This window comes from Myotis yumanensis, unplaced genomic scaffold, assembly GCF_028538775.1.
Source record: "Myotis yumanensis isolate MYYU_CA2020_CCGP unplaced genomic scaffold, mMyoYum1.0.hap1 SCAF_20, whole genome shotgun sequence".
NCBI classification, from domain to species: Eukaryota; Metazoa; Chordata; class Mammalia; order Chiroptera; family Vespertilionidae; genus Myotis; species Myotis yumanensis.
The window spans coordinates 11,700,355-11,829,380 of record NW_027223771.1 but is presented as its reverse complement, the minus strand read 5'-3'; the positions used below and the strand labels follow the sequence as shown (position 1 = coordinate 11,829,380).

The 129,026-nt window shown below is 46.3% G+C and overlaps 1 protein-coding gene, 1 long non-coding RNA gene, 1 other non-coding gene and 1 pseudogene across 3 annotated transcripts; 2 read left to right on the top strand and 2 right to left on the bottom strand.

Annotated features, from left to right (window-relative positions):
* Positions 1-11,508: 11,508 nt before the first annotated feature.
* Positions 11,509-26,271, top strand: LOC138998381 (uncharacterized). The gene is made up of 3 exons (XR_011469148.1): positions 11,509-11,756; positions 22,737-22,860; positions 23,820-26,271. It is a non-coding gene; the product is annotated as an uncharacterized lncRNA (long non-coding RNA).
* A 17,424-nt stretch (positions 26,272-43,695) lies between these two features.
* LOC138998296 (zinc finger protein 551-like) lies at positions 43,696-59,782 on the top strand. The gene is made up of 3 exons (XM_070400355.1): positions 43,696-43,737; positions 56,053-56,176; positions 57,136-59,782. The coding sequence occupies exons 1-3, from the start codon at positions 43,735-43,737 to the stop codon at positions 58,956-58,958; spliced, it is 1,950 nt and encodes a 649-aa protein (XP_070256456.1). The 5' UTR covers positions 43,696-43,734; the 3' UTR covers positions 58,959-59,782.
* An 11,672-nt stretch (positions 59,783-71,454) lies between these two features.
* Positions 71,455-108,382, bottom strand: LOC138998559 (transcription cofactor HES-6-like; annotated as a pseudogene).
* A 9,462-nt stretch (positions 108,383-117,844) lies between these two features.
* LOC138998720 (U6 spliceosomal RNA) lies at positions 117,845-117,956 on the bottom strand. Its single transcript, XR_011469224.1, has one exon. It is a non-coding gene; the product is annotated as a U6 spliceosomal RNA (small nuclear RNA).
* Between the last annotated feature and the right edge of the window lie 11,070 nt (positions 117,957-129,026).

The following is a 129,026-nucleotide window of genomic DNA, read 5'->3' as shown; positions in this document are numbered from 1 at the left end:
GAATTCATGTGGTTGAGGAGCTCAGATTCCTCTCAGGTATCAAAGCCGGGAGCAGCAGTGGCAGCTGGGCAGGTTTCTGTGGGCAGGAATAAGCCAGGACAGTTGCCAGGGAGAGTTGGTGCGGGACCATGTGCGTGGACCTGAGGCCGCTGTAGTCCCAGTTCAGGCTGGTGTCCACTCTGTTCTTTGGGGCCATGCTTAGTGGGAAATGGAACATAAGTTACCAGGGCAGTCATGACCTGGGAGTTGGCTTGTCCTTCAAGAAAACTTGAGACTCAGTCATACCCAAACTAGGCCGCTGGAATGAGGTGCTCCAGCCATTGACCTGCCCAGGGAGGGAGAGGAGCTGTCTCTGCAGAGGCTGATGCCCTGTCTGCTCAGCGTGATGTGCTGCAGGCTGCTGAGACTCAGGGCCCCCTTGTGGGATGCAAGTGTTTTGAAGTTTAGCCACTAAAACTGTAGATATTTATCAATCTAAGGAAACAAAATGCTCCTCTTTTTTCCTTATTGGGTCAACATCCACCATGGCCTGTCCAGTGTCGCTTAATGATAAGAGTGTCAGCCTACACACATGAAGAGTGTGAATTAAATCCTTGGTCAAGGGCAAGTACCTGGGTTCCAGGTTTAATACCTGGGAACTATTGGGGGCTGATGCAGGTGGAATCCAGTTGATGTGTGTCTCTTACTTCCAAGATATTCTCTCTCTCCCTTCATCCCCCCTTCTTCCCTCCCTCCCTCCCTCTCTCCCCACCCCATCCCCACTCTTCCACTCTGAATAACAATCAATGGAAACATACCCTCCTGTGAGGATTATGAAAAACAAAATAGAACCACCCACCACCACTACCCTGAGAAGGGGCCTCTGCCTGCACAGCCCACCTCTCCTTGTGCTCTCTTGCCTTTTCCTGGGATGTTCCCACTGCAGCTTGGACACGCTCTGTTTTCCCCAGGAGTTGGCAGAGAGGAGCCCCAGGCAAGGTCCGGGAGGAACTTGGGTTCTGTGTCTCCCTGAGAGGAGCTGGCCAGGCTCTTCTATCTCCACCCAGAGGTCTCTCCAGCCTGCTCCTCCCCACCCCCCAGGCACCTGGCTCACTGCATCTGCACCTACTTCTGTATTCGGGAGAAGCCCATGATGCTTTGGGCCCACAACCCAGTTCACCTTTGGAAAGCCCTGCCTCTGGCCAGTACACTCACACCCCTGAAGTTTTTGTATTGTTTGAATCTCTGTTTTTGCATCTTTGGGGTAATTTTCCACTTTGATTTTATTAAAAATAAAGCTGCCCCCTCCACACACACGCACACACAGCCAGTCCCAGAGGTAGCATGGATTCTCCAGGAAATGGTGCTGTGTTTTTAGTGACGAGAACATTTGGCTATACATTGGCAGAGAATGTAACCTAATGGTTTTGTGAACTGTGCTGGCCCCTCTAGGGTGTTCAGCTTAAGGTTGATGCTCAACAGGCAAGAACTCAAAACTAGAGGAAGGATAACCCTCTAACCCAGTGGTCGAAAAACTGGGGCTCACGAGCCACATGTGGCTCTGTGGTCCCTTAAGTGTGGCTCTTCCACAAAATACCACGTGTGGGCGCGCATGTACAGTGCGATTGAAACTTCGTGGCCCATGCGCAGAAGTGGGCATTTTGAGTCTACCAATCCCAGGCTGTGACTTTAGTAACCAGTCAGCACTCCTGTTGGTTCTGATGGCATAGACTACACTGCTTGCCAATATTTCCTGCCCCTGAGGCAAGGCTGTTGCCCCAGCATATGAGAAGCGACGTGCGACAAACGGCTCTTTTCTAATGTGTACTCTTTGGTGAGGTCTGATGTACATATAAATCTGTGAACCATCACACATGAGAGAAACTTATCTCTAATATACACAGTGGAGCAAAAATAGATTTAAAAATTCAAGCACCCAAAACAGAGTTTATTCTTTTTAAAGGTATTTTAAACATCACTTTCATCGTTTCTTTTAGGGAAATGGAAGGGAGGGTGAATGAGAGAGAAACATCTAAATGAAGAGATACATTAATCAGCTGCTTCCTGCTGTCCCCTACTGGGGTTTGAGGAGGGCATGTGCCCTGACCTGTTCCAGTCACCTGTTAGTGTGGGGGATGGTGTCCAACCAATTGAGCAACACTGGCCAGTGTTATGCCCAGATTTCAAGATCCCCAACAGACCACCGGGGAGCGGGCCAAGTCCGATGCAAAAGCAGAGAGTCCTTTATTTGAGCTAGCTCGGCTCCCCCACCTCGCCGACGGCAGGAAGCAGAGAGAGGCCGCCATGGGAAAAAACAGGGTTTTAATAGGTGGTGGAGTAAGGGGAGGAGAGCTGACTGTGGGCCCTGCCGATTGGCCAGGCGCAAGCCGGGTCTTATTACATAGGATGCGGTAATTTTTATGGCGTGCACATCCCTCGACTGTCATTGGTTAGTTTAAAGAAATCCCGGGCATGGCCAGCAGAGGCCTGGGCTTCCAAGAAGAAGGAGGTCTGAGTGCATGGCTACTGCCCCAACATGGAGGATATGGGGCAAGATGGAGGGCATAGCCCTCACCCTTTCAGCCAGGGCAGAGTAAATTTTTTATTATTATTTGTTAATTATCGTATTAATTTATATACTAACAACTCTATATCTTCTTTTGTCACACCCTGTATTTACCTCCTGCCCTTTTATAACACCTCTCTCTCTCTCTTCCTTTCTTTCTTTCTCTCTCTCTCTCTCTCTCTCTCTCTCTCTCTTCTCCCCCTCCCCCAGTCCTCCATCCAGGCATTGATTTTTCTTCCATTACAACACATTAGTTCTTATTTTTTATATTATTACAGGCACTATGATGTATGTGCTCTCTAACAAATATTGGTTTCCTCCATGCTGCACAGTTATTTTGAGAATCAACACAAACACTTATGTGAATAGTTATTTTGTTTATTGCTGAGTAGTATTGTGATCTGTGAGTTACCACTTTAACTAATGATCTGTCTATGATTTTGTTCATTCCCAGGGCTGGGAGAGTATAAATAAATCTTCTGGGAATATTTGCATTCACTTCTTTATACAGATATATGTTTTACTGATCTCGATGTTGTAGTGTAGGTGAATGTGTTACATTGTAAGATATGTGGGACTGTGATCTAAAATGGTCATGCCCTTTGCCTTCCCATCCACCCACATTAATAAAAACTCCACTGTTTCTGCAACCCTGCCAGCACATCCAATGGTTAATCTTTATAGATACTAACCCCATAAATGAGTATAGTATTTACTCCCTTTCTTTTTACTTCTATTTACTGAAGATTTTTTATGGTGAGCATTTCTTTCATACATTTATTTACACTATCTTTATCACATTCATTAAAATGTCTGCTCAGAATCTTTTACCAATTTTTTAAATGAATTTATTACCTTGAGAGCATAATTCCAGGAAAAATAATCCAGTCAGAGAAAGCTAAGTATCACATGATTTCACTCATGAATGGAATGTAATGAACAACATAAACTGATGAATAAAAACAGATCAGGAGACAGACAAGATGCAAACAGACCTTCAAACCTCAGAGTGAAGGTAGGAGAGGGTGGCTGGGGGTGGGAGGGGTTAGAGATCAACTGAATAACTTGTATGCATATGAGCAGAACCATTGAACACAGACAGTAGGGGAGTGAAGGCCTGGGCTGGAGGGTGTGGGCCGTTTGGAGAGGAAAAATGGGTAGATATGTGATGCTTTCAACAATAAAGAATTTAAAAAGTAAACTGAACTTATTAATTTAAGCAATAGGACAGTGTACAATGTAAGACATGTTTGAAGTTCACTCATTTCTCATGGACTGTAATTACTTCTTTGCTATATGGAACCAGAGATATTAATTATTGCAGTGGAACACATTTTCTCAATTTTTAACCCATGTAGAATTTAAACGCACTTGGACCATACACTTACAGATTTAATCTGCATTGTTAACATTCCCCACCAAATGTAGTATGTCTAAGCATTTAATAATGCATTAAGTGAAGTCTGCTTTGTAATCTTTGTTAATATCCCTGGTGTAAATATTTTCATTGTCATGAGGTTCAAACTGCCAAAATGATGGCTCTGAACATGGACATGGTAAGATATTTCAGTGGCCCATCATTACATTGTATTTCTAACATGCTGATACAGCAGTACCAAATACGTTTAAGAACTTTTGCCGGGAGCCGGTCCATCCTTGCTCCTTGACACAGTCGCTGCAGGGAAGAAACATCTGCACAACATATGTTTCAAAGGGATCTGGCGTATATGGCATACTGTTCTTAATATGTTTGCTCCCCTTCTTGGTGCTATGTGTTTTAACCAAGGTCACCTCTCCGAGAAAGGTTGATTCCCCAGGTAGGGATTTTTCCCTGAAGTTAGGGAGGGAATAAAACCCCTTAACTAAGTGCCAGGTGGGTAGTTAATCACTTTAACTAAGAACAATCACGCTTAAGCCACATAATCTTTACTCCCTGGAATGGAGATAAGAAACGCCCTAACCTTTGCAATAGAAATTGATACGATTAAAATCAACTGGTATAAATACAGATGTAACAAGACGGTAAGAGACAGAACCTAGAGACGGAACCTAGAAACAGAACCTAACGAAAGAACCTGGCTGAAGAACCTAGAGACAGAACCTAGACACAGAACCTAGAGATGGGACTTGGCTGGAGATCCTATACAGAACCTAGAGAGAGAACCTAGCGAGAGAACATGGCAAAAGATCCTGGACAGAACCTAGACAGAACATGGCAGGAGAACCTGCAGAACCTGGCTGGAGAACCTAGTGAGAGAACATGGCAACAGAACCAGGCTGGAGATCCTAACCAGAACTTGGCCAGAGATCGTGGCTAGAGATCCTGGCTAGGCTGCTGATCAACTGAATGCTGCCTCCGTGTCATTCCTTCTTCGCCGACTCCGTCCACACCTTGGGGAACCCCTGGACCTGCTGGGGATGGACCCCAGCAAACTTTCATAATAAAACTAAAATTATTGGCATGCATCAAATATAAACCTTTCTTAAATTTGGATTCAAGTAGAAATGATATAAAATGGACATTTGAAAAACACAACATACCTTTTTGATGTTTCCATACGTGTCTGAACCCAAATTCCACCAGCCCTTATCAGAGCCCACAGACAGTGACACCATAAGGTGAAGCCAGTGGTGGTCAGTGGGGGCCTCCCTGAGACAATCTGGGAAGGGGTGGCAGAGTCCAGATGGAAGGCCTGCTGGGAGCATTCCCACCCCCCATTTGGGAGGTGAAGCCGGGTCACTGTGGCTGATTTGGACACTGGAATTAGAAAGGGGGTTCCTGGCTGGCATGGGGGCACTGTGGCAGGACTTGACCTTCTCCTCAGGAGGCCTCACAGTTTGCCTCCATCCCCAGGCTGCCTTCAGAAGGGCTGATGGGCAGCCCCTTTAGAAAAATCATTGCCAGAGGGAAATTCACAGTAAAGGGGCAGGATCTGCAATAGAAGAAATGCTATTTGAGATCATGAGGAGCCTTGGACATTTACAATACATCTGTCTCAGGAAATCATCTTTCAGATCCCAACACCAGCCTCCACGTGGTCTCCAGAGGATTCTCTGCTTTAAGAAAGACTGCAAGTTGGCTGACTCGTGCCTCCTGTGTCACTGGCCATATTTATAGACATTAAAACATGGGTTTCACCGGGGAGAGCACAGTTTCTACTTCACTATGGGCTCTGCTCGCTCTTGTGTCTAAAGTTATGTTGTAATCCCTCAGAAACAGCTTCTCCCAGGGGAAAGTTAATTTTTATCACCCAAACACTAACCGAAGTTAAAAGCAAAAACAGATGACTTTAATCAGAAACCATCAGATTTTAGGGATTAAATAAAAACAGGGTGGGGATCATGGCTATGACACTAATAGTGTGGGGTTTTTCTGAAATCCCTGATATTGATTCTTTATACTCTTACATGAAAGGAGACAGACTTCCGGTGAGCTCAGATGGTTGTGATAACTGTTCTAGAGAGATAGCGTTAGATTTAACCATATGCACTTGAAATATCAACACCTTAATGTTTTGATTCTGTCCCAGGGAATTGTTTATTAATCTTAGAGAGAGTGGGAGGAAGTGAGAGAGAGCGCGCAAAAAGAAGAAACATCGATTTAAAAAAAAAGGAACATGGATCAATTGCCTCCTCTTTGCTTTCTGAACAAGGATCAAATTTGCAAGCTAGTTAAGTGCCCTTATCATGAACGAAACAGGCCACTAATTTGTGGGGCAATGCTTTATGGGAGGAGGCTCCAACCCACTGAGCCCCCTGAGCAGGGCAGCACCTTATTCTTAATGTTTCCTTTAAGAGAGTAAGTTAGTATGTCTCAGCATTTGTGGGGTCCCAAACTTTCTGTGCTTTGGGAGGCACTTAATAATAGCAGAAAATCACTCTCTTTCCAGTATTGGGTTATTTTGCATTGCTGCCCAAGGCCTTGAAAGAAATTCTACATGAATTTGTGGTTCTAATTTTCAGCCTGGTGCCTCTCTTATTATTGAGGTCAATGGTCACCCAGGATAGGAGTCCTTTGTTGTGCCCGTGGGAACAGTATAAATTATATTGTCTGTTCACAGTAAGTATTCCAGAATTCTCAGCAATGTTTAGGAGGATTCTTCCCCACATAGTGTAAAGGAGCTATGTGCCATGATGTATGAAATTTTATAGGCTGGTGTCACTTGTTGTAAGACTCGGAGGTTTAAATGGAACTAACGTTAGGACAGAAACACTATTCATAGTGAGTGGGAAAGACCGGTAAATTAGATGAAAAGTGCCTGTTCTTTACGTTTTCCACAAATGATCCAAGGTCTGTGGCTTGTGTGATGTCTGCTTACAGACATTCTCAGGGCCTCCATAGCTGTTTTCTGTGGCTAAAGTCATTGGCAGAGAAAATAAGCACAGATTTTTGGATTCCCCTGGCCCATCTAGGGTGTTCACTTCAAGGTTTCCTCACCTGGCAAGACCTCAAAGCTAGAGGAAGAATACTCCTATAATCAGTCCCCAGATGTATTTTTGTAACCAGTCAGCATTCCTGTGGATTCAGAGGGCCATAGTCTTCACCGCTTGCCGATATTTGCTGCTCCTGTGGCAAGGCTGGTCCTCCCAGGAAATTAGGGGAGAGATGGTAGAGCCCATATAGGGTTACCATTTTAATTTCCTAACAAGCCAGGGATATCCAGGTCTTTACTTGGAAGTGCTTGTTAAAGCTCCATTGAGTATATTTATAACTAAAATGCACTCTTCTAATGTGTACTATGTGGTGAGCTTGAACATGTGGATAAAGCTGTAAAAATGTCACATGTGAGATAAACGTATCTCTCACCCATATACAGGTTAGGACTCGGTGGTTCTCAACCTTCCTAGTGCCGCGACCTTTTAATACAGTTCCTCATGTTGTGGTGTTCCCCGATTTCATGTTACAAATTGAACATAATTAAAGCATAGTGATTAATCACCAAAACAATATGTAATGATATATGTGTTTTCCGATGGTCTTAGGCGACCCCTGGGAAAGGGTCGTTCAACCCCCAAAGGGGTCGCGACCCACAGGTTGAGAACCGCTGGGTTAGGTCAAAAGTAGGCTTACAGATGTTAGTATGCAAAACACAGAGTTTATTCTCCCTTTTAAAATATGTCTTTTATATAGTTAAAATATTTTTATTGACCTTTTAGAAAGAGTGGAAGAGAGAGAGACAAACAGCAATATGAGAAAGAAACATTGAACTGCTGCCTCCTGCACGTCAACTACAGGGCATCCAGGCAGGCATGAGGGCTGACCTGGAATGGAACCCATGGCAACTCAGGGAAAGGGATGGTGCCCAACCAACTGAAGTACAATGGCCAGGGAAGAGGTTATTCTGGTGTTATTGATTATAAATCCTTATATTATTTTCCATACTAACAACCCTAAACCTACTTTACCACACCCTGTATTTACCTCCTGCCCTTTTATAGTCTCTCTTTCTGCCTTCCCCAGCTCTAAATGCAGTCATTGATTTTCCTTCCTTTACAAGATTAGTTCATATTTTTCATAGTGTTATAAACACTATAATGAGCATATTCTTTAATAAATATGGGACTCTTTCATGCTACACAGTTGTTTTGAGTTTCAACACTAATGCTTATGTGAAAAGTTAATTATTTTTTATTGCTGAGTATTAGTGTGCTCTTTGAATAACCACTTTATCTGTTGATCAGTTTATGGTTTTGGTTATTTTTAGGTTTGAGGTATTATGAATAAATTTTCTGGGAATATTGGGTTCAGTTCTTTACATAAATGTGCGTTTTCCTTACCTAAGTGTTGCAGTATAAGTGAGTGTTTTGCTTTGAATATATGCAGAACTGTGATCTAAAATGGTCCTTCCTTTGCCTTTCAAGCCACTCACAGTAATGACAATTCTAGTTTTTCCTTATCTCTGTGAGCTCATGTGATGTTTAATATTTTTAAATTGTCAATCCCAAATTCAATAGTGTTAAGTTGTTTTTTTAATCCATTTTTCTTAAAACATTTTGTAGTGAGCATTTCTTTATGCATCTATACACCCTGTCTTTATCTCCTTTGTTGAAAAGTCTTGTCAGAACTTTTGCCCATTTTTAAAATGAATTTATGATTTAATCAATAGGAAGTCATTTCACCATCTAAGACATCTGTTTTCACTTCACTCAATCCTCAAGGACTCAACTGCCTTCTTTGCTATTTGGAACTATATGTTTTGAATACTGGAAGCAAAATTGTTTTTCTCAAATTTTATCCTATGTACAATTTGAAGCCCACTTGCATGATACGCTTATAAGATTAACAATGTAGCTAACATTCCTCACCATTCAGTTTAAGTTGAAGCATTCAATAGTATATTAAGTGAAGTCAAGGTTTGTAGTATTTGTCAATTTTCCTGGTGTAAATACTCTCATCATCATCATCACTTTCAAACTTCCAAAGTGATAGCGCTGAACATTGGCCTGCGAAGATATTTCAGTAGCAAATCATTATATTTATTTCCAACTTATTGATACAGTAGGTACAAACATGCTTAAGAACATTCGTAATAAAATAGTAAAATAATTGGGAAGTGTAAAGTTTTAATCATTTTTAAAAAATTTGATTTAAGTATAATTGATTTAGAATTTACATTAAAAATATTTTTATTGATTTCAGAGAGGAAGGGAGGAATGAGATAGAAACATCAATGATGAGAGTCACTGATAGGCTGCCTCCTGCATGCCTCACAATGGGGATCCAGCTCACCTGAGCATGTGTCCTGACTAGAAATGCAACCGTGACCTCCAGTTTCATAGATCAATGCTCAACCATTGAGCCACCACTGTCCAGGCTCTCCTAAGCTTTTAAGGGATCCTGTTTGACCTGCAAACAGGGCTGCAATGAGCAGCGACAGCTCATCCCAGGCTAACCCCCTAAACTTGCACTCAAGGCCGCCTTTTCTCTGATTCACCAGTGAGCTCACAGCAGCCCCCCTTTTCCCTCATTTACTGGTATTTCCCACAAGTTTCTCGGAGCCAAAGGAGCCAGGCCTCATCTCTCTGCTGTTCCCTGTTCTATTCTAAGCCCTAGTTTTTTTCATTATCCCCATCTTTAATAAATGTTCCCTCAAAATCTCTGAACTCCTGTTGTGAAATCTTTTCTGCGTGAATTCAAGAACCCAAACAGTACAGGTCAAGCTGAGGCAGATCTGCTCCAGGCTGGTTTCTGTTTCCTCAAAGTTATGCCTGGGTCATCTTCTATAAAGACAGAACAAGGCATGATTTTGCTTCAAGAACTTGGGAGAAAATATGATGGTCCTCATTCACATTGATGTTGTTGAGTGAAATCAATCTTAACACTATTCTTTTTTTATTGATTTTTTAGAGAGAGAGGGAGACAGAGAAACATCAATGATGAGAGAGAATCATTGACCAGATGCCTCCAGAATTCCCCCTACTTGGATGGAGACCCAACCTGGGCATGTGTGTTGACCTGGAATTGAACCAGCGATATCTTGGTTCATGGGTCTACACCCAACCACTGAGCCACATTGACTGTGCACACTATTCATTTTTATTGTTCACTCTATTACACGTGTGCCCAATTTCTGCCACACTCCTCCCTCTTTTTCTCCCTCTACCCTGCCCCCCCTGCTTTTAGGCCCTCACCTCATTATTGTATATGTTCATGGCCTCTGTGTATATGTATATACTCCTTAAAAATATTTTCTTATTGATTCTTGAGAGTGGAAGGGAAAGGGAGAGATAAAAACATCAATAATGAGAGAAAATTACTGATTAACTGGCTCCTGCACCTCCCCATTCCCACAGTGTGAATTAGGCCTGCAAAACATGTATGTGCCCTGACCAGGAAAAGAACCAGTATGACATAACCTCATCATTTGTGAAATAGACTGAACAGCATAGATTGATGAACAAAAATAGATTCAGAGACATAGAAGCATCGAACAGACCGACAAACTTCAGAGGCAAGGCAGGGGAGGGGGTTAGGGGTTGGGTACAAGATCAACCAAAGGACTTGTGTGCATGCATATAAGCAGCACCAATGTATACACACACTAGGGAGCTGAGGGCATGTGCTGGGGAGTGGGGGTGGCCAGGGAGAAGCCAATGGAGGAAAAAGGAGACATATGTAGTAATATATGTAATACTTTAAACCAGCGGTTCTCAACCTGTGGGTTGCGACCCTTTTGGGGGTCGAACGACCCTTTCCCAGGGGTCGCCTAAGACCATCGGAAAACACAAATATAATTACATATTGTTTTTGTGATTAATTACTATGCTTTCATTATGTTCAATTTGTAACAATGAAAGTACATCCTGCATATCAGATATTTACATTATGATTCATAACAGTAGCAAAATTTCAGTTATGAAGTAGCAACGAAAACAATTTTATGGTTGGGGGTCACCACAACATGAGGAACTGTATTAAAGGGTCATGGCATTAGGAAGGTTGAGAACCACTGCTTTAAACAATAAAGAATTAAAAAATAAATAAATAAAAACCAAAAAAACACAAAAAAACAAACAAACCATGGCCTCCTTGTTCATAGCTTGAGGCTCAACCATTGAGCAAACCAGCTGAGCTATATTATTTTAAAATTTCAAAAAAAGTACATGTATTTTTTATTGTTGATAGTATTACAAATGTCTCCCATTTCGCCCCTGTGTATATATTCTTTGGTGGATCTCTTGCATTCCTCCCCTCCCTCTTCACCTCGGAGATGCCTCAGCCTGTTCCATTTAGCCAGGCTTCTGGTCTCATCTTGTCCCTCCCCAGGCATCACTCCCTGCGTCACATCTTTATCCCCCAAGTCATTGGCTGGGATGCTACTATTCCCCTTGGCGGTGGAGAAAACTACATTACCCAGAAGGACATGCGCCGACGTGGGCGGAGCTAAAGCACATTTTGCGGTCTGTGCATCCGGTTAGGGCGGGACTTCCGCCTTCCTCCTCGCGGTGGTCATATTCTCCTCTCAGGTCTTTGTTCAAACTCACAGGCTTCAGGGCGCTGGTCGGGAGGAGGAGGAGGCCTGGGAGGCAGCGCGCCTGCCGTGCGGGGTGTGTCTGAGGCTCCTTGAGCCCAACAGCCCGAGATTGGGGTCCCCGTGCCTCCCGGACTCCTCTCTGCGCACAGCGTCCCCGCAGCCGGACGCCATTTCACCCTCCAGCCTTGGGGACCGGCCCCTCAGGTCCCGCCGCCCAGGTCCCCGCGCTCAGAATGGTGAGTCCCTCGTGGGTGACACATGGCTGAGGGGGGAAGAGGGGGAAAGGCCGCAGGGCCGCCTTGTGAGGACGTGATGGTGCGACTGCGCAGGGAGGACTCGGGACCCGGGCCTGTTGTGGGTGTAAACTTGCAGCCGTGGGCAAACTACGGCCCGCGGGCCAGATCCGGCCGGTTTGAAATGAATAAAACTAAAAAAAAAGACCGTACCCTTTTATGTAATGATGTTTACTTTGAATTTATATTAGTTCACACACACACTCCATCCATGCTTTTGTCCCGGCCTCCGGTCCAGTTTAAGAACCCACTGTGGCCCTCGAGTCAAAAAGTTTGCCCGCCCCTTAAAGGCATCAAAGAGACGAGGTGAGGTTTACAGGAGGAGTTTTCCTTTCACTCTCAGGACGCTGGGGCCATAGATGGTTGTGAAAAGAAGAGACACATTTTCTGAGGCCGGATTCTAACTTTTCCTAACATTGTTCAGAGGAAGGACAGCCTGGAGGATAGAGGACAGCAGTGTGGACAGGAGGGGGAAGTCCTGTCAATGATAAGGGAACTGGCAGAGTGAGCCCTGAGGACTGAGCCCTGAGATAACACAGGCATCTGGAGGGCACCTGGCCTCGGGGCAGGGCAAGGGCACTGAGCAGGTGAGCCCATAGAGCCTGGTGGGTGCCAGGCTGACAACAGACCGTTTTCTTTCCACAAATTTTTCCAAATGCAGAATGAATTAGGTGCACGGGTTTGTGGAGCGTATTTCAGGGCCTCACCCCCTTGTGGCCTCTGAGATAGTAGAGTCCTGGGACTGTCAGCCGCTCTTGGAGCCCTTGGACCTGGGGACTTGGAACGGACACTCAACCCAGACTCCTAAAGCCAGGACTAGGGCTTCATGACGTGGACCTGGTTTGTGGCAACCAGTGTAATGAGTGCGAGGTCCTCCAGACACAGGGTCCAGAATGTGCAAAGGCTTGGAGTGAGGAGTGAGCTGAATCAGGAACCTGCAGTCATACTTTTTAAAGTACAACTATATTTTTATTGATATTAGATGTAGAAAGGAAGGGAGAGGGAGAGAAACAGGGATGAGCAAGAAGCAAGGATTGGTTGCCACCTGCACAACCCCTACTGTGGATCCAGGCCACGACCGAGGCATGTGACCTCACCAGTGCGTGGGTCTATGCACAACCAACTGAGACACATCAGCCAGGACTGTAGATCACTTTAATACAGGGAATCATGGTCAATTGGTCATGGTAGTAATAGCTCAGAAGTGACAGCGTGAACCTGAGGACTGGCTTTCTTTTACTTTTTTAAAAAATTTCTTTATTGATGAAGTTATTACATATGTGTCCTTATCCCCCCATTTACCCCCCACCCTCCCACTCATGCCTTCACCCCGCTATTGTCTGAGTCCATTGCTTAAGCTTATATGCATGCATACAAGTCCTTTGGTTGATCTCTCCCCCTTAACCCCACCCTCCCCTACTTTCCCCCTGAGGTTTGATGGTCTGATCGATGCTTCTCTGTCTCTGGATCTAAACTTTTTATTTTGATGTCGTCCCATTTGTATATTTTCTTTTTAGTTTCCATTGCCCTAGGAGCTGTATCGGTGAAGTTATTGCGTCGGCATAGGTCTGTTTTTGTTCCTCAGTTTATGTTGGTCATTATATTACATGAATGAGTGAGATCATGTGCTATTTATCTTTCTCTGACTGGCTTATTTCACTTTAGCACAATGCTCTCCAGTTCCATCCATGCTGTTGCAAATGGTAAGAATTCCTTCTCTTTTACCACAGCGTAGTATTCCATAGTGTAGATGTACCGCAGTTTTCTAATCCACTCATCTGCTGAGGGGCACTTAGGCTGTTTCCAAATTTTAGCTATGGTGAATTGTGCTGCTCTGAACAGAGGGGTGCATATATCCTTTCTGATTGGTGTTTCTAGCTTCTTGGGATATATTCCTAGAAGTGGGATCACTGGGTCAAATGGGAGTTCCATTATAGTTTTTTGGGGAGACTCCATACCGTTCTCCACAGTGGCTGCACCAGTCTGCATTCCCACCAGCAGTGCATGAGGGTTCCTTTTTCTCCGAATCCTCCTCAGCACTTGTTGTTTGTTGATTTATTGATGATAGCCATTCTGACAGGTGTGAGATGGTACCGCATTGTCGTTATGATTTGCATCTCTTGTATGATTAGTGACTTTGAGCATGTTTTCATATGTCTCTTGGCCTTCCTTCTGTCTTCTTTTGAAAAGTATCTATTTAAGTCCATTGCCCATTTTTTGGTTGGGTTGTTTATCTTCCTTTTGTTAAGTTGTATGAGTTCCCTGTTGATGTTGGAGATTAAACCCTTATCAGAGATAACATTGGCAATATGTTCTCCCATGCAGTGGGCTTTCTTATTGTTTTGTTGATGGTTTCTTTTGCTGTGCAGACACGCTTTTTTAAAAAATATATTTGATTGATTTTTCACAGAGAGGAATGGAGAGAGAGAACTAGAAACGTTGATGAGAAAGAAACATCGATCAGCTGCCTCCTGCACATCTCCCACTGGGGATGTGCCCGCAACCCAGGTACATGCCCTTGACCGGAATCGAACCTGGGACCTTTCAGTCCACAGGCCGACACTCTATCCACTGAGCCAAACCGGCTTCGGCTGTGCAGAAGCTTTTTATTTTGATGTAGTCCCATTTGTTTATTTTCACTTTCGTTTCCAATGCCCTAAGCACTGTATCAGTGAAGACATTGCTTCAGCATATGTCTGAGATTTTGTTGCCCGTGGATTCCTCTAGTAAAGTGATGGCGAACCTTTTGAGCTCGGCGTGTCAGCATTTCGAAAAACCCTAACTTAACTCTGGTGCCGTGTCACATATAGAAATTTTTTGATATTTGCAACCATAGTAAAACAAAGACTTATATTTTTGATATTTATTTTATATATTTAAATGCCATTTAACAAAGAAAAATCAACTGAAAAAGTGAGTTCGCGTGTCCCCTCTGACACGCGTGTCATAGGTTCGCCATCACTGCTCTAGTATTTTTATGTTTTCCTGTTTTATGTTTAAGTTCTTTATCCATTTTGAGTTTATTTTTGTGCATGGTGTAAGTTGGTGGTCTAGTTTCATTTTTTTTTGCATGTATCTGTCCAATTTTCCCAACACCATTTATTGAAGAGACTGTCTTGACTCCATTGTATGTTCTTGCCTCTTTTGTCAAACATTAATTGAGCATAGTGGTTTGGGTCGATTTCTGGGTTCTCTATTCTATTCCATTGATCTATATGTCTGTTCTTGAGCCAGTACCAGGCTGTTTTGAATACAGTGGCTTTTTAATACAGCTTGATATCTGGTATTGAGATCCCACCTACTTTGATCTTCTTTCTCAGGATTTCTGCAGCTATTCGGGGTCTTTTTTTATTCCAGTTGAATTTTTTTGAATGTTTGTTCTAGATCTGTGAAGTATGCCGTTGGTATTTCAATGGGAAGTGCATTGAATCTATAGATTGCTTTGGGTAGTATGGACATTTTAATGATGTTGATTCTAACAATCCATGAGCAGAGTCTGTTCTTCCGTCTGGTTATGTCTTCTTCTATCTCTTTTTTCAGTTCCCTATAGATTTCCATGTATAGGTCTTTTACCTCCTTAGTTAAGTTTATTCCTAGGTATCTTAATTATTTTTGGTGCGATGGTCAACGGGATTGCTTTTTTAGTCTCTTTTTCTGTAAGTTCACTATTGGTGTATAGAAATTCCATACATTTCTTGGTGTTAATTTTGTATCCTGCTACCTTGCCAAATTCATTTATTAAGTCTAATAATTTTTTGATGGAGTCTTTAGGATTTTCTCTGTACAGTATCATGTCATTTACAAATATGGACAGTTTTACGTCTTCTTTTCCAATTTGTATGCCTTTTATTCCTTCTTCTTGTGTGATTGCAATGGCTAGTACTTCCAGTCGAGTAGGAGTGGTGAGAGTGGGCATCCTTGTCTGGTTCCTGTTCTTAGGGAAAATAGTTTTAGTTTTTGCCCATTGAGTATGATGTTGGCTGTGGGTTTGTTATATGTGGCTTTTATTATGTTGAGATATGATCTTTTATTCCCACCTTGCTGAGTGTTTTTATCAAGAAAGGGTGTTAGATTTTGTCAAATGCTTTTCCTGCATTAATTGATATGACTATGTGATTTTTATGTGTCGGTTTTTTAATGTGATGTATCACGTTTATTGATTTGCGGTTGTTGTACCATCTTTGCATCCCCAGGATAAATCCTACTTGGTCATGGTGTATGATCTTTCTGATGTACTGCTGGATCCAATTTGCTAGAATTTTATTGAGGATGTTGGCATCTGTTCATGAAGGATATTGGCCTGTAATTCTTTTTATTGTGTTGTCTTTATCTGGTTTTGGTATTAGGGTGATGCTGGCTTCATAGAATGAGCTTGAAAGTGTTCCTTCCTCTTGACTTTTTTGGAATAGTATGAGGAACATAGGTTTTAGTTCTTCATTGAATGTTTGGTAAATCTCCCCTGTGAAGCCGTCTGGCCCCGAGCTTTTGTTTGCTGGAAGCTTTTTGATGACTGCTTCAATTTCTTGTATAGTTATTGGCCTATTGTGATTTTTAGATTCTTCCTGATTGAGTATTGGAATGTTGTATTTTTCTAGGAATATGTCCATTTCCTCTAGGTTGTCTAGTTTGTTGGAATAGAGTTGTTCATAGTATTTTTTAGCAATCCTTTGTATTTCTGTGGGGTCTGATGTAATTTTGCCTCTTTTCATTTCTGATTTTCTTTATTTGGGTCCTCTCTCTTTGCTTCTTGTTGAGCCTCTCTAGAGGTTCCTCAATCTTGTTTATCCTTTTAAAGAACCAGCTCTCGGTTTCAATGATCTTTTGAATTGTTTTTTTGGTTTCCATGTCATTGATTTCTGCTCTGATCTTTATTATGTCCTTCCGTCTGCTCACTCTGGGCTTTTCTTGTTGCTCTTCTTCTAATTCTTTAAGTGGTAGAGTAGATGATTTACTACCAATTTTCTTGTTTTTTGAGGTAGCCTGTAGAGCTATAAACTTCCCTCTCAGGACTACTTTCATTGTTCCTCATAGATTTTGGATTGTTGTGTTTTTATTATCATTAGTTTCCGTGATGCTTTTAATTTCTTCTTTGATGTCTTTGGTAACCCAGTCATTGTTTAATAGCATGCTATTCAGCTTCCAAGTGTTTGAATTTTTTGGATTGTTTTTATTGTAGTTTATTTCTAACTAGAGGCCCGGTGCACAAAAATTTGTGCACTGGGGAGGGGGGTGTCCCTCAGCCCCACTTGTGCCCTCTCTCAGTCTAGGACCCCTCAGGAGATAACGACCTGCTGGCTTAGGCCCATTCCTGCGTGGCAGAGGGCAGGCACATTCCCTAGGTGCCTGCCCCGCAGCTCCTGGTCGGGCTCAGAGCAGGGCCGATTGGGGAGTTGGGGCACCGCCCCCTGTCATGCACAGAGCAGGGCAGATCAGGAGGTTGCGATGCCACCCTCAGTCATGCTCAGGGTAGGGCCGATTGGGGGGTTGGGGTGCCGCCCCCTGTCACACTCAAGGCAGGGTCGATAGGGAGGTTGCGGCACCACCCCCGTCACGCACAGAGCAGGGCGGATCAGGGGGTTGGGTCGCTGCCCCCGTCACGGACAGAGCAGGGCCTATTAGGGGGTTGGGAGCTCCCCCCTGTCACGCACAGAGCAGGGCCGATCAGGAGGTTGCGATGCCACCCTCAGTCACGCTCAGGGTAAGGCCGATTGGGGGGTTGGGGCGCCGCCCCCTCTCACCCACAGAGCAGGGCCAATCAGGGGGTTGGGGCACTCCCCCCTGTCACACTCAGGGCCGGGCTGATGGGGAGGTTGTGGCTCCACCGCGTCACACACAGATCAGGGCCCATGGGGGGGTTGGGGCGCCACACCCTGTCACACACAGTGCAGGGCCCATCAAGGGGTTGGGGAGCTTCCCCTTATCAGGCACAGAGCAGGGCTGATCAGGGGGTTGGGGCGCCTTCCCCTGTCACAAACAGAGCAGGGCGGATAGGGAGGTTGTGGCGCCGCCCCCTGTCACACACAGAGCCACAGAGCCACAGAGCGATCAGGTGGTTTGGGCGCTGCCCCCTGTCACGCTGCTCCATGGGCCGGGAGGCCTTGTGGCTCCAGTGATCCCAGTGCTAAGAGGCCTCGCTGCTCCGCTGATCCCGGTGCTAGGAGGACTCGCGGCTCCACTGATCCCAGTGCTGGGAGGCATATTACCCTTTTACTATATAGGATAGAGGCCTGGTGCTCGGGTGGGGGCCTGCTGGTTTGCCCTGAAGGGTGTCCTGGATCAGGGTGGGGGTTCCGCTTGGGTCGCTGGCCAGCCTGGATGAGGGGATGATGGCTGTTTGCAGCTGGTCACACCCCCTTCAGGGTGGGGGTCCCCACTGGGGTGCCTGGCCAGCCTGGGTGAGGGGATGATGGCTGTTTGCAGCTGGTCACACCCCCTTTAGTGTGGGGGTCCCCACTGGGGTGCCTGGCCAGTCTGGGTGAGGGGCTGAGGGCCGTTTTCAGGCTGGCGGGTGACTGAAGTTCCCAACCTCTCCTTTTTTCCTTTTTTTTTTATTATTTATTCTGGGATTTATTTACCTTCTATGGCTGTCACTGGAGCTGAGAGCCGGCTTTAGCTGTGAGACCTCGGCTGCTGAAAGCAGGTTTCTGGGCTTTGTTTACCTTCTGTATTTGAAACTTTGTTGCGACTCCAGCTCTGAGATCCCGACTGGCTGAAAGCAGGTATCTCGGGTTTTGTTTAGCTTCTATATTTGTAGCAATGTTTCTTAGAGAGCAGCTCAGAGTCCAGCAGCAGCAGGCGGGGAAGCTTGGCTTCCGCCATCACTGGAGCAAGCAAGCCTCCTGTTCGCGTCAGGTGCCTGGCTGCCGGCTGCCATCTTGGTTGGCAGTTAATTTGCATATCGCCCTGATTAGCCAATGGGAAAGGCAGCGAAGTTATGGCTAATTACCACGTTTCTCTTTTATTAGATAGGATGTTATGCCATTGTGGTCTGAGAAGATGCTTGATATGATTTCAATCTTCAATTTGAGGAAACTTTGCTTGTGACCCAATATGTGGTCTATTTTTTAAAATGTCCCATGTGTACTTAGAAGAACATAAATTCCATGGCATTGGGGTGAAATGTTCTGAAGATGTCAATTAAGTCCATCTGATCTAGTGAGTCATTTAGGATTGCTGTTTCTTTGCTGATTTTTTTGTCTAGAGCATTGATCCAGTGATGTCAGTGGTGTATTAAAGTCCCCTACTATGATTGTATTGTTGTCGATCTCTCCTTTGATATCTTCCAGGAGTTTTTTTTAATGTATTTGGTGCTCCTGCATTGGGTGCATATATTTTTATCAGGGTTGTCTCCTCTTGTTATATCGTTCCCATTAATATTATGAAGTGGCCATCTTTATCTGTTGTTATGTCCCTTATTTTGAGGTCTATTTTGTCAGATGTAAATATTGCTACCCTGGTTTTTTTTTTTCATTTCTATTTTCCTGAAAGATATTTTTCCATCCCTTCACTTTCAGTCTGTGTGAATCCCTAGTTCTGAGGTGTGTCTCATGTAGACAGCATATATATCGGTCATGTTCTTTTTATCCATTCAGCTGCTCGATGTCTTTTGATTGGAGCATTTAGTTCGTTTATGTTTAAAGTTACTGATAGTTATTTGTAGCCAGTTTTATTTTTTGTACCTGTGTTCTTTCTTCCCTTGTTATTTCTTCTTTTTACACCATTCCCTTTAGCATTTCTTGCATTGCTGGCTTGGTAGTGATAAATTCCCTTAGCTTTCTTTTGTATGTGAAGATCCTTATTTCCCCTTCAATTTTCAATGATAGCCTTGCTGGAGAGAGTATTCTTGGATTTAGTCCCTTTCTTTGTATCACTTTGTAAATTTCCTTCCATTCTTTTCTGGCCTGATGTGTTTCTGTTGGGAAGTCATTTGATAATCTAATGGTTTAGAGCCCTTGTACGTAACTTTCTGTTTCTCTCTTGCATCCTTTATGATTCTGTCTTTGTCCTGAACATTTGCCATGGTAATTATGATGTGTCTTGGTGTGGGTCTTTTCGGGTTCATCTTGTTTGGGACTCTGTGCTTGCATGACTATTTTCTTTTCCACATCAGGGAAGTTTTCTTTTTTTTTCTAAATATATTTCATTGATTTTTTACAGACAGGAAGGGAGAGGGATAGAGAGTTAGAAAAATCGATCAGATGCCTCCTGTGCACCCCCTACTGGAGATATACCTGCAAACAAGGTACATGCCCTTCACCGGAATAGAATCCGGGACTCTTCAGTCCACAGGCGGAAGCTCTAGCCACTGAGCCAAACTGGTCAGGGCCAGGGAAGTTTTCTGACATTATTTCTTCAAATGGGTTTTCTAACCATTGTTCCTCTTCCTGTTGTTCTGGCACCCCTGTTATTTGTATGTTGATCGTTTCATGTTGTCCCATAGCTCCCTTAGGTTCTCCTGCTGTCTTTTAATTTTTTTTTCCAATTTCAGTTCAGTTTGGTTGTATTCTGCTTCCCTGTCTTCCAATTCACTAATTTGGTCTTCCACTTCTCCTACTCTATTGCTGAAACATTACATGGTATTTTTTATTGCAGCTATGTCATTCTTTATTTCTTCTTGATTCTTACATAAGTTATTTCTTTTTTTCATCCATCCTCTTTATGAACTGTATGACGCTTATTCTGAATTCTTTTTCTGAACATATTGCATGCCTCTGTTCTACTTAGCTGCTTATCTGGTGATGCCTCCTTTTCTTTCCTTTGGGGGTTTCTTTGTGTACCCATTTTTTATCTCACCGACAGATCTAGATACGGATTCTTGCAGGCCCTGTTCCTTGGGTGGCAGTGGCTCCTCGGACTGCATTTGCCCACTGGGCCTTCACAGCAGCAACTGCTTCTCAGTTGGCAGTGGCTCCTATAATGGGTGCTGTTCGCAGCAGTGGTGGCTCCTCTGGCGGGTGGGGGAGGGCTGCTCGCACAGCTGCTGCTCCTCAGACTGGGGTGGGCTGCTCAAGAGGCTGCTGCTTCTCGGATGGGGGCAGGCTGCGCATGCTACTGCTCCTCAGACGGTGGCGGGCTACTTGCGTGGCTGTTGTTCCTTGGACGGGGGTGGACTGCTCACGTAGCTGCTACTCCTTTGATGGGGGCTGGCTGCGCGTGGCTGCCGCTCCTCGGACTGGGCAAAGATTTCTTTATATACCCGGTGAAATTTAGAGGTAATTGTGATGATCCAGATATTTAAGGGTTACAGTGACAATATCTTGTTAGGAGTCCTCTTATCAGATGTCTGGATAGCCACGACTCCTTTAGCACCCAGCTGGCGGGAGGCTCCCTGGTGCCCAGCAACCGCTGCACACTATGGGCGAGGCCAGAGGGTAGAATGCTTGCTGGCCTAGCAATAGCCTCACGTTCTGCACCAGGACTGGCTTTCATGCTGTGGCCACTGTGGGAGGTGGTTGTCATAAGGACAGAAGTTGTCATGTAGAGTCTGGTGGAGAAATAATCATTTTGCAGTGGCAAATACCTTCAAAAGATGAGTGGACCTGAGATTAATTGGAGGCCGAAGAGTAATTCAAATAACAAGAGTCTAGGGTTGGTACATACACGTTTTCTAAACTCTCACCAGGATGTTGTTGTGACCCTCAGTGTGGCCTGGCTGTGGGGAGTTGAAGTTCGTTTTGTGGATTAGCTTAGAGCAGTGATGGCGAACCTTTTGAGCTTGGCGTGTCAGCATTTGGAAAAACCCTAACTTAACTCTGGTTGCCGTGTCACATATAGGAATTTTTTGATGTTTGCAACCATAGTAAAACAAAGATTTATATTTTTGATATTTATTTTATAGATTTAAATGCCATTTAGCAAAGTAAAATCAACCAAAAAATGAGTTCATGTGTCACCTCAGACATGCGTGTCATAGGTTCGCCATCACTGGGTTAGAGGCTTGAGTGAGACTCACTGGGCATGGTGCAGAGGGCCATCGGGGCTGGGACTTGAGTGAAGGTTAAGTGAGGGATGTTGGCTGTGACTAGTGAAGGGACATCAAGTGCAGCATAACAGGAGATGGGCTATGGATATCTGAGATCTGATTGTTGTTCTTAATAGTTGGGGTTGAAGGAAAAAAAAAAGCAGTCATGGAGAGAGACTTACATAGCACCACTCAAGGCTGCCACTATGAGTGTGGACTATCAGAAACTGGGCAGTACTTGATCCTGATTCAGTTTGGCAACCGTCCTCTGGACCACACATGCTGAGTAATAAGTAAAGGCTGGGAGATGAGTATGGGGGCAGGAGCTGTGGAAGTGCAGGTGTGAGAGAGGTGTGGTAGATGGAGATATGTGCACTTGGAGAGGGAATGTGAATTCATGGCCACAGCACCATGACATTGACATAAGAGTGAATGAAGGAAGAGTCCATTTCTGGTGGTGCCTGGATGGAACAGTAAGGTGAATTTTAGGGTAATTGCCTGTAAAGAGGAGTGTGTGGGTGCTATATTCTAGGTTAAGAGCTTAGGTGCCATTTAACTAACCACCTGCTTTTTGTTGTTGGGAGTGACACACTGGTTGATGGGAATGAGATAGCATTCATCAGTGTTACCCAGGCTTATAAATCTCCACTGGCATGGGTAAGGGTGAAGGGTAAGAGAGAAATAGATTATGGAGGGAGGGACCTATATTTTTGGAAAAGAGGTGATTAGGAAATAATATATCCACGCCACGAGAATTTGCACTACCTTTGAAGTTGTGCGTCTGGGAAAGAAGCTGTGTGAGAGAAGTGTTGTTCAATAAGAAGACAGTGGCTTTCGTGGGATGAAGGCCTGGTATTTTCTCGGATGTGAAGCGTGCAAAGAGCACATGGGTGGGGAATATGACAGACTTATAATCTTAGGAGTGAATCTGATCATGGGCTGTACCGTCCCAATTATGACAGGATGTGAACTTTGAGGACGTGGCCATTGCCTTCTCTGAAGAGGAGTGGGTGATCCTGGATGATGCTCAGAGACTTCTGTACTACGATGTGATGCTGGAAGTGTTTGCCCTTGTATCATCTGTAGGTAAGACCTTCACATTCTCCCAGTGTCCTGAGGTGATGTCCTCTCTTTCTTTACACCTCAGGCGTAGCTTTCTCTCTCCCACAGCCAGAACATGGCCTCTGCTAATGTCCCCCTCTGTCCTGTCAAATGTGCTGTGGCTGCCAGGGATGAGCTGGATGGGGAGCCCTGAGGAAAGGACTCCAGGAACATCCCTAACACCCGTAACCTCAAAAAGTACATGAAGTGTCAGGGAGTCAAGAGCCTAGCAGTGAGTTTAATGGGTCCCAGCTTGCACTTTCTCTTCATGGGAAGCTGACAGTGTCCACATGCATGGCTTCTACTTCTGCCCTCTTTCTCTTGGTACACGTTCTTGTGCCACATTATGGTCTTTACCTACATAAACCATGGGCTGTTTTGGTAAGGCCCCCATTCAAATGTATGTAATATTCTCTTCCCTGAATACTATAGCAAGCTGTTTAGCTCTGGCCCAGTGCAGACTACTGACTTCTTCATCACCTGTTCATCTGCATTGGTGCCTCTGCAGTAATCTGCAACGTTGACTTGTACATGTGATATGTGCATAGATGTGCTAATTAATTAGTCCTTGAAACCAGCTACTCCTTTATTGAATTTTACTTGGAGTAAGACCTAAACAACTTCTTCCACAGCTCCCCCCCACCCCCCATCCCCGGTAAACAATACGTGCAGAATGCTGTTAGTTGAAGGATGAGCTGGAGATCCATATTCTCATCCATGTGGTGCTTGCCATGTTTGTGTCATATTTCTGGTGAGGCCTCCCTGTTTTGTGATCTTCATTAGCGCAGAAAGTCACAAGAGCCTCTTATTAATCCTTCCTGCACATCTCTTATTTTCAGACAATTGCATGGAACCAACGTGTGATGTGTAACACACTCTTGCAATGGGACTTCCCCCTGCCACCAGATTCAACATTCATTTCCTCACCATTTCTCACTTTTCAGGTTGTTGGCATAAAATGGAAGATGAGGAGGCCTGTTCTGATCAGCGAGTATGTATACAAGGCAAGTCACAGGTCAGGACTTCTAAGACAGCTCCAGTCACCCATAAGAACCATCTCTGTAAGCAGTGTTTCTCTCTGTTACAACATATTTTGCACCCGACTGGGTCACATGCAGCATACTTTGAGCAGAAAGCCTTCTGTAGCGACTCATGTGTTGGAGAATTCTGTTTCAGTGTAAACCCTCACCAGCAACAAAAGAATGAATGTGGAGAGGGGCACTGGAAAGAAGCTATGGACAGGGCCTCTTTTGTGAGCAGGTGCAGCTTCTCCTTCCCTTCGGTGCCTTCAACCAGCAGGGAGGTTGGGGAAGACTTGCAATCCAACTCAGAGCTTCCCCAGCACCAGGCCACTCTCAACACTGAGGAGCTACACTGTGGCAGTGAGATTTCACAGGAATTTCTCCGTGGAAAAAGTCATCACCGGTGGGATGAATGTGGAAACGCTGCCAGCCACAACCTGAAAGTTGTTCAGTGTCAGGGTGTGTGTTCTGGAGAACTGATTTATGAGTGTAACAGGTATAGGAAAGTGTTTAGACGAAACTTTAATATCATTCGACACAAGGGAGTTCACACTGGAGAAAAGCAGTATCAGTGTAATGAATGTGGGAAGTTCTTCAGAAAAAGACCTGCACTCGTTAGACACCAGAGAGTTCACACTGGAGAGAAGACATATGTGTGCAAACATTGTGGGAAGTCTTTCAGTTACAACTGTAACCTCAAAAGACACAACAGAGTTCACACAGGAGAAAAGCCATATAAGTGCAGTGAATGTGGGATATCCTTTCGTCAGGAGACCCACCTCAAGGAACACCTCAGAGTTCACACTGGACAAAAACCGTATGAGTGCAGACATTGTGGGAAATCCTTTCGTTCCAAGTCTAACCTCAATCAACACAACAGAGTTCACACAGGAGAAAAGCCATATAAGTGCAGTGAATGTGGGATGTCCTTTCCTACAAGGACTCAGATCACTAGTCACCTCAGAGTTCACACCAGAGAGAAACCATATGAGTGCAGACATTGTGGGAAATCCTTTCGTTCCAAGTCTAACCTCAAACAACACAACAGCGTTCACACAGGAGAAAAGCCATATAAGTGCAGAGAATGTGGGATGTCCTTTCGTAGAAGGGCTCACCTCACTCTACACCTCAGAGTTCACAGTTGGGAGAAGCCATATGAGTGCAGAGAATGTGGGATGTCCTTTCGTACAAGGGCTCAGCTCACTACACACCTCAGAGTTCACACTGGAGAGAAGCCACATGAGTGTAGAGAATGTGGGATGTCCTTCCGTTCCAAGTCTAACCTCAAACAACACAACAGCATTCACACAGGAGAAGAGCCATATAAGTGCAGAGAATGTGGGATATCCTTTCGTACAAGGACTCAGCTCACTAGACACCTCAGAGTTCACACCAAAGAGAAGCCACATGAGTGTAGAGAATGTGAGAAGTCCTTTCGTACAAGGGCTCACCTCACTGTACACTTCAGAGTTCACACTGGACAGAAACATTATGAGTGCAGACATTGTGGGAAATCCTTCCGTTACAGGTCTAACCTCAGACAACACAACAGCGTTCACACAGGAGAAAAGCCATATAAGTGCAGAGAATGTGGGATGTCCTTTTGTATATGGGATCAACTCACTAAACACCTCAGAGTTCACACTGGAGAGAAGCCATATGAGTGTAGAGAATGTGGGAGGTCCTTTCGTACAAGGGCTCACCTCACTAGACACCTCAGAGTTCACACTGGAGAGAAGCCACATGAGTGTACTGAATGTGGGAAGTCTTTTAGCCAAAAATCCAGCCTTAATAAACATCTGAGAGTTCACACTGGAGAGAAGTGTTAAATGTGCAGGGAATGTTTCCTTTTATTCACTTAGAATAACAACAATGAAGGAGACTCTTTGCGACCTATTTTCCTGAATTTAAACCCCTTTTAATGGGACATCCACTCTTCTAGATTCCTCATGTTTCCAGTACAGGTGAAGCTTAAACGAGGTGCATTGCACTTTGTAACATGCCCAGGTCTTCTACCCGATTGATCTGTGGCTGAAGAGATTTCCCCTCTACCACCTGGCTCGCCTGAAGAGTGTGTATCAGTCCCAACCACGGCGTGCTCAGGGGAAATGTATTCTGTGTTGTCACTTGTGCTTGAGAACATTAGGAACCCTCCGCTCCTGACAGGATCTTCATTTGTCTCCGAGGAGGTAATGCACCTGGCCCAGGGTTCATACAGGGCACCTTCCTCAGCTAAGAAGTGCGGCCTCTGTCCGGGACATGTGGTTCTCACATAATGCTGTGATGAATTGTTTCAAATTCTGATTCACCAACCTGCAAACCGCCTTGTCCTGTTTTCTGGTTTGTGATCTTTAGTAAAGGTATTTTTTCTTTAGTACCTTTAATTTTCTTGGTTATATTCACCCCCGGGGATGATTTTCAAGCACGATTGTGGTCTACGTTGTATAATTTACAGATATTGTGTGGATCCCAACGTTTCTGTGCTTTAGGAGGGACAGCATAGTGCCAGGAAGTCACTCTTTGACCAATATTGGCTTTTAGTGCATTGCTGCCCACGGCCTTGAAATAAAGACTGCGTGACTTTGTGGTTCTTGTTTGCAGGTTTGATCCTGGCCCCTATGGAGCTTTGTAGGAGGCATCTAATTTTTCCTCCTCTCTCACATTGATGTCTCTCCCAGTCTTTCCCTTCCTCTCCCCCTTCCCTTGAATTCTGTCTGAAAATCAATGAAAAAATATCCTCAGGTGAGGATTACCATAAAATCCAAACATTCACCCTGGTGCCCTGAGATGGGGCCTCTGCCGGCACAACCCACCTTTGCTCACTCCTGCATTTACCTGGGATGTTCCCACTGCAGGTGGGCTCACTGTGCCCTTCCCAGTGTTTGGCAGAGAGGCAAGGCCCTGGGAGGGATTGGGGTTCTGTGTGTGCCTGAGATGTACTGGCCAGGGCTCTTCTGTCTCCATCCAGAGGTCTCTCCAGCCTGCTCCTCCCCACCCGCCAGGCACCTGGCCTGCTGCAAATGAACCTACTTCTGTATCTGGGAGAAGCCCCCTGATGCTATGGGCCCTGAAATCAGTTCACCTTTAGAAAATCCTGCCTCCCGCCAACCCATTCACACCCCTGAGACCCACTGGTGTTTACGTCTCTTTTTTTTTTCATTTTAGGGATTATTTTGCACTTAATTAAAAATACGGCACACCTCTCCCTTACCCCTTCACCCAGCCGTCCTGGAGGTAGCGTGTATTCTCCAGGATATGCTTTTGTTTATTTTCAATGGTGGGAACATTCTGTAATACAAGCATTTCCAGAAGGAGAGGATTGGTCTCAATATAATTCCACATTTGGAGGATGATTTGTGGTTGGTGTGCCCCCGCCCCCTAAGTTTTGCCTGTGCATGGAAGACCTGAAATGAGGGCATAGTTCCTGGATTCTGGGGAATAGTGTGCTGCTGGGGGGTGCGGTTGAGGGGGCAGAGAGTTTGGGTGCCTGTGAACATGTTCCTGCCAGCTCATGGTCCAGGTTTGTTGAGCGGGTGGGCTGAGGGAAGGCTGTAGGGATGAGAACTTGAATCAGGCTGGATGGAGGCTCAGCAGCCATGGGTGGGCATAAGGAACACATATAAAGACTGGCTTTGCATACTGTTGAGCTCAACTGTTTCAGATTCCCCAAATACAGAGTCCCCTGTCCTTGGGAACTGGCATCTAGTGGAGGACAGTCCACAATGGACCAGGATACCTGTGAGAGGTGACAGCAGCGATGGGGGGAGGTGAAACCAGCGTTGGTCAGTGGGGGTCTTCACTGAGGAAGTCTGGGAAGGTTTGGCAGGCTCCAGGTGGGAGCCTGCCCTGTGCATTTGCGAGCTGTTCGGAGGTCACTCTGGCTGGTTTTAACAGCAAGGATCAGAAAGTGGGAAAAAAGAAAAAAGAAAATAAATGGTGGCCGAATAGGCTGATGTATTGTACATCTCGTCCTGAGCCAAACTGGAAATACAACTAAATCAAAGAGCACCCACTTGTTATTAACAAATTACATGCAGCTGAGCAGACAATTTACAATCAGGAAAGATGCCCAGGGAATGGCTAGAACTGGGAAGTGGACTTGACAGACACAGAATGAGGTGCTGTAAAAACTGACCCCACTAAAATACAAGGGACTGTGAGAAAATACTACGATGGACATTATTCCAACAAACAGGACAACCTGGACAAAATGCCCATATTCTTAGAAAAATACAACCTTCCAAAACTCATTCAGGAAGAATCAGAAAACCTGAAAAGACCAATAAGTACCAACGAAATTGAAGCAGTAATTAAAACAAAACAAAAAACTCCCAGCAAAGAAAAGGTCTGGTCCAGATGGCTTACCGAAACAGAGTTTTGCCAAACATTCAAAGAACTAACAACTATACCCCTCACACCATTCCAACAAATCCAAGAGTATACAACACTTCCAAGCTCGTTTTACAAAGCCAGCATTATCCTAATTCCGAAAACAGATAAAGATATGGCAAAGAAAAAGAACTACAGGCCCTAACCAGTTAGCTCAGTGGCTCGAGCGTTGGCCTGCGGACTGAAGGATCCCAGGATCGATTCCAGTCAAGGGCATGTACCTTGGTTGTGGGCACATCCTCAATAGAAGGTGTACAGGAGGCAGCTGATCAATGTTTCTCTCTCATTGATGTTTCTAACTCTTTATCCCTCTCTGTAAAATATCAATAAAATATATTGAAAAAAGAAAAAGAACTACAGGCCAATATCCCTGATGAACCTGGATACTAAAGTCCTTGACAACATTTTAGCAAACCAGGTCCAGCGATACAATAAAGACATCAAACATGACCAAGTGGGATTTATTCTGGGGATGCAAGGCTGGTACAATATTTGCAAATCAACAAACGTGATACAGCACATACATAGATTGCAAGACCAAAAACAAAAAAGAAACCAGATTGTAAAAGAAATCACATGATCATATCAATCGATGCAGAAAAAGCATTAGACAAAAATCCAACACCCTGTTTTTTTTTAAATAACTCAGCAAAGTGAGAATAGAAGGGACATACCTCAACATAACCAAGGCCATATATGACAGACTTACAGCCTACATCCTACTCAATGGGCAAAAATTAAAACCATATCCCCTAAGAACAGGAACAAGACAGAATATCCGCCTTCACACTCTTGTTCAAATTGTACTGGAATTACTGGCCATGGTGATCAGACAAGAAGAAGAAATAAAAGCCATCCAAATTAGAAAGAAGTAAAACTCTCATTCACAGATGTCATGTTATTGTACCTAAAGACGCAATAAAAAAGCTACTAGATATAATAAATTCAGAAACGTAGTAGGATTCAAAGTTAGCAACCAGAAATAGGTCATTTTTATACAACAATTGTGAACTCTGAGAAATAGAAACAAACACACACACACACACACACAATCCCATTAACCATTGCAACAAAAAATTAAGATATTTAGGAATAATCCTAACCAAGGAGGTAAAAGACCTATGCTCCAAAAAATAGAGGACATTGAAAATAGAGATAGATATCAACCAAGGGACCTGTGTGCATGCATATAAGCATAAGCAATGGATACAGACACCGGAGGGTGATTGGGGGCATGGGGGGCAATGGGGAGATAAGGACACATTTTTAATATCTTAATAAAGAGAAAAAACAGAAAACAGAGATAGAGGAAGATATAAACAAGTGGGAAAATATACTGTGTTCAAGGATTTGCAGAATAACATCATTAAAATGTCCCTATTACCCCAAGCAGTCTACAGATTCAATGCCATTCCTATTAAAACACCAAAGGCATATTTCACAGACCTAGAATAAACACTCCAAAAATTTACATGAAACCAAAAAAGACCCCAAATACCTGCAGCAATCTTGAGAAAGAAGAACAAAAATGGAGGGATCACAATAGCAGTTACCAAGTTATACTACAAAGCCACTGTAATGAAAAAAGTCTGGTACTGCCCCAAGAACAGGCATGTCGTTCAATGGAACAGAATAGAGAACCCAGAAATTGACCTAAGTCACTGTGCTCAATTTTTGACAATGGAGGCAAGAGCATACAATTTAGACAAGATAGTCTGTTTCATTGTGTTGGTAAAATTGGACAGGTACATGCCAAAAGATTAAAATAGACCACCAACTTACACCATACACAAGAAAAAACTCAAAATGAATAAAAGTCTTAAATGTTAGAGGTGAAACCAAAAAAAAAGTCCTAAAAGAAACCATAGTCCATAAATCTCAGATATTTCTCATAGCAATATGTTTACCGATACATCTCCTAGGACAGTGAACCTGTAACACGCATGTCAGAGGTGACACGGGAACTCATTTTTTTGGTTTATTTGTCTTTGTTAAATGGCATTTAAATATATAAAATAAATATCAAAAATATAAGTCTTTGTTTTACTATGGTTGCAAATATCAAAAAATTTCTATATGTGACATGGCACCAGAGTTAAGTTAGGGTTTTTCAAAATGCTGACACGCCGAACTCACAAGGCTTGCCATCACTGTCCTAGGACAATGGAAACTAAGGAAAAAATAAACGTGGGACTATATGAAAATAAAAAGCTTTTGCAATCAACAGAAATCATTAGCAAAACAAGAGAGTCTATTACATGGGAGAACATATTTCTCAACGATACATCTGATAAGGGGTTAAGCTGCAAAACATATAGGAAACTCACAAGTTAACAAAATTAACACAATCCAATTAAAAAATGGGCAAATGACCTAAATGGACACTTGTCCAAAGTGGACATACAGAAAGCGAAGAGATCAATGAAAAAATGCTCAGAGTCACTAATCATCTGAGAGATGCAAATAAAAATGAAAATGAGGTATCGTGTCACACCTGTCAGAATGGCTACCATCAACAAATCAAACAAAAAGTGCCGGTGAGGGAGTGAAGAAAAGGGAACCCTCGTACACTGCTAGTGGGAATCCAGACTGGTGTAGCTGCTGTGGAAAAAAGTATGGAGTTTCCTCAAAATACTAAAAATGGAACTTCCATTTGACCCAGTAATCCCACTTCTAGGAAAGTATCCCAAGAAATCAACACCACCAATCAGGAAGAATATATGCACCCCTATATTCATAGCAACACAATTTTCAATATCTAAGATTTGGAAACAGCCCAAATGTTGAGTGGATTAGAACACTGTGGTACATCTACACAACAAAATACTACGCTACTATGAAAAAGAATGCTTACCATTGGCAACAGCATGGATAGATCTGGAGAGCATTATGCTAAGTGAAATAAACCAGCTGGACAAAGATAAGTTATCACATGATCTCACTGAAGGTGGACTCTATCTAATGAACAGCATAAACTGATGAACAAAAATAGACCCAGAGATATAGAAGCATTGAACAGACTATCAAACCTCAGAGGGAAGGCCGGGGTGGGGGGTGGGGGCAAAGAGATCAATAAATGAACTCATAGGCGTACATTCATAACACATGGACAGAGATAAAAGGGTGGTGAGGGCCTGGTTGGCGGGGGTGGGGGCAGGAGCAGGCTGGAAGAGGTTGATGGGGGAAAAGGTAGACCTATGCAATACTTTCAACAATAAAGATTTAAAAATCATAAAATCTAAACTAATAAAAGGGTAATATGCTAATTAGACCGATGTTTTCTGGACATCCTTCTGGACAAAGCCACAGTGTCAGGGGCTGAGGCAGAAGCGGTTAGGAGCGATCATGCAGGCAGGGGAGCTAGGGAGCAATCAGGCTGGCAGGGGAGCAGTTAGAGGGCAATCAGGCCAGCAGGGGAGCAGTTAGGAGGTGATCAGGTCAGCAGGCAGAGTTGGTTAGGGGCAATCAGGCAGCCAGGGGAGGGCAGTTATGGGCGATCAGGGAGCAGGGTCTAAGGGGGATGCATTTGAACTTAAAGGGTTAGAGGGTGTTAATATGCTAGCTTTTCTCCAATGTCGTATAAGTGATCTTCGAATTTAATTTAAAAAAATTGTTTTGATATAACAGATAGTCCTCAGGTTACGTCGGACTCGGCATACATTGTTTCATGGTTACATCGCTATCTCCCATTTATTTATAAATATAAAAAAGTTCCATCATTTAGACGTATGTACATATGTGCTTTATGGTTGTTTTTTTTTTTTTATTTACCACAAGTAAAGGTCAGGAATTGTTATCTTTTTAAAAAATATATTTTATTGATTTTTTACAGAGAGGAAGGGAGAGGGATAGAGAGTTAGAAACATCGATGAGATGGAACCATTGACCAGCTGCCTCCTGCACACCCCCTACTGGGGATGTGCCTGCAACCAAGGTACATGCCCTTGACTGGAATCGAACCTGGGACTTTTCAGTCCACAGGCCGATGCTCCATCCACTGAGCCAAACTGGCTTGGCAGGAATTGTTATCTTCTAATTTTTTTCCTTACTGTTTCACTTCATTACTGCTGTGTATGCACTCCATGTGAGTGACATAGGTGCTTATGTCGGAGGGTTCCGAATTACTGCGAAAATCGCATTATGTCGCGCCATAGGAATGAATCTCAGACATAACCCGAGGAGCTAATGTAGTACCACTAGTCTAGAATTTAATATACAATGAATAGAAGAAATCAAACCACCAAGAAAATATTTTTAAAGAATGGTCCCTGTGGTTGAGCATTGACCTATGTGCCAGAAGGTCACGGTTCAATTCCCGGTCAGGGCACATCCCCGGGTTGTGGGCTCAATCCCCAGGGGGAATAATGCAAGAGGCTACCCATCCCTGATTCTCTCATCATTGATGTTTCTATCTTTCTCTCCATCTCCCTTCCTCTCTGAAATCAAAATCAATAAAAATATATTTAAACTAGAGGCCTGGTGCATGACATTCATGCACTGGGGCAGGGGGCAGGGGTCCCTCAGCCCGGCTTGTGCCCTCTCGCAGTCCGGGACCCCTTGGGGGATGTCCGCCTGCTGGCTTAGGCCCTCTCTCTGTGGGAAGTGGGCCTAAGCCGCGGAGTCTGGGCCTAAGCCAGCAGTCAGACATCCACCAAGGGGTCCTTAGCACTGATGTGGAGGCAGGAGAGGCTCCCTCCACTGCCGCTGCTCTTGCCAGCTGTGAGCACAGCCTATGGCAAAGAACTGACCACCAGGGGGCAGCTCCTACATTAAGCGTCTACCCCCTGGTGGTCAGAGCACGTCATAGCGATCGGTCATTCCGCTGAGTGGTCGATTTGCATATTAGGGTTTAATTATATAGGGTAATAATAAAAGTAAAATCCTATATAATCAAAGCCTAATATGTTAATTTTGCCTGGTCGTCCAGTCGGCCATTCAACCAATCAAATATGCTAATGATAGGCTAAGGCCACTCAACCGCTTGCTATGACGTGCACTGAACACCAGGGGGCAGACGCTCCGACTGGTAGGTTAGCTTGCTGCTGGGGTCCGGCTGATCAGGACTGATAGAGATGGGCCAGACACGCTCTGGAGCCCTCCTGCGGTCCCTCCCCAGCTTCCCAACCTCCCGCAGTCCTCCCCAGCCACGATCATACACCAGTGGGGTCCCTCGGCCTGACCTGTGCCCTCTCACAATTTGGGCTGAGGGATCCCCCTCCCCCGAGTACATAAATGTCATGCACTGGGTCTCTAGTCTTAAATAAATAAATATATAAGTAATCACCCCTGCCCAAAGGGTAGAGAGTCAGATTGGTTTAGGGCAGTGGTTTGCAAACCGTGGCTTGCGAGCCACATGCGGCTCTTTGGCCCCTTGAGTGTGGCTCTTCCACAAAATACCACGTGCGGGCGTGCATGTACAGTGCGAAGTTGACTTAAAACTTCAAATAAAGTTTATTAAGTTAGTTTTAGGGAACGTTGTGGAGTGAAAGAAGATGGAGTGTCAAAGATTGAGAAAGGTATGTTGAGATGGTTTGGACATGAGAGAGGATGAAAGAAAGGAGATAGAGAAATAAGGATACAAGACGAGTGTGGTTGGGAGAGTTGGAAGGGGTCGACACAGCGAATGTACCTCAATCAGATTGAGGACGTTTTTAGCAAAGGCCAGCTTAGGAATTACTCTAATTAAGTCAATAACAATGTACCTACCTATATAGTTTAAGTTTAAAAAATTTGGCTCTCAAAAGAAATTTCAGTCGTCCTCCTGTTGATATTTGGCTCTGTTGACTAATGAGTTTGCCGGCCACTGGTTTAGGGGGAATTTCTTCAAACCTGGGCTATTTAAACAGCTCTCGGACATGGAGAAAAAAGACAGATGGGCTGGATCCCAGCAGCCCTGCCCAGGACAAGGGGGGCTGTGCCCCAGTCCTGACCCAGCTGCCCTAGAGGGGAGAGGGTGGCTACTCACCCAGTCAGGCCCACAGCACTCAGCCAAGCCGTATTGACTCACCCTCGGGGTAGCTGACTTCATCCCCTCGGCTGGATTGATCCATTTTCTCCCATCTCAGAGGAAGAAAGCTCCTGTCCACTCCTCTAAGGGAACGTGGGGACACTGAGGAATGGAGAGGGGGGTTCCCAGCCCAATCCTCACTGGGATGAAGTTAGGGATAAAGGAGCTGGGAGCTAAGGCAAAGGAGAGGCTGGGTGACTTCTGTCCTGGAGGAAACAGGACGCCAGGGGTGGGCGCTCTATCCCCTGAGCAACACCAGCCAGGCCTGGGGATAGATGCTCTCAATGCAGGTGACAGTGGGCTCAGCGCTCCAGGGAGGCGAGCGCGACATGGATCAGACAATGACGCAGTAACGGGGGAGTGGGGAAAACAGGGGGGCCCTTGGCCATCCCAATGGATATGCCGAGGACCCAGAAAGAGGAGTTTTGTTTGAGGTGGAGGCTGGAGGGGGAGTGTTTCTTTGTGGAGTGGGTGGTAGGTCTTGGGAGCCCTCAGGGCCTTTGGAGGGCAGATGCCTCGAAGATGCTGACCTGCTGGGCTCGGCTTGGACACGGGCTCAGCCAGGTTGCTCTAGGCCCCTCCGCGGTTCCGGTCCCTGTGCGAAATGACACTGTCAGCGACACAGCGAGGGCGCTGGGCCTCCTGTCTGGTGCCTTATCCGGGGACTGAGTGGGCTGTGGATGGCTCCTTGGAACCAGGTGAGGGCCAGCCTTTGGAATACACATTCCTGAGGTCTCACCCTGCACCCCCCACACATTGGCTCCTGAAAAGCTGCTGGGATGAGCGTGTTCTCTTCTTGTTGCCTCAGTCCCAGGCCTGGGCTCTCTCTGCCCTCCATCTCTCCGCTTCCCTGGATGCTGCCTGGGCGATGTCGGGTTCGGGCTGGGAAGCACTGGGTGGACGGGGTGCCCTGGGAGAGAGTCCTCCAGGAGGGTCAGGTGGGGGGAGTGGATGGTGGACGCCCCGCTGACCCTGGGCGCTCTGAGAGGTCCCTGTGTGTGGATGGTGTGTGTGGATGGTGTGTGTGTGTGTGTGGATGGTGTGTTTGGATGGTGTGTGTTCTTTTTTGTTTCTTAATCCTCAACTAAGGATGTTTTTCCATTGGTTTTTAGAGAGAGTGGAAGGGAGGGGAAGAAACAGAGAGAAACATGGGTGTCAGAGAATCATATTGGTTGGTTGTCTCCGGCGCACACCCGGACTAGGGCCGGGGGAACCTGCAAGCAGGTACATGCCCTTCACCGGAATCGAACCCGGGACCCTTCAGTCCGCGGGCCATCGCTCCATCCACTGAGCCACACCAGCGAGGAGATGGTTGCTCTCAATGCAGGTGACAGTGGGCTCAGCCTCCAGGGAGGCAAGCGAGATATTGACCAGACAATGACGCAGTAACCGGGACTCCAGGCAGATGGCGCCCAGAGCACCGCCTGGGGACAGAAGGAACCACCCCGCAGCCCATGGGCCTCTTCCTCCCAGGGCGGGTCCCTGGGTCTGATTGCTCCCCCATAGGCGCCCCTCGGAGCGTCCCTTACCCAAATGCGCCAGAGGGGGGCGCTGCTGCCTGTGAGGGAAACCAGGTGAAGTCCCAGGAGCGCGGGTGAGTGGGGCCCGGCTCCCCACCCACGGGCATCACAAAGCGGGCGCATCGCAGCTGCGCGCAACCAAAAGCGCAGTGTGGCCCCGCGCCCCGCTCCTCCCGATGCAGCTTCCTAGGGGGGTCTTCCCCGCCGCAGAGCGTCCTTCGCGTCTCCAGGCAACGATGGAGCGGGGGCGGTGCCAGCGGCCTCATTTGCATACGGCGCGGCTCGGCCAATGGGCGGCGCGGGGGCTTTGGAACGCGGTCTTGCCAACCAACCGCGCGCGGGTGCGGGAGTGACCGCGGCCCTGGAGGCGGGCCCGGCGGAGCCCAGCGTCGGGGTAGGGGTGGGGGGTGGGGGTACCAACCTGGGGCCGGTTCCCACGGCGGCGCGTGTCCGCGGGGCCGGCCCAGCATAGAGACCACGCTGTTTTGGGGCGCTGGCCGCGATGTCGGTGGGGAGGCTGAAGAAGCCGTTACTCAGAGCCAGCCAGGTGGGGGCCCGGGAAAGTGGGGGGCCGGGTCCCCGACGCTCCGGGGCCTCTGGGGCTCCAGATCTGCCCGCCCACAAGTGCACGGGGGTGGAGTGAGGGTCTGGGGGCTGAGGACGTGGCGGATCGCAGGGTCTCCGAGCGGAGAGGGGGGCGACCGGGGACCCCGCTCGTGCCTCTCCCCTCTTCCCACACGCTGGAAGGAGGACGCAGGGAGTGCGGGGTCCCCGCGGGCATATGCGGGCCGGGACCCTGAGTCCTGTCCCCGTCGGGCCCGGGGCTCCCCGCGGGTGCACCCAGCGATGGACCCGCTGGACCGCGCCTCCCTCCGGCCCAGCGTTCCCCACCGCCGTCCTTCCTCCCCCTTCGTCTCTCCGGGTCGCCCCGTTCTGGCCCCCAGGTGGGGGGACACCTAGATGAGCTAGTCAATGGTGTTAGACACCCCCCTCCCCCACGCACGCCCAGAGGATAACAGACCACACCGCCGGGGCGTCCTGGAGAGCTTCCCGGAGGAGGAGGCGATATCTTGGGAGAATGAAGTAGGAGGAGCAATTGGGGGTTGGAGGCTGGGAGGAAAGGAGGAAGGGCGTTCTGTGCTGAGGAAGCAGGAAAACTGGCCTGGAGACATGAGTTCCCTGTGTGGGCCTTGGTGTGTGTGGATGGTGTGGGGGGGGGGGGGGCGTTGGTGTGTGTGTGGGCATTGGGGTGTGTGGATGGTGTGTGTGAACATTGGTGTGTGTGGGCGTTGGTGTCTGTGTGGATGGTGTGTGGGTGTTGGTGTGTGTGTGTGGATGGTGTGTGTGTGTGGATGGTGTGTGTGTGGATGGTGTGTGTGTGTGGATGGTGTGTGTGTGTGGATGGTGTGTGTGGATGGTGTGTGTGTGGATGGTGTGTGTGGGCGTTGGTGTGTGTGGATGGTGTGTGTGGATGATGTGTGTGTGTATGGTGTGTGTGTGGACATTGGTGTGTGTGTGTGTGTGTATGGTGTGTGTGGATGGTGTGTGTGTGTTTGCGTTGTGGTGTGTGTATGTGTGTGTGTGGGCGTTGGTGTGTGAGTGTGTGTGTGGACGTTGGTGTGTGTGGATGGTGTGTGTGTGGACGTGGGTGTGTGTGTGTGTGTATGTGGGCGTTGGTGTGTGTGTGTGTTTGTGTGGACGTTGTGTGTGTGTGTGTGTGTGTGTGTGTGTACGTTGGTGTGTGTGGATGGTGTGTGTGTGTGGACGTTGGTGTGTGTGGATGGTGTGTGTGTGTACGTGTACATACGTTGGTGTGTGTGGATGGTGTGTGTGTGTGTGTGGATGGTGTGTGTGGACGTTGGTGTGTGTGGACGTTGGTGTGTGTGTGTGTGTGTGGATGGTGTGTGTGGACGTTGTTGTGTGTGGACGTTGGTGTGTGTGTGTGTGTGTGTGTGGATGGTGTGTGTGTGTACGTGTACATACGTTGGTGTGTGTGGACGTTGGTGTGTGTGTGTGGACGTTGGTGTGTGTGGATGGTGTGTGTGTGTGTGTACGTGTACATTCGTTGGTGTGTGTGGACGTTGGTGTGTGTGGATGGTGTGTGTGTGTGTGTACGTGTACATTCGTTGGTGTGTGTGGACGTTGGTGTGTGTGTGTGTGTGTGTGGGCGTTGGTGTGTGTGGAGAAGCCAGTTCGTCTTCCAATCCTGCAGCCTCTTCTGGCCACGGCAGGGCTCTCCCTGTAAAACCTGTGGGATCCCTGCTCCCCTGGACCTGCACTCCGGCTCCCCCTCCCCACCGCCCCCCAATGTTGCTGGAACCAGGTGAGGGCCAGCCTTTGGAATACACATTCCTGAGGTCTCACCCTGCACCCCCCACACATTGGCTCCTGAAAAGCTGCTGGGATGAGCGTGTTCTCTTCTTGTTGCCTCAGTCCCAGGCCTGGGCTCTCTCTGCCCTCCATCTCTCCGCTTCCCTGGATGCTGCCTGGGCGATGTCGGGTTCGGGCTGGGAGCCCTGGGTGGACGGGGTGCCCTGGGAGAGAGTCCTCCAGGAGGGTCAGGTGCGGGGGATGGATGGTGGACGCCCCGCTGACCCTGGGCGCTCTGAGGGGTCCCTGGGGGCAGGCATATCTGTTTCTACTGGAGCCCCTCCCATGTGCTGTCACACACAGTAGGAGCACAGTAAACATCTGTTGAGCGAGTGGCATTGTGCACCCTCCTATGTCCTCAGGTACGGTTACTCCTGCCAGTAATTTTCTTAAAGGACGGAGTCCAAAAGCAATGCAACAGGCCTGGCTGGTGTGGCTCAGGGGTTGAGTGTCGACCGTTGAGCCAGGAGGTCAGGGCTTATTTGTGATATCCATAAACGTTGCTATTCTATATTTCTATTCAGGAAGGTAATTTTCTCCTATATCGTTGTTTTGTTTTTATAAACAACAACTTGAAATCTATTGCATGAAAGGGCTGCAAGTACACATTTGCTAACCAAGCAGAATACAGGTTTGTTGCTTTACAACTTGCACTTATGATTCCAGGACACGCAGCTGGTTGGTTAGTTGTCACAGCAATTCGGGGCCATTGCCCAAGCTGTGCAGAGAAGTTTACATGAGATTTGGACTCGTAGCTACATTCCTGTAAAGCCCACCTTAGTTGCAAGTAAATGTGTCACCAAGTCTGCACAGATTTTTGATGGCAAAACGTCTAAATCTGATGCAATTGTCCTAAACTCAAGTTTTTAAATAAATTGTTTTGCCCATGTAATGCCATCCTGCCAGTAGATGGCGCTACAAAACACTGGGGAAGGATTTCCATGAGGCCAGCAGCTATAGGAAAAAAAAGACACCGTTTAACCCTGCTCTGAAAATACAAATAATGCATTTAGAAGGTAAAATATAACCCTTGTTGTAACCATTCATTACAGACAAACCAATAAGAGGGGTGAAACTAGACCATCTGAAAATTTTTAAACAGTTTCAGTGGTTCTCAACCTTCCTAACTGAACATAATGAGAGCATAGTGATTAATCACAGAAACAATATGTGATTATAGATGTGTTTTCCGATGGTCTTAGGCGACCCCTGTGAAAGGGTCGTTTGACCCCCAAAGGGGTCGCGACCCACAGGTGAGAACCGCTGGTTTATATGGATGAAAACACATGCTTAACACAAAATATTTTAGAACTGCACAGTGCATACTTTGAAATAAATTCTCACAGAAAGAAACAACCAATCATGTCAAGATGATAAGCAAATCCTTCAAGTACAAGAGATGGACGCACAGGAATTTTAAAAGATTTTAAAAAGCCACATCCACCATTTCAAAAGTTTTGCCTGTAAAGCAGTGGTTCTCAACCTTCCTTATGCCGCGACCCTTTCATACAGTTCCTCATGTTGCGGTGACCCCCAACCATACAATTATTCCGGTTGCTACTTCATCACTGTAATTTTGCTGCTGTGATGAATCGTCATGTAAATATCTGATATGCAGGAGGTATTTTCATTGTTACAAATTGAACATCATTAAAGCATCGTGATGAATCACAAAAACAATATGTAATTATAGATGTGTTGTCTTAGGCGACCCCTGCGAAAGGGTCGTTCAACCCCCAGAGGGGTCGCGACCCACAGGTTGAGAACCACTGCTGTCAAGGGATAAAATTCAACAGGTCACCAGCAGGGCAACAGAAAAAAATAAAAACCACAGGACCTTCTAAAAGTTTGTCTAAGTGCACATCCAAAGTAAGAATTAACACGAAAAATTTTCAACGAATATCCCTTAAAACCGTACGGGATGGATCCTAGAAAAAAAATGTTAGACATGTGCACAATGATTTATTAAAACTAAAACGTAAAAAGGATTTTTGTACATATGCTTCCAGATTTCAGGCATGGCATCCAAATATACTTCATAGAAAACGCTGGAGCCAGGTACCAAGTCTTTACAACAAAGTAAACTAGCCCCGCACCCCAACCCCCACCCAGGTATTTTTAAAAAATTTTATTATTTTTATTTTTTAAAAAATATATTTTATTGATTTTTTTACAGAGTGGAAGGGAGAGAGATAGAGTTAGAGACATCGATGAGAGAGAAACATCCATCAGCTGCCTCCTGCACACTCCGTACTGGGGATGTGCCCGCAACCAAGGTACATGCCCCTGACGGGAATTGAACCTGGGACCCTTCAGTCCTCGGGCCAACGCTCTATCTACTGAGCCAAACCGGTTTCGGCTGTATGTCAGTTTTAAATATACTTAATAAAGTCTTTAAAAAAGTACTTCCACCCGAAACCAGTTTGGCTCAGTGGATAAAGCGTTAGCATGCGGACTGAAGGGTCCCGGGTTCGATTCCAGTGAAGGGCATGCACCTTGGTTGCGGGCACATCCCCAGTAGAAGATGTGCAGGAGGTGGCTGATCGATATTTCTCTCTCATCGATGTTTCTAACTCTCTATCTCTCTCCCTTCCTCTCTGTAAAAAACCAATAAAATATATTTTAAAAAAATAAAATAAAACTGCCATACAACAAAATGCACTGTTCTAGTATGTACTATTTGGTGAGCTTGGACATATGGATAAAGTTGTAAAAATGTCATATGTGAAATAAACATCTATCTCACCCATGTGCAGGTTAGAGCAAAAGTAGGCTTACAGATGTGAGTATGCAAATCACAGAGTTTATTCTCTTCTTTTATATAAGTCTTTTTCATTTTTAAAAGTAATTTTATTGACATTTGGAAAGAGAAGAACGGAGAGAATGAGAAATGGAGATATGAGAAAGGCATTGAACTGCTGCCTCCTGTCCACCACCTACAGGGCTTCCAGGTGGACATGTGCCCTGACCTTGACTGGGACCAGTGACCTTTCAGGGCAAGGGATGGTGTCCAACCAACTGAAGTACAATGGCCAGGGAAGAGTTTGTTCTTGTTTCATTATTTGCTAACTATTGTATTATTTTCCATACCAACAACTCTAAACCTCCTTTACCACACCCTATATTTACCTCCTGCCCTTTTATAGTCTCTCTTTCTGCCTTCCCCAGCTCTAAATGCAGTCATTCATTTTCCTTACTTTAAAAGATTAGTTCATATTTTTCATAATGTTCTAAACACTATAATTTGTGTATACTTGAACAAATATGGGACTCTTTCATGCTACAGAGTTGTTTTGAGATTGAACACTAATGCTTATGTGAAAAGCTTATTAATTTTTATTGCTGAGTAGTATTGTGTTCAGGGAATAACCACTTTATTGATCTATGGTTTATGTTATTTCCAGATTTGGGGCATTATAAATAAATTTGGGGGGAACTTGGGTTATGTTCTTCATACATATATGTTCTAACTTATCTAACTGTTGTAGTGTAGGTGAGGTTTTGCTTTTTAAGACATGCAGAACTGTGATCTAAAATGGACATTCTCTTTGGCTTTCCAGACACCCACAATAATGAAAATTCTAGTTTTCCTTTATCCGTGTGAGCTCATGCAATATATAATATTTTTAAATTGCCGGCATGAAAATCATTATAGTGTTAACTTGTTTTGTTTTAAAATCCATCCCCCTAAAAAAATTTCATGCTGAGCATTTCTTTATGCATTTATTTGCATTGTCTTTATCTCTTTTGTTGAAAAGTCTGGTGAGAAATTTTGCCAATATTTAAAATGAATTTATGACTTAAAAAAATAGGCAGAACGTTCAGCATCTGAGACACCTACATTCTTTCCTCATCCCCAGCTTAAATGAATGTTCTCTCAAAATCTTTTCTGCATGAAGTCAAGAACACAAGCACCACAGGCCAACCTCACGCAGACGTGCTCCAGGCTGGTTATGCCTGGGACATCTGCTATAAACACAGATCCAGGCATGACTTTGCTTACAAGACTTGGGAGACAGTGTGATGGCCCACACTCACTTTGCTGTTGATGAGTCAAATCAATCTTAACACGATTCATTTTTTAAATGTTTTTATTGAATCTTTAGAGAGAAAGGGAGAGGAAGAAACATCACCAATGAAAGAGAATCATTAATCAGCTGCCTCCTGCATTGCCCAACCTCCTAAGATGGAGCGGCAAACTTGGGCATGTGCTTTGACCTTAAATCAAACTCGTGATATATTGCTTCATGGGTACACACCCCACCACTGAGCAACACTGGCTGTGTACACTATTCTTTTGTGATTGTTGTTGACTGTGTTACAGATGTTCCCAAATTTCCCCCATACCCCTTACCTTTCCCCTCCCTCTCCCCTGCCCCCACCTCTTCTAGGCCCTCACCACATTATTGCATATGTCCATGGGCTATGCATATATGTATATACATTATTGAATTTATTTTCATTGATTTTAGGGGGTCAAAGGGAGAGGGAGAGATAAAAACATCAATGATGAGAGAGAATCACCGATTAACCGCCTCTTGCACAACTCCATCCCCACACTGGGAATTGAGCCTGCAACCCAGGAATGTGCCCTGACTAGGAAAAGAACCATGAGTTCCGGTTTCATAGGTCAATGCTCAACCATTGCGACACACCAGCTGGGCTTCATTATTTAAAATTTTTAAAAATACGTGTATTTTTTTTCCTGTTGATACTATTACGAATGTCTCCAATTTCCCCCCTGTGTATATATTCCTGGTGGTTCTCTTCCAGTCCTCCCCACCCTCTTTTCCTCGGAGATCTGTCAGTCTGTTGCAGTTAGCCAGGCCTCTGGTCCCATCTACTCTCTCCCCAGGCGTCTCTTACTGGGCCACATCACCTTTTTAAAAATATATATATTTTATTGATTTTATACAGAGAGGAAGGGAGAGAGACAGAGAGTTAGAAAAATCAATGAGAGAGAAACATCGATCAGTGGCCTCCTGCACATCAGCTGCCTCCTACACATCTCCCACTGGGGATGTGCCCGCAACTCAGGTACATGCCCTTGACCGGAATCAAACCCGGGACCCTTCAGTCCGCAGGCCGACGCTCTATCCACTGAGCCACACAGGTTTCGCCCATGTCGCCTTTATTCACCTGAGTCATTGGCTGGGATGCTAGCCCTGCCCTGAGAGGTTGAGAAAACTACATTACCCAGAAGGAAATGCACCCTTGTGGGCGGTGCTCAAGGGCATTTCCGTGTCTGCGCATCCGGTTAGGGCGGGACTTCCGCCTTCCTCCTCGCGGCGGCCATTTTAAACTTTTAGGTCTTTTTTCACAGACTCCCAGGCTTCAGGGCGCTGGTCGTGAGGAGGAGGAGGCCTGGGAGCAGCGTGTCTGCCGTGCGGGGTGTGTCTGAGGCTCCTTGAGCCCAACAGCCCGAGATTGGGGTCCCGGTGCCTCCCGGACTCCTCTCTGCTCACAGCGTCCCCGCAGCCGGACCCCATTTCCCCCTCCAGCCTTGGGGACCGGCCCCTCAGGTCCCGCCGCCCAGGTCCCCGCGCTCAGAATGGTGAGTCCCTCGTGGGTGACACATGGCTGAGGGGGGAAGAGGGGGAAAGGCCGCAGGGCCGCCTTGTGAGGACGTGATGGTGCGACTGCGCAGGGAGGACTCGGGACCCGGGCCTGTGGTGGGTGTAAACTTGCAGCCGTGGGCAAACTGCGGCCCGCGGGCCGGATCCGGCCGGTTTGAAATGAATAAAACTTAAAAAAAAAAAAAAAAAAAAGAGACCGTACCCTTTTATGTAATGATGTTTACTTTGAATTTATATTAGTTCACGCACACACTCCATCCATGCTTTTGTCCCGGCCTCCGGTCCAGTTTAAGAAGCCATTGTGGACCTCGAGTCCAGAAGTTTGCCCGCCCCGGCCGAAGCCCTGACTCCAAAGGCCAGGACTAGGGCTTCATGACGTGGACCTGGTTTGTGGCAACCAGTGTAATGAGTGCGAGGTCCTCCAGACACAGGGTCCAGAATGTGCAAAGGCTTGGAGTGAGGAGTGAGCTGAATCAGGAACCTGCAGTCATATTTTTTAAAGAACAGCTATATTTTTATTGATTTTAGATGTAGAAAGGAAGGGAGAGGGAGAGAGAGAAACAGGGATGAGCAAGAAGCAAGGATTGGTGGCCACCTGCACAACCCCTACTGTGGATCCAGGCCACGACCGAGGCATGTGACCTCACCAGTGCGTGGGTCTATGCACAACCCACTGAGACACATCAGCCAGGGCTGTGGATCACTTTAATACAGGGAATCATGGTCAATTGGTCATGGTAGGAATAGCTCAGAAGTGACAGCGTGAACCTGAGGACTGGCTTTCTTTTACTTTTTTAAAAAATTTCTTTATTGATGAAGTTATTACATATGTGTCCTTATCCCCCCATTTACCCCCCACCCTCCCACTCATGCCTTCACCCCGCTATTGTCTGAGTCCATTGGTTAAGCTTATATGCATGCATACAAGTCCTTTGGTTGATCTCTCCCCCTTAACTCCACCCTCCCCTACCTTCCCCCTGAGGTTTGATGGTCTGATCGATGCTTCCCTGTCTCTGGATCTAAACTTTTTATTTTGATGTCGTCCCATTTGTATATTTTCTTTTTAGTTTCCATTGCCCTAGGAGCTGTATCGGTGAAGATATTGCGTCGGCATAGGTCTGTTTTTGTTCCTCAGTTTATGTTGGTCATTATATTACGTGAATGAGTGAGATCATGTGCTATCTATCTTTCTCTGACTGGCTTATTTCACTTTAGCACAATGCTCTCCAGTTCCATCCATGCTGTTGCAAATGGTAAGAATTCCTTCTCTTTTACCACAGCGTAGTATTCCATAGTGTAGATGTACCGCAGTTTTCTAATCCACTCATCTGCTGAGGGGCACTTAGGCTGTTTCCAAATTTTAGCTATGGTGAATTGTGCTGCTCTGAACAGAGGGGTGCATATATCCTTTCTGATTGGTGTTTCTAGCTTCTTGGGATATATTCCTAGAAGTGGGATCACTGGGTCAAATGGGAGTTCCATTATAGTTTTTTGGGGAGACTCCATACCGTTCTCCACAGTGGCTGCACCAGTCTGCATTCCCACCAGCAGTGCATGAGGGTTCCTTTTTCTCCGAATCCTCGCCAACACTTGTTGTTTGTTGATTTATTGATGATAGCCATTCTGACAGGTGTGAGATGGTACCACATTGTTGTTTTGATTTGCATCTCTTGTATGATTAGTGACTTTGAGCATGTTTTCATATGTCTCTTGGCCTTCCTTCTGTCTTCTTTTGAAAAGTATCTATTTAGGTCCATTGCCCATTTTTTGGTTGGGTTGTTTATCTTCCTTTTGTTAAGTTGTATGAGTTCCCTGTAAGTGTTGGTGATTAAACCCTTATCAGAGATAACATTGGCAATATGTTCTCCCATGCAGTGGGCTTTCTTGTTGTTTTGTTGATGGTTTCTTTTGCTGTGCAGACACGCTTTTTTAAAAAATATATTTTATTGATTTTTCACAGAGAGGAATGGAGAGAGAGAACTAGAAACGTTGATGAGAAAGAAACATCGATCAGCTGCCTCCTGCACATCTCCCACTGGGGATGTGCCCGAAACCCAGGTACATGCCCTTGACCGGAATCGAACCTGGGACCTTTCAGTCCACAGGCCGACACTCTATCCACTGAGCCAAACCGGCTTCGGCTGTGCAGAAGCTTTTTATTTTGATGTAGTCCCATTTGTTTATCTTCTCTTTCGTTTCCAATGCCCTAAGCGCTGTATCATTGAAGACATTGCTTCAGCACATGTCTGAGATTTTGCTGCCCGTGAATTCCTCTAGTAAAGTGATGGCGAACCTTTTGAGCTCGGCGTGTCAGCATTTCGAAAAACCCTAACTTAACTCTGGTGCCGTGTCACATATAGAAATTTTTTGATATTTGCAACCATAGTAAAACAAAGACTTATATTTTTGATATTTATTTTATATATTTAAATGCCATTTAACAAAGAAAAATCAACTGAAAAAATGAGTTCACGGGACACCTCTGACACGCGTGTCATAGGTTCGCCATCACTGCTCTAGTATTTTTATGTTTTCCTGTTTTATGTTTAAGTTCTTTATCCATTTTGAGTTTATTTTTGTGCATGGTGTAAGTTGGTGGTCTAGTTTCATTTTTTTTGCATGTATCTGTCCAATTTTCCCACCACCATTTATTGAAGAGACTGTCTTGACTCCATTGTATGTTCTTGCCTCTTTTGTCAAACATTAATTGAGCATAGTGGTTTGGGTCGATTTCTGGGTTCTCTATTCTATTCCATTGATCTATATGTCTGTTCTTGAGCCAGTACCAAGCTGTTTTGAATACAGTGGCTTTGTAATACAGCTTGATATCTGGTATTGAGATCCCACCTACTTTGATCTTCTTTCTCAGGATTGCTGCAGCTATTCGGGGTCCTTATTATTCCAGTTGAATTTTTTTGAATGTTTGTTCTAGATCTGTGAAGTATGCCGTTGGTATTTTAATGGGAAGTGCATTGAATCTATAGATTGCTTTGGGTAGTATGGACATATTAATGATGTTGATTCTAACAATCCATGAGCAGAGTCTGTTCTTCCGTCTGGTTATGTCTTCTTCTATCTCTTTTTTCAGTTCCCTATAGATTTCCATGTATAGGTCTTTTACCTCCTTAGTTAAGTTTATTCCTAGGTATCTTAATTATTTTTGGTGCGATGGTCAACGGGATTGCTTTTTTAGTCTCTTTTTCTGTAAGTTCACTATTGGTGTATAGAAATTCCATACATTTCTTGGTGTTAATTTTGTATCCTGCTACCTTGCCAAATTCATTTATTAAGTCTAATAATTTTTTGATGGAGTCTTTAGGATTTTCTATGTACAGTATCATGTCATTTACAAATATGGACAGTTTTACGTCTTCTTTTCCAATTTGTATGCCTTTTATTCCTTCTTCTTGTGTGATTGCAATGGCTAGTACTTCCAGTTGAGTAGGAGTGGTGAGAGTGGGCATCCTTGTCTGGTTCCTGTTCTTAGGGAAAATAGTTTTAGTTTTTGCCCATTGAGTATGATGTTGGCTGTGGGTTTGTTATATGTGGCTTTTATTATGTTGAGATATGATCTTTTATTCCCACCTTGCTGCGTGTTTTTATCAAGAAAGGGTGTTAGATTTTGTCAAATGCTTTTCCTGCATTAATTGATATGACTATGTGATTTTTATGTCTCAGTTTTTTATTGTTTTTTATTTTTTTTTAAATTAAATCTTTATTGTTCAGATTATTACATTTGTTCCTCTTTTTTCCCCCCATAACTCCCCTCCTTCCAGCTCCCACCCCACCCTCCACCCTCACTCCCCACCCACTGTGTTCATCCATAGGTGCATGATTTTTGTCCAGTCACTTCCCGCATCTCCCACACCCCTTTTTCCCCCAAGAATAGTCAGTCTATTCCCTTTCTATGTCCCTGATTCTATCATAATCACCAGTTCATTCTGTACATCAGGTTATTTATTCACTTGATTCTTAGATTCATTTGTTGATAGATGCATGTTTGTTGTTCATAATTTGTATCTTTACCTATTTCTTCTTCTTCCTCTTCTAAAGGATACCTTTCAGCATTTCATATAATACTGGTTTGGCGGTGATGAACTCCTTTAGCTTTTCCTTATCTGTGAAGCTCTTTATCTGACCTTCAATTCTGAATGATAGCTTTGCTGGATAAAGTACTCTTGGTTGTAGGTTCTTGGTATTCAGCACTTTGAATATTTCTTGCCATTCCCTTCTGGCCTGCAAAGTTTCTGTTGAGAAATCAGCTGACAGTCGTATGGGTATTCCCTTGTAGGTAATTGAGCCTCTTTCTCTTGCTGCTTTTAAGATTTTCTCTTTGTCTTTTGCTCTTGGCATTTTAATGATGATGTGTCTTGGTGTGGTCCTCTTTGGATTCCTTTTGTTTGGGGTTCTCTGCGCTTCTTGGACCTGTAAGTCCATTTCTTTCACCAGGTGGGGGAAGTTTTCTGCCATTATTTCTTGAAATAGGTTTTCAATATCTTGCTGTCTCTCATCTTCTGGCACTCCAATGACTCTGATATTAGACCGCTTAAAGCTGTCCCAGAGGCTCCTTACACTATCTTCACACTTTCGGATTCTTTTTTCATTTTGCTTTTCCAATTGGGTGTTTTTTGTCGAATCTTTGGTTTGATTATTGTACTCCTCTGGTCTGCTATTGGGTATAATATTCTTTATTTCAGTCCGTGTATGCTTACTTTCTAATTTCTTTATTGTAGCATCGAGGGTCTCATTAGTTTTCGTGAGGCTCTGCACAAATTTATGGCAAGCCCTCAAAATTGCGATTCTTAGCTCCATATCCTCCATTTCTGTCATGTTTTTTTGTCTCCGCATCTTTTATGCTTTCTTGGTGCACCCCCTTGTGGTCTCTGTGCGCAGTCTTGTTCTAGCCAAGCCTTAATTGTTGTAGTTAACACTAGAGGGATTTGACCCCCAGGCCAACTGGCTATAGGAATCAGCTGTATGGAAAACGTCTGCCTTCTGGGGAGGCGCTAATCCAGCCTTTGCCTGAGGCGATCGGCAAATGGCTGTGCGCAGGCTTTGGGCAGGGCGGGATCAACAGGGCGGGCGGAGGGAGCAGTTATGGCCACGCTCAGTCCCGTTCCCAGAGGCTCTGCTTCTCAGAACCCCGGCAGCCGCTGCAAACCTCGGAGAGAAAGCTGCCCTCAGGTTCCAACTGATGCCGGATAATCCCGCTTCTCCCGTTTGAGTCTGGGTCCCTAGAGACACGCCCGGATCTGGAGCCCAGAGTCTGAGACTCACTCCCGACCGAAAACAACAACCGTGCCCTCAGCCACCAGCCCGCTTTGCGCGCGCACCTCGGTACCTTTGTATTTTCCACACTGCGCCGCCTCTGAGCCTCGATTTGCTGTTCTCTTTCCCTCTAGTTGTAGAGTCTCTCTTCCGCCAGCCTTCCTGTGGTTCTGGGTGATGTCCATTCAGTCTTTTAGTTGTATTTTTGAAATGGTTGTTTGCGGCAGCGGTCTCCGGTGTTTACCTACGCCGCCATCTTGGTCTCCCCTCATGTCTCAGTTTTTTAATGTGATGTATCACGTTTATTGATTTGCGGTTGTTGTACCATCTTTGCATCCCCAGGATAAATCCTACTTGGTCATGGTGTATGATCTTTCTGATGTACTGCTGGATCCAATTTGCTAGAATTTTATTGAGGATGTTGGCATCTGTTCATGAAGGATATTGGCCTGTAATTCTTTTCATTGTGTTGTCTTTATCTGCTTTTGGTATTAGGGTGATGCTGGCTTCATAGAATGAGCTTGAAAGTGTTCCTTCCTCTTGACTTTTTTGGAGCAGTATGAGGAACATAGGTTTTAGTTCTTCATTGAATGTTTGGTAAATCTCCCCTGTGAAGCCGTCTGGCCCCGAGCTTTTGTTTGCTGGAAGCTTTTTGATGACTGCTTCAATTTCTTGTATAGTTATTGGCCTATTGTGATTTTTAGATTCTTCCTGATTGAGTATTGGAATGTTGTATATTTCTAGGAATATGTCCATTTCCTCTAGGTTGTCTAGTTTGTTGGAATAGAGTTGTTCATGGTATTTTTTAGCAATCCTTTGTATTTCTGTGGGGTCTGATGTAATTTTGCCTCTTTTCATTTCTGATTTTGTTTATTTGGGTCCTCTCTCTTTGCTTCTTGTTGAGCCTCTCTAGAGGTTCCTCAATCTTGTTTATCCTTTTAAAGAACCAGCTCTCGGTTTCAATGATCTTTTGAATTGTTTTTTTGGTTTCCATGTCATTGATTTCTGCTCTGATCTTTATTATGTCCTTCCGTCTGCTCACTCTGGGCTTTTCTTGTTGCTCTTCTTCTAATTCTTTAAGTGGTAGAGTAGATGATTTACTACCAATTTTCTTGTTTTTTGAGGTAGCCTGTAGAGCTATAAACTTCCCTCTCAGGACTACTTTCATTGTTTCTCATAGATTTTGGATTGTTGTGTTTTTATTATCATTAGTTTCCGTGATGCTTTTAATTTCTTCTTTGATCTCTTTGGTAACCCAGTCATTGTTTAATAGCATGCTATTCAGCTTCCAAGTGTTTGAATTTTTTGGATTGTTTTTATTGTAGTTTATTTCTAACTAGAGGCCCGGTGCACAAAAATTTGTGCACTGGGGAGGGGGATGTCCCTCAGCCCCACTTGTGCCCTCTCTCAGTCTAGGACCCCTCAGGAGATAACGACCTGCTGGCTTAGGCCCACTCCCGGGTGTCAGAGGGCAGGCACATTCCCTAGGTGCCTGCCCCGCAGCTCCTGGTCGGGCTCAGAGCAGGGCCGATTGGGGAGTTGGGGCACCGCCCCCTGTCATGCACAGAGCAGGGCAGATCAGGAGGTTGCGATGCCACCCTCAGTCACGCTCAGGGTAGGGCCGATTGGGGGGTTGGGGTGCCGCCCCCTGTCACTCTCAAGGCAGGGTCGATAGGGAGGTTGCGGCACCACCCCCTGTCATGCACAGAGCAGGGCGGATCAGGGGGTTGGGTCGCTGCCCCCGTCACGGACAGAGCAGGGCCGATTAGGGGGTTGGGAGCTCCCCCCTGTCACGCACAGAGCAGGGCCGATTGGGGGGTTGGGGCGCCGCCCCCTCTCACCCACAGAGCAGGGCCAATCAGGGGGTTGGGGCACTCCCCCCTGTCACACTCAGGGCTGGGCCGATGGGGAGGTTGTGGCTCCACCGCGTCACACACAGATCAGGGCCCATGGGGGGGTTGGGGCGCCACACCCTGTCACACACAGTGCAGGGCCCATCAAGGGGTTGGGGAGCTTCCCCTTATCAGGCACAGAGCAGGGCCGATCAGGGGGTTGGGGCGCCTTTCCCCGTCACAAACAGAGCAGGGCGGATAGGGAGGTTGTGGCGCCGCCCCCTGTCACACACAGAGCCACAGAGCCACAGAGCGATCAGGTGGTTTGGGCGCTGCCCCCTGTCACGCTACTCCATGGGCCGGGAGGCCTTGTGGCTCCAGTGATCCCAGTGCTAAGAGGCCTCGCTGCTCCGCTGATCCCGGTGCTAGGAGGACTCGCGGCTCCACTGATCCCAGTGCTGGGAGGCATATTACCCTTTTACTATATAGGATAGAGGCCTGGTGCTCGGGTGGGGGCCTGCTGGTTTGCCCTGAAGGGTGTCCTGGATCAGGGTGGGGGTTCCGCTTGGATGCCTGGCCAGCCTGGATGAGGGGATGATGGCTGTTTGCAGCTGGTCACACCCCCTTCAGGGTGGGGGTCCCCACTGGGGTGCCTGGCCAGCCTGGGTGAGGGGATGATGGCTGTTTGCAGTTGGTCACACCCCCTTTAGTGTGGGGGTCCCCACTGGGGTCCCTGGCCAGTCTGGGTGAGGGGCTGAGGGCCGTTTTCAGGCTGGCGGGTGACTGAAGTTCCCAACCTCTCCTTTTTTCCTTTTTTTTTTTTTTTTTTTATTCTGGGATTTATTTACCTTCTATGGCTGTCACTGGAGCTGAGAGCCGGCTTTAGCTGTGAGACCTCGGCTGCTGAAAGCAGGTTTCTGGGCTTTGTTTACCTTCTGTATTTGAAACTTTGTTGCGACTCCAGCTCTGAGATCCCGGCTGGCTGAAAGCAGGTATCTTGGGTTTTGTTTAGCTTCTATATTTGTAGCAATGTTTCTTAGAGAGCAGCTCAGAGCCCAGCCGCAGCAGGCGGGGAAGCTTGGCTTCCGCCATCACTGGAGCAAGCAAGCCTCCTGTTCGCGTCAGGTGCCTGGCTGCCGGCTGCCATCTTGGTTGGCAGTTAATTTGTATATCGCCCTGATTAGCCAATGGGAAAGGCAGCGAAGTTATGGCTAATTACCCTGTTTCTCTTTTATTAGATAGGATGTTATGCCATTGTGGTCTGAGAAGATGCTTGATATGATTTCAATCTTCAATTTGAGGAAACTTTGCTTGTGACCCAATATGTGGTCTATTTTTTAAAATGTCCCATGTGTACTTAGAAGAACATAAATTCCATGGCATTGGGGTGAAATGTTCTGAAGATGTCAATTAAGTCCATCTGATCTAGTGAGTCATTTAGGATTGCTGTTTCTTTGCTGATTTTTTTGTCTAGAGCATTGATCCAGTGATGTCAGTGGTGTATTAAAGTCCCCTACTATGATTGTATTGTTGTCGATCTCTCCTTTGATATCTTCCAGGAGTTTTTTTTTAATGTATTTGGTGCTCCTGCATTGGGTGCATATATTTTTATCAGGGTTGTCTCCTCTTGTTATATCGTTCCCATTAATATTATGAAGTGGCCATCTTTATCTGTTGTTATGTCCCTTATTTTGAGGTCTATTTTGTCAGATGTAAATATTGCTACCCTGGCTTTTTTTTTCATTTCTATTTTCCTGAAAGATATTTTTCCATCCCTTCACTTTCAGTCTGTGTGAATCCCTTGTTCTGAGGTGTGTCTCATGTAGACAGCATATATATAGGTCATGCTTTTTTTTATGCATTCAGCTGCTCGATGTCTTTTGATTGGAGCATTTAGTTCGTTTATGTTTAAAGTTACTGATAGTTATTTGTAGCCATTTTTATTTTTTGTGTCTGTGTTCTTTCTTCCCTTGTTATTTCTTCTTTTTACACCATTCCCTTTAGCATTTCTTGCATTGCTGGCTTGGTAGTGATAAATTCCCTTAGCTTTTTTTTGTATGTGAAGATCCTTATTTCCCCTTCAATTTTCAATGATAGCCTTGCTGGAGAGAGTATTCTTGGATTTAGTCCCTTTCTTTGTATCACTTTGTAAATTTCCTTCCATTCTTTACTGGCCTGATGTGTTTCTGTTGGGAAGTCATTTGATAATCTAATGGTTTAGAGCCCTTGTACGTAACTTTCTGTTTCTCTCTTGCATCCTTTATGATTCTCTCTTTGTCCTGAACATTTGTCATGGTAATTATGATGTGTCTTGGTGTGGGTCTTTTCGGGTTCATCTTGTTTGGGACTCTGTGCTTGCATGACTATTTTCTTTTCCACATCAGGGAAGTTTTCTTTTTTTTCTAAATATATTTCATTGATTTTTTACAGACAGGAAGGGAGAGGGATAGAGAGTTAGAAAAATCGACCAGATGCCTCCTGTGCACCCCCTACTGGAGATATACCTGCAAACAAGGTACATGCCCTTCACCGGAATAGAATCCGGGACTCTTCAGTCCACAGGCGGAAGCTCTAGCCACTGAGCCAAACTGGTCAGGGCCAGGGAAGTTTTCTGACATTATTTCTTCAAATGGGTTTTCTAACCATTGTTCCTCTTCCTGTTGTTCTGGCACCCCTGTTATTTGTATGTTGATCGTTTCATGTTGTCCCATAGCTCCCTTAGGTTCTCCTGCTGTCTTTTAATTCTTTTTTCCAATTTCAGTTCAGTTTGGTTGTATTCTGCTTCCCTGTCTTCTAATTCACTAATTTGGTCTTCCACTTCTCCTACTCTACTGCTGAAACATTACATGGTATTTTTTATTGCAGCTATGTCATTCTTTATTTCTTCTTGATTCTTACATAAGTTATTTCTTTTTTTCATCCATCCTGTTTATGAACTGTATGACGCTTATTCTGAATTCTTTTTCTGACATATTGCATGCCTCTGTTCTACTTAGCTGCTTATCTGGTGATGCCTCCTTTTCTTTCCTTTGGGGGTTTCTTTGTGTACCCATTTTTGATCTCACCGACAGATCTAGATATGGATTCTTGCAGGCCCTGTTCCTTGGGTGGCAGTGGCTCCTCGGGCTGCATTTGCCCACTGGGCCTTCACAGCAGCAACTGCTTCTCAGTTGGCAGTGGCTCCTATAATGGGTGCTGTTCGCAGCAGTGGTGGCTCCTCTCGTGGGTGGGGGAGGGCTGCTCACACAGCTGCTGCTCCTCAGACTGGGGTGGGCTGCTCAAGAGGCTGCTGCTTCTCGGATGGGGGCAGGCTGCGCATGCTACTGCTCCTCAGACGGTGGCGGGCTACTTGCGTGGCTGTTGTTCCTTGGACGGGGGTGGACTGCTCACGTAGCTGCTACTCCTTTGATGGGGGCTGGCTGCGCGTGGCTGCTGCTCCTCGGACTGGGCAAAGATTTCTTTATATACCCGGTGAAATTTAGAGGTAATTGTGATGATCCAGATATTTAAGGGTTACAGTGACAATATCTTGTTAGGAGTCCTCTTATCAGATGTCTGGATAGCCACGACTCCTTTATCACCCAGGTGGCGGGAGGCTCCCTGGCGCCCAGCAACCGCTGCACACTATGGGCGAGGCCAGAGGGTAGAATGCTTGCTGGCCTAGCAATAGCCTCACATTCTGCACCAGGACTGGCTTTCATGCTGTGGCCACTGTGGGAGGTGGGTGTCATAAGGACAGAAGTTGTCATGTAGAGTCTGGTGGAGAAATAATCATTTTGCAGTGGCAAATACCTTCAAAAGATGAGTGACCTGAGATTAATTGGAGGCCGAAGAGTAATTCAAATGACAAGAGTCTAGGGTTGGTACATACACGTTTTCTAAACTCTCACCAGGATGTTGTTGTGACCCTCAGTGTGGCCTGGCTGTGGGGAGTTGAAGTTCGTTTTGTGGATTAGCTTAGAGCAGTGATGGGGAACCTTTTGAGCTCGGCGTGTCAGCATTTGGAAAAACCCTAACTTAACTCTGGTTGCCGTGTCACATATAGGAATTTTTTGATATTTGCAACCATAGTAAAACAAAGATTTATATTTTTGATATTTATTTTATATATTTAAATGCCATTTAGCAAAGTAAAATCAACCAAAAAATGAGTTCATGTGTCACCTCAGACATGCGTGTCATAGGTTCGCCATCACTGGCTTAGAGGCTTGAGTGAGACTCACTGGGCATGGTGCAGAGGGCCATCGGGGCTGGGACTTGAGTGAAGGTTAAGTGAGGGATGTTGGCTGTGACTAGTGAAGGGACATCAAGTCAGCATAACAGGAGATGGGCTATGGATATCTGAGATCTGATTGTTGTTCTTAATAGTTGGGGTTGAAGGAAAAAAAAAAGCAGTCATGGAGAGAGACTTACATAGCACCACTCAAGGCTGCCACTATGAGTGTGGACTATCAGATACTGGGCAGTACGTGATCCTGATTCAGTTTGGCAACCGTCCTCTGGACCACACATGCTGAGTAATAAGTAAAGGCCGGGAGATGAGTATGGGGGAAGGAGCTGTGGAAGTGCAGGTTTGAGAGAGGTGTGGTAGATGGAGTGATGTGCACTTGGAGAGGGAATGTGAATTCATGGCCACAGCACCATGACATTGACATAAGAGTGAATGAAGGAAGAGTCCATTTCTGGTGGTGCCTGGATGGAACAGTAAGGTGAATTTTAGGGTAATTGCCTGTAAAGAGGGGTGTGTGGGTGCCACATTCTAGGTTAAGAGCTTAGGTGCCATTTAACTAACCACCTGCTTTTTGTTGTTGGGAGTGACACACTGGTTGATGGGAATGAGGTAGCATTCATCAGTGTTACTCAGGCTTGTAAATCTCCACTGGCATGGGTAAGGGTGAAGGGTAAGAGAGAAATAGATTATGGAGATGGGGACCTATATTTTTGGAAAAGAGGTGATTAGGAAATAATATATCCACGCCACGACAATTTGCACTACCTTTGAAGGTGTGCGTCTGGGAAAGAAGCTGTGTGAGAGAAGTGTTGTTCAATAAGAAGACAGTGGCTTTCGTGGGATGAAGGCCTGGTATTTTCTCGGATGTGAAGCGTGCAAAGAGCACATGGGTGGGGAATATGACAGACTTATAATCTTAAGAGTGAATCTGATCATGGGCTGTACTGTCCCCATTATGACAGGATGTGAACTTTGAGGACGTGGCCATTGCCTTCTCTGAAGAGGAGTGGGTGATCCTGGATGATGCTCAGAGACTTCTGTACTACGATGTGATGCTGGAAGTGTTTGCCCTTGTATCATCTGTAGGTAAGACCTTCACATTCTCCCAGTGTCCTGAGGTGATGTCCTCTCTTTCTTTACACCTCAGGCGTAGCTTTCTCTCTCCCACAGCCAGAACATGGCCTCTGCTAATGTCCCCCTCTGTCCTGTCAAATGTGCTGTGGCTGCCAGGGATGAGCTGGATGGGGAGCCCTGAGTAAAGGACTACAGGAACATCCCTAACACCCGTAACCTCAAAAAGTACAGGAAGTGTCAGGGAGTCAAGAGCCTAGCAGTGAGTTTAATGGGTCCCAGCTTGCACTTTCTCTTCATGGGAAGCTGACAGTGTCCACATGCATGGCTTCTACTTCTGCCCTCTTTCTCTTGGTACGCGTTCTTGTGCCACATTATGGTCTTTACCTACATAAACCATGGGCTGTTTTGGTAAGGCCCCCATTCAAATGTATGTAATATTCTCTTCCCTGAATACTATAGCAAGCTGTTTAGCTCTGGCCCAGTGCAGACTACTCACTTCTTCATCACCTATTCATCTGCATTGGTGCCTCTGCAGTAATCTGCAACGTTGACTTGTACATGTGATATGTGCATAGATGTGCTAATTAATTAGTCCTTGAAACCAGGTACTCCTTTATTGAATTTTACTTGGAGTAAGACCTAATCAACTTCTTCCACAGCTCCCCCCCACCCCCCATCCCCGGTAAACAATACGTGCAGAATGCTGTTAGTTGAAGGATGAGCTGGAGATCCATATTCTCATCCATGTGGTGCTTGCCATGTTTGTGTCATATTTCTGGTGAGGCCTCCCTGTTTTGTGATCTTCATTAGCGCAGAAAGTCACAAGAGCCTCTTAGTAATCCTTCCTGCACATCTCTTATTTTCAGACACTTGCATGGAACCAACGTGTGATGTGTAACACACTCTTGCAATGGGACTTCCCCCTGCCACCAGATTCAACATTCATTTCCTTACCATTTCTCACTTTTCAGGTTGTTGGCATAAAATGGAAGATGAGGAGGCCTGTTCTGATCAGCGAGTATGTATACAAGGCAAGTCACAGGTCAGGACTTCTAAGACAGCTCCAGTCACCCATAAGAACCATCTCTGTAAGCGGTGTTTCTCTCTGTTACAACATATTTTGCACCCGACTGGGTCACATGCAGCATACTTTGAGCAGAAAGCCTTCTGTAGCGACTCATGTGTTGGAGAATTCTGTTTCAGTGTAAACCCTCACCAGCAACAAAAGAATGAATGTGGAGAGGGGCACTGGAAAGAAGCTATGGACAGGGCCTCTTTTGTGAGCAGGTGCAGCTTCTCCTTCCCTTCGGTGCCTTCAACCAGCAGGGAGGTTGGGGAAGACTTGCAATCCAACTCAGAGCTTCCCCAGCACCAGGCCACTCTCAACACTGAGGAGCTACACTGTGGCAGTGAGATTTCACAGGAATTTCTCCGTGGAAAAAGTCATCACCGGTGGGATGAATGTGGAAACGCTGCCAGCCACAACCTGAAAGTTGTTCAGTGTCAGGGTGTGTGTTCTGGAGAACTGATTTATGAGTGTAACAGGTATAGGAAAGTGTTTAGACGAAACTTTAATATCATTCGACACAAGGGAGTTCACACTGGAGAAAAGCAGTATCAGTGTAATGAATGTGGGAAGTTCTTCAGAAAAAGACCTGCACTCGTTAGACACCAGAGAGTTCACACAGGAGAAAAGCCATATAAGTGCAGTGAATGTGGGATATCCTTTCGTCAGGAGACCCACCTCAAGGAACACCTCAGAGTTCACACTGGACAAAAACCGTATGAGTGCAGACATTGTGGGAAATCCTTTCGTTCCAAGTCTAACCTCAATCAACACAACAGAGTTCACACAGGAGAAAAGCCATATAAGTGCAGTAAATGTGGGATGCCCTTCCCTACAAGGACTCAGATCACTAGTCACCTCAGAGTTCACACCGGAGAGAAACCATATGAGTGCAGACATTGTGGGAAATCCTTTCGTTCCAAGTCTAACCTCAAACAACACAACAGCGTTCACACAGGAGAAAAGCCACATAAGTGCAGAGAATGTGGGATGTCCTTTCGTAGAAGGGCTCACCTCACTCTACACCTCAGAGTTCACAGTTGGGAGAAGCCATATGAGTGCAGAGAATGTGGGATGTCCTTTCGTACAAGGGCTCAGCTCACTAGACACCTCAGAGTTCACACTGGAGAGAAGCCACATGAGTGTAGCGAATGTGGGATGTCCTTCCGTTCCAAGTCTAACCTCAAACAACACAACAGCATTCACACAGGAGAAGAGCCATATAAGTGCAGAGAATGTGGGATATCCTTTCGTACAAGGACTCAGCTCACTAGACACCTCAGAGTTCACACCAAAGAGAAGCCATATGAGTGTAGAGAATGTGGGAAGTCCTTTCGTACAAGGGCTCAGCTCACTGTACACTTCAGAGTTCACACTGGACAGAAACCATATGAGTGCAGACATTGTGGGAAATCCTTCCGTTACAGGTCTAACCTCAGACAACACAACAGCGTTCACACAGGAGAAAAGCCATATAAGTGCAGAGAATGTGGGATGTCCTTTTGTATATGGGATCAACTCACTAAACACCTCAGAGTTCACACTGGAGAGAAGCCATATGAGTGTAGAGAATGTGGGATGTCCTTTCGTACAAGGGCTCACCTCACTAGACACCTCAGAGTTCACACTGGAGAGAAGCCACATGAGTGTACTGAATGTGGGAAGTCTTTTAGCCAAAAATCCAGCCTTAATAAACATCTGAGAGTTCACACTGGAGAGAAGTGTTAAATGTGCAGGGAATGTTTCCTTTTATTCACTTAGAATAACAACAATGAAGGAGACTCTTTGCGACCTATTTTCCTGAATTTAAACCCCTTTTAATGGGACATACACTCTTCTTGATTCCTCATGTTTCCAGTACAGGTGAAGCTTAAACGAGGTGCATTGCACTTTGTAACATGCCCAGGTCTTCTACCCGATTGATCTGTGGCTGAAGAGATTTCCCCTCTACCACCTGGCTCGCCTGAAGAGTGTGTATCAGTCCCAACCACGGCGTGCTCAGGGGAAATGTATTCTGTGTTGTCACTTGTGCTTGAGAACATTAGGAACCCTCCGCTCCTGACAGGATCTTCATTTGTCTCCGAGGAGGTAATGCACCTGACCCAGGGTTCATACAGGGCACCTTCCTCAGCTAAGAAGTGCGGCCTCTGTCCGGGACATGTGGTTCTCACATTATGCTGTGTTGAATTGTTTCAAATTCTGATTCACCAACCTGCAAACCGCCTTGTCCTGTTTTCTGGTTTGTGAACTTTAGTAAAGGTATTTTTTCTTTAATACCTTTAATTTTCTTGGTTATATTCACCCCCAGGGATGATTTTCAAGCACTATTGTGGTCTACGTTATATAATTTACAGATATTGTGTGGATCCCAACGTTTCTGTGCTTTAGGAGGGACAGCATAGTGCCAGGAAGTCACTCTTTGACCAATATTGGCTTTTAGTGCATTGCTGCCCACGGCCTTGAAATAAAGACTGCGTGACTTTGTGGTTCTTGTTTGCAGGTTTGATCCTGGCCCCTATGGAGCTTTGTAGGAGGCATCTAATTTTTCCTTCTCTCTCACATTGATGTCTCTCCCAGTCTTTCCCTTCCTCTCCCCCTTCCCTTGCACTCTGTCTGAAAATCAATGGAAAAATATCCTCAGGTGAGGATTACCAAAAAATCCAAACATTAACCCTGGTGCCCTGAGATGGGGCCTCTGCTGGCACCACCCACCTTTGCTCACTCCTGCCTTTTCTTGGGATGTTCCCACTGCAGGTGGGCTCACTGTGCCCTTCCCAGTGTTTGGCAGAGAGGCAAGGCCCTGGGAGGGATTGGGTTTCTGTGTGTGCCTGAGATGTACTGGCCGGGGCTCTTCTATCTCCATCCAGAGGTCTCTCCAGCCTGCTCCTCCCCACCCGCCAGGCACCTGGCCTGCTGCACATGAACCTACTTCTGTATCTGGGAGAAGCCCCCTGATGCTATGGGCCCTGAAATCAGTTCACCTTTAGAAAATCCTGCCTCCCACCAACCCATTCACACCCCTGAGACCCACTGGTTTTACGTCTCTCTTTTTTTTATTTTAGGGATTATTTTGCACTTTATTAAAAATACAGCACACCTCTCCCCTACCCCTTCACCCACCCGTCCTGGAGGTAGCATGGATTCTCCAGGATATGGTTTTGTTTATTTTCAATGGTGGGAACATTCTGTAATACAAGCATTTCCAGAAGGAGAGGATTGGTGTCAATATAATTCCACATTTGGAGGATGATTTGTGGTTGGTGTGCCCCCGCCCCTAAGTTTTGCCTGTGTATGGAAGACCTGAAATGAGGGCATAGTTCCTGGATTCTGGGGAATAGTGTGCTGCTGGGGGGTGCGGTTGAGGGGGCAGATAGTTTGGGTGCCTGTGAACGTGTTCCTGCCAGCTCATGGTCCAGGTTCCTTGAGCGGGTGGGCTGAGGGAAGGCTGTAGGGATGAGAACTTGAATCAGGCCGGATGGAGACTCAGCAGCCATGGGTGGGCATAAGGAACACATATAAAGACTGTGGCTTTGCATACTGTTGAGCTCAACTGTTTCAGATTCCCCAAATACAGAGTCCCCTGTCCTTGGGAACTTGCATCTAGTGGAGGACAGTACACAATGGACCAGGATACCTGTGAGAGGTGATAGCAGCGATGGGGGGAGGTGAAACCAGCGTTGGTCAGTGGGGGTCTTCACTGCGGAAGTCTGGGAAGGGTTGGCGGGCTCCAGGTGGGAGCCTGCCCTGTGCATTTGCGAACTGTACGGAGGTCACTCTGGCTGGTTTTAACAGCAAGGATCAGAAAGTGGTAAAAAAAAAATAAAATAAATGGTGGCCGAATAGGCTGATCTATTGTGCATCTTGTCCTGAGCCAAACTGGAAATACAACTAAATCAAAGAGCACCCACTTGTTATTAACAAATTACATGCAGTTGAGCAGACAATTTACAATCAGGAAAGATGCCCAGGGAATGGCAAGAACAGGGAATTGGACTTGACAGACACAGAATGAGGTGCCGTAAAAAATGACCCCACAGAAATACAAGGGACTGTAAGAAAATACTATGACGGACATTATTCCAACAAACAGGACAACCTGGACAAAATGCCCATATTCTTAGAAAAATACAACCTTCCAAAACTCATTCAGGAAGAATCAGAAAACCTGAAAAGACCAATAAGTACCAACGAAATTGAAGCAGTAATTAAAACAAAACAAAAAACTCCCAGCAAAGAAAAGGTCTGGTCCAGATGGCTTACCGAAACAGAGTTTTGCCAAACATTCAAAGAACTAACAACTATACCCCTCACACCATTCCAACAAATCCAAGAGTATACAACACTTCCAAGCTCGTTTTACAAAGCAGGCATTATCCTAATTCCGAAAACAGATAAAGATATGGCAAAGAAAAAGAACTACAGGCCCTAACCAGTTTGCTCAGTGGCTCGAGCGTTGGCCTGCGGACTGAAGGGTCCCAGGATCGATTCCAGTCAAGGGCATATACCTTGGTTGTGGGCACATCCTCAATAGAAGGTGTACAGGAGGCAGCTGATCAATGTTTCTCTCTCATTGATGTTTCTAACTCTTTATCCCTCTCTGTAAAATATCAATAAAATATATTGAAAAAAGAAAAAGAACTACAGGCCAATATCCCTGATGAACCTGGATACTAAAGTCCTTGACAACATTTTAGCAAACCAGGTCCAGCGATACAATAAAGACATCAAACGTCATGACCAAGTGGGATTTATTTTGGGGATGCAAGGGTGGTACACTATTCGCAAATCAATTAAAGTGATACAGCACATACATAGATTGCAAGACCAAAAGAAATAAATAAACCAGATTGTAAAGGAAATCACATGATCATATCAGTCGATGCAGAAAAAGCATTAGACAAAAATCGAACACCCTGTTTTTTTAAAAAATAACTCGGCAAAGTGAGAATAGAAGGGACATACCTCAACATAACCAAAGCCACATATGACAGACCTACAGCCAACATCCTACTCAATGGGCAAAAATTAAAACCATATCCCCTACGAACAGGAACAAGACAATATCCGCCTTCACACTCTTGTTCAAATTGTACTGGAATTACTGGCTATGGTGATCAGACAAGAAAAAGAAATAAAAGGCATCCCAATTAGAAGTAAAACTCTCATTCACAGATGACATTATATTGTACCCAAAGACGCAATAAAAAAACTACTAGATATAATAAATTCAGAAACGTAGTAGGTTTCAAAGTTAGGAACCAGAAATATGTCATTTTTACACAATTGTGAATTCTCAGAAATAGAAACACACACACACAATCCCATTAACCATTGCAACAAAAAATGAAGATATTTAGGAATAATCCTAACCAAGGAGGTAAAAGACCTACGCTCCCAAAAATAGAGGACATTGAAAATAGAGATAGATATCAACCAAGGGACTTGTGTGCATGCATATAAGCATAAGCAATGGATATGGACACTGGGGGATGAGTGGGGGTATGGGGGGCAATGGGGAGATAAGGACACATTTTTAATATCTTAATCAATAAAGAGAAAAAAAAGAAAATAGAGATAGAGGAAGATATAAACAAGTGGGAAATATACTGTGTTCAAGGATTTGCAGAATAACATCATTAAAATGTCCCTATTACCCCAAGCAGACTACAGATTCAATGCCATTCCTATTAAAACACCAAAGGCATATTTCACAGACCTAGAATAAACACTCCAAAAATTTACATGGAACCAAAAAAGACCCCAAATAGCTGCAGCAATCTTGAGAAAGAAGAACAAAAATGGAGGGATCACAATAGCAGTTATCAAGTTATACTACAAAGCCACTGTAGTGAAAACAGCCTGGTACTGCCACAAGAACAGGCATGTCGTTCAATGGAACAGAATAGAGAACCCAGAAATTGACCCAAGTCACTGTGCTCAATTTTTGACAAGGGAGGCAAGAGCATACAATTTAGACAAGATAGTCTGTTTCATTGTGTTGGTAAAATTGGACAGGTACATGCCAAAAGATTAAACTAGACCACCAACTTACACCATACACAAGAAAAAACTCAGAATGAATAAAAGTCTTAAATGTAAGAGGTGAAACCAAAAAAAAAGTCCTAAAAGAAACCGTAGTCCATAAATCTCAGATATCTCTCATACCAATATGTTTACCGATACATCTCCTAGGACAGTGAACCTATAACACGCGTGTCAGAGGTGACACGGGAACGCATTTTTGTGGTTTATTTTTCTTTGTTAAATGGCATTTAAATATATAAAATAAATATCAAAAATATAAGTCTTTGTTTTACTATGGTTGCAAATATCAAAAAATTTCTATATGTGACATGGCACCAGAGTTAAGTTAGGGTTTTTCAAAATGCTGACACGCCGAACTCACAAGGTTCGGCATCACTGTCCTAGGACAATGGAAAGTAAGGAAAAAATAAACAAGTGGGACTATATGAAAAGAAAAAGCTTTTGCAAGCAACAGAAATCATTAGCAAAATAAGAGAGTCTATTACATGGGAGAACATATTTCTCAACGATACATCTGATAAGGGGTTAAGCTGCAAAACATATAGGAAACTCACAAGTTAACAAAATTAACACAAACAATCCAATTTAAAAATGGGCAAATGACCTAAATGGACACTTGTCCAAAGTGGACATACAGAAAGCGAAGAGATCAATGAAAAAATGCTCAGAGTCACTAATCATCTGAGAGATGCAAATAAAAATGAAAATGAGGTATCGTGTCACACCTGTCAGAATGGCTACCATCAACCAATCAAACAAAAAGTGCCGGTGAGGAAGTGAAGAAAAGGGAACCCTCGTACACTGCTGGTGGGAATCCAGACTGGTGTAGCTGCTGTGGAAAAAAGTATGGAGTTTCCTCAAAATACTAAAAATGGAACTTCCATTTGACCCAGTAATCCCACTTCTAGGAAAGTATCCCAAGAAATCAACACCACCAATCAGGAAGAATATATGCACCCCTATATTCATAGCAACACAATTTTCAATATCTAAGATTTGGAAACAGCCCAAATGCTGAGTGGATTAGAACACTGTGGTACATCTACACAACAAAATACTACGCTACTATGAAAAAGAATGCTTACCATTGGCAACAGCATGGATAGATCTGGAGAGCATTATGCTAAGTGAAATAAACCAGCTGGACAAAGATAAGTTATCACATGATCTCACTCAAGGTGGACTCTATCTAATGAACAGCATAAACTGATGAACAAAAATAGACCCAGAGATATAGAAGCATTGAATAGACTATCAAACCTCAGAGGGAAGCCTGGGGTGGGGCGTGGGGGCAAAGAGATCAATAAATGAACTCATAGGCGTATATTCATAACACATGGACAGAGATAAAAGGGTGGTGAGGGCCTGGTTGGCAGGGGTGGGGGCAGGAGCAGGCTGGAAGAGGTTGATGGGGGAAAAGGTAGACCTATGCAATACTTTTAACAATAAAGATTTAAAAATCATAAAATCTAACCTAATAACAGGGTAATATGCTAATTAGACCGGATGTCTTCTGGACAAAGCCACAGTGTCAGGGGCTGAGGCAGAAGCGGTTAGGAGTGATCAGGCAGGCAGGGGAGCTAGGGAGCAATCAGGCTGGCAGGGGAGCAGTTAGAGGGCAATCAGGCCAGCAGGGGAGCAGTTAGGAGGTGATCAGGTCAGCAGGCAAAGTTGGTTAGGGGCAATCAGGCAGCCAGGGGAGGGCAGTTATGGGCGATCAGGGAGCAGGGTCTAAGGGGGATGCATTTGAACTTAAAGGGTTAGAGGGTGTTAATATGCTAGCTTTTCTCCAATGTCGTATAAGTGATCTTCGAATTTAATTTAAAAAAATTGTTTTGATATAACAGATAGTCCTCAGGTTACGTCGGACTCGGCATACATTGTTTCATGGTTACATCGCTATCTACCATTTATTTATAAATATAAAAATGTTCCATCATTTAGACGTATGTACATATGTGCTTTATGTTTTTTTTTTATTTATTTACCACAAGTAAAGGTCAGGAATTGTTATCTTTTTTAAAAAATATATTTTATTGATTTTTTACAGAGAGGAAGGGAGAGGGATAGAGAGTTAGAAACATCGATGAGATGGAACCATTGACCAGCTGCCTCCTGCACACCCCCTACTGGGGATGTGCCTGCAACCAAGGTACATGCCCTTGATGGGAATTGAACCTGGGACCTTTCAGTCCACAGGCCAATGCTCCATCCACTGAGTCAAACCGGTTTGGCAGGAATTGTTATCTTCTAATTTTTTTCCTTACTGTTTCACTTCATTACTGCTGTTTATGCACTCCATGTGAGTGACATAGGTGCTTATGTAGGAGGGTTCCGACTTACTGCGAAAATCGCATTATGTCGGCCATAGGAACGTATCTCAGACATAACCCGAGGAGCTAATGTCGTACCACTAGTCTAGAATTTAATATACAATGAATAGAAGAAATCAAACCACCAAGAAAATATTTTTAAAGAATGGTCCCTGTGGTTGAGCATTGACCTATGTGCCAGAAGGTCACGGTTCAATTCCCGGTCAGGGCACATGCCCGGGTTGCGGGCTCAGTCCCCAGTGGGGAGCATGCAAGAGGCTACCCATCCATGATTCTCTCTCATCATTGATGTTTCTATCTTTCTCTCCATTTCCCTTCCTCTCTGAAATCAAAATCAATAAAAATATATTTAAACTAGAGGCCTGGTGCATGACATTCATGTACTGGGGCAAGGGGCAGGGGTCCCTCAGCCCGGCTTGTGCCCTCTCACAGTCCGGGACCCCTTGGGGGATGTCCGCCTGCTGGCTTAGGCCCTCTCTCTGTGGGGAGTGGGCCTAAGCCGCGGAGTCTGGGCCTAAGCCAGCCGTCAGACATCCACCAAGGGGTCCTTAGCACTGATGTGGAGGCAGGAAAGGCTCCCTCCACTGCCGCTGCTCTTGCCAGCTGTGAGCACAGCCTATGGCAAAGAACTGACCACCAGGGGGCAGCTCCTACATTAAGCGTCTACCCCCTGGTGGTCAGAGCATGTCATAGCGATCGGTCATTCCGCTGTGTGGTCGATTTGCATATTAGGGTTTTATTATATAGGATAATAATAAAAGTAAAATCCTATATAATCAAAGCCTAATATGTTAATTTTGCCTGGTCGTCCAGTCGGCCATTCAACCAATCAAATATGCTAATGATAGGCTAAGGCCACTCAACCGCTTGCTATGACGTGCACTGAACTCCAGGGGGCAGATGCTCCGACCGGTAGGTTAGCTTGCTGCTGGGGTCCGGCTGATCAGGACTGATAGAGATGGGCCAGACACGCTCTGGAGCCCTCCTGCGGTCCCTCCCCAGCTGGCCAACCTCCCGCAGTCCTCCCCAGCCACGATCATACACCAGTGGGGTCCCTCGGCCTGATCTGTGCCCTCTCACAGTTTGTGCTGAGGGATCCCACTCCCCCGAGTACATAAATGTCATGCACTGGGTCTCTAGTCTTAAATAAATAAATATATAAAAAATCACCCCTGCCCAAAGGGTAGAGAGTCAGATTGGTTTAGGGCAGTGGTTGGCAAACCGTGGCTTGCGAGCCACATGCGGCTCTTTGGCCCCTTGAGTGTGGCTCTTCCACAAAATGCCACGTGCGGGCGTGCATGTACACTGCGAAGTTGACTTAAAACTTCAAATAAAGTTTATTAAATTAGTTTTAGGGAACGTTGTGGAGTGAAAGAAGATGGAGTGTCAAGGATTGAGAAAGGTATGTTGAGATGGTTTGGACATAGAGAGAGGATGAAAGAAAGGAGATAGAGAAATAAGGATACAAGACGAGTGTGGATCGGAGAGTTGGAAGGGGTCGACACAGCGAACGTACCTCAATCAGATTGAGGACGTTTTTAGCAAAGGCCAGCTTAGGAGCACCCTCATTAAGTGAATAACAATGTACCTACCTATATAGTTTAAGTTTAAAAAATTTGGCTCTCAAAAGAAATTTCAGTCATCGTCCTGTTGATATTTGGCTCTGTTGACTAATGAGTTTGCTGGCCACTGGTTTAGGGGGAAGTTTCTTCAAACCTGGGCTATTTAAACAACTCTTGGACATGGAGAAAAAAGACAGACGGGCTGGATCCCAGCAGCCCTGCCCAGGACAAGGGGGGCTGTGCCCCAGTCCTGACCCTGCTGCCATTGAGGGGAGAGGGTGGCTACTCACCCAGTCAGGCCCACAGCACTCAGCCAAGCCATATTGACTCACCCTCGGGGTAGCTGCCTTCATCCCCTTGGCTCGATTGACCCATTTTCTCCCATCTCAGAGGAAGAATGCTCCTGTCCACCCCTCTAAGGGAACGTGGGGACACTGAGGAATGGGGAGGGGGCGTTCCCAGCCCAATCCTCACTGGGATGAAGTTAGGGATAAAGGAGCTGGGAGCTAATGGCAAAGTGTTATGCCCAGATGTCAAAGTCCCCAAAGACAGACCACCAGGGAGCCGAGTCCGATGCAAAAGCAAAGAGTCATTTATTCAAACTAGCTAGTTTGGTCCCTCTGCCTCCCCCACTGACACAGTGGAGTGACAGGAAGCAAGAGAGCCCGGAGTCTTGGAAGAACAAAGAATTTATAGGGCTTGGGTCAGGGGGTGGGAGCTCACTCGGACCACTGATTTGGCCGATTCCGGTTGGCTGAGTGAGGGCCGGGGGCTAATGACGCAAGGGCAGGGTGCAGCTAGGGTCTGGTTACACAAAGACAGGAGGTGGCTAGCATACTTTTGGCCTTGGACTAGTTTCCTTGCGTTCCTATTGGCTGAGATAAGGGCTGGCTGAGCAACTGATACATTCTATGGCTTCTGCTTGAAGAGGAGTTAGGAACACGGTTATCAGCCCCGTTCTGTCCTTTCATTCCCCCCTTGTCTTGGAACTTCCGGCTCAATCATGAGACGGACTGAACTATCAACTGAACTACTTTTATACACTTCTTGACAAATTGGGCTAGTCTGTTAATAATGCAAGGGCCGAAAGTCAACAGCATCAGGAGGATTATAAGGGGTCCGCCGAGGTCCGCTGTCTTCTTGAGGGTGATCTGCAGCAGGTGTGTCTGGTCAGAGGTCACCTTCCAGTCAGGCTCCCTGCTGTCCTGGGCACAGAAGGAGCTGGGCTTGTGACCTGGCAGAGACAAACTATAACAAATGGTCCGGTGGAAGGGAAAGAAACCATTTTAGTTTTAACAACCTTTATTGAAATAGGATTTTTCTTCTTAAAATTCCTCTATGGCTATCAAAAAGCCAAATCAATATTAATTTATTTACTGTATTCAATTTGGCCTGATGTTTGCATAAACACAACAAGAATGGTAACTGACTACCTTTGCTGGAATTTCATGGTTGAATCTTAACGTGCCCCGTAGGGCCAGGAAGCCAAGCCATCCAGCTGCCATCAGGCCTGCCTGCAGTATCTGCTGCGTTAGGTGAATCCCTCACCTGTAGCAACTCCACCTGAGCCCACGCTCTAGGCTTTAAGCCCATCTCAGTAGCCCTCCTACTCGTTGCGGCCCAGAGTGAGTGGGGGTTCCGCAGGGATGTAGAGGCATCCTTATTGCTCCCCTTCTACTCTTACCAACCGCCAGTGATGGTAGGGCATGGGCCTGACGCTCCAGCGCCAGCCATCTTCAGGGCTCCCAAGCAGGATACCAGGCTTTTCCTGTGGCACTCTTATTGGCTTTAAGTCTTAAGAGCTCAGACAGGTTTCTTTAAAACATGACATTCCAGTCAAAGTTTCCGGTTAATAAAATTACTATTGAAAACAGGTCTTATTGATTTCATGCAAAGAAATGTATTGCCATGACTTATTAAGCATTGCCAGATTTCAGAGGAATTATATAGGGAGAAAAACATACTGATCTGCTCTAAGATCTTCTGATTTTTCTTGTTAGTCCTTTTAACATTTCTCTTCTCCTTCTTATCATATATACAACCTTTCTAAATTTCATACTTTCAGATTAGCCCTTAAACCTTTTATGTCCTTTAAAAATGCACAACCATGCTTCAGACCTTTTATTCCAAATAGGCTTTTCCCAGCTCTCTACAGCTGAGATTTGTACCACCCCTGACAGTATAGGCTGGCAACTGATAGCTGTCTCTTAGTAGAGACCAAAACTTGATGGGTATTCTTCTTTGCCCAGTTGGGCACCTGCCCTCTTGGCAGCTAGACACCCTCTACTCTTGGGGTTCACCCCACATAGTCCCCTTCCAGGATAGCCAACATACAAACCTGCAAGAGAATCAAAGGTTAATATAACATATTAATACAATGAAACATAATATTGTCATCATGGCCACTTCAGGCAGCCAAATCCTCCGCTACTAAACATGAGATATGGCAACGCTATACAAACATTTTAGGAAGGTGACTAAAGTCCACTCTTTGACCTTTCTATATAAGGTAAAATTGTCCTTGTCTTTCTGAAGCCATGTCTATGAAGATGCAGGCATCATCTGAGTCTATTATACAACTTTCTGCAGGTATAGTCCTTTTCAAGTTGGGGTGATTCCTGGAGTTGTGAACTTCTTTACCCACATTGAGTCCCCAGGCTGGAAAGGATGTACAGAGTCCGAGGTGGCACTGGCAGGGCATCTCGAACAAGCTTATGGGTGGCTTGTAATTTCTGTAAGAGATCACGTCCAAGTAAGGGGTACAGGCATTCTGGCATGACTGGAAACGAATGAGTTACCGTGTTCTTTTTGAGGTCCACAGTCCTTTTTGATGTCCAAGGAAAAAGGCAGTTTGTTCGGTGGTTCTTAGAACCGGTGTCTTCTCGGTGTCTTCTTAGATGTTATTGGCCCCATTGGCTCTGTCAAGACTGAATAGGCTGCTCCAGAATACACCAGGAAACTAACCGGGGGTTCTATTTATTTATAAATATTTATATCTAAGTAGACATATAAACATTAAATAAACATCCACATTTATACCTTTTCAGTGAGCAAGTACTTTTACAGTCTTGGGAATTTTGGCAGATAACAGGAACACTGCCCGAGTCCCCTGATGGTGGCCTGACAAGAACAGATGTGGAGGCCTTTGGCTGGGGGGTGTAAAGTCTCCATTCTTCCTCTCTCGGCACTGCTAAGGACAGGATCATTAGAGAGGTCTCTTCACCTAGGCAAGGCTGTGCTGAGCCATCTGGGGCAAAAGTGGTTTCTGTTTCCATTAGAGGGACCAGGTCAACTGGTAAATATAGGAATTCATAAACCACCTGATGGCCGCCTAACTGACATCGGCAGGGGCGGCAGAATAGTCTGCAGCTGTGGTACTGGTAGCTCCAATAATGGTAACTTCCTGCCCTGAGAGGGGAGGTACCTTCCGAGTAACTACCGAGTGCTCTGCCGCTATATCAATCATAAAGTTCACAGTCTGGCCCCCGATCTTCATTTTGACCATCGGCTCATGGGGGCCCAGCTGGAAAAAGCCCAGTCTGTCCTAGTCAGAGTCAGCTGTTGCCAGTCCAAGGAGGTCTGCCTCAGGCGGCTCTGGCCAATAGCGGCTGGGTGGTTTGGATGGCCTTGCCAGCTTCTTCTGGCCTGCTTCTGGCCTGCCTGCCTCTTTACTTCTGCTACTAAACTTTACTCTGTTCCTTCTTACACATGCAGAACTGGACCCAAGGCAGCGAGGTTTGAGCAACTTTAAAATTCCTTAATATACATTTTATCATTCATGTTGCAGGGAGGGACCGGGTTGGCTCCTCCTGAATAAAAGAATTAATCAAAATAAGGCTTATTTTCTAACTTCATTTGTCCTTGGGTGTGGACAACAAATGACACTAATCAGATTGATATAAAGGATTTAACCTTTGTTTAGGGAGGCAAATGCAAAGCATTTGCTCCCAGCTTACTGGTCTATCATGCATTCAATTTTCTTAAAATGTATTCTGGCACAGGAGAAAGTTGTTTTGTTGTACACAGGTAGTTTAACCCCTATATGACTGGGCTTGGACCTCTGCCCAGCAAACTGCAGTCTATACGTTCAATATGCAGCCTCCGGTTCTTCTAACCCAACGAGGTTTCGACCAGTTTCTGAGTCAGACTCCTCCTCTCTTGGAGAATTTTAAAGTCCTGATGGCTCCCGGGTCCAGGGAGAGTGTCTTTTTGTTAACTCTTAGGGCCCTGCTTTCTTGCCTTTCTACCAGTTCCCTTTGTGGCAGAGCAGCAACCAGGCCTTTTTCAAGGGAATTCACTTGAAGGGGATATCAGCCCCTCCTGTGAGCCAGCTGCTCCACCTAGGGTCTCCCAGGGCCCAGCCAGAGCGTAATCCAGCAAATCTCGGAAGCCACTGCCCTTTCGCAGTGGTATGGACTCAAGCAGGGGGTTCACTGGATGTAGCCTGCAGCGAAGCGCTTGCTGGCTTCTGCCTGCAGCTGCTCGTGCCCACAAACCCTACCCCACAGCACGCTCAGCACCGTCAGCTCCAGCACCTCGGTGTCCGCCAGCAGCTGCTGCAGCTCCTGTAGGCTCTCGTTGATCCGCACACGCGCCGCTTCTTCTCCACCAGGGGCTTCAGGGCCTTGCGGGCAGCTCAGGCATTCAGCCCCCCCCCCCCCCTTCTTTGACCTGGCTCTCAGGGGCTGCGTCTGCCTGGCAAACAGTTCTAAATCACCAGGGCGGCTGCGGGTTTTAACACATTTTAAATGTATTTTTACTCTTAAGATATATCTAGACCTTTTGTGATCAAACTAAGAACAGGTATTGGTCTGATTCAGCATTGGAGGGGTTAAAAGAATAAACCAGGGCAGAGAATGACTGTGCTTACAGTTATTTTTTTGTGACCTTGAAGTTCATTGATAAGACCTGTTAGGTTTGCAGCCAGCAGCATAACTGCCAACCCCTCCGCCCCCCTTCTCTCAGCCCAGGCCCGATTGTTTTTCCTCACAGAGTCGGCCTGGAAATATAACGGGTGCATCTGTAACATTCAGTTACAGATGCTTTCAGAATCACGATGAGGGAGGAAGGGAAAGACCAATTGAAAACAGCAAGTTAAACAAAATACAGTCACAGGCAGTAAATCTCTCCAAGACCTGCGGAGCTGTCCACTAAAGAGATAAGAAAACCATGAATAACAAGTTCTTTGAAATTTGCTACTTTGTTAATTTGCTAAGCAAACAGTTAACTTGAAAAGACTTCTCTCTTGCTTTTCTTACAAGCAATCTTGGAATCTAGCCAGCTTTTAACTCTATCCTAGAACTTCAAAATTTCAATTTAATACAGCGAATTTACAACCCAGGAGAGAGCAACTGATAGAAATTTATATTAACTAAGTGGGCGGATTCCCCTTTAATAGTGAGCAAAAGACTCTGAGAACAAAAATGATTCTCGCAGCTGCTAAGAGATTTTGCAGACTATTTCGGGGTCCAGCCTAAACCTTCAGCCAGATGAATGAACAGAAATGCAAAATAAATCAAAGTAACTTTCACTTTACACAGACTAGTAATGAGCAGCCAAAATAGACAAACACTCGTATTCACACTCTCTCTGGAGCTGAGCAGATAAACAAAACAATGCCCAACTCCCCAGATGAGCGTGGGGGCACTCCTGGCACCCACGTTCCAGAACAGAATTTTCGACCAACGTTTTGGTGAGAACCTACCGGAGGAGTTAAGACTGCATCCAGTCCCCCGTCTCGGTAGCAAATTGGCTAGTCCCACACAAACAAACAGCTGTCCACTCATGCTTCCTCAGTGTTTCAGCATTCATTCCAATTCCACAATCTCTATTGTACTCTTTTAAAATTTTTTAACATGTAATTAAGAACATCAGGTTTACTTTGTCCCGACCTCATGATGATCGGTGACGAGAGACAGACAAGGGAGGGGGTGACCCATTTTCACAGATCCTCGCTCAGATGCCCGCCTGACCAAAGTTGTGAAGCCACACAAGGGAGAGGAGAGGGCAGGCTCCCTCCCTCCACATTCATACACTTTGACCAGACATTCATTCAGCAAAGGCATTTAGCTACCACAATACACAGTTTTTCCCAATTCAATCCGAACCTTAAACTTTTAGCTGGCAAGTCAAATATTCAGCATTTCTCAATCAGTAACATTTTTAAGAATAAACTTCAAAAATGCAAGACATAAGTTTTTTTTTTTATCATTCAAATTTAGTAAGCTTCAAGGTCCCAAGTTCCCAGCGGTTCTGGAAAACCACACCTGAGGCTGGCAAGCAGGTTTGGCCCAGCTCTTGACTCTAAAACAATCATAATGCTTAAAGGAGTAGTTTGAGTCTGTCCCATAACGTCCGTCCAGTGAGTCCACAAAATTAGACAAAAGAACACAGACAACAGACAAACAAAGACAACTAAGAACAGCCTTCCGACCCTGCGGAAGAAAAACTGGACGATGGCCATGTGCCAACCAGCGGGAGCGACCCGCCTCGTCCCAGAGGTATAGAGGTTTGAGGGGAATGCACTCCCCTCGTGAGGGGTTTTCACACCCCTCCAGATGGAGGGCCAAGGCGTCCCCTGACTCCTCCTGCCTGAGACCCGCCAGTGCATCCACTTAGATCTTATCAGGCACAGATTACAGAAGCGAGCTCGCATAGAACAGAACAGACGACACACAGACACTTACCGCGGTTAGCAGACCCTCCGGAGTGGGGTCCCTAGTGGGTCTTGGGAATCCCGGATGGGCCCCCAAATGTTATGCCCAGATTTCAAAGTCCCCAAAGACAGACCACCAGGGAGCCGAGTCCGATGCAAAAGCAAAGAGTCATTTATTCAAAGTAGCTAGTTTGGTCCCTCTGCCTCCCTCACTGACACAGTGGAGTGACAAGAAGCAAGAGAGCCCAGAGTCTTGGGAGAACAAAGAATTTATAGGGCATGGGTCAGGGGGTGGGGGCTCACTCGGACCACTGATTTGGCCGATTCCGGTTGGCTGAGTGAGGGCCGGGGAGTAATGACGCAAGGGCAGGGTGCAGCTAGGGTCTGGTTACACAAAGACAGGAGGTGGCTAGCATACTCTTGGCCTTGGGCTAGTTTCCTTGCGTTCCTATTGGCTGAGATAAGGGCTGGCTGAGCAACTGATACATTCTATGGCTTTTGCATGAAGAGGAGTTAGGAACACGGTTATCAGCCCCATTCTGTCCTTTCAGAGGTCAGATGACTCGAAGATGCTGACCTGCTGGGCTTGGCTTGGACACGGGGCTCAGCCAGGTTGCTCTAGGCCCCTCCGCGGTTCCGGTCCCTGTGCGAAATGACACTGTCAGCGACACAGCCAGGGAGCTGGGCCTCCCGCCTGGTGCCTTATCCGGGGGACTGAGTGGGCTGTGGATGGCTCCTTGGAGATAGTTGTTCTTCTTTTTTTGTTTGTTAATCCTCAACTGAGGATGTTTTTCCATTGGTTTTTAGAGAGAGTGGAAGGGAGGGGAGGAAACAGAGAGAAACATGGGTGTCAGAGAATCATATTGATTGGTTGTCTCCGGCACACACCGGATTAGGGCCGGGGGAACCTGCAACCAGGTGCATGCCCTTCACAGGAATCGAACCCGGGACCCTTCAGTCCGTGGGCCATCGCTCCATCCACTGAGACACACCAGCGAGGAGATGGTTGTTCTCAATGCAGGTCACAGTGGGCTCAGCCTCCAGGGAGGCGAGCTAGATATTGACCAGACAATGACGCACTAACCCGAACTCCAGGCAGATGGCGCCCAGAGCACCGCCTGGGGACAGAAGGAACCACCCCGCAGCCCATGGGCCTCTTCCTCCCACGCGGGTCCCTGGGTCTGTTCGCTCCCCCATAGGCGCCCCTCAGAGCGTCCCTTACCCAAATGCGCCAGAGGGGGGCGCTGCTGCCTGTGAGGGAAACCAGGTGAAGTCCCAGGACCGCGGGTGAGTGGGGCCCGGCTCCCCACCCACGGGCATCACAAAGCGGGCGCACCTCAGCTGCGCGCAACCAAAAGCGAGGTGTGGCCCCGCGCCCCGCTCCTCCCGATGCAGCTTCCTAGGGGGGTCTTCCCCGCCGCAGAGCGTCGTTCGCGTCTCCAGGCAACGATGGCGCCTGGCTGGCGCCAGCGGCCTCATTTGCATACGCCGCGGCTTGGGCCAATGGGCGGCGCGGGGGCTTTGGAACGCAGTCTTGCCAACCAACCGCGCGTGGGTGCGGGAGTGACCGCGGCCCTGGAGGCGGGCCCGGCGGTGGGGGGTGGGGGGATGGGGGGACCAGCCTGAGGCCGGTTCCCACGGTCTCGCGTGTCGGCGGGGCCCGGCCCAGCATAGAGACCACGCTGTTTTGGGGCGCTGGCAGCGATGTTGGTGGGGGGCTGGGTTCCCGGAGGCTCCGGGGCCTCAGGGCTCCAGATCTGCCCGCCCACAAGTGCGCGGGGGTGGAGTGAGGGTCTGGGGGCTGAGGACGTGGCGGATCGCAGGGTCTCCGAGCGGAGAGGGGGCCGATCGGGCACCCCGCTCGTGCCTCTCCCCTCTTCCCACGCGCTGGAAGGAGGACGCAAGAAGTGCGGGGTCCCCGCGGGCATATGCTGGCCGGGACCCTGAGTCCTGTCCCCCATGGGCCCGGGGCTCCCCGCGGGTGACCCAGCAATGGACCCGCTGGACCGCGCCTCCCTCTGGCCCAGGGTTCCCCACCACTGTCCTTCCTCCCCCTTCGTCTCTCCGGGTCGCCCCGGTCTGGCCCCCAGGTGGGGGGACACCTAGATGGGCGAGTCAATAGTGTTAGACACTCCCCGCCCGCCCCCCCAAGCCCCCGCACGCCCAGAGGATCGCAGACCACACCGCGGGGGCGTCCTGGAGGCCTTCCTGGAGGAGGAGGCGATGTCTTGGGAGAATGAAGTAGGAGGAGCAATTGGAGGTTGGAGGCTGCAGGAAAAGGAGGAAGGGCGTTCTGTGCTGAGGAAGCAGGAAACTGGCCTGGAGGCGTGAGATCCCTGTGTGGGCCTTGGTGTGTGGAGGCGTTGGGGTGTGTGTGGATGGTGTGTGTGTGTGGACGTTGGTGTGTGTGGATGGTGTGTGTGTGTGGATGGTATGTGTGTGTGTTGGATGGTGTGTGTGGATGTTGGTGTGTGTGGAGAAGCCAGTTTGTATTCCAATCCTGCAGCCTCTTCTGGCCACGGCAGGGCTCTCCCTGTAAAACCTGTGGGATCCCTGCTCCCCTGGACCTGCACTCCAGCTCCCCCTCCCCACCGCCCCCCAATGTTGCTGGAACCAGGTGAGGGCCAGCCTTTGGAATACACATTCCTGAGGTCTCACCCTGCACCCCCCACACATTGGCTCCTGAAAAGCTGCTGGGATGAGCGGGTTCTCTTCTTGTTGCCTCAGTCCCAGGCCTGGGCTCTCTCTGCCCTCCATCTCTCCGCTTCCCTGGATGCTGCCTGGGCGATGTCGGAGTTCCTTCCTGGGAGCCCTGGGGGACGGGGGTGCCCTGGGAGAGAGTCCTCCAGGAGGGTCAGGTGGCGGGGGATGGATGGTGGACGCCCCACTGACCCTGGGCGCTCTGAGGGGTCCCTGGGGGCAGGCGCATCTCCTGTTTCTACTGGAGTCCCTCCCATGTGCTGTCACGCACAGTAGGAGCACAGTAAACATCTGTTGAGCGAGTGGCATTGTGCACCCTCCTATGTCCTCAGGTACGGTTACTCCTGCCGGTAATTTTCTTAAAGGACGGAGTCCAAAAGCAATGCAACAGGTCTGGCCGGTGTGGCTCAGTGATTGAGCGTTGACCGTTGAGCCAGGACGTCAGGGTTCGATTCCTGGTCAGGGCACATGCCCGGTTGGGGGCTTCATCCCCAGAGTGGGGCGTGCAGGAGGCAGCCGATCCATGGTTCTCTCGTATCGTTGATGTTTCTCTCTCTCTCACTCTCCCTTCCTCTCTGAAGCCAGCAAAAATACATTTATAAAACAGCAAACAGCCCTAACCGGTGTGGTTCAGTGGATAGAGCGTCGGCCTGCGGACTGAAGGGTCCCATGTTCGATTCCGGTCAAAGGCATGGACCTTGGTTGCGGGCACATCCCCAGTAGGGAGTGTGCAGGAGGCAGCTGATCAATGTTTCTCTCCCATTGATGTTTCTAACTCTCTGTCCCTCTCCCTTCCTCTCTGTAAAAAATCAATAAAATATATTTTAAAAAAATAAAATAAAACTGACATTCAACAAAATGCACTGTTCTAGTATGTACTATTTGGTGAGCTTGGACATATGGATAAAGTTGTAAAAATGTCACATGTGAAATAAACATATATCTCACCCATGTCCAGGTTAGAGCAAAAGTAGGCTTACAGATGTGAGTATGCAAATCACAGAGTTTATTCTCTTATTTTATATAAGTCTTTTTCATTTTTAAAAGTAATTTTATTGACATTTGGAAAGAGAAGAAGGGAGAGAATGAGAAATGGAGATATGAGAAAGGCATTGAACTGCTGCCTCCTGTCCACCACCTACAGGGCTTCCAGGTGGACATGTGCCCTGACCTGGGCTGGAACCAGTGACCTTTCAGGGCAAGGGATGGTGTCCAACCAACTGAAGTACATCGGCCAGGGAAGAGTTTGTTCTTGTTTCATTATTTACTAACTATTGTATTAATTTCCATACCAACAACTCTAAACCTCCTTTACCACACCCTATATTTACCTCCTGCCCTTTTATAGTCGCTCTTTCTGCCTTCCCCTACTCTAAATGCAGTCATTCATTTTCCTCACTTTAAAAGATTAGTTCATATTTTTCATAATGTTCTAAACACTATAATTTGTGTATACTTGAACAAATATTGGACTCTTTCATGCTACAGAGTTGTTTTGAGATTCAACACTAATGCTTATGTGAGAAGCTTATTATTTTTTATTGCTGAGTAGTATTGTGGTCAGGGAATAACCACTTTATTGATCTATGGTTTCTGTTATTTCTAGGTTTGGGGCATTATAAATAAATTTGGGGGGAACTTGGGTTATGTTCTTCATACATATATGTTCTACTTATCTAACTGTTGTACTGTAGGTGAGGTTTTACTTTTTAAGACATGCAGAACTGTGATCTAAAATGGACATTCTCTTTGGCTTTCCAGACACCCACAATAATGAAAATTCTAGTTTATCTTTATCCATGTGAGCTCATGCAATATATAATATTTTTAAATTGCCGGCATGAAAATCATTATACTGTTAACTTGTTTTGTTTTAAAATCCATCCCCCTAAAAAAATTTTATGGTGAGCATTTCTTTGTGCATTTATTTGCATTGTCTTTATCTCTTTTGTTGAAAAGTCTGGTCAGAAACTTTTGCCAATTTTTAAAATGGATTTATGACTTAAAAAATAGGCAGAACGTTAAGCATCTAAGACATCTACATTCTTTAATCATCCCCAGCTTAAATGAATGTCCCCTCAAAATCTTCTGAACGCATGTTGTGAAATCTTTTCTGCATGAAGTCAAGAACACAAGCACCACAGGCCAACCTCACGCAGACGTGCTCCAGGCTGGTTATGCCTGGGACATGCGCTATAAACACAGATCCAGGCATGACTTTGCTTACAAGACTTGGGAGACAGCGTGATGGCCCACACTCACTTTGCTGTTGATGAGTCAAATCATTCTTAACACTATTCATTTTTTAAATGTTTTTATTGAATCTTTAGAGAGAAAGGGAGAGGAAGAAACATCACCGATGAAAGAGAATCATTAATCAGCTGCCTCCTGCATTGCCCAACCTCCTAAGATGGAGCCGCCAACTTGGGCATGTGCCTCGACCTGATATCAAACTCGTGATATATTGCTTCATGGGTACACACCCCACCACTGAGCAACACTGGCTGTGCACACTATTCTTTTGGTATTGTTGTTGACTGTGTTACAGATGTTCCCAAATTTCCCCCATACCCCTTACCTTTTTCCTCCCTCTCCCCTGCCCCCACCTCTTCTAGGCCCTCACCACATTATTGTCTATGTCCATGGGCTATGCATATATGTATATACATTATTAAATTTATTTTCATTGATTTTAGGGGGTCAAAGGGAGAGGGAGAGATCAAAACATCAATGATGACAGAGAAACACTGATTAACTGCCTCCTGCACAACTCCATCCCCACACTGGGATTGAGCCTGCAACCCATGAATGTGCCCTGACTAGGGAAAGAACCCTGAGTTCCGGTTTCATAGGTCTATGCTCAACCATTGCGACACACCAGCTGGGCTTCATTATTTAAAATTTTTAAAAATACGTGTATTTTTTTTCCTGTTGATACTATTACGAATGTCTCCAATTTCCCCCCTGTGTATATATTCTTGGTGGATCTCTTCCAGTCCTCCCCACCCGCTTTTCCTCGGAGATCTGTCAGTCTGCTGCAGTTAGCCAGGCCTCTGGGCCCCTCTACTCCCTCCCCAGGCATCTCTTACTGGGCCACATCACCTTTTTAAAAGAATATATTTTATTGATTTTATACAGAGAGGAAGGGAGAGAGACAGAGAGTTAGAAAAATCGATGAGAGAGAAACACAGATAAGCTGAGTCCTGCACGTCTCCCACAGGGAATGTGACCGCAACCAAGACACATGCCCTGGACCGGAATCGAACCCTCGACCCTTCAGTCCGCAGGCCGACGCTCTATCCAGTGACCCACACCGGTTTCGGCCTTGTCACCTTCATTCACCTGAGCCATTGGCTGGGATGCTAGCCCTGCCCTGAGAGGTCGAGAAAACTACATTACCCAGAAGGAACTGCACCCTTGTGGGCGGTGCTCAAGGGCATTTCCGTGTCTGCGCATCCGGTGAGAGCGGGACTTCCGCCTTCCTCCTCGCGGTGGCCATTTTAAATTTTTAGTTCTTTTTTCACAGACTCCCAGGCTTCAGGGCGCTGGTCGTGAGGAGGAGGCGGCCTGGGAGCAGCGTGTCTGCCGTGCGGGGTGTGTCTGAGGCTCTTTGAGCCCAACAGCCCGAGATTGGGGTCCCCGTGCCTCCCGGACTCCTCTCTGCTCACAGCGTCCCCGCAGCCGGACCCCATTTCACCTCCAGCCTTGGGGACCGGCCTCTCAGGTCCCGCCGCCCAGGTCCCCGCGCTCAGAATGGTGAGTCCCTCGTGGGTGACACATGGCTGAGGGGGGAAGAGGGGGAAAGGCCGCAGGGCCGCCTTGTGAGGACGTGATGGTGCGACTGCGCAGGGAGGACTCGGGACCCGGGCCTGTTGTGGGTGTAAACTTGCAGCCGTGGGAAAACTACGGCCCCCGGCCGGATCCGGCCGGTTTGAAATGAATAAAACTAAAAAAAAAAAAAAAAGAGACCGTACCCTTTTATGTAATGATGTTTACTTTGAATTTATATTAGTTCACACAAACACTCCATCCATGCTTTTGTCCCGGCCTCCGGTCCAGTTTAAGAACCCACTGTGGCCCTCGAGTCAAAAAGTTTGCCCGCCCCTTAAAGGCATCAAAGAGACGAGGTGTGGTTCACAGGAGGAGTTTTCCTTTCACTCTCAGGACGCTGGGGCCATAGATGGTTGTGAAAAGAAGAGACACATTTTCTGAGGCCGGATTCTAACTTTTCCTAACATTGTTCAGAGGAAGGACAGCCTGGAGGACAGAGGACAGCAGTGTGGACAGGAAGGGGAAGTCCTGTCAATGATAAGGGAACTGGCAGGGTGAGCCCTGAGGACTGAGCCCTGAGATAACACAGGCGTCTGGAGGGCACCTGGCCTCGGGGCTGGGCAAGGGCACTGAGCAGCCTGAGCCCATAGAGCCTGGTGGGTGCCAGGCTGACAACAGACCGTTTTCTTTCCACAAATTTTTCCAAATGCAGAATGAATTAGCTGCATGGGTTTGTGGAGCGTCTTTCAGGGCCTCACCCCCTTGTGGCCTCTGAGATAGTGGAGTCCTCGGACTGTCAGCCGCTCTTGTAGCCCTTGGACCTGGGGACTTGGAACAGACACTCAACCCAGACTCCTAAGGCCAGGACTAGGGCTTCATGACGTGGACCTTGTTTGTGGCAACCAGTGTAATGAGTGCGAGGTCCTCCAGACACAGGGTCCAGAATGTGCAAAGGCTTGGAGTGAGGAGTGAGCTGAATCAGGAACCTGCAGTCATATTTTTTAAGTACAGCTATATTTTTATTGATATTAGATGTAGGAAGGAAGGGAGAGGGAGAGAGAGAAACAGGGATGAGCAAGAAGCAAGGATTGGTTGCCACCTGCACAACCCCTACTGTGGATCCAGCCCACGACCGAGGCATGTGACCTCACCAGTGTGTGGGTCTATGCTCAACCCACTGAGACACATCAGCCAGGACTGTGGATCACTTTAATACAGGGAATCATGGTCAATTGGTCATGGTAGTAATAGCTCAGAAGTGACAGCGTGAACCTGAGGACTGGCTTTCTTTTACTTTTTTAAAAAATTTCTTTATTGATGAAGTTATTACATATGTGTCCTTATCCCCCCATTTACCCCCCACCCTCCCACTCATGCCTTCACCCCCCTATTGTCTGAGTCCATTGGTTAAGCTTATATGCATGCATACAAGTCCTTTGGTTGATCTCTCCCCCTTAACCCCACCCTCCCCTACTTTCCCCCTGAGGTCTGATGGTCTGATCGATGCTTCCCTGTCTCTGGATCTAAACTTTTTATTTTGATGTCGTCCCATTTGTATATTTTCTTTTTAGTTTCCATTGCCCTAGGAGCTGTATCGGTGAAGATATTGCGTCGGCATAGGTCTGTTTTTGTTCCTCAGTTTATGTTGGTCATTATATTACATGAATGAGTGAGATCATGTGCTATCTATCTTTCTCTGACTGGCTTATTTCACTTTAGCACAATGCTCTCCAGTTCCATCCATGCTGTTGCAAATGGTAAGAATTCCTTCTCTTTTACCACAGCGTAGTATTCCATAGTGGAGATATACCGCAGTTTTCTAATCCACTCATCTGCTGAGGGGCACTTAGGCTGTTTCCAAATTTTAGCTATGGTGAATTGTGCTGCTATGAACAGAGGGGTGCATATATCCTTTCTGATTGGTGTTTCTAGCTTCTTGGGATATATTCCTAGAAGTGGGATCACTGGGTCAAATGGGAGTTCCATTATAGTTTTTTGGGGAGACTCCATACCGTTCTCCACAGTGGCTGCACCAGTCTGCATTCCCACCAGCAGTGCATGAGGTTTCCTTTTTCTCCGAATCCTCGCCAGCACTTGTTGTTTGTTGATTTATTGATGATAGCCATTCTGACAGGTGTGAGATGGTACCGCATTGTCGTTATGATTTGCATCTCTTGTATGATTAGTGACTTTGAGCATGTTTTCATATGTCTCTTGGCCTTCCTTCTGTCTTCTTTTGAAAAGTATCTATTTAGGTCCATTGCCCATTTTTTGGTTGGGTTGTTTATCTTTCTTTTGTTAAGTTGTATGAGTTCCCTGTAAGTGCTGGTGATTAAACCCTTATCAGAGATAACATTGGCAATATGTTCTCCCATGCAGTGGGCTTTCTTGTTGTTTTGTTGATGGTTTCTTTTGCTGTGCAGACACGCTTTTTTTAAAAATATATTTTATTGATTTTTCACAGAGAGGAATGGAGAGAGAGAACTAGAAACGTTGATGAGAAAGAAACATCGATCAGCTGCCTCCTGCACATCTCCCACTGGGGATGTGCCCGCAACCCAGGTACATGCCCTTGACCGGAATCGAACCTGGGACCTTTCAGTCCACAGGCCGACACTCTATCCACTGAGCCAAACCGGCTTCGGCTGTGCAGAAGCTTTTTATTTTGATGTAGTCCCATTTGTTTATTTTCTCTTTCGTTTCCAATGCCCTAAGCGCTGTATCAGTGAAGACATTGCTTCAGCATATGTCTGAGATTTTGTTGCCTGTGGATTCCTCTAGTAAAGTGATGGCGAACCTTTTGAGCTCGGCGTGTCAGCATTTCGAAAAACCCTAACTTAACTCTGGTGCCGTGTCACATATAGAAATTTTTTGATATTTGCAACCATAGTAAAACAAAGACTTATATTTTTGATATTTATTTTATATATTTAAATGCCATTTAACAAAGAAAAATCAACTGAAAAAGTGAGTTCGCGGGACACCTCTGACACGCGTGTTATAGGTTCGCCATCACTGCTCTAGTATTTTTATGTTTTCCTGTTTTATGTTTAAGTTCTTTATCCATTTTGAGTTTATTTTTGTGCATGGTGTAAGTTGGTGGTCTAGTTTCATTTTTTTTTGCATGTATCTGTCCAATTTTCCCAACACCATTTATTGAAGAGACTGTCTTGACTCCATTGTATGTTCTTGCCTCTTTTGTCAAACATTAATTGAGCATAGTGGTTTGGGTCGATTTCTGGGTTCTCTATTCTATTCCATTGATCTATATGTCTGTTCTTGAGCCAGTACCAAGCTGTTTTGAATACAGTGGCTTTGTAATACAGCTTGATATCTGGTATTGAGATCCCACCTACTTTGATCTTCTTTCTCAGGATTGCTGCAGCTATTCGGGGTCTTTTTTTATTCCAGTTGAATTTTTTTGAATGTTTGTTCTAGATCTGTGAAGTATGCCGTTGGTATTTCAATGGGAAGTGCATTGAATCTATAGATTGCTTTGGGTAGTATGGACATTTTAATGATGTTGATTCTAACAATCCATGAGCAGAGTCTGTTCTTCCGTCTGGTTATGTCTTCTTCTATCTCTTTTTTCAGTTCCCTATAGATTTCCATGTATAGGTCTTTTACCTCCTTAGTTAAGTTTATTCCTAGGTATCTTAATTATTTTTGGTGCGATGGTCAACGGGATTGCTTTTTTAGTCTCTTTTTCTGTAAGTTCACTATTGGTGTATAGAAATTCCATACATTTCTTGGTGTTAATTTTGTATCCTGCTACCTTGCCAAATTAATTTATTAAGTCTAATAATTTTTTGATGGAGTCTTTAGGATTTTCTCTGTACAGTATCATGTCATTTACAAATATGGACAGTTTTACGTCTTCTTTTCCAATTTGTATGCCTTTTATTCCTTCTTCTTGTGTGATTGCAATGGCTAGTACTTCCAGTTGAGTAGGAGTGGTGAGAGTGGGCATCCTTGTCTGGTTCCTGTTCTTAGGGAAAATAGTTTTAGTTTTTGCCCATTGAGTATGATGTTGGCTTTGGTTTGTTATATGTGGCTTTTATTATGTTGAGATATGATCTTTCATTCCCACCTTGCTGAGAGTTTTTATCAAGAATGGGTGTTAGTGTTGTCAGATGCTTTTCCTGCATTAATTGATATGCCTATGAGATTTTTATGTCTCAGTTCCTTTATGTGATGTATCACGTTTATTGATTTGTGGTTTTTGTACCATCCTTGCATCCCCAGTATAAATCCTACTTGGTCATGGTGTATGATCTTTCTGATGTACTGCTGGATCCAATTTGCTAGAATTTTATTGAGGATGTTGGCATCTGTTCATGAAGGATATTGGCCTGTAATTCTTTTCATTTTGTTGTCTTTATCTGGTTTTGGTATTAGGGTGATGCTGGCTTCATAGAATGAGCTTGAAAGTGTTCCTTCCTCTTGACTTTTTTGGAGTAGTATGAGGAACATAGGTTTTATTTCTTCATTGAATGTTTGGTAAATCTCCCCTGTGAAGCCGTCTGGCCCCGGGCTTTTGTTTGCTGGAAGCTTTTTGATGACTGCTTCAATTTCTTGTATAGTTATTGGCCTATTGTGATTTTTAGATTCTTCCTGATTGAGTATTGGAATGTTGTATTTTTCTAGGAATATGTCCATTTCCTCTAGGTTGTCCAGTTTGTTGGAATAGAGTTGTTCATGGTATTTTTTAGCCATCCTTTGTATTTCTGTGGGGTCTGATGTAATTTTGCCTCTTTTCATTTCTGATTTTGTTCATTTGGGTCCTCTCTCTTTGCTTCTTGTTGAGTCTCTCTAGAGGTTCCTCAGTCTTGTTTATCCTTTTAAAGAACCAGCTCTCGGTTTCAATCATCTTTTGAATTGTTTTTTTTGGTTTCCATGTCATTGATTTCTGCTCTGATCTTTATTATGTCCTTCCGTCTTCTCACTCTGGGCTGTTCTTGTTGCTCTTCTTCTAATTCTTTAAGTGGTAGAGTAGATGATTTACTACCATTTTTCTTGTTTTTTGAGGTAGCCTGTAGAGCTATAAACTTCCCTCTCAGGACTACTTTCATTGTTTCTCATAGATTTTGGATTGTTGTGTTTTTATTATCATTAGTTTCCGTGATGTTTTTAATTTCTTCTTTGATTTCTTTGGTAACCCAATCATTGTTTAATAGCATGCTATTCAGCTTCCAAGTGTTTGAATTTTTTGGATTGTTTTTATTGTAGTTTATTTCTAACTAGAGGCCCGGTGCACAAAAATTTGTGCACTGGGGAGGGGGATGTCCCTCAGCCCCACTTGTGCCCTCTCTCAGTCTAGGACCCCTCAGGAGATAACGACCTGCAGGCTTAGGCCCACTCCCGGGTGGCAGAGGGCAGGCCCAATCCCTAGGTGCCTGCCCCGCAGCTCCTGGTCGGGCTCAGAGCAGGGCCGATTGGGGAGTTGGGGCACCGCCCCCTGTCATGCACAGAGCAGGGCAGATCAGGAGATTGTGATGCCACCCTCAGTCACGCTCAGGGTAGGGCCGATTGGGTAGGGCACCCCAACCCCCTGTCACACTCAAGGCAGGGTCGATGGGGAGGTTGCGGCACCACCCCCTGTCACGCACAGAGCAGGGCGGATCTGGGGGTTGGGTCGCTGCCCCCGTCACGGACAGAGCAGGGCCAATTAGGGGATTGGGAGCTCCCCCCTGTCACGCACAGAGCAGGGCCGATCAGGGGGTTGGGAGCTACCCCTTATCACGCACATAGCAGGGCCGATCAGGAGGTTGCGATGCCACCCTAGTCACGCTCAGGGTAAGGCCGATTCGGGGGTTGGGGCGATGCCCCCTTTCACACTCAAGGCAGGGTCGGTGGGGAGGTTTGGGCGCCGCCCCCTCTCACCCACAGAGCAGGGCCAATCAGGGGGTTGGGGCACTCCCCCCTGTCACACTCAGGGCAGGGCCGATGGGGAGGTTGTGGCTCCACCGCGTCACACACAGATCAGGGCCCATGGGGGTTTGGGGTGCCACACCCTGTCACACACAGTGCAGGGCCCATCAGAGGGTTGGGGAGCTTCCCCTTATCAGGCACAGAGCAGGGCCGATCAGGGGGTTGGGGCGCCTTCCCCTGTCACAAACAGAGCAGGGCAGATAGGGAGGTTGTGGCGCCGCCCCCTGTCACACACAGAGCCGCAGGGCGATCAGGGGGTTTGGGCACTGCCCCCTGTCACGCTGCTCCATGAGCCAAGAGGCCTTGTGGCTCCACTGATCCCACTGCTAGGAGGCCTCGCTGCTCCGCTGATCCCGGTGCTGGGAGGCATATTACCCTTTTACTATATAGGATAGAGGCCTGGTGCTCGGGTGGGGGCCTGCTGGTTTGCCCTGAAGGGTGTCCTGGATCAGGGTGGGGGTTCCGCTTGGGTGCCTGGCCAGCCTGGATGAGGGGATGATGGCTGTTTGCAGCTGGTCACACCCCCTTCAGGGTGGGGGTCCCCACTGGGGTGCCTGGCCAGCCTGGGTGAGGGGATGATGGCTGTTTGCAGCTGGTCACACCCCCTTTAGTGTGGGTGTCCCCACTGGGGTGCCTGGCCAGTCTGGGTGAGGGGCTGAGGGCCGTTTTCAGGCTGGCGGGTGACTGAAGCTCCCACCCTCTCTTTTTTTCCTTTTTTTTTTTTTTTTATTCTGGGATTTATTTACCTTCTATGGCTTTCACTGGAGCTGAGAGCCGGCTTTAGCTGTGAGACCTCGGCTGCTGAAAGCAGGTTTCTGGGCTTTGTTTACCTTCTGTATTTGAAACTTTATTGCGACTCCAGCTCTGAGATCCCGGCTGGCTGAAAGCAGGTATCTCGGGTTTTGTTTAGCTTCTATATTTGTAGCAATGTTTCTTAGAGAGCAGCTCAGAGCCCAGTCGCAGCAGGCGGGGAAGCTAGGCTTCCGCCGTCACTGAAGCAAGCAAGCCTCCTGTTCGCGTCATTTACCTGGCTGCCGGCCGCCATCTTGGTTGGCAGTTAATTTGCATATCACCCTGATTAGCCAATGGGAAAGGCAGCGAAGTTATGGCTAATTACCATGTTTCTCTTTTATTAGATAGGATGTTATGCCATTGTGGTCTGAGAAGATGCTTGATATGATTTCAATCTTCAATTTGAGGAAACTTTGCTTGTGACCCAATATGTGGTCTATTGTTTAAAATGTCCCATGTGTACTTAGAAGAACTTAAATTCCATGGCATTGGGGTGAAATGTTCTGAAGATGTCAATTAAGTCCATCTGATCTAGTGAGTCATTTAGGATTGCTGTTTCTTTGCTGATTTTTTTGTCTAGAGCATTGATCCAGTGATGTCAGTGGTGTATTAAAGTCCCCTACTATGATTGTATTGTTGTCGATCTCTCCTTTGATATCTTCCAGGAGGTTTTTTTAATGTATTTGGTGCTCCTGCATTGGGTGCATATATTTTTATCAGGGTTGTCTCCTCTTGTTATATCGTTCCCATTAATATTATGAAGTGGCCATCTTTATCTCTTGTTATGGCCCTTATTTTGAGGTCTATTTTGTCAGATGTAAATATTGCTACCCTGGCTTTTTTTTTCATTTCTATTTTCCTGAAAGATATTTTTCCATCCCTTCACTTTCAGTCTGTGTGAATCCCTTGTTCTGAGGTGTGTCTCATGTAGACAGCATATATATAGGTCATGTTCTTTTTATCCATTCAGCTGCTCGATGTCTTTTGATTGGAGCATTTAGTTCGTTGATGTTTAAAGTTACTGATAGTTATTTGTAGCCAGTTTTATTTTTTGTGTCTGTGTTCTTTCTTCCCTTGTTATTTCTTCTTTTTACACCATTCCCTTTAGCATTTCTTGCATTGCTGGCTTGGTAGTGATAAATTCCCTTAGCTTTTTTTTGTATGTGAAGATCCTTATTTCCCCTTCAATTTTCAATGATAGCCTTGCTGGAGAGAGTATTCTTGGACTTAGTCCCTTTCTTTGTATCACTTTGTAAATTTCCTTCCATTCTTTTCTGGCCTGATGTGTTTCTGTTGGGAAGTCATTTGATAATCTAATGGTTTAGAGCTCTTGTACGTAACTTTCTGTTTCTCTCTTGCATCCTTTATGATTCTCTCTTTGTCCTGAACATTTGCCATGGTAATTATGATGTGTCTTGGTGTGGGTCTTTTCGGGTTCTTCTTGTTTGGGACTCTCTGTGCTTGCATGACTTTTTTCTTTTCCACATCAGGGAAGTTTTCTTTTTTTTCTAAATATATTTCATTGATTTTTTACAGACAGGAAGGGAGAGGGATAGAGAGTTAGAAAAATCGATCAGATGCCTCCTGTGCACCCCCCACTGGAGAAATACCTGCAAACAAGGTACATGTCCTTCACCGGAATAGAATCTGGGACTCTTCAGTCCACAGGCGGAAGCTCTAGCCACTGAGCCAAACTGGTCAGGGCCAGGGAAGTTTTCTGTCATTATTTCTTCAAATGGGTTTTCTAACCATTGTTCCTCTTCCTGTTGTTCTGGCACCCCTGTTATTTGTATGTTGATCGGTTCATGTTGTCCCATAGCTCACTTAGGCTCTCCTCCTGTCTTTTAATTTTTTTTTTCCAATTTCAGTTCACTTTGGTTGTGTTCTGCTTCCCTGTCTTCTAATTCGCTAATTCGGTCCTCCACTTCTCCTACTCTACTGCTGAAACATTACATGATGTTTTTATTGCAGCTATGTCATTCTTTATTTCTTCTTGATTCTTACATAAGTTATTGATTTTTTTCATCCATCCTGTTATGAACTGTATGACGCTTATTCTGAATTCTTTTTCTGACATATTGCATGCCTCTGTTCTACTTAGCTGCTTATCTGGTGATGCCTCCTTTTCTTTCCTTTGGGGGTTTCTTTGTGTACCTGTTTTTGATCTCACCGACAGATCTAGATATAAATTCTTGCAGGGCCTGTTCCTTGGGTGGCAGTGGCTCCTCGGGCTGCAGTTACCCATTGGGCCGTCACGGCAGCAGCTGCTTCTCAGTTGGCAGTGGGTCCTATAGTGTGTGCTGCAGTGGTGGCTCCTCTGGCGGGTGGGGGAGGGCTGCTCGCATAGCTGCTGCTCCTCAGACTGGGGTGGGCTGCTCAAGAGGCTGCTGCTTCTCGGATGGGGGCAGGCTGCGCATGCTACTGCTCCTCAGACGGTGGCGGGCTACTTATGTGGCTGTTGCTCCTTGGACAGGGGTGGACTGCTCACGTAGCTGCTACTCCTTTGATGGGGGCTGGCTGCGCGTGGCTGCTGCTCCTCGGACGGGGTGAAGATTTCTTTATATACCCTGTGAAATTTAGAGGTAACTGTAATGATCCAGATATTTAAGGGTTACAGTGACAATATCTTGTTAGGAGTCCTTATCAGATGTGTGGATAGCCACGACTCCTTTAGCATCCAGCTGGCGGGAGGCTCCCTGGCGCCAAAGCACCCGCTGCACACTATGGGCGAGGCCAGAGGGTAGAATGCTTGCTGGCCTAGCAATAGCCTCACATTCTGCACCAGGACTGGCTTTCATGCTGTGGCCACTGTTTGTGGGAGGTGGTTGTCATAAGGACAGAAGTTGTCATGTAGAGTGTGGTGGAGAAATAATCATTTTGCAGTGGCAAATACCTTCAAAAGATGAGTGGACCTGAGATTAATTGGAGGCCGAAGAGTAATTCAAATGACAAGAGTCTAGGGTTGGTACATACACGTTTTCTAAACTCTCACCAGGATGTTGTTGTTATCCTCAGTGTGGCCTGGCTGTGGGGAGTTGAAGTTCGTTTTGTGGATTAGCTTAGAGCAGTGATGGCGAACCTTTTGAGCTCGGCGTGTCAGCATTTGGAAAAACCCTAACTTAACTCTGGTTGCCGTGTCACATATAGAAATTTTTTGATGTTTGCAACCATAGTAAAACAAAGATTTTATTTTTGATATTTATTTTATAGATTTAAATGCCATTTAGCAAGGAATAATAAACCAAAAAAATGAGTTCATGTGTCACCTCAGACATGTGTGTCATAGGTTCCCCATCACTGGCTTAGAGGCTTGAGTGAGACTCACTGGGCATGGTGCAGAGGGCCATCGGGGCTGGGACTTGAGTGAAGGTTAAGTGAGGGATGTTGGCTGTGACTAGTGAAGGGACATCAAGTGCAGCATAACAGGAGATGGGCTATGGATATCTGAGATCTGATTGTTCTTAACACTTGGGGTTGAAGGGAAAAAAAACCGTCATGGAGAGAGGCCTCCATAGCACCACTCAAGGCTGCCACTATGAGTGTGGACTATCAGAAACTGGGCAGTACTTGATCCTGATTCAGTTTGGCAACCGTCCTCTGGACCACACATGCTGAGTAATAAGTAAAGTCCGGGAGATGAGTATGGGGGCACGAGCTGTGGAAGTGCAGGTTTGAAAGAGGTGTGGTAGATGGAGTGATGTGCACTTGGAGAGGGAATGTGAATTCATGGCCACAGCACCATGACATTGACATAAGGGTGAATGAAGGAAGAGTCCATTTCTGGTGGTGCCTGGATGGAACAGTAAGGTTATTTTAGGGTAATTGCCTGTAAAGAGGGGTGTGTGGGTGCTACATTCTAGGTTAAGAGCTTAGGTGCCATTTAACTAACCACCTGCTTTTTGTTGTTGGGAGTGACACACTGGTTGATGGGAATGAGATAGCATTCATCAGTGTTACCCAGGCTTATAAATCTCCACTGGCATCGGTAAGGGTGAAGGGTAAGAGAGAAATAGATTATGGAGTTAGGGACCTATATTTTTGGAAAAGACGTGATTAGGAAATAATATATCCACACCACGACAAATTTGCACAACCTTTGCAATTGTGCGTCTGGGAAAGAAGCTGTGTGAGAGAAGTGTTGTTCAAAGAACTATGAGCAGCAGATTGTGAAAAGTGATGGCCTCAGCACCTTGGGATTGGGGTCAAGCGGATGAGTGCGATGCCATGTTTTTGGTGTCTTAGAAGAACCATCGGAGGGACTACAATGCTAAATCCTGATAAGAAGAATATCAAATTACACTGTCTTTATGGCCTACATCCCTCACTAACCTATATTTTGACACCCACTCTATGGATAAGAGACAGTGTGGCCTACATGGGAGGTCCAGAGCTCAGGTATCTTCTGTCTGCTGAACTGCCTTCATTGTTGTGGGAAGAAAAATGTCAGCAGGAAAATAAGAAGACAGTGGCTTTCATGGGATGAAGGCCTGGTATTTTCTCGGATATGAAGCGTGCAAAGAGCAGATGGGTGGGGAATATGACAGACTTATAATCTTAGGAGTGAATCTGATCATGGGCTATACTGTCCCCATTATGACAGGATGTGAACTTTGAGGACGTGGCCATTGCCTTCTCTGAAGAGGAGTGGGTGATCCTGGATGATGCTCAGAGACTTCTGTACTATGATGTGATGCTGGAAGTGTTTGCCCTTGTATCATCTGTAGGTAAGACCTTCACATTCTCCCAGTGTCCTGAGGTGATGTCCTCTCTTTCTTTACACCTCAGGCGTAGCTTTCTCTCTCCCACAGCCAGAACATGGCCTCTGCTAATGGCCCTCACTGTCCTGTCAAATGTGCTGTGGCTGCCAGGGATGAGCTGGATGGGGAGCCCTGAGTAAAGGACTCCAGGAACATCCCTAACACCCGTAACCTCAAAAAGTACAGGAAGTGTCAGGGAGTCAAGAGCCTAGCAGTGAGTTTAATGGGTCCCAGCTTGCACTTTCTCTTCATGGAAGGCTGACAGTGTCCACATGCATGACTTCACCTTCTGCCCTCTTTCTCTTGGTACGCGTTCTTGTGCCACATTATGGTCTTTACCTACATAAACCATGGGCTGTTTTGGTAAGGCCCCCATTCAAATGTATGTAATATTCTCTTCCCTGAATACTATAGCAAGCTGTTTAGCTCTGGCCCAGTGCAGACTACTCACTTCCTCATCAACTGTTCATCTGCATTGGTGCCTCTGCAGTAATCTGCAACGTTGACTTGTACATGTGATATGTGCATAGAAGTGCTAATTAGTCCTTGAAACCAGCTACTCCTTTATTGAATTTTACTTGGAGTAAGACCTAATCAACTTCTTCCACAGGTCTCCCCCACCCCCCATCCCCGGTAAACAATACGTGCAGAATGCTGTTAGTTGAAGGATGGGCTGGAGATCCATATTCTCATCCATGTGGTGCTTGCCATGTTTGTGTCATATTTCTGGTGAGGCCTCCATGTTTTGTGATCTTCATTAGCGCAGAAAGTCACAAGAGCCTCTTATTAATCCTTCCTGCACATCTCTTATTTTCAGACAATTGCATGGAACCAACGTGTGATGTGTAACACACTTTTGCAATGGGACTTCCCCCTGCCACCACATTCAGCATTCATTTCCTCACCATTTCTCACTTTTCAGGTTGTTGGCATAAAATGGAAGATGAGGAGGCCTCTTCTGATCAGCAAGTATGTATACAAGGCAAGTCACAGGTCAGGACTTCTAAGACAGCTCCAGTCACTCATAAGAACCATCTCTGTAAGCGGTGTTTCTCTCTGTTACAACATATTTTGCACCCGACTGGGTCACATGCAGCATACTTTGAGCAGAAAGCCTTCAGCAGCGACGCATGTGTTGGAAAATTCTGTTTCAGTGTAAACCCTCACCAGCAACAAAAGAATGAATGTGGAGAGGGGCCCTGGAAAGAAGCTATGGACGGGGCCTCTTTTGTGAGCAGGTGCAGCTTCTCTTTCCCTTCGGTGCCTTCAACCAGCAGGGAGGTTGGGGAAGACTTGCAGTCCAACTCAGAGCTTCCCCAGCACCAGGCCACTCTCAACACTGAGGAGCTACACTGTGGCAGTGAGATTTCACAGGAATTTCTCAGTGGAAAAAGTCATCACCGGTGGGATGAATGTGGAAACGCTGCCAGCCACAACCTGAAAGTTGTTCAGTGTGAGGGTGTGTGTTCTGGAGAACTGATTTATGAGTGTAACAAATGTAGGAAAGTGTTTATACAAACCTTGAACGTCATTCGAGACAAGGGAGTTCACACTGGAGAAAAGCAGTATCAGTGTAATGAATGTGGGAAGTTCTTCAGAAAAAGACCTTCACTCGTTAGACACCAGAGAGTTCACACTGGAGAGAAGACATACGTGTGCAAACATTGTGGGAAGTCTTTCAGTTACAACTCTAACCTCAAACAACACAACAGAGTTCACACAGGAGAAAAGCCATATAAGTGCAGTGAATGTGGGATATCCTTTCGTCAGAAGCCCCACCTCAAGGTACACCTCAGAGTTCACACTGGAGAGAAACCATATGAGTGCAGACATTGTGGACAATCCTTCAGCTCCAAGTCTAACCTCAGACAACACAACAGCGTTCACACAGGAGAAAAGCCATATGAGTGCAGTGAATGTGGGATGTCCTTTCGTAGAAGGTCTCAGATCACTAGTCACCTCAGAGTTCACACCGGAGAGAAGCCGTATGAGTGTCGAGAATGTGGGATGTCCTTTCGTACAAGAGCTAAGCTCAGTGTACACCTCAGAGTTCACAGTGGGGAGAAGCCATATGAGTGTAGAGAATGTGGGAAATCCTTCCGTTACAGGTCTAACCTCAGACAACACAACAGCATTCACACTGGAATAAAGCCATATAAGTGCAGAGAATGTGGGATGTCCTTTCGTATAAAGGCTCAGCTCACTGTGCACCTCAGAGTTCACACTGGACAGAAACCATATAAGTGCAGACATTGTGAGAAATCCTTCCATTACAGGTCTGACCTCAGACGACACAACAGCGTTCACACAGGAGAAAAGCCATATAAGTGCAGAGAATGTCGGATGTCCTTTCATATACGGGATCACCTCACTAAACACCTCAGAGTTCACAATGGAGAGAAGTCATATGAGTGTACAGAATGTGGGATGTCCTTTCGTACAAGGGCTCACCTCACTGTACACCTCAGAGTTCACACTGGAGAGAAGCCACATGAGTGTACTGAATGTGGGAAGTCTTTTAGCCGAAAAGCCTACCTTAATAAACATCTGAGAGTTCACACTGGAGAGAAGTGTTAAATGTGCAGGGAATGTTTCCTTTTATTCACTTAGAATAACAACAATGAAGGAGACTCTTTGTGACCTATTTTCCTGAATTTAAACCCCTTTTAATGGAACATACACTCTTCTAGATTCCTCATGTTTCCAGTACAGGTGAAGCTTAAACGAGGTGCATTGCACTTTGTAACATGCCCAGGTCTTCTACCCGATTGATGTGTGGCGGAAGAGATTTCCCCTCTACCACCTGGCTCACCTGAAGAGTGTGTATCAGTCCCAACTGTTGCGTGCTCAGGAGAAATGTATTCTGTGTTGTCACTTGTGCTTGAGAACATTAGGAACCCTCCGCTCCTGACAGGATCTTCATTTATCTCCGAGGAGGTAATGCACCTGACCCGGGGTTCATACAGGGGACCTTCCTCAGCTAAGAAGTGCGGCCTCTGTCAGGGACATGTGGTTCTCACATTATGCTGTGATGAATTGTTTCAAATTCTGATTCACCAACCTGCAAACCGCCTTGTCCCGTTTTCTGGTTTGTGATCTTTAGTAAAGGTATTTTTTCTTTAGTACCTTTAATTTTCTTGGTTATATTCACCCCCAGGGATGATTTTCATGCACTATTGTGGTCTACGTTGTATAATTTACAGATATTGTGTGGATCCCAACGTTTCTGTGCTTTAGGAGGGACAGCATAGAGCCAGGAAATCACTCTTTGACCAATATTGGCTTTTAGTGCATTGCTGCCCACGGCCTTGAAATAAAGACTGCGTGACTTTGTGGTTCTTATTTGCAGGTTTGATCCTGGCCCCTATGGAGCTTTGTAGGAGGCATCTAATTTTTCCTTCTCTCTCACATTGATGTCTTTCCCAGTCTTTCCCTTCCTCTCCCCCTCCCCTGGCACTCTGTCTGAAAATCAATGAAAAAATATCCTCAGGTGAGGATTACCAAAAACTCCAAACATTCACCCTGGTGCCCTGAGATGGGGCCTCTGCCGGCATAACCCACCTTTGCTCACTCCTGCCTTCTCCTAGGATGTTCCCACTGCAGGTGGGCTCACTGTGCCCTTCCCAGTGTTTGGCAGAGAGGCAAGGCCCTGGGAGGGATTGGGGTTCTGTGTGTGCCTGAGATGCACTGGCCAGGGCTCTTCTGTCTCCATCCAGAGGTCTCTCCAGCCTGCTCCTCCCCACCCGCCAGGCACCTGGCCTGCTGCAAATGAACCTACTTCTGTATCTGGGAGAAGCCCCCTGATGCTATGGGCCCTGAAATCAGTTCACCTTTAGAAAATCCTGCCTCCCGCCAACCCATTCACACCCCTGAGACCGACTGGTGTTTACATCTCTTTTTCTTCATTTTAGGGATTATTTTGCACTTTATTAAAAATACAGCACACCTCTTCCCTACCCCCTCACCCAGCCGTCCTGGAGGTAGCGTGTATTCTCCAGGATATGGTTTTGTTTATTTTCTATGGTGGGAACATTCTGTAATACAAGCATTAAAAGAAGGAGAGGTTTGGTCTCAATATAATTCCACATTTGGAGGATGATTTGTGGTTGGTGTGCCCCCGCCCCCTAAGTTTTGTCTGTGCATGGAAGACCTGAAATGAGGGCATAGTTCCTGGATTCTGGGGAATAGTGTGCTGCTGGGGGGTGCGGTTGAGGGGGTAGATAGTTTGGGTGCCTGTGAACATGTTCCTGCCAGCTCATGGTCCAGGTTCCTTGAGCGGGTGGGGTGAGGGAAGGCTGTAGGGATGAGAACTTGAATCAGGCTGGATAGAGGCTCAGCAGCCATGGGTGGGCATAAGGAACACATATAAAGACTGTGGCTTTGGCCGAAACCGGTTTGGCTCAGTGGATAGAGCGTCGGCTTGTGGACTGAAAGGTCCCAGGTTCGATTCCAGTCAAGGGCATGTACCTGGGTTGCGGGCACATCCCCAGTAGGAGATGTGCAGGAGGCAGCTGATGGATGTTCCTCTCTCATTGATGTTTCTAACTCTCTATCTCTCTCCCTTCCTCTCTGTAGAAAATCAATAAAATATATTAAAAAAAAAAAAAAAAAAAGACTGTGGCTTTGGATACTGTTGAGCTCAACTGTTTCAGATTCCCCAAATACAGAGTCCCCTGTCCTTGGGAACTGGCATCTAGTGGAGGACAGTACACAATGGACCAGGATACCTGTGAGAGGTGACAGCAGCGATGGGGGGAGGTGAAACCAGCGTTGGTCAGTGGGGGTCTTCACTGAGGAAGTCTGGGAAGGGTTGGCAGGCTCCAGGTGGGAGCCTGCCCTGTGCATTTGCGAGCTGTTCGGAGGTCACTCTGGCTGGTTTTAACAGCAAGGATCAGAAAGTGGTAAAAAAGAAAAAAGAAAATAAATGGTGGCCGAATAGGCTGATGTATTGTACATCTCGTCCTGAGCCAAACTGGAAATACAACTAAATCAAAGAGCACCCACTTGTTATTAACAAATTACATGCAGCTCAGCAGACAATTTACAATCAGGAAAGATGCCCAGGGAATGGCTAGAACTGGGAAGTGGACTTGACAGACACAGAATGAGGTGCTGTAAAAACTGACCCCACAGAAATACAAGGGACTGTGAGAAAATACTACGATGGACATTATTCCAACAAACAGCACAACCTGGACAAAATGCCCATATTCTTAGAAAAATACAACCTTCCAAAACTCATTCAGGAAGAATCAGAAAACCTGAAAAGACCTATAACTGCCATCGAAATTGAAGCAGTAATTAAAACAAAACAAAACAAAAAACTGCCAGCAAATAAAAGGTCTCGTCCAGATGGCTTACCGAAACAGAGTTTTGCCAAACATTCAAAGAACTAACAACTATACCCCTCACACCATTCCAACAAATCCAAGAGTATACAACACTTCCAAGCTCGTTTCACAAAGCCAGCATTATCCTAATTCCAAAACCAGATAAAGAAATGGCAAAGAAAAAGAAGCACACGTCCTAACCAGTTGCTCAGTGGCTAGAGCGTTGGCCTGCGGACTGAAGGGTCCCAGGATCGATTCCAGTCAAGGGCATGTACCTTGGTTGTGGACACATCCTCAGTAGGAGGTGTACAGGAGGCAGCTGATCAATGTTGCTCTCTCATCGATGTTACTAACTCTTTATCCCTCTCCCTCTCTGTAAAATATCAATAAAATATATTGAAAAAAGAAAAAGAACTATAGGCCAATATCCCTGATGAACCTGGACACTAAAGTCCTTGACAAAATTTTAGCAAAGCAGGTCCAGCGATACAATTAAGACATCAAACATCATGACCTAGTGGGATTTATTCTGGGGATGCAAAGCTGGTACAATATTTGCAAATCAATAAACATGATACAGCACATACATAGATTGCAAGACCAAAAAATATATAAATAAAACCAGATTGTAAAGGAAATCACATGATCATATCAGTCGATGCAGAAAAAGCATTAGACAAAAATCGAACACCCTGTTTTTTTAAAAAATAACTCGGCAAAGTGAGAATAGAAGGGACATACCTCAACATAACCAAAGCCACATATGACAGACCTACAGCCAACATCCTACTCAATGGGCAAAAATTAAAACCATATCCCCTACGAACAGGAACAAGACAATATCCGCCTTCACACTCTTGTTCAAATTGTACTGGAATTACTGGCTATGGTGATCAGACAAGAAGAAGAAATAAAAGGCATCCCAATTAGAAGTAAAACTCTCATTCACAGATGACACGATATTGTACCCAAAGACGCAATAAAAAAACTACTAGATATAATAAATTCAGAAACGTAGTAGGTTTCAAAGTTAGGAACCAGAAATATGTCATTTTTACACAATTGTGAATTCTCAGAAATAGAAACACACACACACAATCCCATTAACCATTGCAACAAAAAATGAAGATATTTAGGAATAATCCTAACCAAGGAGGTAAAAGACCTACGCTCCCAAAAATAGAGGACATTGAAAATAGAGATAGATATCAACCAAGGGACTTGTGTGCATGCATATAAGCATAAGCAATGGATATGGACACTGGGGGATGAGTGGGGGTATGGGGGGCAATGGGGAGATAAGGACACATTTTTAATATCTTAATCAATAAAGAGAAAAAAAAGAAAATAGAGATAGAGGAAGATATAAACAAGTGGGAAAATATACTGTGTTCAAGGATTTGTAGAATAACATCATTAAAATGTCCCTATTACCCCAAGCAGTCTACAGATTCAATGCCATTCCTATTAAAACACCAAAGGTATATTTCACAGACCTAGAATAAACACTCCAAAAATTTACATGGAACCAAAAAAGACCCCAAATAGCTGCAGCAATCTTGAGAAAGAAGAACAAAAATGGAGGGATCACAATAGCAGTTATCAAGTTATACTACAAAGCCACTGTAGTGAAAACAGCCTGGTACTGCCCCAAGAACAGGCATGTCGTTCAATGGAACAGAATAGAGAACCCAGAAATTGACCCAAGTCACTGTGCTCAATTTTTGACAAGGGAGGCAAGAGCATACAATTTAGACAAGATAGTCTGTTTCATTGTGTTGGTAAAATTGGACAGGTACATGCCAAAAGATTAAACTAGACCACCAACTTACACCATACACAAGAAAAAACTCAGAATGAATAAAAGTCTTAAATGTAAGAGGTGAAACCAAAAAAAAAGTCCTAAAAGAAACCGTAGTCCATAAATCTCAGATATCTCTCATACCAATATGTTTACCGATACATCTCCTAGGACAGTGAACCTATAACACGCGTGTCAGAGGTGACACGGGAACTCATTTTTGTGGTTTATTTTTCTTTGTTAAATGGCATTTAAATATATAAAATAAATATCAAAAATATAAGTCTTTGTTTTACTATGGTTGCAAATATCAAAAAATTTCTATATGTGACATGGCACCAGAGTTAAGTTAGGGTTTTTCAAAATGCTGACACGCCGAACTCACAAGGTTCGGCATCACTGTCCTAGGACAATGGAAAGTAAGGAAAAAATAAACAAGTGGGACTATATGAAAATAAAAAGCTTTTGCAAGCAAAAGAAATCATTAGCAAAACAAGAGAGTCTATTACATGGGAGAACATATTTCTCAACGATACATCTGATAAGGGGCTAAGCTGCGAAATATATAGGAAACTCACAAGTTAACAAAAGAAACACAAACAATCCAATTAAAAAATGGGCAAATGACCTAAATGGACACTTGTCCAAAGTGGACATACAGAAAGCGAAGAGATCAATGAAAAAATGCTCAGAGTCACTAACCATATGAGAGATGCAAATAAAAATGAAAATGAGGTATCATGTCACACCTGTCAGAATGGCTACCATCAACCAATCAAACGAAAAGTGCCGGTGAGGAGGTGAAGAAAAGGGAACCCTCGTACACTGCTGTTGGGAATCCAGACTGGTGTAGGTGCTGTGGAAAAAAGCATGGAGTTTTCTCAAAATACTAAAAATGGAACTTCCATTTGACCCAGTAATTCCACTTCTAGGAAAGTATCCCAAGAAATCAACACCACCAATCAGGAAGAATATATGCACCCCTATATTCATAGCAACACAATTTTCAATATCTAAGATTTGGAAACAGCCCAAATGCTGAGTGGATTAGAACACTGTGGTACATCTACACAACAAAATACTACGCTACTATGAATAAAAATGCTTACCATTGGCAACAGCATGGATAGATCTGGAGAGCATTATGCTAAGTGAAATAAACCAGCTGGACAAAGATAAGTTATCACATGATCTCACTCAAGGTGGACTCTATCTAATGAACAGCATAAACTGATGAACAAAAATAGACCCAGAGATATAGAAGCATTGAATAGACTATCAAACCTCAGAGGGAAGCCTGGGGTGGGGCGTGGGGGCAAAGAGATCAATAAATGAATTCATAGGCGTATATATTCATAACACAAGGACAGAGATAAAAGGGTGGTGAGGGCCTGGTTGGCGGGGGTGGGGGCAGGAGCATGCTGGAAGAGGTTGATGGGGGAAAAGGTAGACCTATGCAATACTTTCAACAATAAAGATTTAAAAATCATAAAATCTAAACTAATAAAAGGGTAATATGCTAATTAGACCGATGTTTTCTGGACATCCTTCTGGACAAAGCCACAGTGTCAGGGGCTGAGGCAGAAGCGGTTAGGAGCGATCATGCAGGCAGGGGAGCTAGGGAGCAATCAGGCTGGCAGGGGAGCAGTTAGAGGGCAATCAGGCCAGCAGGGGAGCAGTTAGGAGGTGATCAGGTCAGCAGGCAGAGTTGGTTAGGGGCAATCAGGCAGCCAGGGGAGGGCAGTTATGGGCGATCAGGGAGCAGGGTCTAAGGGGGATGCATTTGAACTTAAAGGGTTAGAGGGTGTTAATATGCTAGCTTTTCTCCAATGTCGTATAAGTGATCTTCGAATTTAATTTAAAAAAATTGTTTTGATATAACAGATAGTCCTCAGGTTACGTCGGACTCGGCATACATTGTTTCATGGTTACATCGCTATCTCCCATTTATTTATAAATATAAAAAAGTTCCATCATTTAGACGTATGTACATATGTGCTTTATGGTTGTTTTTTATTTATTTACCACAAGTAAAGGTCAGGAATTGTTATCTTTTTTAAAAAATATATTTTATTGATTTTTTACAGAGAGGAAGGGAGAGGGATAGTGAGTTAGAAACATCGATGAGATGGAACCATTGACCAGCTGCCTCCTGCACACCCCCTACTGGGGATGTGCCTGCAACCAAGGTACATGCCCTTGATGGGAATTGAACCTGGGACCTTTCAGTCCACAGGCCGATGCTCCATCCACTGAGCCAAACCGGTTTGGCAGGAATTGTTATCTTCTAATTTTTTTCCTTACTGTTTCACTTCATTACTGCTGTGTATGCACTCCATGTGAGTGACATAGGTGCTTATGTCGGAGGGTTCCGAATTACTGCGAAAATCGCATTATGTCGGCCATAGGAACGGATCTCAGACATAACCCGAGGAGCTAATGTAGTACCACTAGTTTAGAATTTAATATACAATGAATAGAAGAAATCAAACCACCAAGAAAATATTTTTAAAGAATGGTCCCTGTGGTTGAGCATTGACCTATGTGCCAGAAGGTCACGGTTCAATTCCCGGTCAGGGCACATGCCCGGGTTGCGGGCTCAATCCCCAGTGGGGAGCATGCATGAGGCTACCCATCCATGATTCTCTCTCATCATTGATGTTTCTATCTTTCTCTCCATCTCCCTTCCTCTCTGAAATCAAAATCAATAAAAATATATTTAAACTAGAGGCCTGGTGCATGACATTCATGTACTGGGGCAAGGGGCAGGGGTCCTTCAGCCCGGCTTGTGCCCTCTCACAGTCCGGGACCCCTTGGGGGATGTCCGCCTGCTGGCTTAGGCCCTCTCTCTGTGGGGAGTGGGCCTAAGCCGCGGAGTCTGGGCCTAAGCCAGCAGTCAGACATCCACCAAGGGGTCCTTAGCACTGATGTGGAGGCAGGAGAGGCTCCCTCCACTGCCGCTGCTCTTGCCAGCTGTGAGCACAGCCTATGGCAAAGAACTGACCACCAGGGGGCAGCTCCTACATTAAGCGGCTACCCCCTGGTGGTCAGAGCATGTCATAGCGATCGGTCATTCCGCTGTGTGGTCGATTTGCATATTAGGGTTTTATTATATAGGATAATAATAAAAGTAAAATCCTATATAATCAAAGCCTAATATGTTAATTTTGCCTGGTCGTCCAGTCGGCCATTCAACCAATCAAATATGCTAATGATAGGCTAAGGCCACTCAACCGCTTGCTATGACGTGCACTGAACTCCAGGGGGCAGATGCTCCGACCGGTAGGTTAGCTTGCTGCTGGGGTCCGGCTGATCAGGACTGATAGAGATGGGCCAGACACGCTCTGGAGCCCTCCTGCGATCCCTCCCCAGCTGGCCAACCTCACGCAGTCCTCCCCAGCCACGATCATACACCAGTGGGGTCCCTCGGCCTGACCTGTGCCCTCTCACAATTTCTGCTGAGGGATCCCCCTCCCCCGAGTACATAAATTTCATGCACTTGGTCTCTAGTCTTAAATAAATAAATATATAAATAATCACCCCTGCCCAAAGGGTAGAGAGTCAGATTGGTTTAGGACAGTGGTTTGCAAACCGTGGCTTGCGAGCCACATGCGGCTCTTTGGCCCCTTGAGTGTGGCTCTTCCACAAAATGCCACGTGCGGGCGTGCACGTACAGTGAGAAGTTGACTTAAAACTTCAAATAAAGTTTATTAAATTAGTTTTAGGGAACGTTGTGGAGTGAAAGAAGATGGAGTGTCAAGGATTGAGAAAGGTATGTTGAGATGGTTTGGACATAGAAAGAGGATGAAAGAAAGGAGATAGAGAAATAAGGATACAAGGCGAGTGTGGATGGGAGAGTTGGAAGGGGTCGACACAGCGAACGTACCTCAATCAGATTGAGGACGTTTTTAGCAAAGTCCAGCTTAGGAGCACCCTCATTAAGTGAATAACAATGTACCTACCTATATAGTTTAAGTTTAAAAAATTTGGCTCTCAAAAGAAATTTCAGTCGTCGTCCTGTTGATATTTGGCTCTGTTGACTAATGAGTTTGCCGGCCACTGGTTTAGGGGGAAGTTTCTTCAAACCTGGGCTATTTAAACAACTCTCGGACATGGAGAAAAAAGACAGATGGGCTGGATCCCAGCAGCCCTGCCCAGGACAAGGGGGGCTGTTCCCCAGTCCTGACCCCGCTGCCATTGAGGGGAGAGGGTGGCTACTCACCCAGTCAGGCCCACAGCACTCAGCCAAGCCATATTGACTCACCCTCGGGGTAGCTGCCTTCATCCCCTTGGCTCGATTGACCCATTTTATCCCATCTCAGAGGAAGAATGCTCCTGTCCACCCCTCTAAGGGAACGTGGGGACACTGAGGAATGGGGAGGGGGCGTTCCCAGCCCAATCCTCACTGGGATGAAGTTAGGGATAAAGGAGCTGGGAGCTAATGGCAAAGTGTTATGCCCAGATGTCAAAGTCCCCAAAGACAGACCACCAGGGAGCCGAGTCCGATGCAAAAGCAAAGAGTCATTTATTCAAACTAGCTAGTTTGGTCCCTCTGCCTCCCCCACTGACACAGTGGAGTGACAGGAAGCAAGAGAGACCGGAGTCTTGGAAGAACAAAGAATTTATAGGGCTTGGGTCAGTGGGTGGGAGCTCACTCGGACCACTGATTTGGCCGATTGCGGTTGGCTGAGTGAGGGCCGGGGGCTAATGACGCAAGGGCAGGGTGCAGCTAGGGTCTGGTTACACAAAGACAGGAGGTGGCTAGCATACTCTTGGCCTTGGGCTATTTTCCTAGCGTTCCTATTGGCTGAGATAAGGGCTGGCTGAGCAACTGATACATTCTATGGCTTCTGCTTGAAGAGGAGTTAGGAACACGGTTATCAGCCCCGTTCTGTCCTTTCATTCCCCCCTTGTCTTGGAACTTCCGGCTCAATCATGAGACGGACTGAACTATCAACTGAACTACTTTTATACACTTCTTGACAAATTGGGCTAGTCTGTTAATAATGCAAGGGCCGAAAGTCAACAGCATCAGGAGGATTATAAGGGGTCCGCCGAGGTCCGCTGTCTTCTTGAGGGTGATCTGCAGCAGGTGTGTCTGGTCAGAGGTCACCTTCCAGTCAGGCTCCCTGCTGTCCTGGGCACAGAAGGAGCTGGGCTTGTGACCTGGCAGAGACAAACTATAACAAATGGTCCGGTGGAAGGGAAAGAAACCATTTTAGTTTTAACAACCTTTATTGAAATAGGATTTTTCTTCTTAAAATTCCTCTATGGCTATCAAAAAGCCAAATCAATATTAATTTATTTACTGTATTCAATTTGGCCTGATGTTTGCATAAACACAACAAGAATGGTAACTGACTACCTTTGCTGGAATTTCATGGTTGAATCTTAACGTGCCCCGTAGGGCCAGGAAGCCAAGCCATCCAGCTGCCATCAGGCCTGCCTGCAGTATCTGCTGCGTTAGGTGAATCCCTCACCTGTAGCAACTCCACCTGAGCCCACGCTCTAGGCTTTAAGCCCATCTCAGTAGCCCTCCTACTCGTTGCGTCCCAGAGTGAGTGGGGGTTCTGCAGGGATGCAGAGGCATCCTTATTGCGCCCCTTCCACTCTTACCAACCGCCAGTGATGGTAGGGCATGGGCCTGACGCTCCAGCGCCAGCCATCTTCAGGGCTCCCAAGCAGGATACCAGGCTTTTCCTGTGGCACTCTTATTGGCTTTAAGTCTTAAGAGCTCAGACAGGTTTCTTTAAAACATGACATTCCAGTCAAAGTTTCCGGTTAATAAAATTACTATTGAAAACAGGTCTTATTGATTTCATGCAAAGAAATGTATTGCCATGACTTATTAAGCATTGCCAGATTTCAGAGGAATTATATAAGGAGAAAAACATACTGATCTGCTCTAAGATCTTCTGATTTTTCTTGTTAGTCCTTTTAACATTTCTCTTCTCCTTCTTATCATATATACAACCTTTCTAAATTTCATACTTTCAGATTAGCCCTTAAACCTTTTATGTCCTTTAAAAATGCACAACCATGCCTCAGACCTTTTATTCCAAATAGGCTTTTCCCAGCTCTCTACAGCTGAGATTTGTACTATCCCTGACAGTACAGGCTGCCAACTGATAGCTGTCTCTTAGTAGAGACCAAAACCTGATGGGTATTCTTCTTTGCCCCGTTGGGCACCTGCCCTCTTGGCAGCTAGACACCCTCTACTCTTGGGGTTCACCCCACATAGTCCCCTTCCAGGATAGCCAACATACAAACCTGCAAGAGAATCAAAGGTTAATATAACATATTAATACAATGAAACATAATATTGTCATCATGGCCACTTCAGGCAGCCAAATCCTCCGCTACTAAACATGAGATATGGCAACGCTATACAAACATTTTAGGAAGGTGACTAAAGTCCACTCTTTGACCTTTCTATATAAGGTAAAATTGTCCTTGTCTTTCTGAAGCCATGTCTATGAAGATGCAGGCATCATCTGAGTCTATTATACAACTTTCTGCAGGTATAGTCCTTTTCAAGTTGGGGTGAGTCCTGGAGTCGTGAACTTCTTTACCCACATTAAGTCCCCAGGCTGGAAAGGATGTACAGAGTCCGAGGTGGCACTGGCAGGGCATCTCGAACAAGCTTATGGGTGGCTTGTAATTTCTGTAAGAGATCACGTCCAAGTAAGGGGTACAGGCATTCTGGCATGACTGGAAACGAATGAGTTACCGTGTTCTTTTTGAGGTCCACAGTCCTCTTTGATGTCCAAGGAAGAAGGCAGTTTGTCCGGTGGCTCTTAGAACCGGTGTCTTCTCGGTGTCTTCTTAGATGTTATTGGCCCCATTGGCTCTGTCAAGACTGAATAGGCTGCTCCAGAATACACCAGGAAACTAACCGGGGGTTTTATTTATTTATAAATATTTATATCTAAGTAGACATATAAACATTAAATAAACATCCACATTTATACCTTTTCAGTGAACAAGTACTTTTACAGTCTTGGGAATTTTGGCAGATAAGAGGAACACTGCCCGAGTCCCCTGATTGTGGCCTGACAGGAACAGATGTGGAGGCCTTTGGCTGGGGGGTGTAAAGTCTCCATTCTTCCTCTCTCGGCACTGCTAAGGACAGGATCATTAGAGAGGTCTCTTCACCTAGGCAAGGCTGTGCTGAGCCATCTGGGGCAAAAGTGGTTTCTGCTTCCATTAGAGGGACCAGGTCAACTGGTAAATATAGGAATTCATGAACCACCTGATGGCCGCCTAACTGACATCGGCAGGGGCGGCAGAATAGTCTGCAGCTGTGGTACTGGTAGCTCCAATAATGGTAACTTCCTGCCCTGAGAGGGGAGGTACCTTCCGAGTAACTACCGAGTGCTCTGCCGCTATATCAATCATAAAGTTCACAGTCTGGCCCCCGATCTTCATTTTGACCATCGGCTCATGGGGGCCCAGTTGGAAAAAGCCCAGCCTGTCCTAGTCAGAGTCAGCTGTTGCCAGTCCAAGGAGGTCTGCCTCAGGCGGCTCTGGCCAATAGCGGCTGGGTGGTTTGGATGGCCTTGCCAGCTTCTTCTGGCCTGCTTCTGGCCTGCCTGCCTCTTTACTTCTGCTACTAAACTTTACTCTGTTCCTTCTTACACATGCAGAACTGGACCCAAGGCAGCGAGGTTTGAGCAACTTTAAAATTCCTTAATATACATTTTATCATTCATGTTGCAGGGAGGGACCGGGTTGGCTCCTCCTGAATAAAAGAATTAATCAAAATAAGGCTTATTTTCTAACTTCATTTGTCCTTGGGTGTGGACAACAAATGACACTAATCAGATTGATATAAAGGATTTAACCTTTGTTTAGGGAGGCAAATGCAAAGCATTTGCTCCCAGCTTACTGGTCTATCATGCATTCAATTTTCTTAAAATGTATTCTGGCACAGGAGAAAGTTGTTTTGTTGTACACAGGTAGTTTAACCCCTATATGACTGGGCTTGGACCTCTGCCCAGCAAACTGCAGTCTATAAGTTCAATATGCAGCCTCTGGTTCTTCTAACCCAATGAGGTTTCGGCCAGTCTCTGAGTCAGACTCCTCCTCTCTTGGAGAATTTTAAAGTCCTGATGGCTACCGGGTCCAGGGAGAGTGCCCTTTTGTTAACTCTTAGGGCCCTGCTTTCTTGCCTTTCTACCAGTTCCCTTTGTGGCAGAGCAGCAACCAGGCCTTTTTCAAGGGAGTGCACTTGAAGGGGATATCAGCCCCTCCTGTGAGCCAGCAGCTCCACCTAGGGTCTCCTGGGGCCCAGCCAGAGCGTCCTCCAGCAAATCTCGGAAGCCACTGCCCTTTAACAGTGGTATGGACTCAAGCAGGGGGTTCACTGGATGTAGCCTGCAGCGAAGCGCTTGCTGGCTTCTGCCTGCAGCTGCTCGCACCCACAAACCCTGCCCTGCAGCACGCGCAGCACCGTCAGCTCCAGCACCCCGGCATTCTCCAGCTTAGCCTGCACCTCGGTGTCCGCCAGCAGCTGCTGCAGCTCCTGTAGGCTCTCGTTGATCCGCGCACGCGCTGCTTCTTCTCCACCAGGGGCTTCAGGGCCTTGCGGGCAGCTCAGGCATTCAGCCCCCCGCCTTCTTTGACCTGGCTCTCAGGGGCTGCGTCTGCCTGGCAAACAGTTCTAAATCACCAGGGCGGCTGCGGGTTTTAACACATTTTAAATGTATTTTTACTCTTTTTTTTTTTTTTTTTTTTAATATATTTTATTGATTTTTTACAGAGAGGAAGGGAGAGAGATAGAGAGTTAGAAACATCGATGGGAGAGAAACATCGACCAGCTGCCTCCTGCACATCTCCCACAGGGGATGTGCCCGCAACCCAGGTACATGCCCTTGACCGGAATCGAACCCGGGACCTTTCAGTCCGCAGGCCGACGCTCTATCCACTGAGCCAAACCGGTCTTGGCTGTATTTTTACTCTTTTTTTTTTTTTTTTTTTTTTTTTTTTTAAATATATTTTATTGATTTTCTACAGAGAGGAAGGGAGAGAGATAGAGAGTTAGAAACATCGATGAGAGAGAAACATCGATCAGCTGCCTCCTGCACATCTCCCACTGGGGATGTGCCCGCAATCCAGGTACATGCCCTTGACCGGAATCGAACCTGGGACCTTTCAGTCCGCAGGCCGACGCTCTATCCACTGAGCCAAACCGGTTTCGGCTGTATTTTTACTCTTAAGATATATCTAGACCTTTTGTGATCAAACTAAGAACAGGTATTGGTCTAATTTAGCATTGGAAGGGTTAAAAAGAATAACCCAGGGCAGAGAAAGACTACATTGTTTACAGTTACTTCTTGTGACCTTGAAGTTCATTGATAAGACCTGTTAGGTCTGCAGCCAGTAACTTAACTGCCAACACCCCCACCCCCTTTCTCTCAGCCCAGGCCCGATTGCTTTTCCTCACAGAGTCGGCCTGGAAATATAACGGGTGCATCTGTAACATTCAGTTACAGATGCTTTCAGAATCAGGATGAGGGAGGAAGGGAAAGACCAATTGAAAACAGCAAGTTAAACAAAATACAGTCACAGGCAGTAAATCTCTCCGAGACCTGCGGAGCTGTCCACTAAAGAGAAAAGAAAACCATGAATAACAAGTTCTTTGAAATTTGCTACTTTGTTAATTTGCTAAGCAAACAGTTAACTTGAAAAGACTTCTCTCTTGCTTTTCTTACAAGCAATCTTGGAATTTAGCCAGCTTTTAACTCTATCCTAGAACTTCAAAATTTCAATTTAATACAGCGAATTTACAACCCAGGAGAGAGCAACTGATAGACAGAAATTTATATTAACTAAGTGGGCGGATTCCCCTTTAATAGTGAGCAAAAGACTCTGAGAACAAAAATGATTCTCGCAGCTGCTAAGAGATTTTGCAGACTATTTCGGGGTCCAGCCTAAACCTTCAGCCAGATGAATTAACAGAAATGCAAAATAAATCAAAGTAACTTTCACTTTACACAGACTAGTAATGAGCAGCCAAAATAGACAAAACACTTGTATTCACACTCTCTTAGTAGACTAGCCCAGACTGGAGCTGAGCAGATAAACAAAACAATGCCCAACTCCCCAGACGGGCGTGGGGGCACTCCTGGCACCCATGTCCTAGAACAGAATTCTCGACCAACGTTTTGGTGAGAACCTACCGGAGGAGTTAAGACTGCATCCAGTCCTTCGTCTCGGTAGCAAATTGGCTAGTCCCACACAAACAAACAGCTGTCCACTCATGCTTCCTCAATGTTTCAGCATTCATTCCAATTCCACAATCTCTATTGTACCCCTTTACAAATTTTTTAACATGTAATTAAGAACAGCAGGTTTACTTTGTCCCGACCTCATGATGATCGGTGACGAGAGACAGACAAGGGAGGGGGTGACCTGTTTTCACAGATCCTCACTCAGATGCCCGCCTGACCAAAGTGGTGAAGACACACAAAGGAGAGGAGAGGGCAGGCTCCCTCCCTCCACATTCATACACTTTGACCAGACATTCATTCAGCAAAGGCATTTAGCTACCACAATACACAGTTTTTCCCAATTCAATCCGAACCTTAAACTTTTAGCTGGCAAGTCAAATATTCAGCATTTCTCAATCAGTAACATTTTTAAGAATAAACTTCAAAAATGCAAGACATAAGTTTTTTATCATTTGAATTCAGTAAGCTTCAAGGTCCCAAGTTCCCAGCGGTTCTGGGAAACCACACCTGAGGCTGGCGAGCAGGTTTGGCCCAGCACTTGACTTTAAAATGACCATAATGCTTAAAGGAGTAGTTTGAGTCTGTCCCATAACGTCCGTCCAGTGAGTCCACAAAATTAGACAAAAGAACACAGACACCAGACAGACAAAGACACTTAAGAACATCCTTCCGCCCCCACGGAAGAAAACTGGACGATGGCCGTTTGCGAATCAGCGGGAGCGACCCGCCACGTCCCAGAGGTTCAGAGGTTTGAGGGGAGTCCACTCCCCTCGTGAGGGGTTTTTACACCCCTCCAGACGGAGGGCCAAGGCGTCCCCTGACTCCTCCTGCCTGAGATCCGCCAGTGCATCCACTTAGATCTTATCAGGCACAGATTACAGAAGCGAGCTCGCATAGAACAGAACAGACGACACACAGACCCTCCGGAGTGGGGTCCCTAGTGGGTCTTGGGAATCCCGGATGGGCCCCCAAATGTTATGCCCAGATTTCAAAGTCCCCAAAGACAGACCACCAGGGAGCCGAGTCCGATGCAAAAGCAAAGAGTCATTTATTCAAACTAGCTAGTTTGGTCCCTCTGCCTCCCCCACTGACACAGTGGAGTGACAGGAAGCAAGAGAGACCGGAGTCTTGGAAGAAGAAAGAATTTATAGGGCTTGGGTCAGGGGGTGGGGGCTCACTCGGACCACTGATTTGGCCTATTCCGGTTGGCTGAGTGAGGGCCGGGGGCTAATGACGCAAGGGCAGGGTGCAGCTAGGGTCTGGTTACACAAAGACAGGAGGTGGCTAGCATACTTTTGGCCTTGGACTAGTTTCCTTGCGTTCCTATTGGCTGAGATAAGGGCTGGCTAGCAACTGATACATTCTATGGCTTCTGCTTGAAGAGGAGTTAGGAACACGGTTATCAGCCCTGTTCTGTCCTTTCAAAAGGAGAGGCTGGGTGAATTCTGTCCTGGAGGAAACAGGACGCCAGAGGTGGGCGCGCTATCCATTGAGCCACACCAGCCAGGCCTGGGGATAGATGCTCTCAATGCAGGTGACAGTGGGCTCAGCCTCCAGGGTGGCGAGCGAGATATTGACCAGACAATGACGCAGTAACCCGGACTCCAGGCAGATGGCGCCCAGAGCACCGCCTGGGGACAGAAGGAACCACCCCGCAGCCCATGGGCCTCTTCCAACCACGGCGGGTCCCTGGGTCTGTTCGCTCCCCCATAGGCGCCCCTCAGAGCGTCCCTTACCCAAATGCGCCAGAGGGGGGCGCTGCTGCCTGTGAGGGAAACCAGGTGAAGTCCCAGGACCGCGGGTGAGTGGGGCCCGGCTCCCCACCCACGGGCATCACAAAGCGGGCGCATCTCAGCTGCGCGCAACCAAAAGCGCAGTGTGGCCCCGCGCCCCGCTCCTCCCGATGCAGCTTCCTAGGGGGGGTCTTCCCGGCCGCAGAGCGTCCTTCGCGTCTCCAGGCAACGATGGAGCGGGGCTGGCGCCAGCGGCCTCATTTGCATACGCCGCGGCTCGGCCAATGGGCGGCGCGGGGGCTTTGGAACTAGGTCTTGCCAACCAACCGCGCGCGGGTGCGGGCGTGACCGCGGCCCTGGAGGCGGAGCCCAGCGTCGGGGTTGGGGGTGGGGGGTGGGGGGGTACCAGCCTGGGGCCGGTTCCCACGGCGGCGTGTGTCGGCGGGGCCCGGCCCAGCATAGTGACCACGCTGTTTTGGGGCGCTGGCCGCGATGTCGGTGAGGAGGCTGAAGAAGCCGTTACTCAGAGCCAGCCAGGTGGGGGCGCGGGAAAGTGGGGGGCCGGGTCCCCGCCGCTCAGGGGCCTTTGGGGCTCCAGATCTGCCCGCCCACAAGTGCGCGGGGGTGGAGTGAGGGTCTGGGGGCTGAGGACATGGCGAATCGCAGGGTCTCCGAGCGGATAGAGGGGGGCGACCGGGGACCCCGCTCGTGCCTCTCCCCCCTTCCCACGCGCTGGGAGGAGGACGCAGGGAGTGCGGGGTCCCCGCGGGCATATGCGGGCCGGGACCCTGAGTCCTGTCCCCCATGGGCCCGGGGCTCCCCGCGGGTGCGCCCAGCGATGGACCCCCTGGACAGCGCCTCCCTCCGGCCCAGGGTTCCCCACCGCTGTCCTTCCTCCCCCTTCGTCTCTCCGGGTCGCCCCGGTCTGGCCCCCAGGTGGGGGGACACCTAGATGGGCGAATCAATAGTGTTAGACACCCCCCTCCCCACCCACGCTCAGAGGATCGCAGACCACACCGTGGGGGCGTCCTGGAGGGCCTTCCTGGAGGAGGAGGCGATGTCTTGGGAGAATGAAGTAGGAGGAGCAATTGGGGGTTGGAGGCTGGGAGAAAAGGAGGAAGGGCATTCTGTGCCGAGGAAGCAGGAAACTGGCCTGGAGGCGTGAGATCCCTGTGTGGGCCTTGGTGTGTGGGCATTGGGGTGTGTGGATGGTGTGTGTGTGGGCATTGGGGTGTGTGGATGGTGTGTGTGTGGGCATTGGGGTGTGTGGATGGTGTGTGTGTGGGCATTGGTGTGTGTGGACATTGGTGTGTGTGGATGGTGTGTGGGTGTTGGTGTGTGTGTGTGGGGGGCGTTGGTGTGTGTGTGGGGGGCGTTGGTGTGTGTGTGGGGGCCGTTGGTGTGTGTGTGTGGGGGGTGTTGGTGTGTGTGTGTGGGGGGCGTTGGTGTGTGTGGGGGGGGCGTTGGTGTGTGTGGGTGTTGGTGTGTGTGTGTGTGGGCGTTGGGGGGTGTGTGGGGGCCGTTGGTGTGTGTGGGGGGGGGCGTTGGTGTGTGTGTGGGGTGGGCGTTGGTGTATGTGTGGGGGGGGCGTTGGTGTGTGTGGGCGTTGGTGTGTGTGTGTGTGGGCGTTGGTGTGTGTGTGGGGGGCATTGGTGTGTGTGGGGGGGGCGTTGGTGTGTGTGTGGTGGGGGCGTTGGTGTGTGGGGGGGGGCGTTGGTGTGTGTGTGGGGTGGGCGTTGGTGTATGTGTGGGGGGGGCGTTGGTGTGTGTGCGTTGGTGTGTGTGTGGGTGTTGGTGTGTGTGGATGGGGTGTGTGGGGGGGCGATGGTGTGTGTGTGTGTGTGTGTGTGTACATGTACGTACGTTGGTGTGTGTGGAGAAGCCAGTTCGACTTCCAATCCTGCAGCCTCTTCCGGCCACGGCAGGGCTCTCCCTGTAAAACCTGTGGGATCCCTGCTCCCCTGGACCTGCACTCCGGCTCCCCCTCCCCACCGCCCCCCAATGTTGCTGGAACCGGGTGAGGGCCAGCCTTTGGAATACACATTCCTGAGGTCTCACCCTGCGCCCCCCACACATTGGCTCCTGAAAAGCTGCTGGAATGAGCGGGTTCTCTTCTTGTTGCCTCAGTCCCAGGCCTGGGCTCTCTCTGCCCTCCATCTCTCCCCTTCCCTGGATGCTGCCTGGGCGATGTCGGGGTTCCTGTTGGGAGCCCTGGGGGACGGGGGTGCCCTGGGAGAGAGTCCTCCAGGAGGGTCAGGTGGCGGGGGATGGATGGTGGACGCCCCGCTGACCCTGGGCGCTCTGAGGGGTCCCTGGGGGCAGGTGCATCTCCTGTTTCTACTGGAGCCCCTCCCATGCGCTGTCACGCACAGTAGGAGCACAGTAAACATCTGTTGAGCGAGTGGCATTGTGCACCCTCCTATGTCCTCAGGTACGGTTACTCCTGCCAGTAATTTTCTTAAAGGACGGAGTCCAAAAGCAATGCAACAGGCCTGGCCAGTGTGGCTCAGTGATTGAGCGTCGACCGTTGAGCCAGGAGGTCAGGGTTTGATTCCCGGTCAGGACACATGCCCGTTTGGGGTCTCCATCCCCAGAGTGGGGCGTGCAGGAGGCAGCCGATCCATGGTTCTCTCTCATCGTTGATGTTTCTCTCTCTCTCCCTCTCCCTTCCTCTCTGAAGCCAGCAAAAAGACATTTAAAAAACAGCAAACAGCCCTAACCGGTGTGTCTCAGTGGATAAGCGTGTTGGCCTGGGGACTGAAGGGTCCCGGGTTCGATTCCGGTCAAGGGCATGGACCTTGGTTGCGGGCACATCCCCAGTAGGGAGTGTGCAGGAGGCAGCTGATCGATGTTTCTCTCCCATCGATGTTTCTAACTCTCTGTCCCTCTCCCTTCCTCTCTGTAAAAAATCAATAAAATATATTTTAAAAAACAAAACAAAGCAACGAACAAACTAAAACAGGCTGAACCTGAGAGTGTTTTGTGTGTGTGTGTGTGTGTGTGTGTGTGTGTGTGAGAGAGAGAGAGAGAGAGAGAGAGAGGGAATTTGCATCAGATACTGTGATCACACATCATTGTATATTATAATTGTCTCTATTTCTGCAGCTAATTTGTGAAAAAATATGTGGCATTGAAAGCAGGAAACCAGATGACCGCTTTGGTGACATGGAAAAGGTAAGAGCACGTTCATGTCAATTGTGTGAAGGAGGTGAGTCTCATCGCATGATCTCACTCGGATGTGGAGTCGATGTAACAACATAAACTGGTGATTGGAGTGGAGACAGGCGAGCCTGGAACAGAGGGCGGGGCCTGGGAGGGAGGGCCGGGGAGGCGGGTGGTGGGAGGTAACCAACCATGGACCTTGCCCGCGTCTGTGCATGGCCCAGGGACGCAGACAATGGGGTGGTGAGGCCGGGGTCGGGGGGTCGGGGCGGGCTGGAGGGGTGCAATGGGGGGAAAAGGGGGGGTATGTATACTTTCAACAATAACGAATTTATTTAAAAAGACAGGAAGAAATCTGGGGGTAAAAATTTTCAGAAAAGGAAAGAAATTTTGACTGTAGTTGTGAGATGAGATACGCCGATCCTGGGGAGACGGTGGAGTCTGATGCTCACACACAGGAGTGGATCCTGGGACCCAAAAGGCAGTTCTTTCCCAGGGCTCAGCCCACGTGAGGGCCCTCAATTAGGAAGGAGCCTGGATACGGCTCGCTGGTTCCCTCTAGTGGACAAAACTCAGAATGCTCGAAAGATGGGCAGTCTTTTTTTATACATGTACTAGGTGCCAGGTGCACAAAATTCGTGCACTGGGGGGGTGGGGGAGGGAGGTCCCTCAGCCCGGCCTTCACCCTCTCAAACTCTAGGACCCCTCGGGGGATGTCTGACTGCCAGTTTAGGCCTGATGCAGGATCGGGCCTAAACCAGCAGTCGGACATCCCTCTCGCAATCCAGGACCACTGGCTCCTTAACGGTCACCTGCCTGCCTGCCTGATTGCCCCTAACTACTGTGCCTGTCTGCCTGATTGCCCCTAGCTGCCTCTGCCTGCCTACCTCATCACCTCTAGCCACTCTGCCTGCCTGCCTGATGCCCTAACTGCTCCCCTGCCTGCCTGATCACCCCTAACTACTCTCCCTTGCCAGCCTGATTGCTCCTAACTGCTCTCCCCTGCTGGCCTGATCGCCCCTAACTGCCTCTGCCTCAGCCCCCACCACTGTGGCTTTGTCTGGAAGGTCGACTGGAAGACATCCGGTCTAATTAGCATATTACCCTTTTATTAGTATAGACTAGAGCAGTGGTTCTCAACTTTCCTAATGCTGCCACCCTTTAATACAGTTACTCATGTTGTGGTGACCCCCAAAGATAAAATTATTTTTGTTGTTACTTCATAACTGTAATTTTGCTACTGTTATGAATCGTCATGTAAATATCTGATATGCAGGATGTATTTTCTTTCTTTTTTTTTTTTTTTAAATATATTTTATTGATTTTCCACAGAGAGGAAGGGAGAGAGACAGAGAGCCAGAAACATCGATCAGCCGCCCCCTGCACATCTCCCACTGGGGATGTGCCCGCAACCCAGGCACATGCCCTTGACCGGAATCGAACCCGGGACCCTTCAGTCCACAGGCCGATGCTCTATCCACTGAGCCAAACCGGTTTCGGCTACAGGATGTATTTTCATTGTTACAAATGGAACATAATGAAAGCATAGTGATTAATCACAAAAAAAAATATGCAATTACATATGTGTTTTCCGGTCATCTTACGCGACCCCTGTGAAAGGGTCGTACAACCCCCCAAAGGGGTAGTGACCCACAGGTTGGGAACCGCTGGACTAGAGGCCCGGTGCATGAAATTTGTGCATGGGTAGGGTCCCTTGGCCTGGCCAGTGATCAGGGCCAAACTGCGGGGTGACCGATGGGGCAATCGGTGGGGAGGCCTCAAGTGGCACCTACCTTGGCTAGCCTGGGGCCTGCAGGCTGGGAGCAGCTCCTGCATTGAGTGTCTGTCCCCTAGTGGTCAGTGCGTGTCATAGCGACCAGTTGTTCCACTGTTCGGTCAATTTGCATATTAGGCTTTCATTATATAGGAAATACATTTTTATTGACTTCAGAAAGGAAGGGAGAGAGAGAGATAGAAACATCCATGATGAGAGAGAATCACTGGACAGCTGCCTCCTGCACGCCCCACACTGGGGATGGAGCCCACAACCCAGGCATGTGCCCTGACCGGAAATTGGACCCTGACCTTCGGGGTCATGGTTCACCCAATGCTCAACCACTGGGCCACACCGGCCGGGCTAAGGCACAGTTTCAAAAGAGCACGGCTTTTTATAGCCTCTGTTAATGGGAAACTACTTCCCATTAGGCTCCTCAATGGTTTGCTCATCCTATATAATAAAGAGGTGATATGCAAATTGACCCTCACACCCTCGTGTCACAAGATAGCTGCCCCCTGTCATCATAAGATGGCCAGCAGGGGAGGGCAGTTCAGGGCGACCAGGCCTGCAGGGAAGAGCAGTTGTGGGTGATTGGTCTGGCAGGGGAGCAGTTTTGTGTCAATCAGACTGACAGGGGATTAGTTAGGGGGCGATAAGGCCGACAGGGGCGTGGCTAGGGGCGATCAGGCAGGCAGGCAGGTGATTGGTTAGGAGCCAGCAGTCCCGGATTGTGAGAGGGATGTCCGACTCACTGCCAGTGGGTCCCAGATTGGAGAGGGTGCAGGCTGGGCTGAGGGACACCGCCCCCCCCCCCCAGTGCATAAATTTCATGCACTGGGCCACTAGTAAAGTTTATAAAGCAGAAGAACAATGTCAAGCATCTCACTGACGATTTAAAGCAAAGCTCGCCGGCCCGTGCCAGCATTGCGATCCAAGAACATTCTCTCCATCGTTTCTTCTCTCTGCAGGAAAAAGAAGGGGGGGGGGATGAAAGATCCAGTCCATTAGGCAGAACCCACCTCGGGCCCAGATGGGACCTGTGATAACACCACTTCCAGGTGCGTAACGAGGGTGAATGGAGGAGCCTGAGATGCAGGGGGAGGGGAGTGGGCGTCCCCTCGCCATCATGGATCCCAGACCAGGGCCACGCTCAGGCCTGGCTGCGAGAAGCACCGCCCACCACGCCCGTGAGGGGGGGTCGTGGCGCTTCATCAGCCTGGGCTGTCCCCGCACAGAAGAGGGGAACGAGACGAGCCCTCCAGCCCGGCCGGCGGGGCTCAGGGGTTGAGCATCGACCTATGACCCAGGAGGTCACAGCTCAGTTCCCGGTCGGGGCACATGCCCGGGATACGGGCTCCATCCCCAGTGTGGGGCGTGCCGGAGGCAGCTGATCAGTGATTCTCTCTCATCATGGATGTCTCTCTGTCTCTGTCTCTCTCCAACTCTGAAATCAATAAAAATATATTTAAAAATATGAGAGAGAGAAACATCAATCGGCTGCTTTCTGCTCGTCTCCTACTGGGGATCGAGCCCACAACCCGGGCATGTCCCCTGACCGGGACTCAAACCAGCAACTTCTCAGTGCTCGGTTGATTCTCAGTCCACTGAGCCACACGGGCCAGGTCACCCCAGGTAATTTTTATCAAGCCCCAGATTGCCACATCGTGAATTATAAATTTTTAAAAATATATATATATTTGTAGATTTCAGAAAGGAATTTAGAGAGAGAGAGAGATAGAAACATCAATAATGAGAGAGAATCACTGGTTGGCTGCCTCCTGCACGCCCCCTACTGGGGATCGAGCCCGCAGCCCGGGCGTGTGCCCTTGACCGGAATCGAACCCAGTACCCCTTAGCCTGCAGGCCAGCACTCTATCCACTGAGCCCCACCGTCCAGGGCATAAATTTAAAGAAGAGAGAACAAAGTATATATGATATTTTTTAATCAGCTCATTTATTTGATGTGTGTGTGATTTTTTTAACGGAAATTCTTTTTTTTTTTTGAAGAATTGAATTCTTTTTTTTAAAAAAAAAAAAATATGGAACGCTTCACGAATTTGAGTGTCATCCTTGCGCAGGGGCCATGCTAATCTTCTCTGTATCGTATCGTTCCAATTTTAGTATATGTGCTGCCGAAGCGAGCACGAAGAATTGAATTCTTTATTTGTGATATTCATAGACGTTGCTATTCTATATTTCTATTCAGGAAGGTAATTTTCTCCTATATCGTTGTTTTGTTTTTTTATGAACAACAACTTGAAATCTATTGCATGAAAGGGCTACAAGTACACACTTGTTAACCAAGCAGAATACAGATATTTTGCTTTACAACTTACACTTATCATTCCAGGACACGTAGCTGGTTGGTTAGCTGTCATAGCAATTCGGGGCCATTGCCCAAGCTCTGCAGAGAAGATTACATGAGATGTGGACTCGTAGCTACATTCCTGTAAAGCCCACCTTAGTTGCAAGTAAATGTGTCACCAAGTCTGCACAGATTTTTGATGGCAAACGTCTAAATCTGATGCAATTGTCCTAAACTCAAGTTTTTAAACAAATTGTTTTGCCCATATAATGCCATCCTGCCAGTAGATGGCGCTACAAAACACTGGGGAAGGATTTCCATGAGGCCAGCAGCTATAGGAAAAAAAAAACACCGTTTAACCCTGCTCTGAAAATACAAATAATGCATTTAGAAGGTAAAATATAACCCTTGTTGTAACCATTCATTACAGACAAACCAATAAGAGGGGGGAAACTAGACCATCTGAAAATTTTTAAGCAGTTTCAGTGGTTCTCAACCTTACTGATTGAACATAATGAAAGCATAGTGATTAATCACAGAAACAATATGTAATTATAGATGTGTTTTCCGATGGTCTTAGGCGACCCCAGTGAAAGGGTCGTTCGACCCCCAAAGGGGTTGCGGCCCACAGGTGAGAACCGCTGGTTGATATGGATGAAAACACATGCTTAACACAAAATATTTTAGAACTGCACAGTGCATACTTTGAAATAAATTCTCATAGAAAGAAACAACCAATCATGTCAAGATGATAAGCAAATCCTTCAAGTACAAGAGATGGACGCACAGAAATTTTAAAAGATTTTAAAAAGCCACATCCACCATTTCAAAAGTTTTGCCTGTAAAGCAGTGGTTCTCAACCTTCCTAACGCCGCGACCCTTTCATACAGCTCCTCATGCTGTGGTGACCCCCAACCATACAATTATTCTCGTGGCTACTTCATCACTGTAATTTTGCTGCTGTTATGAATCGTCATGTAAATATCTGATATGCAGGATGTATTTTCATTGTTACAAATTGAACATCATTAAAGCATTGTGATGAATCACAAAAACAATTATAGATGTGTTGTCTTAGGCGACCCCTGCGAAAGGGTCGTTCAACCCCCAGAGGGGTCGCGACCAACAGGTTGAGAACCACTGCTGTCAAGGGATAAAATTCAACAAGTCACCAGCAGTGCAACAGAAAAAAATAAAAACCACAGGACCTTCTAAAAGTTTGTCTAAGTGCACATCCAAAGTAAGAATTAACATGAAAAATTTTCAACGAATATCCCTTAAAACTGTACGGAATGGATCCTAGAAAAAAAATGTTAGACATGTGCACAATGATTTATTAAAACTAAAACATAAAAAGGATTTTTGTACATATGCTTCCAGATTTCATGCATGGCATCCAAGTACACTTCATAGAAAACGCTGGAGCCAGGTACCAAGTCTTTACAACAAAGTAAACTAGCCCCCCACCCCAACCCCCACCCAGGTATTTTAAAAAAATTTTATTATTTTTATTTTTTTAAAAATATATTTTATTGATTTTTTTACAGAGTGGAAGGGAGAGAGATAGTTAGAGACATCGATGAGAGAGAAACATCCATCAGCTGCCTCCTGCACACTCTGTACTGGGGATGTGCCCGCAACCAAGGTACATGCCCTTGATGGGAATTGAACCTGGGACCCTTCAGTCCTCGGGCCAACGCTCTATCCACTGAGCCAAACCGGTTTCGGCTGTATGTCAGTTTTAAATATACTTAATAAAGTCTTTAAAAAAGTACTTCCAGCCGAAACCAGTTTGGCTCAGTGGATAGAGTGTCAGCCTGCGGACTGAAGGGCCCTGGGTTCGATTCCGGTGAAGGGCATGCACCTTGGTTGCGGGCACATCCCCAGTAGAAGATGTGCAGGAGGTGGCTGATCGATATTTCTCTCTCTTCGATGTTTCTAACTCTCTAACTCTCTCCCTTCCTCTCTGTAAAAAACCAATAAAATATAGTTTAAAAAATATATATAAAAGTGACATACAACAAAATGCACTGTTCTAGTATGTACTATTTGGTGAGCTTGGACATATGGATAAAGTTGTAAAAATGTCACATGTGAAAAAAACATCTATGTCACCCATGTGCAGGTTAAAGCAAAAGTAAGCTTACAGATGTGAGTATGCAAATCACAGAGTTTATTCCCTTATTTTATATAAGTCTTTTTCATTTTTAAAAGTAGTTTTATTGACATTTGAAAAGAGAAGAACGGAGAGAATGTGAAATGGAGATATGAGAAAGGCATTGAACTGCTGCCTCCTGTCCGCCACCTACAGGGCTTCCAGGTGGGCATGTGCCCTGACCTGGGCTGGAACCAGTGACCTTTCAGGGCAAGGGATGGTGCCCAAACAACTGAAGTACATCGGCCAGGGAAGAGTTTGTTCTTGTTTCATTATTTACTAACTATTGTATTAATTTCCATACCAACAACTCTAAACCTACTTTACCACACCCTGTATTTACCTCCTGCCCTTTTATAATCTCTCTTTCTGCCTTCCCCAGCTCTAAATGCAGTCATTCATTTTCCTTACTTTAAAAGATTAGTTCATATTTTTCAAAATGTTCTAAACACTATAATTTGTGTATACTTGAACAAATATTGGACTCTTTCATGCTACAGAGTTGTTTTGAGATTCAACACTAATGCTTATGTGAGAAGCTTATTATTTTTTATTGCTGAGTAGTATTGTGTTCAGGGAATAACCACTTTATTGATCTATGGTTTATGTTATTTCTAGGTTTGGGGCATTATAAATAAATTTGGGGGGAACTTGGGTTATGTTCTTCATACATATATGTTCTACTTATCTAACTGTTGTACTGTAGGTGAGGTTTTACTTTTTAAGACATGCAGAACTGTGATCTAAAATGGACATTCTCTTTGGCTTTCCAGACACCCACAAGAATGAAAATTCTAGTTTTTCTTTATCCATGTGAGCTCATGCAATATATAATATTTTTAAATTGCCAGCATGAAAATCATAATAGTGTTAACTTGTTTTGTTTCAAAATCCATCCCCCTAAAAAAATTTTATGCTGAGCATTTCTTTATGCATTTATTTGCATTGTCTTTATCTCTTTTGTTGAAAAGTCTGGTCAGAAACTTTTGCCAATTTTTAAAATGGATTTATGACTTAAAAAATAGGCAGAACGTTCAGCATCTAAGACATCTACATTCTTTCATCATCCCCGGCTTAAATGAATGTTCCCTCAAAATCTCCTGAACGCATGTTGTGAAATCTTTTCTGCATGAAGTCAAGAACACAAGCACCACAGGCCAACCTCACGCGGACGTGCTCCAGGCTGGTTTTGGCTGGGACATCTGCTATAAACACAGATCCAGGCATGACTTTGCTTACAAGACTTGGGAGACAGCGTGATGGCCCACACTCACTTTGCTGTTGATGAGTCAAATCAATCTTAACACGATTCATTTTTTAAATGTTTTTATTGAATCTTTAGAGAGAAAGGGAGAGGAAGAAACATCACCGATGAAAGAGAATCATTAATCAGCTGCCTCCTGCATTGCCCAACCTCCTAAGATGGAGCCGCCAACTTGGGCATGTGCCTCGACCTGAAATCAAACTCGTGATATATTGCTTCATGGGTACACACCCCACCACTGAGCAACACTGGCTGTGCACACTATTCTTTTGTGATTGTTGTTGACTGTGTTACAGATGTTCCCAAATTTCCCCCATACCCCTTACCTTTTTCCTCCCTCTCCCCTGCCCCCACCTCTTCTAGGCCCTCACCACATTATTGTCTATGTCCATGGGCTATGCATATATGTATATACATTATTGAATTTATTTTCATTGATTTTAGGGGGTCAAAGGGAGAGGGAGAGATCAAAACATCAATGATGACAGAGAAACACTGATTAACTGCCTCCTGCACAACTCCATCCCCACACTGGGATTGAGCCTGCAACCCATGAATGTGCCCTGACTAGGGAAAGAACCCTGAGTTCCGGTTTCATAGGTCTATGCTCAACCATTGCGACACACCAGCTGGGCTTCATTATTTAAAATTTTTAAAAATACGTGTATTTTTTTTCCTGTTGATACTATTACGAATGTCTCCAATTTCCCCCCTGTGTATATATTCTTGGTGGATCTCTTCCAGTCCTCCCCACCCTCTTTTCCTCCGAGATCTGTCAGTCTGTTGCAGTTAGCCAGGCCTCTGGGCCCCTCTACTCCCTCCCCAGGCATCTCTTACTGGGCCACATCACCTTTTTAAAAAAACATATTTTATTGATTTTATACAGAGAGGAAGGGAGAGAGAGAGTTAGAAAAATCGATGAGAGAGAAACACAGATAAGCTGAGTCCTGCACATCTCCCACAGGGAATGTGACCGCAACCAAGACACATGCCCTGGACCGGAATCGAACCCTCGACCCTTCAATCCGCAGGCCGACGCTCTATCCACTGAGCCACACCGGTTTCGGCCTTGTCACCTTTATTCACCTGAGCCATTCATTGGCTGGGATGCTAGCCCTGCCCTGAGAGGTCGAGAAAACTACATTACCCAGAAGGAACTGCACCCTTGTGGGCGGTGCTCAAGGGCATTTCCGTGTCTGCGCATCCGGTTAGGGCGGGACTTCCGCCTTCCTCCTCGCAGCGGCCATTTTAAATTTTAGTTCTTTTTTCACAGACTCCCAGGCTTCAGGGCGCTGGTCGTGAGGAGGAGGAGGCCTGGGAGCAGCGTGTCTGCCGTGCGGGGTGTGTCTGAGGCTCCTTGAGCCCAACAGCCCGAGATTGGGGTCCCCGTGCCTCCCGGACTCCTCTCTGCGCACAGCGTCCCCGCAGCCTGACCCCAGTTCACCCTCCAGCCTTGGGGACCGGCCTCTCAGGTGCCGCCGCCCAGGTCCCCGCGCTCAGAATGGTGAGTCCCTCGTGGGTGACACATGGCTGAGGGGGGAAGAGGGTGAAAGGCCGCAGGGCCGCCTTGTGAGGACGTGATGGTGCGACTGCGCAGGGAGGACTCGGGACCCGGGCCTGTTGTGGGTGTAAACTTGCAGCCGTGGGAAAACTACGGCCCGCGGGCCGGATCCGGCCGGTTTGAAATGAATAAAAACAAACAAACAAAAAAAAAGAGACCGTACCCTTTTATGTAATGATGTTTACTTTGAATTTATATTAGTTCACACAAACACTCCATCCATGCTTTTGTCCCGGCCTCCGGTCCAGTTTAAGAAGCCATTGTGGCCCTCGAGTCCAGAAGTTTGCCCGCCCCGGCCGAAGCCCTGACTCCAAAGGCCAGGACTAGGGCTTCATGACGTGGACCTGGTTTGTGGCAACCAGTGTAATGAGTGCGAGGTCCTCCAGACACAGGGTCCAGAATGTGCAAAGGCTTGGAGTGAGGAGTGAGCTGAATCAGGAACCTGCAGTCCTATTTTTTGAAGTACAACTATATTTTTATTGATTTTAGATGTAGAAAGGAAGGGAGAGGGAGAGAGAGAAACAGGGATGAGCAAGAAGCAAGGATTGGTTGCCACCTACACAACCCCTACTGTGGATCCAGGCCACGACCGAGGCATGTGACCTCACCAGTGCGTGGGTCTATGCTCAACCAACTGAGACACATCAGCCAGGACTGTAGATCACTTTAATACACGGAATCATGGTCAATTGGTCATGGTAGTAATAGCTCAGAAGTGACAGCGTGAACCTGAGGACTGGCTTTCTTTTACTTTTTTAAAAAATTTCTTTATTGATGAAGTTATTACATATGTGTCCTTATCCCCCCATTTACCCCCCACCCTCCCACTCATGCCTTCACCCCCCTATTGTCTGAGTCCATTGGTTAAGCTTCTATGCATGCATACAAGTCCTTTGGTTGATCTCTCCCCCTTAACCCCACCCTCCCCTACCTTCCCCCTGAGGTTTGATGGTCTGATCGATGCTTCCCTGTCTCTGGATCTAAACTTTTTATTTTGATGTCGTCCCATTTGTATATTTTCTTTTTAGTTTCCATTGCCCTAGGAGCTGTATCGGTGAAGATATTGCGTCGGCATAGGTCTGTTTTTGTTCCTCAGTTTATGTTGGTCATTATATTACATGAATGAGTGAGATCATGTGCTATTTATCTTTCTCTGACTGGCTTATTTCACTTTAGCACAATGCTCTCCAGTTCCATCCATGCTGTTGCAAATGGTAAGAATTCCTTCTCTTTTACCACAGCGTAGTATTCCATTGTGTAGATGTACCACAGTTTTCTAATCCACTCATCTGCTGAGGGGCACTTAGGCTGTTTCCAAATTTTAGCTATGGTGAATTGTGCTGCTATGAACAGAGGGGTGCATATATCCTTTCTGATTGGTGTTTCTAGCTTCTTGGGATATATTCCTAGAAGTGGGATCACTGGGTCAAATGGGAGTTCCATTATAGTTTTTTGGGGAGACTCCATACCGTTCTCCACAGTGGCTGCACCAGTCTGCATTCCCACCAGCAGTGCATGAGGGTTCCTTTTTCTCCGAATCCTCGCCAGCACTTGTTGTTTGTTGATTTATTGATGATAGCCATTCTGACAGGTGTGAGATGGTACCACATTGTTGTTTTGATTTGCATCTCTTGTATGATTAGTGACTTTGAGCATGTTTTCATATGTCTCTTGGCCTTCCTTCTGTCTTCTTTTGAAAAGTATCTATTTAGGTCCATTGCCCATTTTTTGGTTGGGTTGTTTATCTTCCTTTTGTTAAGTTGTATGAGTTCCCTGTTGATGTTGGAGATTAAAAACCCTTATCAGAGATAACATTGGCAGTATGTTCTCCCATGCAGTGGGCTTTCTTGTTGTTTTGTTGATGGTTTCTTTTGCTGTGCAGACACGCTTTTTTTAAAAATATATTTTATTGATTTTTCACAGAGGGGAATGGGGAGAGAGAACTAGAAACGTTGATGAGAAAGAAACATCGATCAGCTGCCTCCTGCACATCTCCCACTGGGGATGTGCCCGAAACCCAGGTACATGCCCTTGACCGGAATCGAACCTGGGACCTTTCAGTCCACAGGCCGACGCTCTATCCACTGAGCCAAACCGGCTTCGGCTGTGCAGAAGCTTTTTATTTTGATGTAGTCCCATTTGTTTATTTTCTCTTTAGTTTCCAATGCCCTAGGAGCTGTATCAGTGAAGACATTGCTTCAGCATTTGTCTGAGATTTTGCTGCCTGTGGATTCCTCTAGCAAAGTGATGGCGAACCTTTTGAACTCAGCGTGTCAGCATTTTGAAAAACCCTAACTTATCTCTGGTGCCCTGTCACATATAGAAATTTTTTGATATTTGCAACCATAGTAAAACAAAGACTTATATTTTTGATATTTATTTTATATATTTAAATGCCATTTAACAAAGAAAAATCAACCAAAAAAATGAGTTCGCGTGTCACCTCTGACACGCGTGTTATAGGTTCGCCATCACTGCTCTAGTATTTTTATGTTTTCCTGTTTTATGTTTAAGTCCTTTATCCATTTTGAGTTTATTTTTGTGTATGGTGTAAGTTGGTGGTCTAGTTTCATTTTTTTTGCATGTATCTGTCCAATTTTCCCAACACCATTTATTGAAGACACTGTCTTGACTCCATTGTATGTTCTTGCCTCCTTTGTCAAACATTAATTGAGCATAGTGGTTTGGGTTGATTTCTGGGTTCTCTATTCTATTTCATTGATCTATATGTCTGTTCTTGAGCCAGTACCAGGCTGTTTTGAGAACAGTGGCTTTGTAATACAGCTTGATATCTGGTATTGAGATCCCACCTACTTTGATCTTCTTTCTCAGGATCACTGCAGCTATTCGGAGTCTTTTTTTATTCCAGATGAGTTTTTTGAATGTTTGTTCTAGATCTGTGAAGTATGCCGTTGGTATTTTAATGGGAAAATACCCATTGAATGTATAGATTGCTTTGGGTAGTATGGACATTTTAATGATGTTGATTCTAACAATCCATGAGCAGAGTCTGTTCTTCCATCTGGTTATGTCTTCTTCTCTCTCTTTTTTCAGTTCCCTATAGATTTCCATGTATAGGTCTTTTACCTCCTTAGTTAAGTTTATTCCTAGGTATCTTAATTATTTTTGGTGCGATGGTCAACGGGATAGCTTATTTAGTCTCTTTTTCTGTAAGTTCACTGTTGGTGTATAGAAATTCCATACATTTCTTGGTGTTACATTGCCAAATTCATTTATTAAGTCTAATAATTTTTTGATGGAGTCTTTAGGATTTTCTATGTACAGTATTCTGTCATTTACAAATATGGACAGTTTTACGTCTTCTTTTCCAATTTGTATGCCTTTTACTCCTTCTTCTTGTGTGATTGCAATGGCTAGTACTTCCAGTCGAGTAGGAGTGGTGAGAGTGGGCATCCTTGTCTGGTTCCTGTTCTTAGGGAAAATAGTTTTAGTTTTTGCCCATTGAGTATGAAGTTGGCTGTGGTTTTGTTATATGTGGCTTTTATTATGTTGAGATGTGATCTTTTATTCCCACCTTGCTGAGAGTTTTTATCAAGAAGGGGTGTTAGATTTTGTCAAATGCTTTTCCTGCATTAATTGATATGACTATGTGATTTTTTTTTTTTTTTTTTTTTTTAAATATATTTTATTGATTTTTTTACAGAGAGGAAGGGAGAGAGACAGAGAGTTAGAAACATCGATGAGAGAGAAACATCGATCAGCTGCCTCCTGCACATCTCCTACTGGGGAAGTGCCCGCAACCCAGGTACATGCCCTTGACCGGAATCGAACCTGGGACCTTTCAGTCCGCAGGCCGACGCTCTATCCACTGAGCCAAACCGGTTTCGGCGACTATGTGATTTTTATGTGTCGGTTTTTTAATGTGATGTATCACGTTTATTGATTTGCGGTTGTTGTACCATCTTTGCATCCCCAGGATAAATCCTACTTGGTCATGGTGTATGATCTTTCTGATGTACTGCTGGATCCAATTTGCTAGAATTTTATTGAGGATGTTGGCATCTGTTCATGAAGTATATTGGCCTGTAGTTCTTTTCATTGTGTTGTCTTTATCTGGTTTTGGTATTAGGGTGATGCTGGCTTCATAGAATGAGCTTGAAAGTGTTCCTTCCTCTTGACTTTTTTGGAGTAGTATGAGGAACATAGGTTTTAGTTCTTCATTGAATGTTTGGTAAATCTCCCCAGTGAAGCCGTCTGGCCCCGAGCTTTTGTTTGCTGGAAGCTTTTTGATGACTGCTTCAATTTCTTGTATAGTTATTGGCCTATTGTGATTTTTAGATTCTTCCTGATTGAGTATTGGAATGTTGTATTTTTCTAGGAATATGTCCATTTCCTCTAGGTTGTCTAGTTTGTTGGAATAGAGTTGTTCATAGTATTTTTTAGCAATCCTTTGTATTTCTGTGGGGTCTGATGTAATTTTGCCTCTTTTCATTTCTGATTTTGTTTATTTGGGTCCTCTCTCTTTGCTTCTTGTTGAGTCTCTCTAGAGGTTCCTCAATCTTGTTTATCCTTTTAAAGAACCAGCTCTCGGTTTCAATCATCTTTTGAATTGTTTTTTTTGGTTTCCATGTCATTGATTTCTGCTCTGATCTTTATTATGTCCTTCCGTCTTCTCACTCTGGGCTGTTCTTGTTGCTCTTCTTCTAATTCTTTAAGTGGTAGTGTAGATGATTTACTACCATTTTTCTTGTTTTTTGAGGTAGCCTGTAGAGCTATAAACTTCCCTCTCAGGACTACTTTAATTGTTTCTCATAGATTTTGGATTGTTGTGTTTTTATTATCATTAGTTTCCGTGATTTTTTTAATTTCTTCTTTGATTTCTTTGGTAACCCAATCATTGTTTAATAGCATGCTATTCAGCTTCCAAGTGTTTGAATTTTTTGGATTGTTTTTAATGTAGTTTATTTCTAACTAGAGGCCCGGTGCACAAAAATTTGTGCACTGGGGAGGGGGGTGTCCCTCAGCCCCACTTGTGCCCTCTCTCAGTCTAGGACCCCTCAGGAGATAACGACCTGCTGGCTTAGGCCCACTCCCGGATGGCAGAGGGCAGGCCCAATCCCTATGTGCCTGCCCCGCAGCTCCTGGTCGGGCTCAGAGCAGGGCCGATTGGGGAGTTGGGGCACCGCCCCCTGTCATGCACAGATCAGGGCAGATCAGGAGATTGTGATGCCACCCTCAGTCACGCTCAGGGTAGGGCCGATTGGGGGGTTGGGGTGCCGCCCCCTGTCACACTCAAGGCAGGGTCGATGTGGAGGTTGCGGCACCACCCCCTGTCACGCACAGAGCAGGGCGGATCTGGGGGTTTGGTCGCTGCCCCCGTCACGGACAGAGCAGGCCCAATTAGGGGGTTGGGAGCTCCCCCCTGTCACGCACAGAGCAGGGCCGATCAGGGGGTTGGGAGCTACCCCTTATCACGCACAGAGCTGGGCCGATCAGGAGGTTGCGATGCCACCCTCAGTCACGCTCAGGGTAAGGCCGATTGGGGGGTTGGGGCGCCGCCCCCTTTCACACTCAAGGCAGGGTCGGTGGGGAGGTTTGGGCGCCGCCCCCTCTCACCCACAGAGCAAGGCCAATCATGGGGTTGGGACACTCCCCCCTGTCACACTCAGGGCAGGGCCGATGGGGAGGTTGTGGCTCCATCGCGTCACACACAGATCAGGGCCCATGGGGGGTTGGGGTGCCACACCCTGTCACACACAGTGCAGGGCCCATTAGGGGGTTGGGGAGCTTCCCCTTATCAGGCACAGAGCAGGGCCGATCAGGGGGTTGGGGCGCCTTCCCCTGTCACAAACAGAGCAGGGCAGATAGGGAGGTTGTGGCGCCGCCCCCTGTCACACACAGAGCCGCAGGGCGATCAGGGGGTTTGGGCACTGCCCCCTGTCACGCTGCTCCATGAGCCAAGAGGCCTT

Bases quoted from the DNA above. Each gene is read 5' to 3' on its own strand.
- LOC138998296 (XM_070400355.1), top strand. The intron at 56,177-57,135 runs GTAAGACCTTCA...CTCACTTTTCAG, and splicing joins TGCCCTTGTATCATCTGTAG to GTTGTTGGCATAAAATGGAA.